This window comes from Limanda limanda, chromosome 6 (assembly GCF_963576545.1).
Source record: "Limanda limanda chromosome 6, fLimLim1.1, whole genome shotgun sequence".
NCBI lineage: Eukaryota > Metazoa > Chordata > Actinopteri > Pleuronectiformes > Pleuronectidae > Limanda > Limanda limanda.
Window position 1 is genome coordinate 30,620,108 of NC_083641.1, and position 139,103 is coordinate 30,759,210.

The 139,103-nt window shown below is 45.4% G+C and overlaps 21 protein-coding genes and 1 non-coding gene across 28 annotated transcripts in view; 12 read left to right on the top strand and 10 right to left on the bottom strand.

Annotated features, from left to right (window-relative positions):
• Nucleotides 1–963: 963 nt before the first annotated feature.
• LOC133003062 (olfactory receptor 2A14-like) lies at nt 964–1,878 on the bottom strand. Its single transcript, XM_061072650.1, has one exon. It carries the CDS (start codon nt 1,876–1,878, stop codon nt 964–966), a length of 915 nt encoding a protein of 304 aa, XP_060928633.1.
• A 1,162-nt stretch (nt 1,879–3,040) lies between these two features.
• On the bottom strand, nt 3,041–4,015 carry LOC133003063 (olfactory receptor 4E2-like). The gene has a single exon (XM_061072651.1). The coding sequence runs from the start codon at nt 4,001–4,003 to the stop codon at nt 3,041–3,043; it is 963 nt and encodes a 320-aa protein (XP_060928634.1). The 5' UTR covers nt 4,004–4,015.
• A 9,505-nt stretch (nt 4,016–13,520) lies between these two features.
• Nucleotides 13,521–29,921, bottom strand: abcg1 (ATP-binding cassette, sub-family G (WHITE), member 1). Of its 2 annotated transcripts, none has more exons than XM_061073831.1 (15): nt 29,862–29,921; nt 24,989–25,229; nt 22,390–22,507; nt 20,753–20,885; nt 20,474–20,524; nt 18,548–18,693; nt 17,599–17,722; nt 17,175–17,289; nt 16,936–17,081; nt 15,667–15,765; nt 15,413–15,581; nt 15,229–15,329; nt 14,512–14,670; nt 14,314–14,432; nt 13,521–13,749 (listed from the first exon to the last, which is right to left on the bottom strand). In XM_061073831.1, exons 1-15 carry the CDS (start codon nt 29,919–29,921, stop codon nt 13,521–13,523), a joined length of 2,010 nt encoding a protein of 669 aa, XP_060929814.1. The 2 variants fall into 2 exon arrangements, with proteins under 2 accessions (XP_060929814.1, XP_060929813.1); XM_061073830.1 differs by having other exon boundaries at nt 15,667–15,768.
• A 3,227-nt stretch (nt 29,922–33,148) lies between these two features.
• On the bottom strand, nt 33,149–35,927 carry spcs2 (signal peptidase complex subunit 2). The gene is made up of 5 exons (XM_061073867.1): nt 35,838–35,927; nt 34,463–34,546; nt 34,090–34,250; nt 33,865–33,999; nt 33,149–33,704 (listed from the first exon to the last, which is right to left on the bottom strand). The coding sequence occupies exons 1-5, from the start codon at nt 35,883–35,885 to the stop codon at nt 33,518–33,520; spliced, it is 615 nt and encodes a 204-aa protein (XP_060929850.1). The 5' UTR covers nt 35,886–35,927; the 3' UTR covers nt 33,149–33,517.
• Nucleotides 35,928–40,475: 4,548 nt separating this feature from the next.
• Nucleotides 40,476–47,364, bottom strand: rnf169 (ring finger protein 169). Its single transcript, XM_061073833.1, has 5 exons — nt 47,137–47,364; nt 46,076–46,146; nt 45,680–45,777; nt 44,859–44,949; nt 40,476–43,456 (listed from the first exon to the last, which is right to left on the bottom strand). The coding sequence occupies exons 1-5, from the start codon at nt 47,342–47,344 to the stop codon at nt 42,338–42,340; spliced, it is 1,587 nt and encodes a 528-aa protein (XP_060929816.1). The 5' UTR covers nt 47,345–47,364; the 3' UTR covers nt 40,476–42,337.
• A 991-nt stretch (nt 47,365–48,355) lies between these two features.
• lipt2 (lipoyl(octanoyl) transferase 2) lies at nt 48,356–49,932 on the top strand. Its single transcript, XM_061073864.1, has 3 exons — nt 48,356–48,731; nt 48,803–48,929; nt 49,617–49,932. Exons 1-3 carry the CDS (start codon nt 48,423–48,425, stop codon nt 49,856–49,858), a joined length of 678 nt encoding a protein of 225 aa, XP_060929847.1. The 5' UTR covers nt 48,356–48,422; the 3' UTR covers nt 49,859–49,932.
• Nucleotides 49,933–50,898: 966 nt separating this feature from the next.
• pgm2l1 (phosphoglucomutase 2-like 1) lies at nt 50,899–62,840 on the top strand. The gene is made up of 14 exons (XM_061073823.1): nt 50,899–51,061; nt 55,081–55,248; nt 58,015–58,121; nt 58,203–58,287; nt 58,379–58,462; nt 58,539–58,735; nt 59,087–59,276; nt 59,357–59,454; nt 59,539–59,719; nt 59,801–59,894; nt 60,014–60,143; nt 60,509–60,698; nt 60,778–60,911; nt 61,072–62,840. Exons 1-14 carry the CDS (start codon nt 50,951–50,953, stop codon nt 61,172–61,174), a joined length of 1,872 nt encoding a protein of 623 aa, XP_060929806.1. The 5' UTR covers nt 50,899–50,950; the 3' UTR covers nt 61,175–62,840.
• An 11,357-nt stretch (nt 62,841–74,197) lies between these two features.
• Nucleotides 74,198–75,124, top strand: LOC133003064 (olfactory receptor 4E2-like). The gene has a single exon (XM_061072652.1). It carries the CDS (start codon nt 74,198–74,200, stop codon nt 75,122–75,124), a length of 927 nt encoding a protein of 308 aa, XP_060928635.1.
• A 1,229-nt stretch (nt 75,125–76,353) lies between these two features.
• Nucleotides 76,354–77,109, top strand: LOC133003065 (olfactory receptor 8U3-like). The gene is made up of 2 exons (XM_061072653.1): nt 76,354–76,365; nt 76,480–77,109. Exons 1-2 carry the CDS (start codon nt 76,354–76,356, stop codon nt 77,107–77,109), a joined length of 642 nt encoding a protein of 213 aa, XP_060928636.1.
• Nucleotides 77,110–77,847: 738 nt separating this feature from the next.
• Nucleotides 77,848–78,810, bottom strand: LOC133003067 (olfactory receptor 11A1-like). Its single transcript, XM_061072654.1, has one exon. It carries the CDS (start codon nt 78,793–78,795, stop codon nt 77,848–77,850), a length of 948 nt encoding a protein of 315 aa, XP_060928637.1. The 5' UTR covers nt 78,796–78,810.
• A 4,332-nt stretch (nt 78,811–83,142) lies between these two features.
• On the bottom strand, nt 83,143–84,072 carry LOC133004022 (olfactory receptor 11A1-like). The gene has a single exon (XM_061073886.1). It carries the CDS (start codon nt 84,064–84,066, stop codon nt 83,143–83,145), a length of 924 nt encoding a protein of 307 aa, XP_060929869.1. The 5' UTR covers nt 84,067–84,072.
• A 9,337-nt stretch (nt 84,073–93,409) lies between these two features.
• LOC133004020 (olfactory receptor 11A1-like) lies at nt 93,410–94,348 on the bottom strand. The gene has a single exon (XM_061073884.1). The coding sequence runs from the start codon at nt 94,337–94,339 to the stop codon at nt 93,410–93,412; it is 930 nt and encodes a 309-aa protein (XP_060929867.1). The 5' UTR covers nt 94,340–94,348.
• A 6,530-nt stretch (nt 94,349–100,878) lies between these two features.
• LOC133003068 (olfactory receptor 10A6-like) lies at nt 100,879–104,829 on the bottom strand. The gene is made up of 2 exons (XM_061072655.1): nt 104,783–104,829; nt 100,879–101,806 (listed from the first exon to the last, which is right to left on the bottom strand). Exon 2 carries the CDS (start codon nt 101,797–101,799, stop codon nt 100,879–100,881), a length of 921 nt encoding a protein of 306 aa, XP_060928638.1. The 5' UTR covers nt 101,800–101,806; nt 104,783–104,829.
• A 2,715-nt stretch (nt 104,830–107,544) lies between these two features.
• LOC133003069 (olfactory receptor 4E2-like) lies at nt 107,545–108,495 on the top strand. Its single transcript, XM_061072656.1, has one exon. The coding sequence runs from the start codon at nt 107,566–107,568 to the stop codon at nt 108,493–108,495; it is 930 nt and encodes a 309-aa protein (XP_060928639.1). The 5' UTR covers nt 107,545–107,565.
• Nucleotides 108,496–110,113: 1,618 nt separating this feature from the next.
• LOC133003070 (olfactory receptor 4E2-like) lies at nt 110,114–111,070 on the top strand. The gene has a single exon (XM_061072658.1). It carries the CDS (start codon nt 110,129–110,131, stop codon nt 111,068–111,070), a length of 942 nt encoding a protein of 313 aa, XP_060928641.1. The 5' UTR covers nt 110,114–110,128.
• Nucleotides 111,071–117,793: 6,723 nt separating this feature from the next.
• Nucleotides 117,794–118,750, top strand: LOC133003071 (olfactory receptor 4E2-like). Its single transcript, XM_061072659.1, has one exon. It carries the CDS (start codon nt 117,809–117,811, stop codon nt 118,748–118,750), a length of 942 nt encoding a protein of 313 aa, XP_060928642.1. The 5' UTR covers nt 117,794–117,808.
• A 1,747-nt stretch (nt 118,751–120,497) lies between these two features.
• On the top strand, nt 120,498–121,451 carry LOC133004017 (olfactory receptor 4E2-like). The gene has a single exon (XM_061073882.1). The coding sequence runs from the start codon at nt 120,513–120,515 to the stop codon at nt 121,449–121,451; it is 939 nt and encodes a 312-aa protein (XP_060929865.1). The 5' UTR covers nt 120,498–120,512.
• Nucleotides 121,452–128,665: 7,214 nt separating this feature from the next.
• or60a1 (odorant receptor, family 60, subfamily A, member 1) lies at nt 128,666–129,637 on the top strand. The gene has a single exon (XM_061072660.1). It carries the CDS (start codon nt 128,666–128,668, stop codon nt 129,635–129,637), a length of 972 nt encoding a protein of 323 aa, XP_060928643.1.
• A 1,654-nt stretch (nt 129,638–131,291) lies between these two features.
• Nucleotides 131,292–131,363, top strand: trnag-ucc (transfer RNA glycine (anticodon UCC)). The gene has a single exon. It is a non-coding gene; the product is annotated as a tRNA-Gly (tRNA).
• A 781-nt stretch (nt 131,364–132,144) lies between these two features.
• polr2d (RNA polymerase II subunit D) lies at nt 132,145–136,455 on the top strand. Its single transcript, XM_061073880.1, has 4 exons — nt 132,145–132,528; nt 134,955–135,135; nt 135,217–135,312; nt 136,203–136,455. The coding sequence occupies exons 1-4, from the start codon at nt 132,450–132,452 to the stop codon at nt 136,279–136,281; spliced, it is 435 nt and encodes a 144-aa protein (XP_060929863.1). The 5' UTR covers nt 132,145–132,449; the 3' UTR covers nt 136,282–136,455.
• Nucleotides 136,456–136,542: 87 nt separating this feature from the next.
• LOC133004013 (dual specificity protein phosphatase 14-like) lies at nt 136,543–138,062 on the bottom strand. 6 transcript variants are annotated; one of them, XM_061073878.1, is made up of 4 exons: nt 137,880–138,031; nt 137,076–137,401; nt 136,817–136,982; nt 136,543–136,762 (listed from the first exon to the last, which is right to left on the bottom strand). In XM_061073878.1, the coding sequence occupies exons 2-4, from the start codon at nt 137,381–137,383 to the stop codon at nt 136,715–136,717; spliced, it is 522 nt and encodes a 173-aa protein (XP_060929861.1). In that variant the 5' UTR covers nt 137,384–137,401; nt 137,880–138,031; the 3' UTR covers nt 136,543–136,714. The 6 variants fall into 6 exon arrangements, with proteins under 6 accessions (XP_060929861.1, XP_060929860.1, XP_060929856.1 ...); XM_061073877.1 differs by having other exon boundaries at nt 136,543–136,744; nt 136,790–136,982; XM_061073873.1 differs by having other exon boundaries at nt 136,543–136,982; nt 138,008–138,062.
• Nucleotides 137,455–139,103, top strand: part of LOC133003994 (uncharacterized) — a 2,793-nt gene continuing 1,144 nt past the window's right edge. The window contains exons 1-2 of the mRNA XM_061073843.1: nt 137,455–137,718; nt 138,549–139,103. The exon at nt 138,549–139,103 is cut by the window's right edge and continues 57 nt beyond it. Coding sequence (XP_060929826.1) covers nt 138,560–139,103 — 544 coding nt within the window. The 5' untranslated portion in view covers nt 137,455–137,718; nt 138,549–138,559. The remainder of the gene's footprint in view (nt 137,719–138,548) is intronic.

Consider the following 139,103-nt stretch of genomic DNA (forward strand, 5'->3'; position numbering starts at 1 on the left):
TGTCTCATTGTTTTCTTATCGTTCGTCTGGAAACGTCCAGTGAACCTGAGCAGGAAAGTTTTGGGGCCACAGAGGAACTCGTTAAATTTGGGTGCAAATCCGGATCAGGGGGCGGATCCAGGAATCAAAGATCTCTTTCTTCACCTTTTGTGAGAAAAAACAATAATAATGAATACTATCAGACTGATATTTATAAGGCAGTCCTGCCTTCCTGGCTCGTTGGGTCCACATCCTGGCGTTGCGTGTTGATGATGATGATCTGCATGCCACTGTTGTGGCCACCAGAGCTCTTTAGCATATTGCCTGAGTGTGTGCTCATTACATGTGTGAAGTGAAACCAGAGGTCATAGTGTCCCGGCCTCAAAGCATTCTAAGACTGATAATTTCACAGAAGAGAGGATATCTCAGAATTAATATAATGAAATGATTCATGAAAGCACTGTGAGAAAAGGCATGAAAACCTCCCCTATAGTCTAATCTGCTGTGTGGCAGACTCCCTGTTTGATACGGAGCATGAGAATGTTTAATCTTGCAACCAGCTGGAGATGTGTGTGTGTATCTGACCACACGTTAAAGTGTGTGTATGTCAATAATAAAGATATTATATACATAGATTAATACACAGTTCTAAGACACATGGCCAATACACTTCATCAGGAAAAGATTACTGTTGGGAAGAGATGCATTGTGGGAGACGTATTCTGTTTGTTTTTCCAACAATCTTACGTAATGTTTTATGAAGTCTGAGATTAACACTGAAACACTGAGTCACATTTTCAGGATGAGAGAAGCGCTAAAGCTAAAGATCACGAAGCTTCTGATTCAACCTCTGAAGCTGAATCCTGCAATAACAAACATTGAAGTGTAAATGAGTTTTATTTGAAATCAGCGTCGTTCATCAACACGTTTGCGTCCAGTTTCCAGGACAAATGTAAAAAACATTTAAACGTTTGTTAAAGTTGTTCACATCGCTGCGAGTTTCCAGGCGTTTCGTATCGTTGACATCTGCAGTCCGAACATGAGAGGATTCAACAGCGGCTGAATGATGAGGAAATACAGAGACAGGAGGATTCTGAGCTCAGAGGGAAACTTGATCACATCAAACCTGCTGTGAAGAGTCTCAAACAAACAGCCGAAAGAGAAGTTGAGCAGCGACACCAGGTGGGGGGTGCAGGTACTGACGGCTTTCTGTCTCGTCTGTTTGGAACCAGAGAAACAAACTTTGAGAATCTTTGTGTAGGAGAACAGGATCGGAAGCAGAGGAACTAAGACGGTTAGAAAAATACCGAACAGTCCGTAGATGTTGTTCACTGTGGTGTCGGAACAAGCTAACTTCACCACAAGGAAGTTTTGACAGTACAAATTATTTAAGACGTTTCCACAAAGAGGCAAACGGATGGTTAACAATAAAGTAACTAAGCACTTAACAGAGGAATAAACCCAGAGCACAATAATGAAGGTAACTGCTTTGTTCCACATCATACGTGTGTTGTACTGCAGAGGACAACAGATGGCCAGATATCTGTCATACGACATCACGGCTAAATTACAAAACTCCACATTCACATACGTGTACAAACAGAAGATCTGCAGGAAACAAAGAGGACGAGAAACAGTGTGAACGTCTGAGAGAATCTGGAGCAGGAGAAAAGGAAACAACCCTGTGCTGCCATACAGTTCATTTACAAACAGGCTGCACAGGAACACGTACATAGGTTCATGGAGACTTCTGTTCATACAGATAACTACAATCAGAGACGTGTTGGAAATCAGGATGAACATGTAAATCACTGCAGTCAACATGAAGAACAAGTATCTCAAAGCTCCCACAGGTAAATAAGTGCTAAAGATAAAATATGATGAAGTTGAATTGATCATGTTTCTGGTTTGAGTTGATTAAAGAACAACAACAGTTTATCAAACACTCTCAAGTTCTAAACCTTCTGCTTTAATTAACCTCCCTGAACAACACGCGTGTTACCTTCATGTTTACGGAGCTTCACTCTGACAACATTGTCACTGATAAAAAGACAGAAACATGTCTGCCCTCCTCACTCAGTCTACATACATGTGGAGTGACTCCAGGAACACGCTACACGTCTCCTGCAGACGAAGCACTGACTGAACCTAGAACTGCTGCTTTATTACAACAGACATGCGTCATACGTGTCACGTGAAGTACACAACACGCTGCTCATGTCAACATGTCATTAACATGTTATCAAACATGATACATATGTATCGTTAACATTAGATGATTATATGTGTCATTAATATATTATTATATAATGTCATAACCATGATATTTTGTACATTACGAAATTTCTTGACTATAAACATACAAACTTCATTCAGGAAGTTTTTAGAACCTTAACTTCGTTCAAGTTATTTTTTCTTCCTCAGTCCGAAGTGAAAACTCTGTGATAACAAAGTGAAAACACAATTTTAAAAGTGTTTTATTTCCAATTTATTTAAAGAAACAACTGAACAGGTGGTGAAATTATTCCAACACTTTGTCTGTGACTTTTACATTTTGCTGAGGTGACACACATCCCTCCTCTTCATCTCTGAGATGTTTCTGAATCCACCTGCAGTGAGTGAAGCTGACGTGCAGACTCGTGAAGGTCTCACATCAGAAGCTCTGTCAAACGGCCTCAGATTCACCAAACACAGAAGATCCTGGAAGCTCAGAGCTTCAAGAATCAACAGATGATCATCACAGATTACAGTTCCAGATGGACCCAGCATTTTGTTACAGTATCATCTAACAAAAGAATATAGATAGAAAATAGAAAAATAAATAAAGACTCTATAATTTGTCCTTCTCTTCTCACAGATGAAACGTAAACATACACAAGTAGATATTCACATACATGAAGATGACCTTTAACCCAGGACACACATGTTCCATCACGTGACTGAGAAGTGAGGCCTCAGCTCATCTGCTGCCTGACGTGTTCCATAAAGTTCATATTCAAACATAACAGGTCTCTAACATGTCAGGTGTTTAATCTGCTGCAATGCTGTGAATTATCTGCTGTCACTGATTCTCGTGAGCAGACACCGTCGTGACTTTAGAACAGAACAGACGTTTATACGCTTGTCGTATTTTTGACAGCTGCATTCCGAACATGATGGGACTGAGCAGCGGCTGAATGATGAGGAAGTAAAGAGACAAGATGATCTGCAGCTCAGTGGAGACGCTGCTCATATCAAACCTGCTGCGCAGGATCTCAAAGAAACAGCCGAAAGAGAAGTTGAGCAGCGACACCAGGTGGGGGGTGCAGGTACTGACGGCTTTCTGTCTCGTCTGTTTGGAACCAGAGAAACAAACTTTGAGAATCTTTGTGTAGGAGAACAGGATCGGAAGCAGAGGAACTAAGACGGTCAGAACAACTCCGAACAGTCCGTAGATGTTGTTCACTGTGGTGTCGGAACACGCTAACTTCACTACAAGGAAGTTATGACAATGCAAACTGTCCAAGACGTTTCCACAAAGAGGCAAACGGATGGTTAACAATAGCGTAATCAGAACCTTCACAAAAGAGTAAAACCAGAGCACAATAATGAAGGTAACTGCTTTGTTCACCGTCATACGTGTGTTGTACTGCAGAGGACAACAGATGGCCAGATATCTGTCATACGACATCACGGCTATATTACAAAACTCGATGTGTACATACGTGTACAAACAGAAGATCTGCAGGAAACAAAGAGGACGAGAAACAGTGTGAACGTCTGAGAGAATCTGGAGCAGGAGGAGAGGAAACAACCCTGTGCTGCCATACAGTTCATTTACAAACAGGCTGCACAGGAACACGTACATAGGTTCATGGAGACTTCTGTTCATACAGATAACTACAATCAGAGACGTGTTGGAAATCAGGATGAACATGTAAATCACTGCAGTCAACATGAAGAACAAGTATCTCAAAGCTCCCACAGGAAAATACGCCTCAAGAACAAAGTAAGAGGAAGTTGATGACGTTGAATTCAGCATCATTTTTGATTTCAGTCTAAAAACTGTTTAGAAATATTGAAAACATTAATCACCCAAAAAACTGGAATCCTCTGGTTCACTGAACACAAACATCACCTTTGTTTTCATTCCTTCTGACACTGAAGCAACAGCAGCTCCTGGACATGGCGTCACAAACACGTGAACCTGCAGCTGAACTCACTCAGACGTCTGTTTCACAAGCAGCCGACAGAACCAGCTGCAGACCAGCTTCTCATCAACGAGCCTTTAACAACAGGAACCTCCCCCGAGACCACGCCCACGTCAGCAGAACCCACTTCATGATGCAACTCAGACCAAAGATTCTTCCTCGGACATGGAAATCATTCTAAAGTTCATTTTCTCTTCAGACTGAGGACGAGATGAATCACTGACAACGATTGATTAGTGCAACATGATTATCGTCTTTTACTGAGCTGAACAGTTTCCAGACAACATGACTGTCAGTGTTTCCTCAGAGATTTGAACTGGTCCTCCACTTTATAAATCTTCATAAAAATCTGCTGAATTAATACTGATGTCCCTGAATAAGCAGCGTTAAAATGTGACTGAAAGAGTCGAGTGCTGAACTGAGTGACGAGGTCGGTGAACTGTCCGATCGATTCTGTGACTTGGATCGGCCGTGTGAGTTTCCTCAATCCGTCCCTCCGAGGAAAAGCCTTGACCCTGTTTCCTGTCCACGGACAGATAGAGGCCACGAGAAGGAAGCTCGGGCTAAGGGACAGAAGAGTGGTCCAGAAAAACTACCAGTCCTTTGACAACCTGTGTGAGTTTCCCATCAAAGAGGAGAGGCCGGTGTCATGGAGCAGCACCTGCGGACCTGAAGCTCCGGAGACATGTCCCTGCACTCAGCGAGCAGAGAAGCTGGATCCAGAACCGTGATCGCAGGCCTCAGTTCCTGGGAGCAGGAAGGACTTGAGGATTCTTCTTGTGATTCGTCTTGGAAGCTGATCACAGACGCACCTGAAACCTTTCTGGATGCATGTGAACTCGGAGCATACTGATGTGTCTCCGAAAGCCTTGATGTTTCTCAGGCCTTTTGCCACAACCTACCTGTGTGAGACTGGATTTTCAGCCCTTTTTTTTTAAAGACAAAGGACAGGGACAGACTGGATGCTGGGCCTGGTCTCCACCTGAAGTCGACTTCCATTCAGTCCGACATCAAAACCGTGACAACATCCTCCCTCTCATCAGGGGAGTTACAGGTGAAAACAGGCTGGAGCGATGTGTGATTCAATTTCCAGTTCATGGAGAGAAACTCCCGGTGTAACAGGCCAAATTAACCCCCGCCCAAATTAAACCCGGGTATACTTTGGCCCGGGCCAGGGTATACCCCGGGGATAAACTGGCCTAGGCCAAACTATACCCCGGGGTGTAAAACAGCCTAGGCCATACTATACCCCTCTAGGCCAGAGTATACCCCATGGGATACACTGTCCAAGGCAAAACTATACATGGTGGATATGTGGTTGATTTAGCTCTAAGGTCAGGTAGGCATAGAAGTTGTATTGTGCTATCAAAGAATTTGAATCTTCAAAATCTAGGCTTGATATTCTCTTATATTTTAATGATAATTTACACTGCATTAATTGGAATTGGAACCAGGGTCTCATTTATAACCGTTGCGTACGTACCAAACAGGCCTGAAACGTGCGTACGCCACTTCTCACGCCAACGTTGGGATTTATAAAAACAAACTTCACGGGAGAATTTGCGTATTTCCACGAAAACCCTGACCCATGCGTACGAACGTTTTGGAGACGGGAAAGAGCGCAGAACCCAGTGCACAGAGCGCACTGGAGATCACTTACAACAAATCAAGAAACTTTCCAAATAATATCCCAGAGGCCGTGCTCTGCATTGACCATTCATGGTTGAAAGTGGGCGTGTGGAGGGCGGATTTGGAGGCAGATCCACGTACGAACGCTTCCAGGTGGACTGTGATTTATAAAGCGAACATTGCGTTCAGGTGTACGTGCGCACGGTTTTATAAATCAGAATTATCTTTTGCCTATGCCATTTCCGGCTTTTGTACATACGTACACTTTTAGTATGAATCCTACGCACTATTTTATAAATGAGACCCCAGAAGCGTGCCTTTGATTACTGACACAACAGCAAAAAATAAATTTAGAGTTTTGAGATTTAAGTTAGTTAGCTTTCTCCCTTAATTTACCTGTCAAAGCCGAACCCCCAATAAAATGTTGAAAAATTAAGTAATTCTTGTGTATATCATTCAACACTACTGATATCATGGGGGTATAATCTGGCCTGAGGAGTATAAATTGGCCTAGGCCATAATATACCCCGGGGTATAAATTGGCCTAGGCCAATTTTAACCCCGGGGGTATACTATGGCCTGTTACACCGGGTCACTCAGGCTGGAGGAGATCCAGTGTTACTTCAGTTTATGGACATGTGAGACGGACGGGATTGGATTTGCACTGCATATGCCATGTTCATATACAACTACTGTGGCTATGAAATAAATAATATGTATGGAAATAGTTGATTGACGTCCTGTGTGTGGATCATATTGTGATGACAGGTGTGTCTTCTTCAGTTTGAGAACGGCTGCATACGAGACACCTGAGGACATCAGAGAAGAATGGGTTGTGCAGCTGCAAATCAAGCAGTCTGATTGGTTGCTGCAATGAAAACAGCACAATTCAAACGGCTGAACAAGTGGTCACAGGTCAGAGGTCACAGGTCAGTGGTCACAGGTCAGTGGTCACTGGTCAGTGGTCAGTGGTCACAGGTCAGTGGTCACAGGTCAGTGATCAGAGGTCAGTGGTCACAGGTCAGTGGTCAGTGGTCAGTGGTCAGTGGTCAGTGGTCAATGGTCAGTGGTCTCATGTCAGTGGTCACAGGTCAGTGGTCAGTGGTCACAGGTCAGTGGTCACAGGTCAGTGGTCACAGGTCAGTGGTCAGTGGTCAATGGTCAGTGGTCTCATGTCAGTGGTCACAGGTCAGTGGTCAGTGGTCACAGGTCAGTGGTCACAGGTCAGTGGTCACAGGTCAGTGGTCAGTGGTCAATGGTCAGTGGTCAGTGGTCTCAGGTCAGTGGTCAGAGGTCAGTGGTCTCAGGTCAGTGGTCAGAGGTCAGTGGTCACAGGTCAGTGGTCACAGGTCAGTGGTCACAGGTCAGAGGCGACAGGTCAGTGGTCTCAGGTCAGAGGTCACAGGTCAGAGGCGACAGGTCAGTGGTCAGAGGTCACGGGTCAGTGGTCAATGGTCAGTGGTCAGTGGTCAGTGGTCAGTGGTCAGTGGTCACAGGTCAGTGGTCACAGGTCAGAGGTCACAGGTTAAAGGTCAGAGGTCAGAGGTCACAGGTCAGTACCATGCAGAAGCACGTTGATCACATGTATCACAGACAGATCAGGGAACAAGAGATGCAGCTCCCTGATAACAGAGCAGTTCAGTGGTCACAGGTCAGTGGTTACAGGTCAGAGGTCACAGGTCAGAGGTCACAGCTCCCTGATAACAGAGCAGTTCAGTGGTCACAGGTCAGTGGTCACAGGTCAGAGGCGACAGGTCAGTGGTTACAGGTCAGTGGTTACAGGTCAGAGGTCACAGGTCAGAGGTCACAGGTCAGTACCATGCAGAAGCACGTTGATCACATGTATCACAGACAGATCAGGGAACAAGAGATGCAGCTCCCTGATAACAGAGCAGTTCAGTGGTCACAGGTCAGTGGTTACAGGTCAGAGGTCACAGGTCAGAGGTCACAGCTCCCTGATAACAGAGCAGTTCAGTCAGGGGAAATCTAGAAGAGAGAAGTTAGCCAAGCTTCCCAACGCATTACACTACCAGATTCTGTATATGCAGTCTCAAAACTGCCAGATACTTATAAGGAGCGAATTACTTTACAAGCTGAATATGATCTTGTCATGTCACAGTACACTACTGAACTTTTGCTACATTCAAGATCTAAATGTTATGAACAGGGAGATAAAACTAGTAAACTCTTGGCCCACCGGCTACGTCAAATTTCTGCATCTCAGTTAATTCCTCAAATTGAGACTGGTGCGGGTGTAACATCTGATCCTTTGGAAATTAATAAAGCTTTTATGGAATTCTATAAATTACAATATTCATCTGATTGTCGTAATACCTCTGCGGATGTGATCTCCTTCTTTGATAGGTTTGACACTCCCACTTTGGATCGGGTTGTTGCTGAGGAACTGGAACGTCCCATCGCAGCAATTGAACTTGAGGAGGCAGTTAAATCATTACAAAGTGGTAAACGTCCGGGCCCAGACGGCTTTCCAGCCGAGTTTTATAAAGCATTCTGAAAACAGCTGGCCCGCACCTACTAGAGATGTTCACTGAGTCTTCCAGGTCAGGCACACTTCCCCACACCCTAAACCAGGCTTGCATTTCCTTGCTTTTAAAGAAAGGTAAAGACCCACTTTCATGCGGTTCATCTCGTCCCATTAGCCTGCTGAATGCTGACTTTAAATTGTTGTTAAGTTGCTAGCCAGACGCTTAGAAGTTGTCCTACCCTCAATTATATCTTTGGACCAAACTGGGTTTATTCGTAACAGACACTCTTTTTTTAATCTGAGACGGGTGTTTAATGTGGTTTGTAATCCTTCTCCAATCGCTCTCCCAGAAGCTCTGGTAGCTCTGGATGCCGAGAAGGCGTTTGACAGGGTAGATTGGGATTATCTTTTTTTTATTTTAGGGAAATTTGGTTTTGGGGAAAAATTTGTTTCATGGGTCAGGTTATTATATGCTTCTCCTCAGGCTTTGGTCAGGACAAATGGCACCAATTCTGAATATTTTCAGTTACATCGTTCTACAAGGCAGGGTTGACCTCTAAGTCCGCTCTTATTTGCCATTGTGATGGAGCCTCTAGCAATTGCTCTGCGGTCTCATCCTGATATATGTGGTATAGCCAGAAATGGAGTAGACCTGAAGGTGGCGCTGTACGCGGATGATCTTTGGTTGTTTTTGTCTCATCTGTCACGTTCTATTCCTGCAGCCCTCTCAGTCCTTTCGCTAGAGGGCCGAATCCAAAATGGCACTATCTTGTAAAGGTTACTTTTTTACCAGAGCACCTAGAATAATGTATGAATACACTTTTTGGGGTAAATTGACCATAAGGATTGTGATTCTGACATAATTTTGCCATTTAGACATCATCTTGACCCCGAAATCCAAGATGGCCACCATCGGGTAGAGCGAAAACTTAATTTTTGATACACAAATTAACTTTTACCAGAGCACCTAAAATAATGTATGAGGACACTTTTTGTGGTAAATTGACGATAAAGATGGTGATTCTGGCTCTCCCGGATGGTGGCCATCTTGGATTTAGGGGTCAACAGGATGTCTAAATGTCAAAATGATGTCAGAATCACAATCTTTATGGTCAATGTAACAAAGTAACCTTTACAAGATAGTGCCGGCTGCCATTTTGGATTAGGCCCTCTAGCGAAAAATGCCGACATTTTTGCGAGGGACATGGGGGCTAAATTTTTTATAAATGTTGTATAGATGTCAAATCAGTCGTCAAAACATATTTGCCCAGAGAATGGTCACGGAATTGAGGTTTCTGACCCTACTACAACAGATCCAGAAAGTTTTCTACACGACCAGAATGACAAAGTTAAAATTCACATGTAACTTTCAGTTAGTCATGTGACCTGAGGTCCACGGGTCCGAGGGGAGGTCATTACCGGTCCTGCTGATTGGTCTCTGTGGAAAACTCAAAGTGCGGCGTCCTTTCTGAGGGAACCAGTGGAAACTGTATCTCGTGTGAAGACGCCTCAGGGACAAACACGTTGATGAGCTGCAGTGACCTTTGACCTGAGGGACTTCATTAACCATGTCCACCTGAGGACACTTCAGCCTCTGGGAGCTGGAGGTTGAACTTTCAGTAATCAGTGTTTTCATTAGAACAAATGTTGTTGTGAGATTTCTCCTGCAGCTCTTTGGCATATGCATTTATATATATATTTATTTGCACATGTAAATATTATAAATGTTATTGTATATAACTGAAAGAGGCCAACTTATATATGTACAGTACAAGTTTACACATTTACTGTGTTTCAAATGTATCGATCAGATTTGTGGAAAATAACTTTTTGTGTTTTTTCTGATCAATACTTTGACTTATTAATAAATAATAAATAAATAATCATTAATGAGACGAGACTCACAGACTGAAGTGAACTCTGGTGGATCCTCGGCCTCAGTGGCTCAGACTGAGACGGAAGTTCTCTTAAAGATCAGCAGAAGAATAAGTCTGCGTCGCCATCACCTCCAGGTCGACCAGCTGATGGTCCTGATGGTCCTGATGGTCGTGAGAGTCCTGATGGTCCTGCTGGTCCTGATGGTCCTGATGGTACATAGAGTCCTGATGGTCCTGATGGTCCTGATGGTCCTGATAGTCCTGATGGTCCTGATGGTCCTGATGGTCCTGATGGTCGTGAGAGTCCTGATGGTCCTGATGGTCCTGATAGTCCTGATGGTACATAGAGTCCTGAGAGTCCTGATGGTCCTGATGGTACATAGGGTCCTGAGAGTCCTGATGGTACATAGAGTCTTGAGAGTCCTGATGGTCCTGATGGTCCTGACGGTCCTGATGGTACATAGAGTCCTGAGAGTCCTGATGGTCCTGATGGTCCTGATGGTCCTGATGGTACATAGAGCCTTGAGAGTCCTGATGGTCCTGATGGTCCTGATGGTACATAGAGTCCTGAGAGTCCTGATGGTCCTGATGGTCCTGATGGTACATAGAGTCCTGAGAGTCCTTATGGTCCTGATGGTCCTGATGGTCCTGATGGTACATAGAGTCCTGAGAGTCCTGAGAGTCCTGATGGTCCTGATGGTCCTGATGGTCTTGATAGTCCTGATGGTCCTGATGGTCCTGAGAGTCCTGAGAGTCCTGATGGTCCTGATAGTCCTGATGTTCCTGCTGGTCCTGATAGTCCTGATGGTCCTGATGGTCCTGAGAGTCCTGACGGTCCTGATGGTCCATAGAGTCCTGAGAGTCCTGAGAGTCCTGATGGTCCCGATAGTCCTGATGGTCCTGATGGTCCTGATGGTCCTGATGGTCCTGATGGTCCATAGAGTCCTCATGGTCCTGATAGTCCTGATGGTCCTGATGGTCCTGAGAGGCCTGATGGTCCTGATGGTCTATAGAGTCCTGAGAGTCCTGAGAGTCCTGATGGTCCCGATAGTCCTGATGGTCCTGATGGTCCATAGAGTCCTGATGGTCCTGATAGTCCTGATGGTGCTGATGGTCCTGATAGTCCTGATAGTCCTGATGGTCCATAGAGTCCTGACGGTCCTGATGGTCCTGAGAGTCCTGATGGTCCTGATAATCCTAATAGTCCTAAGAGGCCTGATGGTCCTGATGGTCCTGATGGTCCATAGAGTCCTGAGAGTCCTGATGGTCCATAGAGTCCTCATGGTCCTGATAGTCCTGATGGTGCTGATGGTCCTGATAGTCCTGATAGTCCTGATAGTCCTGATGGTTCATCGAGTCCTGATGGTCCTGATGGGCCTGATTGTCCATAGAGTCCTGAGGGTCCTGATGGTCCCGATAGTCCTGATGGTCCTGATAGTCATGATGGTCCTGAGAGTCCTGATAGTCCTCTGACATTGTGTTGATAAGGTAACTATAGCAACATTACAGTGTCACTGACCATAACAGACGTGTCTGTCACAGTCGGACCGAACATCAGTTCAATCAGGAGAGACTTGGTTTCCAATTTACCAATATTTATTTTTACAAACGCACAGAAGAATGTGAATGTTTTACAGTCTTTGGTATTTTAGCCCCCTGTGAGATGTCTTCAGGATTAGAAGGGGGGGAGCAGAGCATCGAACAGGAGGAGGAGGGGTTGCAGGAGTCGCTGAATGATGGCTGACTGAGGAAGAGAGGAGAAGGGATTTTTAAAGTTTGACAGCTGCTGGATGACCGACCCGACCTGATTGGATATTTAGGTACGCCCACAATCAGCTGATCACTGTGCAGGTTAAGTCCTCCTTGGTCCTGAGCTTCATGAGAACCGGGTGAGATCCTGCCACTTAAGGCCGGTTACAACACAACTATGGATTTTGTTATTTTGTTAAACCCAGCAAAGACCTGGAGTAGAAGCTGGTTCACCCTGAGAGCCAAACACCCGGATACAAACAGAAAGTGACTCTGATCCTCCAGAGAAGAGCCAGAGAACTGAGGAGTTCAGGTGTGAAGCAGCTTAAAGTGTCTGAGTCCACAAAACACTTCTAGAGTTTCAGGGGTAAACAGTGTTGAAGCCTGAAGTTACTGTAGAAACTTCTTTAAATGTATTAAAACAACAGAGTAAAACATGAAAGCCTCCATCCTGCTCCTGTGGTGTCATCAAGTGACCAGAAACCAAGTCCAAATGTCTCTGATATCCTCAGAGACACGTTCACGTTCGCAAACACACTTTACATCACACTACATTGAGCTGATGCTTTTATCCAGAGACTCACAATAAGTGCATCAACCATGAGGAACAAACCAGAACAACAAGAATCAAGAAGGTAACATTTGCTTCAAGAAGCCAAACTACAAAGTGCAACATGTAAGTGCTGCTAAATATATCCATATTTTATTTTTTATCCGAGGTGTGGTCTGAAGAGAAGTGTCTTCAGTCTGGAGGACGATGTGAGGACTTCCTGTCCTGATGTCCATGTGGAGCTGGTTCCAGCGTTTAGGAGGCGGGACAGGAAACAGTCCAGATGATGTTGAGTGACAGCTGTCCCTCACTGAGAGGGAGCGGCTGATTGGTCGATGCAGAGCGGAGTGGGGTGGGGGCTGGTCTCTAAAGTTGGACCAGGTCCTGGATGTGGACTGGACCCGATCCGGTCACAGCACGGTACCAAGTACTAGAGTCTTGAAACATTACAGAGATTTTATTTTGAAAAGTTATGGGTTTGGTTCTCATGATTATATCAGTTTAACTGAGTCCTGCTTTAAAGTTTTATCCGAGACTGGGTCTGATTCTAGATAAACAAATATTTGTTGAATGACTCTTGTTGAAACAAATATAAAATCATTTGTAGAAATGAGATGTTGATGTCAAATATGTAAAAAGAAAAAAAAAAAAGGAGGAAGTGAAACTGCAGCAGGTGTGCGACTCCACCTGCTGGTCATCTTTATATACAGTCACTGATGATAAAATCACAATAATATAACAAATCATAATAAAACTCTTAGGTCAATCAATTGTTTGTCTCTTTATTTATAAACAGCGTCAGAAACAGTTTTTTTTGTCTTTTTGACCTTTGACCCCAACAATCAGCTAAAGTTACATAAAAGTCGAGGTTCAGACTTTGAGTCGTACACGTGTCGAGTCTGTGCTTGGTCCTTCAGGCCGAGTGGAACCAGGAGACCAGCTCCCGATCAGGACCTGAACTCGGTTCTAAAGCCAAAGCAGATTCTGTGTTTGTACGGCTTCACGCTAACTGTGGCCTCCAGCTCAGATCTTCCACTGTGACTCTTCATCGTGTTCCTCGTCTACCTCTCAGCGCTGATCCTGTACCGCAGGACGAAGTAAGCCATGAGCCTGAAGGAGAAGAAGAAGATGGCGAGCACGATGAAGTCCAGGTAGAGTTTGGCGTCCAGCATGTCCAGCTCCTTCAGGATGGCCTCGGACTTCTGGAAGTGGCATGTTTCGTCTTCCTCGCAGTGAAGATCTCCTCGATTCAGACCGTAGATGGACAAGATGACGCCCTCAAAACCATATCTGACAAACAAGGCCGGATCAGGAGATTCAGTCAAAACATGGAGATGATCGCCATAAGTCTCTTTTAGACTCATTGAACCAGCAAAGAGGCCCTGGACCCGGGGCCCGGGGCCCTGAACCCTGGACCCTGGACCCGGGGCCCTGGACCCTGGACCCTGGACCCTGGACCCTGGACCCGGGGCCCTGGACCCTGGACCCGGGGCCCTGGACCCTGAACCCTGGACCCTGGACCTGGGGCCCTGGACCCTGGACCCTTGGACCCTTGGCCCTGGGCCCTGGACCCTGGACCCTGGACCCTGGACCCTGAACCCTGGACCCTGGACCCTGGACCCTGGACCCTGGACCCGGGGCCCTGGACCCTGGGCCCTGGACCCTGGAACCTGGACCCTGGGCCCTGGACCCTGGACCCTGGACCCTGGACCCTGGGCCCTGGACCCTGGACCCGGGGCCCTGGACCCTGGACCCTGGACCCTGGACCCTGGACTCTGGACCCTGGACCCTGGACCCGGGGCCCTGGACCCCTGATCCTGAACAGAATGTTTTTTGATTAGACAGCCCCCCCACCTGACATAGGAAATGTAGGACATCCACTGCAGGTACCAGGGGATGGTGTCGAAACTGACAAAGAATCCAGAGAACAGCAGCACCGGGATCGCCGTGACTGGACCCACAAATGTCGCCACCTGCAGGACACAAACAGAACTGAGTGAAGTCAGCGGGTGAAGAGAGTGAGGTCACAGGGGGGAACTCTGGTGAAGTGACCTGCAGGGAGGTGGAGGCGGCTCCGATCAGCAGACCCAGACTCTGAGCCACCAGGGAGGTCAGGACCCCAAAAGACAGGAAGAGGAAGAAGCGTCCGGCATCCGGAGGCTGAGCCGTCATCCAGTACACGATGCTGCAGTAAACCAGCGGGAAGACCACCTGCAGCGCCGGGGACACGAGACCTGGACGTTAGCTCTCCATCGGGTTTAGGATCACAGGGGAGAAATTCTACAGGAGGGGGACATCCTTATCATTGCAAACACAACTATATATATGTATATATAGGTAGGTATATATATATATATATATAATTGGGAAACGACCAAAGTCATGCCAATCATAGGATGTATCCTCTCTCGACCTGCTCCCTTCCTTTCTGCATCTGTTCTATGTACTAAAAGATTACAGTTACGCAGCCGGTCGGCACACGTCGCCCAGTGCACATCTTTGTTATTTGGACCCACAAATAATATATATATATATTACAGGAGCCTTTATGACTTATTCTAAATCCATAGGCATTCATATGGAGCTGGTCCCCTCTTTGCAGCAGCTTCACTCTTCTTCGAGACTCTGGATTGTGTCTGTGAATTTTTCCTCCTTCCTCCAGAAGATATTTGTGAGAGACTGATGCTGGACCAGAGGGCTCTCGCTCTATATATAGAGATATATAATGATATATCTATATACCAACGAACCAACCTTTGTCTTATTTACCTGGAAGGGGACGTCTGCCATGGTTTTAGCCAGGTAGTAAGCCTTCAGACTGTACCAGTAGTTCAGGTGTTCCCTCAGAAAAACTCCCATCTCCAGAGGAACTGAACAGAGAAGGTGACGACATCATCTCACACCAGAAAGAGTTTGTTGAGCAGAAGGTGAGAACGAGAGGGAGGTGACTCACATGTGAGGACTGTGGGCATCAGAGCTGCAAACATCAGGAACAACATGGAGAAGAACAGGAACCCAGAGTTACTCAGAACCTTCTTGGCCTCGTTACCGATTCCCAGATACAAAAGACCAATCAGAACGCCGATCCCAATGTGAGACGAGATCCTCAGGTGAGTCAGCACCTGTTCCACCGAAGAGAACACTCTTACTCACAGGTGTGGCTGCAGTCATCTTACCTGACCACCAGGTGTTGCTGTTCACACTCACTGAGTCTCTGAGGATGCTGAGGAAAGTTCTCCTGAACAGGATGGAGAACTGGGTCATGCAGCTGGCTGAGAAACTGTGACAACCTTCAGACGAAGAATTCTCCTGAGGAACAAGCTTTTTAATAATGTTGAGTCGACAACTTGCTTTTGCAAATCCAAATTACAAAGTCAAGCAACTGAAGCCAGAGGACATGAGGACATGAGGACATGAGGACATGAGGACATGAGGACTCAAACTGTTTTCAGACGTGAGCTTTGTTAAAATATCGTCTGGACAGGTTGTGTAGTTGGTGTTTGTGGAGCAGCAGCAGGTTGTCGGGTCCGACTCGTTCAAACAGGAACATGTGGGAACATGTGAGGAACATGTGAGGAGCATGTGAGGAACATGTCAGGAACATGTGAGGAACATGTCAGGAACATGTGAGGAACATGTGAGGAGCATGTGAGGAACATGTCAGGAACATGTGAGGAACATGTGAGGAGCATGTGAGGAACATGTGAGGAGTATGTCAGGAACATGTGAGGAACATGTCAGGAACATGTCAGGAACATGTGAGGAACATGTCAGGAACATGTCAGGAACATGTGAGGAGCATGTGAGGAACATGTCAGGAACATGTGAGGAACATGTGAGGAGCATGTGAGGAACATGTCAGGAACATGTGAGGAACATGTGAGGAGCATGTGAGGAACATGTCAGGAACATGTCAGGAACATGTGAGGAGCATGTCAGGAACATGTGAGGAACATGTCAGGAACATGTGAGGAGCATGTCAGGAACATGTGAGGAACATGTCAGGAACATGTCAGGAACATGTGAGGAGCATGTGAGGAACATGTGAGGAACATGTCAGGAACATGTGAGGAGCATGTCAGGAACATGTGAGGAACATGTCAGGAACATGTCAGGAACATGTGAGGAGCATGTGAGGAACATGTGAGGAACATGTCAGGAGCATGTGAGGAGCATGTGAGGAGCATGTGAGGAACATGTCAGGAGCATGTGAGGAACATGGCCGACTTATGTTCATGTCTGAAAACTTTATTCTTTCAACTGGGGGTTTGCTTAAAGTTTGATTTATAGAAACATTTGAATCTGAAAACGTGTTCAGCATTTATCCAGTTGTCAGATTTCTGCAGAATAGATCATTATTATTATATATTGCCTCATTTACAGATCTGAACATACATTTCAGGAATCTTTTCAAAATAAATGTCTTCGATGTTGAAGAAGTGGAGAGGTTGTTGTTGGGGTGCGTTTGTTTCGTACCTCCTCTGTGCGCTGCCACAGGAATGGGTGGAGGTTTGTTTCTATGTTCAGCTCCGTCTGATAATTCTTCTCACACTTCCTGTCGTGAGCCGCCTTTACCAGGCGCACCATCTGATCCCCGTACTCCCCGGACGCCACCTCCATCACTGAGAGACCAAGGAGCCACGGAGAGGGTTTGTGTGTTTGTAAGTTTGTGTGTGTGTGTGTGTGTGTGTGTGTTAATTTGAGGGGTTCCTTACCGAAGTCAGCAGGGTTGTGGTAGGTGGGACAGTTGAGTCCGAGGTCTCTGAGGTACTGAACCAGACTGGATACGTTTCCTCTGTAGATACACTGACCCTGACTGAGGACGTACAACTGAATTCACACACACACACAGACACACACACACACACACACACACACACACACACACACACACACACACACACATTAATAATTAACCTAGTAAACAGATTTTTCCGTTTTTATTGAAAAAAAGGACTCGTCCTGTTCAGGATCAGGATCAAGACTCGTCCTGTTCAGGATCAGGATCAGGTCTCGTCCTGTTCAGGATCAGGATTCAGGACTCGTCCTCTTCAGGATCAGGACTTGTCCTTCTGTCCCTGGCTGTCAGACCCTTGGTGTTCTGCTGTGGACCAAGTTGCAGCGTCTTGGTTCAGTTACCTTGTCGAAGAGCTCGAACAGTTTGCCGCTGGGCTGGTGGATGGTGCAGATGACGGTTCGTCCTCCCTGAGCCAGAGCTTTGAGCAGAGACACCACCTGGAAGCAGGACGAGCTGTCCAGACCACTGAGACAGAGGCAGACAGGTCGTTTTAATAGGGCCAAAGTGTGGGCCGCGGCCCCCTGGTGGGCCGTGAAGCCACTGCAGGTGGGCCGTGAGAAGTCATCAAAAAATGCATGAATAAAAAAGTATATTTGGTTTAGCCGCAGATGTGTTTTTCTTCTTGCTGATATAATTGTTGTGAAATGTAATGTGTAAGTTCTTTGTTAAACGAACAGCAACAACTTGTGTTTAACAATCCACTATTTGCACTTATTGTTTTGGATTGATTAATGTAAACAATTTTTGGACTTTTGAGACTTTTGGTTTGTCCCGTTATTGGAGCTGCACTGCATATGCATCTAGTCCTGTGTGTGGATCATATAGTTGTGATTCAAAGTGTGGGTGGGCCGCACAAATTTATCAGTTTTCAAATTGGGCCGTGGCATTCTGAAGTTTGGGACTGGCTGTTGTAGACAGCATGATTCTGAAGAATGCACCTGGATCAACAAAAACTATGAGAAGAAAAAAAACTGATGAAACGCTCGACAGTTTAACAAAGAGCTAGAGAAACATCGCTGATCGGACCAGACCAGAACCCGTCTATCATCTAAACCACCAACTACCATCAACACCTGTGGTTCATTTATAGTCTCCAGTTCACTTAAACCCACTTTAATGGGTTTGGACTGTGGAGAAACCCCACGCACACGGGGAGAACATGTGAACTTCACACAGCCCAAGACCAGAATTAAAAGCTAAAACTTAAGACTAGGACCAGAATTAGGGCCCAGAATAAAGTCCACCACGAGGGCCAGCGAGAGCCACCTCTCGACCCTCAGCAGCTCGGACCTGGTGGGTTCGTCGAAGAACATGACCGGAGGGTTATTGACGAGCTCCAGAGCGATGGCCAGTCTCTTCCTCTGCCCCCCCGACAGGTGAGACGTCCTGGTTTTAGCACAGTCCAGTAAGCCCAGAGCCATCAGGATCTCCTGGACCTAAACACAGAAACCAGAGGCCTCATTTATCAAACTTGGATTTATAATAAAGTGCACAAAAGCCGAAAGTAGCGTACGCAAAAAAGGATTCTCGATGATCACGCACACCTGAAGGCCACGTCCGTTTAAAGATCACAGCCAACCTGGACACCTGTGTGCGTGGATCAAAGTCCGCCCTCCACACGCCCACATTCAAATCACCTCATGAATATTAGATTCAGTCCAACACAAAGATCCAAGATCACAGATCTATAGAATCTATATGATGAGTCATCATCATGGGACAGGAAACCATCACAGTCACCACACACTCGTTTCCTCCTCCTCCGGTGTCAGTGCTTCTATCACACACTACTTATTAGGGATGGATAACTACTGTGATTTGGTCTGTAGCCGACTTTTAATTATTTTATTCAAGGCGGAAAAATACGTTGCCGCTTGAAATCCTACAGATGTCACAATGCTATCTATTCGTTCATGATTTCCTTCCGGCTGGAAGCGCAGCTAGTGGACAAATAGTCCACTTCAAAACATTTAAGAAAATAAAGATGGCACCAGTCCGTCAGTGAGTGAGGGAGTGAGTCAGCTCGACCGGCAAGCGCTGACTTGGTTTCTTCTCCGTCTCCGAGGTCCGGTGGTCCCGAGGTCCGGTGGTCCCGAGGTCCGGTGGTCCCGAGGTCCGGTGGTCCCGAGGGATTTCACTGCCTCCACCTTTCGACGACCACGTGCTTTCAGATCCGTCTCACCGGCTTCTCCTCACTCCTTCCTTCCTTCACGGTATTCCCACTTTTACCTTCCCACTGCGACTCATCCTCACCCAATCAGAAGGCTTGACCCCCCCCACGTCACTATCAGGCGACCGCTATAAAACAACAAAAAGGGGGGGGTCTGTCGATCCGTTACTTTTACTCATTCTAATTAATTTACTTTTTATTTATTGTTTAAAAGTAGCCTAAGTGTCATACATTTATTAATCTGTCAGTTTGAGTGCAGTTGACAGGGGCTATATAATAATATATATATATATAATAATAGGGCACATTTTTATTTATTTTCTCCATTGGCTGCCCGGCAGTCATTAAGTTAATGTTAATATTTAGGAATTAAAACTTGAAATAAAACTTGGAAAGCTCCAAGTGAATTGGACAGTGTTGTATTTGAAGGTATGATTCAACTGTTTTCCAGGGTCCGGTGTTCAAAAAAAAAAATAACCAAAAGAAATCTCAAGAAATCTTATTATCGAATCGCAATACATATCGAATCGCCACCTAAGAATCGTATCGGGAGGTCCCTCGGATTCCTGTCCCTACTACTTATGTATCTACAGTAATCAGATTACTTCACACATCAATGGATCGTAACCTCCACTCTGGGACATTATGTGGAAAAAGAAGTTTGAAGGTGAACAGTTTATTTATTTTTGTAAAGTGTAATAAAATATATTATTAAAAAATATGAATCACTCGCTTCTGTTTCTTATTTACTTATTTTATGTTGTTTTACTGTCATTTTCTTTAAGTTGTTTGTGTGTTTTTAAAGTTGAAGGTTCTTAGAACTTAGAACTAATGTTCATGTTGAAGTGGATCAATAATCTGCTTCAGTTCAGCTCCTCACTTCTGCACAAGTTATGCTCAACATATTCGTCTATGATAGTTTGGTTTGGTTAACGCACTCAATAGGGTCTGAAAGATGTGTACGTTTTAAATGAGGCTCCAGAACTTGTGTTTCACCTCGGAGATCTTCATTCACACCAGGAATCAGCCAGCGGTGTAAAACGTACCATCTCTCTGCGAGCCTCCAGCTTCTCCTGCAGCTTCAGGTTCGCTGAAACCTGAAAAACAAGAGGACGTCACTCTGGCTCAGGACTAAGGTTCAAAACTATGGTTCAGGACTAAGGTTCAAAACTATGGTTCAGGACTAAGGTCCTGGACTAAGGTTTGGGACAAAGGTTGAGGACTAAGGTTCAGGACTTTGGTACAAGACTCTGGTTCTGGAATCTGACTCTGGATCAGAACATGAGGTCTAGGAGAACGTGGTTCTACAGAGTGTCTGGTGGTACCATCATGGCCTCCTGCACGGTGAGGTGAGGCAGCAGCATGTCGTCCTGCATGATGTAACAGGAAACCTTCCTGAAGGAGCGCAGGTCTCTGCTCTGACCGTTGATCAGGATCGTGCCCTTCATCCCCGTCTCCCTGTTCAAAACACAGCAGATCACTGATACTGGACCGGATCACTGATACTGGACCGGATCACTGATACTGGACCGGATCACTGATACAGAACCGGATCACTGATACAGAACCGGATCACTGATACAGAACCGGATCACTGATACAGAACCGGATCACTGATACTGGACCGGATCACTGATACTGAACCAGATCACTGATACTGGACCGGATCACTGATACTGGACCGGATCACTGATACAGAACCGGATCACTGATACAGAACCAGATCACTGATACAGAACCGGATCACTGATACTGGACCGGATCACTGATACTGGACCGGATCACTGATACAGAACCGGATCACTGATACAGGACCGGATCACTGATACAGGACCGGATCACTGATACAGAACCAGATGACTGATACAGGACCGGATCACTGATACTGGACCGGATCACTGAAACTGGACCGGATCACTGATACAGAACCGGATCACTGATACAGAACCGGATCACTGATACAGGACCGGATCACTGATACAGGACCGGATCACTGATACAGAACCAGATGACTGATACAGGACCGGATCACTGATACTGGACCGGATCACTGAAACTGGACCGGATCACTGATACAGAACCGGATCACTGATACAGAACCAGATCACTGATACTGGACCGGATCACTGATACAGGACCGGATCACTGATACAGAACCGGATCACTGATACAGGACCGGATCACTGATACAGAACCAGATCACTGATACTGGACCGGATCACTGATACAGGACCAGATCACTGATACTGGACCGGATCACTGATAATGGACCGGATCACTGATACTGGACCGGATCACTGATATAGAACCAGATCACTGATACTGGACCGGATCACTGATACTGGACCGGATCACTGATACAGAACCAGATCACTGAAACTGGACCGGATCACTGATACTGGACCGGATCACTGATACTGGACCGGATCACTGATACAGAACCAGATCACTGATACTGGACTGGATCACTGATACAGAACCGGATCACTGATACAGGACCGGATCACTGATACAGAACCAGATCACTGAAACTGGACCGGATCACTGATACTGGACCGGATCACTGATACTGGACCGGATCACTGATACAGGACCGGATCACTGATAAAGAACCGGATCACTGATACTGGACCAGATCACGGATGCCGAACCGGATCACTGATACAGAACCAGATCACTGATACTGGACCGGATCACTGATACTGAACCAGATCACTGATACTGGACCGGATCACTGATACTGGACCGGATCACGGATGCAGAACCAGATCACTGAAACTGGACCGGATCACTGATACTGGACCGGATCACTGATACAGAACCAGATCACTGATACTGGACCGGATCACTGATACTGGACCGGATCATGTGATGACTGATTCCTACCAGTGATCTTATTAAGTTTTCCTTGCATCTTATTTATTTTTGGTTTCAGGTGAGACTTGGAGTCACATGACCTCACCTGTAGCCGGCCAGGATATTCATGAGTGTGGACTTCCCGGCTCCTGAGGGCCCCATGATGGCCACCAGGTCCCCGCTGGTGAATTTCCCAGAAATCCCTTTGAGCAGAGTCTTGTAACCTGAGACAGGAAAGAAACAAAGAGTGCGAAGGTTCCCAGACTGAGAGGACGAGCCTTTGTCCTCACATCCACCAATCAGGTTTCACCTCACACACACACACACACTGAAGGAGATTCTGTATACAAGCTGGAGAATATCGATCATTCATCATTCGTATTAGTTGTATAAATGGGGTTACCATGGAAACCAAAGAGGAGGATGAAAATAACCTGCTGATGAAGATTCAACGCTGTTTAATGAGATCATCAGATTAAATCCACTGACCGACAGTAACCTACACTGTAAAACAAAGTGTAAACACAGATCCCAAAACTGAAGCCAAACCCTCGGGATCGCCCCCTATAGGTCATAAACCTCCTCCACGTTAGCAGATGGGACAGGAGCGAAAATAAAAAATAAAAGGACACATTAAATAAATGTTTGTAAAGATGTTTCTGTCGCATCAGTTCTTCTCTCTCTGATGTTGGTTCAAGTTTCTGATCAGTTTGGATGAATCAGTTATTTGATCACATGAAAACAGGCTGAGACGTGATGATTGACAGCTGACACTGACTCCTGATTGGTTGAGAGCGTGTGGGCGGGACCTCGATACCACACCTTCACTCCTCCATCACTGCTGCTGAGACTCTGACTGTGAATGACGTCATCACCACAAGATGGCAGCACATCTACATAATGTGTTTTCTAAGTGGTTTCCAGATGGTCATCTCAACCCTCAGTATTGACTGTCAGGTGACCTGTTCTGTAACCAATCAGGGATTAAAGACAGTGACCTGCAGTGACCTCTTCAACCTTGAGCCACATGTGCAGTCCAGGAACACCCACAATGCATCAGGAGGGAGAACCAATGGGTGAGCGGGTGTGAAGTGCTCTGAGTGAAACTCTGTTTAATCTGAGGAGCAACAAAGAGTTTCAGGCTCAGAGGAACCTGATCTGTTCCCAGCGTCTCATTAACTCCCCAACCCCGACGTGCACGTACGTGCACGGAGTGCACAGTGTGCTCGTGCTCGGGTAGCGTGCACGGATCAACGGGTTCATCTGACCATTATGGACCTTTATTGTCAGGGATTATTCTAACTATGTGTGTTTGTTTTCATTTTCTATTTTTAACATTATCCTGTCTTTTTAACATTTCCCTGTATTTTCTTTATGTTTGTTTTTTTATTGTTGCAAATATTTCAGATCTATGACAGCGTTTCTGTTTGAATATTTTTTATTATTTGGAATATTTTATTATTCTTGTTATTTTTCATAGTATTCATTATTTTAATTGTTCGTGTTTCAATTAATTTGATTATTGTTTGCTGTGATGTCACAGATGACATCATCACGTCACCTCTGAAGGCGTTGATCTGAAGGCGTTGATGATTGGTCAGATCAGATTTCATTGACTGAACTTTTTGTTCTTGGTCTTTTCTTTGTCTCTTTTGTTGTGAAAAGCTGAAACAGGATACGAGGTTTTCTGTTCACATCAGTGTTTCACTTCATCTCTTTTTAAGGCGGTTTACATGACATCACATAAATCTGTTTCACAACCTTTTGGTTTATTTGTCACCTCATGCATCCAGCAGCCGGCTGCACTGACAAACTTCGTATAAATAACTAATCTTGTAAATGTGCAAATGCTAAACAGCAGTTTGCTTCTGGTTCGGTTTATTTTCTGTCGACGGTGATAAACTGACCTGCGGCTATTAACAGCATGAGAGAGATAAACAGATTACATCAGATGATCCACACACACACACACACACACACACACACACACACACACACACACACACACACATACACACACATACACACACATACACACACAGACACACACACACACACACACACACACACACACACACACACACACACACACACACACACACACACACACACAAACAACATGTCTCCTCACATCTTCACCATCAGGAACTCCTCAAAACTTGATGTATAAACACTTTAAACATGAAGTTACAAACTGGTTCGAATGTGACGGAGCCGCCAGGCGCACAGAGCTCTCACTCACAATATAGAGAAAGGTCATCAGTCCGATTAAATAAATAAATATGTATCGGTGTATTTTATTTATTAATCACATCACTGCTGTCCTATAAAACCCCTCTTCACCTCCACCTCACTAACAAACACCTCATGTCAGTGTCAGAAAGTTTCACTTCCTCTTCTCATCGCTTGATGCAGTGACTGTCATCACGCTGGAAGCCCATTGGTCAGCAGCACAATTTAACATTCATGAGGTGCTTTGCATTGACCATTTATAGTTGAAAGTGGGCGTGTAGAGGGCGGAGTAAGAGGCAGATCCACGTGGGAACCTTTCCAGGTGGACGTGGTTAATAAATCTGAATGTTCTTGAGCGTTCGCCCTTTGGGGCTTTTGTGTGCACGTACAGTTTAGTATGAATCTCACGCACTGTTTTATGAATGAACCCCCTGTTCCGCTAAGAACTACGTGTTCAGATTCTTGTGCAGTACCTTTCTTCCTCCACCAGGGTCCCTCTCTGACGGAGTAGGAGACGTCTCTGAATTCGATGTTGACCGCCGGTCTCCGTGGTAACGAGGAGAACCTCTGGACCTCCATCAGGTTGTTGTCCACTTTCTTCAGGTGTCGCTGCAGCAGGGGCGTCTGACATCCCCCCCGCGGTCGCTCAGTGACCACCTCGTCCAGGCAGACGGTCCGGGGGTCCAGCATCAGGTCCGGGGGCCCGTTGGTGTTCTGAGGGCCACAGAGGAACCTTTTCACTCACAGAGGAACCTCTTCACTCACAGAGGAACCTTTTCACACAGAGGAACCTTTTCACTCACAGAGGAACCTCGTCACACACAGAGGAACCTTTTCACACACAGAGAACCTTTTCACTCACAGAGGAATCTCGTCACACAGAGAGGAACCTTTTCACACACAGAGGAACCTGTTCACACACAGAGGAACCTGTTCACACACAGAGGAACCTCTTCACACAGAGGAACCTCTTCACACACAGAGGAACCTCTTCACACACAGAGGAACCTGTTCACACACAGAGGAACCTTTTCACACACAGAGGAACCTTTTCACTCACAGAGGAACCTTTTCACACACAGAGGAACCTTTTCACACACAGAGGAACCTTTTCACACACAGAGGAACCTCTTCACCTACAGAGGAACCTTTTCACACACAGAGGAACCTGTTCACACAGAGGAACCTTTTCACTCACAGAGGAACCTTTTCACTCACAGAGGAACCTCTTCACACACAGAGGAACCTGTTCACACACAGAGGAACCTCTTCACCCAGAGGGACCTTTTCACACACAGAGGAACCTCTTCACCTACAGAGGAGCCTCTTCACCTACAGAGGAACCTTTTCACTCACAGAGAAACCTCTTCACCCAGAGGGACCTTTTCACACACAGAGGAACCTCTTCACCTACAGAGGAACCTTTTCACACACAGAGGAACCTTTTCACTCACAGAGGAACCTCTTCACCCAGAGGGACCTTTTCACTCACAGAACAACCTCTTCACACAGAGGAACCTCGTCACCCACAGAGGAACTTTTCACACACAGAGGAACCTCGTCACCCACAGAGGAACCTTTTCACACACAGGAACATTTTCACACACAGAGGAACCTTTTCACACAGAGAGGAACCTTTTCACTCACAGAGGAACCTCTTCACACAGAGGAACCTTTTCACACACAGAGGAACCTTTTCACTCACAGAGGAACCTTTTCACACACAGAGGAACCTTTTCACTCACAGAGAACCTTTTCACACACAGAGGAACCTTTTCACACAGAGGAACCTTTTCACACACAGAGGAACCTTTTCACTCACAGAGAACCTTTTCACACACAGAGGAACCTTTTCACACAGAGGAACCCTCGTCACACACAGAGGAACCTTTTCACACACAGAGGAACCTTTTCACACACAGAGAACCTTTTCACACACAGAGGAACCTTTTCACACAGAGGAACCTTTTCACACACAGAGGACCCTTTCACTCACTGAGGAACCTCTTCACACACATATAACCTCTTCACACACAGAGGAACCTTTTCACTCACAGAGGAACCTTTTGACACACAGAGGAACCTTTTCACTCACAGAGGAACCTTTTCACACACAGAGGAACCTCTTCACACACAGAAGAACCTCGTCACCCACAGAGGAACCTTTTCACTCACAGAGGAACCTTTTCACTCACAGAGGAACCTCTTCACACACATATAAGTTATAACCTCTTCACACACAGAGGAACCTCTTCACACAGAGGAACCTTTTCACACACAGAGGAACCTCTTCACACACAGAGGAACCTCTTCACACACAGAGGAACCTCTTCACACAGAGGAACCTTTTCACTCACAGAGGAACCTCTTCACACACAGAGGAACTTCTTCACACAGAGGAACCTTTTCACACACAGAGGAACCTTTTCACTCACTGAGGAACCTGTTCACACACAGAGGAACCTTTTCACACACAGAGGAACCTTTTCACACAGAGGAACCTGTTCACACACAGAGGAACCTGTTCACACACAGAGGAACCTGTTCACACACAGAGGAACCTTTTCACACACAGAGGAACCTTTTCACACAGAGGAACCTGTTCACACACAGAGGAACCTGTTCACACACAGAGGAACCTTTCCACACACACTCAGCTCCTGCTCTTTCAAACTCAAAGCAGCTGATGATCTGATCAGAACCTGTTTGCAGGGAACTCAGTGATGAACAGAAAACTGTGATAGAGAAGATTCCTGGGGTCTCATTTATAAAAGAGTGCGTAGGATTCATACTAAAAGTGTACGTACGTACAAAATCCGGAAATGGCGTACGCATAAGATAATTCCGATTTGTAAAACCGTGCGCACGCTCACATGAACGCAATGTTCGCTTTAAAAATCACAGTCCACTTGGAAACGTTCGTACGTGGATCTGCCTCCAAATCCGCCCTCCACACGCCCACTTTCAACCATAAATGGTCAACGCAAAGCACGGCGTGAATATTAAATGATGCTGCTGACCAATGGGTTTCCACCGTGAGTCCTGACGGAGTCACCGCATCAAGCGATGTGAAGAGGAAGTGAAACTTTCTGACATCAAGGTGTCTGTTAGTGAGGTGGAGGTGGAGAGCGACTTCTGGGGACAGCAGTGATGTCACTAATAAAGAAAATACACTGATACTCTGCTGCTGCTGCTGCTGTGGATAACACACTGTGTGAGATCAGACATCACATAACACACTGTGTGAGATCAGACATCACATAACACAATGTGTGAGATCAGACATCACATAACACAATGTGTGAGATGTGGATAACACACTGTGTGAGATCAGACATCACTGAACCCTCACTTCCTCCTCGTGCTTCCATTCACCTGCTTCCATCTGTAGCTTCACGCTCCAGAGTCACAACAGTATTTATTGATTTAGAGCATCGCAGCGGTTCCTTCACATCAGTGGATCCTCAGCTCCTCTGGGACTGAAGGTTCCTTCACTTCCTGTGAGTGATCTCCAGGTCGCTCTGTGGCTCAGTCACTTCCTGTGAGTGACCTCCAGGTCGCTCTGTGGCTCAGTCACTTCCTGTGAGTGACCTCCAGGTCGCTCTGTGGCTCAGTCACTTCCTGTGAGTGACCTCCAGGTCGCTCTGTGGCTCAGTCACTTCCTGTGAGTGATCTCCAGGTCGCTCTGTGGCTCAGTCACTTCCTGTGAGTGATCTCCAGGTCGCTCTGTGGCTCAGTCACTTCCTGTGAGTGACCTCCAGGTCGCTCTGTGGCTCAGTCACTTCCTGTGAGTGACCTCCAGGTCGCTCTGTGGCTCAGTCACTTCCTGTGAGTGACCTCCAGGTCGCTCTGTGGCTCAGTCACTTCCTGTGAGTGACCTCCAGGTCGCTCTGTGGCTCAGTCACTTCCTGTGAGTGATCTCCAGGTCGCTCTGTGGCTCAGTCACTTCCTGTGAGTGATCTCCAGGTCGCTCTGTGGCTCAGTCACTTCCTGTGAGTGATCTCCAGGTCGCTCTGTGGCTCAGTCACTTCCTGTGAGTGATCTCCAGGTCGCTCTGTGGCTCAGTCACTTCCTGTGAGTGATCTCCAGGTCGCTCTGTGGCTCAGTCACTTCCTGTGAGTGATCTCCAGGTCGCTCTGTGGCTCAGTCACTTCCTGTGAGTGATCTCCAGGTCGCTCTGTGGCTCAGTCACTTCACTGCAGTGATCCGATGATACACGCACAGTGTGAAGATATTAATAAAAACTATTAATGACTCGGCTCCGTAACTCCGCTGTCTAATCGAATCTGAACGTAATTTGCTGTAAGTTGTTTTATATATTTTTAATTCAAAACTAAACTGTTGGTTTTAATGTAAATGATGAAGTGGATCAATAATCTGCTTCAGTTCACCTCCTCACGTCTGCGTCTCCAAAACGTTCGTACGCATCAGGTCAGAGTTTGCGTTGAAATACGCAAATGTTCCCGTCAAGTTTGTTTTTATTAAATCCCAACATTGGCGTGAGAAGTGGCGTCCGCACGTTTCAGGCCCGCTTAGTGCGAACGCCACGGTTCTACATGAGACCCCAGACCACGTCCACGTCAGACCAGTTCCAGACCAGACCAGGTCCAAGTCAGACCAGGTCCAAGTCAGACCAGGTCCAGACCACGGTTCTACATGAGACCCCAGGTGAGGTTCTGTGGTTTAGCTTCCAGTTACTGAAGGTATAATGTCAATGAGTGTCCCCACAACTACAGAGAGACGTGCATGTGTGTGTGCTGATAATCTGCTGTAGGAGGTAACTGTCGGACACATACACACACACACACACACACACACACACACACACACACTGCTGACATTCATCTTCATCAACGTCATCATCAAGTCACTGTGTGTGTGTGTGTCAGAGTGAGTCAGTATGTGTGTGTGTGTCAGTGTGAGTCAGTTTGTGTCAGTGTGTGTGAGTGTGTCAGTGTGTGTCAGAGTGAGTCAGTATGTGTGTGTGTGTCAGTGTGAGTCAGTTTGTGTCAGTGTGTGTGAGTGTGTCAGTGTGAGTCAGTGATTGTCAGTGTGAGTCAGTGTGAGTCAGTGTGTGTGAGTGTGTCAGTGTGAGTCAGTGATTGTCAGTGTGTGTCAGTGTGTGTCAGTGTGTGTCAGTGTGAGTCAGTGTGTGTCAGTGTGAGTCAGTGTGTGTCAGTGAGTGTCAGTGTGTGTCAGTGAGTGTCAGTGTGTGTCAGTGTGAGTCAGTGTGTGTCAGTGTGAGTCAGTGTGAGTCAGTGTGTGTCAGTGTGAGTCAGTGTGTGTCAGTGAGTGTCAGTGTGAGTCAGTGTGTGTCAGTGTGTGTGTGTGTGTGTCTGTACTCACCATGATGATGGAGTTGGTCTCACTGGGGTTGTGGACGGACCAGGCAGTCAGACAGGTCATGGTCGAGAGACATCCACTCTCTCTCTCTCTCTCTCTGATCTGTCCTGGAGACACACCCCAGCCCTGAATGCTGACCCCGCCCACATGACGCTGACCCCGCCCACCCAGTGTCTGAGCAGTGACTCAGGTGTGTTTACACTGTAAAACATGACTCAGCGGAAGTAAAGTGACCAAAGGGTTGGACAGGTTCTTCTGTGGTTCACACCTCTGACCTCTGACCTCTACAGCTTCAGCAGGTGTCTGTCCTGAACCTACAGCTGGAACCTGAGTCCTCGGAACCTGAAGTGAAGACCTGGACTCTGTCCTTTAGAACCTGAAGTGAAGACCTGGACTCTGTCCTTTAGAACCTGAAGTGAAGACCTGGACTCTGTCCTTTCGAACCTGAAGTGAAGACCTGGACTCTGTCCTTCAGAACCTGAAGTGAAGACATGGACTCTGTCCTTTAGAACCTGAGGTGACAACCTGGACTCTGTCCTTTAGAACCTGAGGTGACGACCTGGACTCTTTCCTTTAGAACCTGAGGTGAAGACCTGGACTCTGCCTTTAGAACCTGAGGTGACGACCTGGACTCTGTCCTTTAGAACCTGAAGTGAAGATATGGACTCTGTCCTTTAGAACCTGAGGTGAAGACCTGGACTCTGCCTTTAGAACCTGAAGTGAATACCTGGACTCTGCCTTTAGAACCTGAAGTGAAGATCTGGACTCTGTCCTTAGAACCTGAGGTGAAGACCTGGACTCTGTCCTTTAGAACCTGATGTGAAGATCTGGACTCTGTCCTTTAGAACCTGAGGTGAAGACCTGGATTCTGTCCTTTAGAACCTGAAGTGAAGATATGGACTCTGTCCTTTAGAACCCGAAGTGAAGATCTGGACTCTGTCCTTTAGAACCTGAAGTGAAGACCTGGACTCTGTCCTTTAGAACCTGAGGTGAAGACCTGGACTCTGTCCTTTAGAACCTGAGGTGAAGACCTGGACTCTGTCCTTTAGAACCTGAAGTGAAGACCTGGACTCTGTCCTTTAGAACCTGAAGTGAAGACCTGGACTCTGTCCTTTAGAACCTGAGGTGAAGACCTGGACTCTGTCCTTTAGAACCTGAAGTGAAGACCTGGACTCTGTCCTTTAGAACCTGAGGTGAAGCCCTGGACTCTGTCCTTTAGAACCTGAAGTGAAGACCTGGACTCTGTCCTTTCGAACCTGAGGTGAAGACCTGGACTCTGTCCTTTAGAACCTGAGGTGAAGACCTGGACTCTGTCCTTTAGAACCTGAGGTGAAGACCTGGACTCTGCCCTTTAGAACATGAAGTGAAGACCTGGACTCTGTCCTTTAGAACCTGAAGTGAAGACCTGGACTCTGTCCTTTAGAACCTGAAGTGAAGACCTGGACTCTGTCCTTTCGAACCTGAGGTGAAGACCTGGACTCTGTCCTTTAGAACCTGAGGTGAAGACCTGGACTCTGTCCTTTAGAACCTGAAGTGAAGACCTGGACTCTGTCCTTTAGAACCTGAAGTGAAGACCTGGACTCTGTCCTTTAGAACCTGAAGTGAAGACCTGGACTCTGTCCTTTAGAACCTGAAGTGAAGACCTGGACTCTGTCCTTTCGAACCTGAGGTGAAGACCTGGACTCTGTCCTTTAGAACCTGAAGTGAAGACCTGGACTCTGTCCTTTAGAACCTGAGGTGAAGACCTGGACTCTGCCTTTAGAACCTGAAGTGAAGACCTGGACTCTGCCTTTAGAACCTGAGGTGAAGACCTGGACTCTGTCCTTTAGAACCTGAAGTGAAGACCTGGACTCTGTCCTTTAGAACCTGAAGTGAAGACCTGGACTCTGTCCTTTAGAACCTGAAGTGAAGACCTGGACTCTGTCCTTTAGAACCTGAAGTGAAGACCTGGACTCAGTCCTTTAGAACCTGAGGTGAAGACCTGGACTCTGTCCTTTAGAACCTGAAGTGAAGACCTGGACTCTGTACTTTAGAACCTGAGGTGAAGGGGACAATAAAAGCAGCTTCCTAACTTCAGCAGAGAAACTGTCCTTTATGAAAGAAGAAATCACAGTTAGTTCCTGAAGCTTCCTCTGTATAAAACATGTTTACTGTTGTTGTCTTTTGAACTTGTCGATGTTTGAATCTTGTAAATAAAGTTGATTTGAACAGAACAGAGTCGAGTTCTAACGTCTTCTTCACGTTTCCGTCAGTCCAATAGATTTCTCATTTACAGCTGCAGCCAAACTGTATTTGCTTTTCTCTATTTCACTGATTATTTAACATATTGATTTCAGACAATTTTTATTGTTTCTTCTTCTCTTTCATTTAAGACTGAACCTTCACTTAAGTCTTTCAACAGCTCCACCTTGTGGCTGAGCTGCAGAACAACAAGAAAACACTGGATTCTCTTTTAGTGACATCATCTTTACTGTCGTGACAAAAAGTTTCCACTGAAACAAACACAAACATTCTGAAAAAAAGTTTGGTCAACATTCAGTCACTTCCTGTTGTAAGGTATCAACACGTCCATCAGGGAGGGAGGAGGAGGAAGAGAAGGAGGGGAGGGTGGAGGAGGATGAAGAGGAGGAAGAGGAAGAGAAGGAGGGGAGGGAGGAGAAGGAAGAGGAGGAGGAAGAAGAGGAAGAGAAGGAGGGGAGGGAGGAAGAGGAGAAAGGAGGGGAGGGAGGAGGAAGATGAAGAGAAGGAAGAGGAGGAAGAGGAAGAGAAGGAGGGGAGGGAGGAGAAGGAAGAGGAGGAGGAAGAGGAAGAGAAGGAGGAGGATGAAGAGAAGGATGGGAGGGAGAGGAGGGGAGGTAGGAGGAGGAAGAGAAGGAGGGGAGGGAGGAGGAGGATGAAGAGAAGGATGGGAGGGAGAGGAGGGGAGGTAGGAGGAGGAAGAGAAGGAGGGGAGGGAGGAGGAGGATGAAGAGAAGTATGGGAGGGAGAGGAGGGGAGGTAGGAGGAGGCAGAGAAGGAGGGGAGGGAGGAGGATAAGGAAACCACTAACTCAATATTCAGTCCGTCACTCTTCTTCTGTCGGTGACAGCTGATGGCGGCTGGTTGTTCACCGACAGGCTCCGCCCACCAGAGATGTGCCGAGGGAACACGTTATTTTAATAAAACTGACGACAGCATTTTATCCAATGAGCTGCTGCTGCTGATGTCACGTGATAAAATGTGTATAAGAATATCAGGATGGTAAAGCCGAACTTTTCTTCAGTGACGATGAGAAAAACCTGCGACTCGACAATGATTCAGGAACTTTATTTGTTTTCACTTTATATCTGAAAAAACTAAACGAATCCAGCTGCACAGACACAGGAAGCTGCATCAGACTTTCAAAACAAAAGTATCGATTCCAGACATTTCAGACGAATCAGAAGAAGAAGCTGAACAACTCGCAGCTTTAGAAACGAAACGATGAGGCACGATTCTGAAGAAAAATGTTTTAAAACATGTTTTTACCCGATGACACACACGGTTACCATGGTTACGAACAACCACATGTGGCATCACAGACTCTTTGAGTACAGCAGATTTTAACGAGATGAGAACCAATTAACTGAGGAGCCTCTCACACCTTCCTCCTCCTCCTCCTCCGGCGACGTTGTGCTGATTTATTTTGTTTTCTTGTCCATGGCGAGCGTGTCGTGCAGTTTGGAAACAGACTTTTCAAACTGGTCCATCACCAGCGTTCCGTTGATGTCGAAGAACGCCGACACCGACTCGGTGAACTCCGTTTCCCTCGAGTTCTTCGACTTCCCGTCTGTGAAGGAAACTCTGAGCGTGTACTGGTCGTCGAACCTGAAACACAAACACACGAGGTCAGAGTTCACGCCTCCTCACACTGAGTAGTGTTACTGTCAGTCAGAGTAATCCGATTACTTCATTTCAATGTGTTAAAAAATCTTTTTACTCCAACTTGACCAAAGAGTTTTAGTTGAGGAGGGAGCGGCTCACTGACCGTTTGAGGGAGGAGCTGAGCTGCCACATGTGGTCGGGATCCATTCCAGTCGGATCTCTGTTCAGAGCCACCAGGAAAATGTTCTTCTCCTTGTACGACGTGTAGACAGTCAGGACGGCCATCATGATGAAGTACGTGATGAAGACGAGTTAAAGATCGAAACAACACAACCTCAGACACCCCCCCCACACACACACACACACACACTGTGTGGTTGAAGGATATGAGATGACGCAGCAGGCTAACACGGGTCTGGACTCAGGGAACGGGTGTAAATAATCCCAGACCAGCGCCAACATGGCGAACAGACAGGAAACGGTGCAGATCATCAGACGCCCGTCCACCAGCTGGAAGTTCTCCACGTAACCGAACTTCTCCAACAACACCTGCAGGGGGCGCAGCAGCAGGAGGACAAATGGACACAAGAAAGACAAAGGTCATATTACAAGATGATGTCATTAACCTTTCACTAATTTAAAGTGTCATCTTCAATCTACATCTTCTTCTCATCACTTCCTGTTCACATGATGTGACATCATCCTGCTTCCTGTTCACGATGAACCTATTTGGACAGAACTTTACGGAATGAAATTCAAACCTTCTTGGCAGCGTCGTCCAGAGAATTCTTCACAGCTGCTCCGTCCCATTTATCAATCTTTACTGGTTTCTCATCGATCCTCCACTGGAAAAAACACACAACCAATTAGAGTCAAAATTAATCAGAATCTCTTATGAAATTGCCTCAAATAAAGACAAACATATAATTATACAACTGAACATAAATATTTCTACACTAATAAAAAGGGAACAGATGACAAATCGAACATTTATAAACAAGTGGCTGCCGTGCTTTGACCACACCGGACCACTAGGGGCCGCTGAACATCAAAAACTCTTCTAATACTGATATGTATTATTGTGATTATATATACATACGATATTCTAAATAATATAAGTTTGTATAGATTCTATATTTATATTTACAATGTGTGATTATTATTCTCTAATATATTGTTATCAAACTATTCACTTTATAAATAACCAGAAAACTGAAATTTATAGAAGTAGTGAAGAAAATAAACAGAAGAATTGGAAAGAATATTTATCGACAGTTTTTAATATTAAAGTGAAAATGTATCAACAGTTAGTGACACTTTGATTTCATTGAGTTTGACTTCATCACATCAATGAAATCAAACTTGATTTTCAACAGAGTCATAAGTCAGTTTTGTCAAGCCCCTCCCAGAACGACCTCATGTCTCTGAATCCTGGAGGAGGCTCCACCCCTTTGTTTCTCTGGATTAAAGGACGCGTTAGGAAGTTTCACGCCTGTGACCACATCAGTTTAACGCTCGGCCTCGGAACTGAAGCCGCGTTCCAGCACATCTCGGAACTGGGAATCTCGACTCTGACATTCGGAGGAATCTCGCCACCCGACCTCAAATCCAAGATGGCTGCGCTGCGTATCAACGGTGGTTTTCACTGTTTCTAAACACTTCTGTTAATAAATGTGTTGCACATGGTCCTGTCACTGTGCCTGTGACCACGGCCGAGTACACGTGAAATACCACGTTATGCATTATTATGAACTGGAACGTAAACATTGTTCCTGTGCGTGTCCGTTACTTCCTGTTAAGTGACGTATCAGGCACCGGAAGTGCCGTCATGTATAACGGCTGTTAGGTTCAAACAAACGTTTGTGATGTTCCTGCTTGTTTCAGTGACGTCACATCGTGACTCTGCGGCTCCGATACGTCATAGTTGAGATAAATTAAACATGAAATGATCTTTTCACAGTTTAAACATCTTCCTCGCTTCTACAGACTGCAGCCTGTTAGCATTAGCATGCTAACGGCTCTCAGCAGAGCTGCCCACAGCCGGCGTCTTAGCGGAGACACTGTGACCTTCGACCTCAGACGCGGACTCGAACCTTTGCCCTGAACCACCCGGACCCGCCCGCTTGGGCTCTGTACCTTCTCCAGCAGCGCGCTCCTCCCGCTCCGAGATGCTGCCGCCGCCATCTTCTCCTCCGCTGACCTGGACGCTTCTGATTGGCTGCTGACGTTTCCAGCTTCCGCGTGGCCGAGCAGCGTGCGCATGCGCGAGAAACGTTAGAAACAGGAAGTGAATGAAAAAAAGCCAAACATCAACAGTCACTGATCAAAACAAACCGTCATCACAGAAACAGAATAAAATCTGTCTGAGAGATGAAGATTTATCAGATTTAAGCTCCTCCTCCTCCTTGTTAGCTGATGGGTACGGAAGCCCACTGGCATGAAGTGAATACAAATCATTAGTATGACTTATCTCATTAGTATGACTAAGTTTCTCATTAGAATGACTTGGTTTCTTAGTTTATTATTACTTTGTTCTTATTAGTATTACTTTGTTTTTATTAGTATTACTTTGTTTCTTATTAGTATTACTTGGTTTCTTATTAGTATGACTTGGTTTCTTATTAGTTTGACTTATCTCATTAGTATGACTTATCTCATTAGTATGACTTGGTTTCTTATTAGTATGACTTTGTTTCTTATTAGTATGACTTTGTTTCTTATTAGTATGACTTTGTTTCTTATTAGTATTACTTGGTTTCTTATTAGTATTACTTGGTTTCTTATTAGTATGACTTATCTCATAAGAATGACTTGGTTTCTTATTAGTATTACTTGGTTTCTTATTAGAATGACTTGGTTTCTTATTAGTATTACTTTGTTCTTATTAGTATTACTTTGTTCTTATTAGTATTACTTTGTTTCTTATTAGTATTACTTGGTTTCTTATTAGTATGACTTGGTTTCTTATTAGTTTGACTTATCTCATTAGTATGACTTATCTCATTAGTATGACTTGGTTTCTTATTAGTATGACTTTGTTTCTTATTAGTATGACTTTGTTTCTTATTAGTATGACTTTGTTTCTTATTAGTATTACTTGGTTTCTTATTAGAATGACTTGGTTTCTTATTAGTATGACTTGGTTTCTCATTAGTATGACTTATCTCATTAGAATGACTTTGTTTCTTATTAGTATGACTTTGTTTCTTATTAGTATGACTTTGTTTCTTATTAGTATGACTTTGTTTCTTATTAGTATGACTTTGTTTCTTATTAGTATGACTTTGTTTCTTATTAGTATGACTTTGTTTCTTATTAGTATTACTTGGTTTCTCATTAGTATGACTTGGTTTCTTATTAGTATGACTTATCTCATTAGAATGACTTATCTCATTAGTATTACTTGGTTTCTTATTAGTATGACTTTGTTTCTTATTAGTATGACTTTGTTTCTTATTAGTATTACTTTGTTTCTTATTAGTATTACTTGGTTTCTTATTAGAATGACTTGGTTTCTTATTAGTATGACTTGGTTTCTCATTAGTATGACTTATCTCATTAGAATGACTTGGTTTCTTATTAGTATGACTTTGTTTCTTATTAGTATGACTTTGTTTCTTATTAGTATGACTTTGTTTCTTATTAGTATTACTTGGTTTCTTATTAGTATTACTTGGTTTCTTATTAGTATGACTTATCTCATAAGAATGACTTGGTTTCTTATTAGTATTACTTGGTTTCTTATTAGAATGACTTGGTTTCTTATTAGTATTACTTTGTTCTTATTAGTATTACTTTGTTTTTATTAGTATTACTTTGTTTCTTATTAGTATTACTTGGTTTCTTATTAGTATGACTTGGTTTCTTATTAGTTTGACTTATCTCATTAGTATGACTTATCTCATTAGTATGACTTGGTTTCTTATTAGTATGACTTTGTTTCTTATTAGTATGACTTTGTTTCTTATTAGTATGACTTTGTTTCTTATTAGTATTACTTGGTTTCTTATTAGAATGACTTGGTTTCTTATTAGTATGACTTGGTTTCTCATTAGTATGACTTATCTCATTAGAATGACTTTGTTTCTTATTAGTATGACTTTGTTTCTTATTAGTATGACTTTGTTTCTTATTAGTATGACTTTGTTTCTTATTAGTATGACTTTGTTTCTTATTAGTATTACTTGGTTTCTCATTAGTATGACTTGGTTTCTTATTAGTATGACTTATCTCATTAGAATGACTTACCTCATTAGTATTACTTGGTTTCTTATTAGTATGACTTTGTTTCTTATTAGTATGACTTTGTTTCTTATTAGTATTACTTTGTTTCTTATTAGTATTACTTGGTTTCTTATTAGAATGACTTGGTTTCTTATTAGTATGACTTGGTTTCTCATTAGTATGACTTATCTCATTAGAATGACTTGGTTTCTTATTAGTATGACTTTGTTTCTTATTAGTATGACTTTGTTTCTTATTAGTATGACTTTGTTTCTTATTAGTATGACTTTGTTTCTTATTAGTATTACTTGGTTTCTTATTAGTATTACTTGGTTTCTTATTAGTATGACTTATCTCATAAGAATGACTTGGTTTCTTATTAGTATTACTTGGTTTCTTATTAGAATGACTTGGTTTCTTATTAGTATTACTTTGTTCTTATTAGTATTACTTTGTTTTTATTAGTATTACTTTGTTTCTTATTAGTATTACTTGGTTTCTTATTAGTATGACTTGGTTTCTTATTAGTTTGACTTATCTCATTAGTATGACTTATCTCATTAGTATGACTTGGTTTCTTATTAGTATGACTTTGTTTCTTATTAGTATGACTTTGTTTCTTATTAGTATGACTTTGTTTCTTATTAGTATTACTTGGTTTCTTATTAGTATTACTTGGTTTCTTATTAGTATGACTTATCTCATAAGAATGACTTGGTTTCTTATTAGTATTACTTGGTTTCTTATTAGAATGACTTGGTTTCTTATTAGTATTACTTTGTTCTTATTAGTATTACTTTGTTCTTATTAGTATTACTTTGTTTCTTATTAGTATTACTTGGTTTCTTATTAGTTTGACTTATCTCATTAGTATGACTTATCTCATTAGTATGACTTGGTTTCTTATTAGTATGACTTTGTTTCTTATTAGTATGACTTTGTTTCTTATTAGTATGACTTTGTTTCTTATTAGTATGACTTTGTTTCTTATTAGTATTACTTGGTTTCTTATTAGTATGACTTATCTCATAAGAATGACTTGGTTTCTTATTAGTATTACTTGGTTTCTTATTAGAATGACTTGGTTTCTTATTAGTATTACTTTTTTCTTATTAGTATTACTTTGTTTCTTATTAGTATTACTTGGTTTCTTATTAGAATGACTTGGTTTCTTATTAGTTTGACTTATCTCATTGGTATGACTTGGTTTCTCATTAGTATGACTTATCTCATTGGTATGACTTGGTTTCTCATTAGTATGACTTATCTCATTCGTATGACTTAGTTTCTCATTCGTATGACTTAGTTTCTCATTCGTATGACTTAGTTTCTCATTCGTATGACTTAGTTTCTCATTAGTGTGACTTAGTTTCTCATTCGTATGACTTAGTTTCTCATTAGTGTGACTAAGTTTCTCATTAGTGTGACTTGGAGGACCTCTACACACAGCAGTGTAGGAAGAAAACCAACCAGACCATCATAGACTATTGTTTTTGCTTCAGGTATATGTATATATATATATTTAGAATATTTTTTATTTTCTAATTAAAATTTTTGATATTCTATTTTATACTATTTCATTCAAATGTTGTGTTTTTGGTTGTAACACTTTGAGCATTGCCAGAAGAGAGCCTGTGAACCAAGCATTTCATCTCCAGCGTCTGCTTCATGTTATTGTCGTGCATTGGATAATAAACTCTTGAATCTTGAGTTCATGAGACACATGTTCAAAAACCTTCTACACACAACATGAGACGCACAATCAGGACATCAGGGTCAAAGTGACGGAACAATCAGGAGTCATGATCCGTCTTCATCGATTAATAACTAAATACAAGTGATTATCAGAGTGTGTGAAGAGGGACACACACACACACACACACACACACACAGAAGCTGGCATTTACCAACGTCAGGAATCTGAGTGTTATCTTTTGATTGGATAGGCTTTGTCCTTTTGACTGAGGATTATTCAAAAAGAACACGTTTTGAGTCCAATGCAAACAGGAGGCGGCTGGTTGAGCTGCTGCTGTGATGAGGTCACAGCAGCAGTGAGAATCTACAGATACTAAGTCATAATAATGAGATACAGGATTTGTATTTTCTTCATCAGTGGTGGACATGGGCCTCCATAGATGGGACATGGACCAAACCAAAAAATCTAAGTAGTTAAATAAATGTTTGTAAAGATGTTTCTGTCATTTCAGGTCGTTCTTCTCTCTCTTGTTCAAGAGTTTCTGATCAGTTTGGTTTGAATCAGTTATTGATGATTTACAAACAGGCTGAGACGTCTTGATTGACAGCTGACACTGACTCAGGATTGGTTAAGCTAGTGTATGGGAGGAACCTCTCATTTGGCTTTAACGGCACAAGATGTCAGCGTTTGTATCAGATACAATATTGGCTTAATTTCTGGAGGAAGTGGACACATGTATTTATTACTATTACTTATGTGTACCCACGTGTCTGCATCACTGTCAGACTGTGTGTGTGTGTAGATGATAAACATGTGTGTGTGTAGGTTGAGATGAAGAAGGACAGGACACATGGTGGTCTCAGGTCATTTAGTTTCTCTTGGTCTCCTCCTCGCCGTCATATAAAACTAGTGAATCACGATAGAAACATGGTCCATCCGTCTGTGGTGATTTGGCACTCGGCATGAAAACACTGCATCAACTCAGCCATCCAAGCTTCACACCTACTGTAGAAAATGTGCATATCAGTGTCATCAGGGGAGAAAAAGCCCTTCAGCTCCAGCAGACACACAGACTGTCAATCATCAGTCATCAAATATGCATGTCACTCAGAAACAGGAGGCAGCTGAAGTCATGTGATCACATTACACTGTAAAACAACTCATTACATTTGGTTTGTTTTGACATTTCTTTACAAAGTTGTTCCCTCGGCTCCACTTTATCTGTCGTCAGATAAACTGATGAATTCATCGCAAACAAACTCAGCTGCTTTACTTTAATCTCAACTAGCTGAATTATTTCATCACAACTACCAATGAGGCTCGCTCGTCCTGTCACATGACTCTCTCTCCTGCAGAGTAATGAGGTGAATCTCCGCCTCCTCCTCTGATCCAGTTCGTTCAGGTGGAACGGTTTGGTCTGGACTACAGTAACCATTTGGCAATCCACCCAAAGTGATCTAAACCAACATTAACGAACTCTAGTTGACTGACTCTTGCTCATGTCGGTTAATTTGGTTAATACAATAGATGCATTCACGAACTGTCGGGTTTCCACGATGTCCTGAGTCGTCCCGCTGACCTGCCGCACTTCACACATCGACAATCAACACCAGCACTGACCAGAGGTTATTAGGACCTGAACAGAACTGAAGTTTAGTTTGTTTGATACGTCGAGTGTATGAGACACGTTGTGTGAGCACAAAGTTCACCTGCTACACACAACCTGAGACGCACAGTCAGGACATCAGGGTTAGTGACCGGAATGATCCAGATTCATGATCCTGCACTATCGATTCATAACTTAATAAATGCGATTGTCAGTTTGTGTGAAGAGCGACACAGACAAACAAACACACACTCCTGCAGACGGAAGCTCCTCCCCCAGATAACAACGTAACACAATACTTTAACTTCTTTGTGGGAGAAGAGACGCCCGTTGATCCAGGAACATAAATATGAATTCAGCAGGTTTTTGTTAAGATCAGTTTTAAGTGTGATGATTAGAAAACATCAGAAGAGCAGAGTCTGCATAATGATGAGCCTCGTAACGTGTAATACAGTGTGATTGCACACTGTGTAATACATGTTACATGATTATTCCAATAGAGGGCGCCACACAGCACTCGGATCGTAAACTACACTGCCCCCTACTGTTCCATGTGTCTATAGCAGTTCTTGGACACAGGAAGCCCATGTTGTCTTTGCTGTTACTCATCAGCAGACGAGCCACAGGTTTGGATTTTGATAGTTTGATCTTTTCAAACCATCTGCGATGTTTCCATCTGCGATGTTTCCATCTGCGATGTTTCCATGAAGCTGATGAAATATAACGTGCAGGTGATCAACAGTTAAAATGTTTCTGTCTTTAAGCGACGTCTGTTTGATGGAACATTGGAGACAATTGATAAACTGTTTATTGATCATTGATCAGTTACCATCAATTATTGCTTCAGCATCAGTTTAATATAAAATGAATCAGTGATCTGTGTGGGGTCGTCATGACGATGTGTTTCTAAGGTTATTTTCACCTTGGTCTCACTGAGTCGGTTTTTGGTGATTTGCTGGTTCAAAGAAAATAAAACATGTTCAAGACATTAAAATTGTCGTTGCTGAGACGACGATTGAAAAACATTCACACTCATCAAACCTCTCATCACTTTGCATATTTGAACCACTTCCTGTCTGACATTGTGCTGAGTCAGCAGACAAATCCTTTTTAGTACTTCTTGTTGATTCGTCGGGATCTCCTCAGACCACGCCTCCTACGGTTCTGATTGGACATCCAGGATCGCAGGAAGTAGGTGTCGGGGCTCCTCCTGCGGTTGAGCGTCTGGTTCTCCAGGTCGAACTGTCTCTGCAGCTTCAGGGCCAGGACCCGGTCCTGCCGCTCCTGCTGGACCTGGCAGATGAAGCGCTGGTCGAAGGCGTCCTGGCTGCCGGGCCGGCCCCTCTTCATGTCGGCGTCGGAGTCCAGGTGCTTGGTCTTCTGCTTCCTCTTCCTGCCCCTCCTTGAGGTAGACTGGTTGTGGATGGTACTGTCAGACTCTTTCCTGGGACTCTGCGAGTCCTTTGGCACTAATTTACACGACTGGAAACCAGAGTTCTTAGAATACGGGGAGAAGGATTGTTTTCGGCTGAACGCCCCCCCCCCGCCGCAGGACTCCGGACCAGCGACTGTCGACTCAAAGTCTGAACTTCCTCTGAAAGCTGCGTCGCTGCTGTAGCGGACTGCAGGGACCCGGATCATCACGGACTGTTTCTGGAAGGGGTCCGTGTCTCCGGCTGGAGGGTCGAAGAGCAGCCTCCTCTTGTTGCTGGACGCCAGCCCGTCTCCTGCAGAAGACGCCTGGGTCTTTGCGGCGTCCTGGCCGACGGCGGTCTTGTTGTGGCGCTCTGCGATGGTTCCGGTCAGCGTGGCCTTGGAGTTCACTTTGAGATTCTGCCGATCGAGCTCGATCTGTCTCCACTTCTGGAGCACAGCAGGACTGGCCTCGTAGCTGGTGGACTTCTGCAGGCCGCGGGTCAGGTTCCGAGGCGTGGACTTAACGATGGTGGGTTCCAACAGACGGCCGTCCGGGAGGCGTTTGGGCGGCGTGCACGGCGAGCAGACGATGGGCTTGAAGTGGTTGAGCTCTTCTGAGATGCTGTCGTTGCTCTCAGGGCTGACGGAGCGCTCGGGCCGCGGCAGAGCGAGGACCAGAGGGGTGGAGGAACAGGAAGTGATCACCGCTCGCCAGGTGAGCCGCCGCTCCGGAGCGGGGGGCGGAGCCGAGGCCGAGCGGCTGTTCTCCGAGGAGAGAAGGATTCCCGCCGTGGAGCTGTGACGGATCCCGACCTGACGACAGGAAGAGACGTTACAGGACGGAAACACTGTGATACTGTACTTACTGTACGCGAGTGGATTCACACCTGTCTGTTCTTTACTGGAGGATTTATAATCCTCACGACTTTTGACTTTTACTCGGTTCCTTTTTAACACAAACTTCTGTACTTTCTACTTCTTATGTTCTTAAAACTGGATCGTTACTCGATGGAGGTTTGAGCAACGTCTCTCTCTCTCCCCCTCCCTCTCTATCTCTCCCTTCCTCTCTCTATCTCCCCCTCCCTCTCTCTCCCTCCCTCTCTCTCTCCCCCCCTCCCCCTCTATCTCTCCCTTCCTCTCTCTATCTCCCCCTCCCTCTCCCTCCCTCCCTCTCTCTCCCTCCCTCCCTCGGTTCAGTCCAGTCTTTATTATTCGGTCTGACACTTGGCAGCAGAACAAGACTGTGTCCAGTGATTGTTTCTTCTCTCTCCCTTTCTCTCTCCCTCCCTCTCTCTCTCTCCCTCTCTCTCTCTCTCCCTCTCTCTCTGTCCCCCTCTCTCCCTCCCTCTCTCCCTCCCTCTCTCCCTCCCTCCCTCCCTCCCTCTCTGCGTCCAGTGATTGTTTCTTCTCTGGCAAAGTGAAGGTTGTTGACAAAAAAGAAACTATCCTAGTTTGTGTGCCTAGACCAGGTTACCTTTTGCTGAGTCATCATAAGGGACATTGTGTATCACTCCTGCTTGTGATTAGAAAGTGTTGTCACACAGTAACACATGTTAAATGTGTTAGTGGTCACTGTTGTGTGTTAGTGTTCTTATAGACACAAGAGGCACTCCCTCCCTCCCTCTCTCTCTCTCTCTCTCTCCTAGTGGTCACTGTTGTGTATTAGTGTTCTTATAGACACAAGAGGCTCTCTCTCTCTCTCTCTCTCTCTCTCTCTCTCTCTCTCTCTCTCTCTCTCTCTCTCTCTCTCTCTCTCTCTCTCTCTCTCTCTCTCTCTCTCTCTCTCTCTCTCTCTCTCTCTCTCTCTCTCTCTCTCTCTCTCTCTCTCTCTCTCTCTCTCTCTCTCTCTCTCTCTCTCTCTCTCTCTCTCTCTCTCTCTCTCTCTCTCTCTCTCTCTCTCTCTCTCTCCTAGTGGTCACTGTTGTGTGTTAGTGTTCTTATAGACACAAGAGGCTCTCCCTCCCTCCCTCCCTCCCTCCCTCCCTCCCTCCCTCCCTCCCTCCCTAGTGGTCACTGTTGTGTATTAGTGTTCTTATAGACACAAGAGGCACTGGTTCATTCTGTTGATTCTTTGTTGTCCCTATAAGTTCAGATGCACTCGTCCATTACTGTTTGAACCTCAGCATCTGGGGTTCCAAATTTGTGAAATTATACATTATATGTATATTGTTATAATTGTTCAGTCAGTTGAACTGAGATCAGATCAGGGTCGTACCTGGTCCATCACGGCCGGCTGAGCGGTGACCTTCACCTTCCCTCCTCCCACCTCCACCGGGTCGGTGCAGCTTCGACTCCTCGGAGCACCACTGAGGAACACACACAGGAACACACACAGGAACACACACAGGAACACACACAGGAACACACACAGGAACACACACAGGAACACACACAGGAACCACACAGGAACACACACAGGAACACACACAGGAACACACACAGGAACACACACAGGAACACACACAGGAACACACACAGGAACCACACAGGAACACACACAGGAACACACACAGGAACACACACAGGAACACACACAGGAACACACACAGGAACACACACAGGAACACACACAGGAACACACACAGGAACACACACAGGAACACACACAGGAACACACACAGGAACACACACAGGAACACACACAGGAACACACACAGGAACACACACAGGAACACACACAGGAACACACACAGGAACACACACAGGAACACACACAGGAACACACACAGGAACACACACAGGAACACACACAGGAACCACATAGGAACACACACAGGAACACACACAGGAACACACACAGGAACACACACAGGAACACACACAGGAACACACACAGGAACACACACAGGAACACACACAGGAACACACACAGGAACACACACAGGAACACACACAGGAACACACACAGGAACACACACAGGAACACACACAGGAACACACACAGGAACACACACAGGAACACACACAGGTCAGGGCATCAGCACCACAGTTTGTTAGTCGGTGTGTGAGCTGCACGAGTCCTGAGGTTCTGCTCACCCAGCCACGACCACCGAGGCTTTGGTTCTCCGGACGAAGGCGGAGACGTTCCTGATCCTCCTGACCGGTTCCTCGTTCTCCGAGTCCGACAGAACGCCCTGGGAACACAAACCCTCCGTGTTCAACTCTGGACTGAACATGTTCGACACAAGAGGCAGACTCACAATGAGTCGTCACACAACGGCAGCTGTAACACAACAGTTACAGTCTCACACAGAGAATCTGCTGCAGCTACCTAACGACAAGTTCAACACACAACCTGAACACCCGCTCTGCTGTACGACTTCCACCAATCGGATCAGGAATTCATCAGGAAACACAACATAAAGCACACAAACCAATCAGAAGAGGGACGTCAGGTCAGAGGTCATGAACCCTGACCCCGTCCTCGCTCACCTTGTGTTTCCCGCCGGCTCCTGAGGAAACGTCAGCTGACTTAGCGAAGAGAGCAGGACACACAAAGAACTCTGCAAAGACACACACACACACATCTGTAAGAATAACACACACACATCTGTAAGAATAACACACACACACACATCTGTAAGAATAACACAAACACACACATCTGTAAGAATAACACACACACATTTGTAAGAATAACACACATCTGTAAGAATAACACACACACACACATCTGTAAGAATAACACACACACACACATATGTAAGAATAACACACACACACACACACATCTGTAAGAATAACACACATCTGTAAGAATAACAAACACACACACACATCTGTAAGAATAACACACACACAAACACATCTGTAAGAATAACACACATCTGTAAGAATAACACACACACATCTGTAAGAATAACACACACACACACATCTGTAAGAATAACACACATCTGTAAGAATAACACACACATCTGTAAGAATAACACACACACACACATCTGTAAGAATAACACACACACACACACACATCTGTAAGAATAACACACACACATATGTAAGAATAACACACACACACACATCTGTAAGAATAACAGACACACATCTGTAAGAATAACACACACACACATCTGTAAGAATAACACACACACATCTGTAAGAATAACACACACACACACACATCTGTAAAAATAACACACACACACACACACACATCTGTAAGAATAACACAAACACACACATCTGTAAGAATAACACACACACACATCTGTAAGAATAACACACACACACACACACATCTGTAAAAATAACACACACACACACACACATCTGTAAGAATAACACACACACACATCTGTAAGAATAACACACACACACACACACATCTGTAAAAATAACACACACACACACACACATCTGTAAGAATAACACAAACACACACATCTGTAAGAATAACACAAACACACACATCTGTAAGAATAACACACACACACACCTGTAAGATGTCTCCCCCCCCAGGTGAACCCACCTCTCCTGCCCCCCCCCCTCACCTCTCCTGCAGCTGCTCCTCTCCGGGTCGCTCCTCCTCCTGCCCCCCCCCTCGGGCGGGCTGCCCCCCGGACCCTCCGGACCCCTGGTCCCCTCGTCCTCCGGTGGACTCGCCCCGGGGCCGCTCGCAGCTCCGGACCGGGACCTGCTGGTCCTGGTTCCGGTCCCGGTCCCGGTCCCGGGCCGTTCAGCGGACCGAGCGGCCGCCATGTTGCTGCTGAGTGTCTTCAATCAGGTCCGCTCACAACAAACCCCGCCCGGCCGACACCGGAAGTGAGCAGCCCGCCAACCACGGCACAACATGGCGCGAGCCGGCTCCGGTGGAGCTTCAAAATAAAACCACTGTATATGATTTAATTTGACTGCTTGTATCTAAACGATATGATAATACAACATCATTAAATGTCTATAAAACAAGTGACGAACATCCGGCGGAAACAAAATTAATTAATAACATTAATATTGTATTGTTCAAAGTAACATCAAAATAAATGCGTCACTTGCTTCCAGTTCAGAGATGTCACAGTAAAACATGAGTTATACATTTCAAAAGTGATTAAAATGATCAAACATACTAAAGAGAGTATGGGGCAACAGCGTGAGAAGACTGACTACAACAAATGAACCCTGACAAGTTTTATTGTGAAAGGCTTTTTTCTAGAGGTACATACCGGAAGTACACAATGTTATGACAGAAGAAGAAGAAGAAAGATGGCGGCGCAGGGTCAGTGACGATTAAGGTAAACACTTCAGTTTTAACAGATTTAAACCGGTTTAACCCGGATTAAACTGCTGCAGTTTCATGTCCTTTTTTATTATGTTTTACTTTATACACATTTATTTTCTGTCCGGTTATATTCCAACACTCTGACACATTTTAATAAAATTTATTATCGATTTAATTCATTATTTATTAATGGGATCATTTGTCGAAATTATTGATTTGTAAAATATCAGTTTACCAACAATATAATTGAATAATTATGATGTAATTGATTATCTGCACGATTTAACAAGTTAAGTTATGATGAGCTATCAATACTACTTGTATGAGATCAGCATGTTAACTCTCCTGATGTGTTAGTTTTGGATCTGGTCTGGCTCCTGGTCTGGCTCCTGGTCTGGCTCCTGGTCTGGTTCCTGGTCTGGCTCCTGGTCTGGTTCCTAGTCTGGCTCCTGGTCTGGCTCCTGGTCTGGTTCCTGGTCTGGTTCCTGGTCTGGCTCCTGGTCTGGTTCCTGGTCTGGTTCCTGGTCTGGCTCCTGGTCTGGTTCCTGGTCTGGCTCCTGGATGCAGGGCCTGAGGCCGGTGGTGGAGGTGGTCCGCCTGGGCCTGGTCACCTATCAGGAGGCCTTGCGGTTGCAGCAGGTCTATGTGAACCGGCATCGGTCCGGTCCAGCTCACGCACTGTTGCTCTGTCAGCACCCACCAGTTTACACCACTGGGATCCGCCATAAACCCTACCCTGCCCCCCTGCTGGACCAGCTCCGCCTACTGGGGGCAGATGTGCACCGGACCAACAGAGGGGGTCTGATCACCTTCCACGGCCCGGGTCAGCTGGTCTGCTACCCCGTCCTGAACCTGGGCAGCTTCAAGAAGGTGTGATCTGCTTGAGTCTGTGACCGTGCTGGTGAATGTGACCCAGTCTGACCCCCTGCTGTGCTCCTCAGAGTGTTCGCTGGTACGTGAGCCAGCTGGAGGAAACCATCATCTCCGTCTGCAGCCGGCTCGGGGTCGACGCCTCCACGTCGCCTCACACTGGCGTCTGGGTCGGTGACAACAAAGTGTGTGCCGTCGGTACGACAACTCTCATTTAACACATTCATGTTGTAGTTCTACAAAGGTTAATACGTTTGGAACATTTGATCTGAAAGTGATATATATTATTATACATTATTTGTTTGTTTTTTAACTTAAGTTTTTATTAAACTTTTCTTAGGCATGATACATGGCAAATTAAACATGTTTCTTTATACAGGAACAAGTAGTATATGGTTGAGAATTGACTCTAATAACAGACTTCGCACATATGTGTCTCAAAAATAGGCAGCTATTACAAAACAAAGTGAGTACATAATGATATCCACTCATACCTTCATTGCATACCTGCACACCCCACCATACATGATATAGCATACATCATATAGACATGTTGCTGAGGTATACAGTATTACAGGATCCCACTTGGGAGAAACACAGCAAAACATTAACACCAGAGTCCTAGTGGGGATCATTATTCACCTTTATGTAATTCCAAAACCTGTCACAAGGGGTCAGCCATTCCTCCCTGTCATCACTCAATCTACTAAGCATACATTCATAGGATGCAGTTTATTATTATACATTATTAAAAAGTTCAGTTATATTTGTACATGACAAAAAAACGTTCATGTGTTTCGAAGCGTTGGTTGAAGCGACCACGTGATCCCCAGCGTCAGAGCGTCCTCATCCAGCTGGTGAACCTGGTTCTCTTGTCGTTGTCAGGAATCCACTGTGGTCGCTACATCACATCTCACGGTTTGGCTCTGAACTGTAACACCGACATGTCGTGGTTCAGCCACGTGGTCCCGTGTGGCATCGAGGGGAAAGGAGTGACGTCGCTGAGCGCGGAGCTGCACAGAGACGTGAGCGTGGAGGAAACCCTCCCTCACCTGCTGGACGCCTTCACAGAGCAGTTCCAGTGTCAGCTGACCCACGCTCCACCAGCAGAGCAGCAGCAGCTCTGACCTCACTGTACATCATCATCAGTCACTGCTCAGTCATGAGTCATTGTTGGGTTCTAATAAAGGTTTTTGAATGACTTTTTTTCATGAATTAAAAAGAGGTAAAAAGCCTGATATGATTTATCAAACAGGATAAATCTTGACTATAATAAAGTGGATGATATAGAAAAAAAGACAGAAGTTCTTCCTTCAGATTGTGAATCAAAGCAGTGTTTTAACTTCATTGATCCGTTGATCCAGGAACTTAAATATGGATCAACTTAAAGATCAGTTCTACAAGTGAAGGATGAGAACTGACTGCAAATGCTCGTGTTCGATTCCCACACCTGAGAGATGGATCTGATCAGACTGAAGAACTCAGCAGCAGAACAGAAACAAACCATGTGACAGGCCTTCTGGTTCCTGGTCTGGATCCTGGTCTGGTTCCCGGTCTGGTTCCTGGTCTGGTTCCCGGTCTGGCTCCTGGTCTGGTTCCTGGTCTGGATCCTGGTCTGGCTCCCGGTCTGGTTCCTGGTCTGGCTCCTGGTCTGGCTCCCGGTCTGGTTCCTGGTCTGGCTCCCGGTCTGGTTCCTGGTCTGGCTCCTGGTCTGGCTCCTGGTCTGGTTCCTGGTCTGGCTCCTGGTTTGGTTCCTGGTCTGGTTCCTGGTCTGGTTCCTGGTCTGGTTCCTGGTCTGGCTCCTGGTTTGGTTCCTGGTCTGGTTCCTGGTCTGGCTCCTGGTCTGGCTCCTGGTTTGGTTTCTGACCTGAATCCTGTAGATCTTGTGGATCTGAAATGAAGACGGGTTAGTTTAAACCCCCTCTTCTTCACAGGATGATAAAGAGTGGGCTGCTGAGTGTGGAGTGCTGCCTCCTGGTGGCCACCCGGTGTCTCTGAAGAAGAAGAAGAAGAAGAGTTGCATGTCGGGAGTTGGAGTCTCAGCAGTGAACGGGGTGTAGCTAGCAGTTAGCGGCTTCTGGAGCTAGCATTAGCCTCTGAGGGAGATCCGGATCCGGACCCGCAGAACCAGCAGGACCCGGGAGACGAGCCCCCCCCCCCCCCCTAGTGTCCGCTGCCCGGGAGCCGGTCACATGAGGGTCCGCTGACCGGGGACCAGCATGGGAGAAGACCGCGGAGGATCCGGGGACCTGAACCCGAACCTGCGGGGTCAGAGCACCGGGGACCCGGAGCTGGACGAGGCGGTGCACCGGTGGTTCACCTGGGACAAGGTGTGTGTGTGCGTGCGTGTGTGTGTGCGTGCGTGTGTGTGTGCGTGCGTGTGTGCGTGCTTGTCCTCCTGGAGGACAGCTTCTGGGACAAGTGAATGAGTGTGTGTGTGTGTGGGGGGGGGGGACATAGACCATGATGAAGATCTGCTGAAGTCTCCACAAAATAAGGGGATAAAAAATCATGAACCTGAAGGTTTGTGAGAAAGTGAAGCTGCAGCTGTAAAATAATGAAGCTCATGTACTGATGTGAGTCCACCTGAGGTCGGAGGTCAAGACCTGAGGTCAGAGGTCAAGACCTGAGACCTGAGGGTCAAGTGGAGTGAGGAGGTGTGAGGTATGAGGAGGTGTGAGGAGGTTTGAGGAGGCGTGAGGAGGCGTGAGGAGGTGTGAGGTGTAAGGAGGTGTGAGGTGTGAGGAGGCGTGAGGAGGTGTGAGGTGTAAGGAGGTGTGAGGTGTGAGGTGTGAGGAGGCGTGAGGAGGTGTGAGGTGTAAGGAGGTGTGAGGTGTAAGGAGGTGTGAGGTGTGAGGAGGCGTGAGGAGGTGTGAGGTGGCGTGAGGAGGTGTGAGGTGTAAGGAGGTGTGAGGCGTGAGGAGGTGTGAGGAGGTGTGAGAGGTGTGAGGAGGCGTGAGGAGGTGTGAGGTGTAAGGAGGTGTGAGGAGGCGTGAGGAGGTGTGAGGAGGCGTGAGGAGGTGTGAGGAGGTGTGAGGAGGCGTGAGGAGGTGTGAGGTGTAAGGAGGTGTGAAAAGGTGTGAGGAGGCGTGAGGAGGTGTGAGGTATGAGGAGGTGTGAGGAGGTGTGAGGAGGCGTGAGGAGGCGTGAGGAGGTGTGAGGAGGTGTGAGGTATGAGGAGGTGTGAGGAGGTGTGAGGTGTAAGGAGGTGTGAGGTGTGAGGAGGCGTGAGGAGGTGTGAGGAGGTGTGAGGTATGAGGAGGTGTGAGGAGGTGTGAGGAGGTGTGAGGAGGCGTGAGGAGGTGTGAGGAGGTGTGAGGAGGTGTGAGGAGGTGTGAGGTATGAGGAGGTGTGAGGAGGTGTGAGGAGGCGTGAGGAGGAGTGAGGAGGCGTGAGGAGGCGTGAGGAGGCGTGAGGAGGTGTGAGAGGTGTGAGGTGTAAGGAGGTGTGAGGTGTGAGGAGGCGTGAGGAGGTGTGAGGAGGTGTGAGGAGGTGTGAGGTATGAGGAGGTGTGAGGAGGCGTGAGGAGGCGTGAGGTGTGAGGAGGCGTGAGGAGGTGTGAGGTGTAAGGAGGTGTGAGGTGTAAGGAGGTGTGAGGTGTGAGGAGGCGTGAGGAGGTGTGAGGAGGTGTGAGGTGGCGTGAGGAGGTGTGAGGTGTAAGGAGGTGTGAGGCGTGAGGAGGTGTGAGGAGGTGTGAGAGGTGTGAGGAGGCGTGAGGAGGTGTGAGGTGTAAGGAGGTGTGAGGAGGCGTGAGGAGGTGTGAGGAGGCGTGAGGAGGTGTGAGGAGGCGTGAGGAGGTGTGAGGTGTAAGGAGGTGTGAAAAGGTGTGAGGAGGCGTGAGGAGGTGTGAGGTATGAGGAGGTGTGAGGAGGTGTGAGGAGGTGTGAGGAGGCGTGAGGAGGCGTGAGGAGGCGTGAGGAGGTGTGAGGAGGTGTGAGGTATGAGGAGGTGTGAGGAGGTGTGAGGAGGTGTGAGGAGGCGTGAGGAGGCGTGAGGAGGTGTGAGGAGGTGTGAGGTATGAGGAGGTGTGAGGAGGTGTGAGGTGTAAGGAGGTGTGAGGTGTGAGGAGGCGTGAGGAGGTGTGAGGAGGTGTGAGGTATGAGGAGGTGTGAGGAGGTGTGAGGAGGTGTGAGGAGGCGTGAGGAGGTGTGAGGAGGCGTGAGGAGGCGTGAGGTATGAGGAGGTGTGAGGTATGAGGAGGTGTGAGGAGGTGTGAGGAGGCGTGAGGAGGAGTGAGGAGGCGTGAGGAGGCGTGAGGAGGCGTGAGGTATGAGGAGGTGTGAGGTGTAAGGAGGTGTGAGGTGTGAGGAGGTGTGAGGAGGTGTGAGGAGGTGTGAGGTATGAGGAGGTGTGAGGAGGCGTGAGGAGGCGTGAGGTGTGAGGAGGCGTGAGGAGGTGTGAGGAGGTGTGAAGAGGTGTGAGGAGGTGTGAAGAGGCGTGAGGAGGCGTGTGGAGGCGTGAGGAGGCGTGAGGAGGTGTGAGGAGGCGTGAGGAGGTGTGAAGAGGCGTGAGGAGGCGTGAGGAGGCGTGAGGTGTGAGGAGGCGTGAGGAGGTGTGAGTAGGTGTGAGGAGGTGTGAGGAGGCGTGAGGTGTGAGGAGGCGTGAGGAGGCGTGAGGAGGCGTGAGGAGGCGGGAGGAGGCGGGAGGTGTGAGGAGGCGTGAAAAGGCGTGAGGAGGCGTCAGGAGGCGTGAGGAGGCGTGAGGAGGTGTGAGGAGGAGTGAGGAGGCGTGAGGAGGTGTGAGGAGGAGTGAGGAGGCGTGAGGAGGTGTGAGGAGGCGTGAGGAGGTGTGAGGAGGTGTGAGGAGGTGTGAGGTATGAGGAGGCGTGAGGAGGTGTGAGGAGGAGTGAGGAGGCGTGAGGAGGTGTGAGGAGGTGTGAGGAGGTGTGAGGAGGCGTGAGGAGGTGTGAGGAGGCGTGAGGAGGTGTGAGGAGGCGTGAGGAGGTGTGAGGTATGAGGAGGCGTGAGGAGGTGTGAGGAGGCGTGAGGTGTGAGGAGGTGTGAGGAGGTGTGAGGAGGCGTGAGGAGGTGTGAGGAGGTGTGAGGTATGAGGAGGTGTGAGGAGGTGTGAGGAGGTGTGAGGAGGCGTGAGGAGGTGTGAGGAGGCGTGAGGAGGTGTGAGGAGGTGTGAGGTATGAGGAGGTGTGAGGAGGCGTGAGGAGGAGTGAGGAGGCGTGAGGAGGCGTGAGGAGGTGTGAGGAGGCGTGAGGTATGAGGAGGTGTGAGGAGGTGTGAGGAGGTGTGAGGAGGCGTGAGGAGGTGTGAGGAGGCGTGAGGAGGTGTGAGGAGGTGTGAGGTATGAGGAGGTGTGAGGAGGCGTGAGGAGGAGTGAGGAGGCGTGAGGAGGCGTGAGGAGGCGTGAGGAGGTGTGAGGAGGTGTGAGGAGGTGTGAGGAGGTGTGAGGAGGCGTGAGGAGGTGTGAGGAGGTGTGAGGAGGCGTGAGGTGTGAGGAGGCGTGAGGAGGTGTGAGGAGGCGTGAGGAGGAGTGAGGAGGTGTGAGGAGGCGTGAGGAGGTGTGAGGAGGCGTGAGGAGGTGTGAGGAGGTGTGAGGAGGCGTGAGGTGTGAGGAGGCGTGAGGTGGCGTGAGGAGGCGTGAGGAGGCGTGAGGAGGCGTGAGGAGGCGTGAGGAGGCGTGAGGAGGTGTGAGGAGGTGTGAGGAGGTGTGAGGAGGCGTGAGGAGGCGTGAGGAGGCTATCCTAGGAGATATCTTTTTGAGCTGCTGACTGAACTTTTAAACCTCTTTAGATTTATTTTTATCACGTTGGAGTTTCTAGTTTAAACCGACAGTTTTGCACTTTAATATTTGAGCCTTTGTTTACATTTTGTTTTGTGATGCATTATACGATGACATACAGTTTGTTGAAAATTAACTGAAATGAAATGGTCAATTAGATTTTTTTGGAGGACAAGTAATCGATTAGATTAATCGACTAATCTATACAATAGTCGACCGATTAATCGATAGAAAAACAGTCGTTAGTGGCAGCCCTAGTCCAGAGCTCTCAGGTGGTCGGTTTGTCTTCAGCCAATCTTAGATCATTATCAATAACATATCACAGGTCAATATCAGGTAGAGATAGAGCACTGAGGTAGACGTCTGATTCCAGATCACTCACACACACACACACACACACACACACACACACACACACACACACACCACCTGGGTGTTTGTAAAGGTCACAGCTGCCGAGAGTGTCACTGACCTTCACTGTAAATGTCAACAGCCTGGACACACACACACACAGACAGACACACACAGACACACAGACACACACACACACACACAGACACACAACCTCCTGAGTCCTTCACACTGATGTCCCTGTCTCCTGTCTCATGTTCTGTAGAACCAATGGACCCGGGCTCAGGTGGAGTCTCTTCTGGCCGAGGGTCAGTTTGACGATCTGAGGACACGGCTCGGCAGCAGGATGAGCTTCGGGACGGCCGGACTCCGAGCGCCGATGGGAGCCGGGTTCAACCGGATCAACGACCTCACTGTCATCCAGTCCACACAGGTCAGACCAGCTCATAGACTGGACCGCCGAGGTCAGACCTGCTCATAGACTGGACCGCCGAGGTCAGACCAGCTCATAGACTGGACCGCCGAGGTCAGACCTGCTCATAGACTGGACCGCCGAGGCCAGACCAGCTCATAGACTGGACCGCTGAGGTCAGACCAGCTCATAGACTGGACCGCTGAGGCGAGACCAGTTCATAGACTGGACCGCTGAGGCCAGACCAGCTCATAGACTGGACCGCTGAGGTCAGACCAGCTCATAGACTTGACCGCTGGGGCCAGACCAGCCCACAGACTTGACCGCTGAGGCCAGACCAGCTCATAGACTGGACCGCTGAGGTCAGACTAGCTCCTAGACTGGACCGCTGAGGTCAGACCAGCTCATAGACTGGACCGCCGAGGCCAGACCAGCTCATAGACTGGACCGCTGAGGTCAGACCAGCTCATAGACTGGACCGCTGAGGCGAGACCAGTTCATAGACTTGACCGCTGAGGCCAGACCAGCCCACAGACTTGACCGCTGAGGCCAGACCAGCTCATAAACTGGACCGCTGAGGTCAGACTAGCTCATAGACTGGACCGCTGAGGTCAGACCAGCTCATAGACTGGACCGCTGAGGTCAGACCAGCTCATAGACTGGACTGCTGAGGTCAGACCAGCTCATAGACTGGATCGCCGAAGTCAGACCTGCTCATAGACTGGACCGCTGAGGTCAGACCAGCTCATAGACTGGACCGCTGAAGTCAGACCTGCTCATAGACTGGACCGCTGAGGTCAGACCAGCTCATAGACTGGACCGCTGAGGTCAGACCAGCTCATAGACTGGACCGCTGAGGTCACACCAGCTCATAGACTGGACCGCTGAGGTCAGACCAGCTCATAGACTGGACCGCTCAGGTCAGACCAGTTCATAGACTGGACCGCTGAGGTCAGACTAGCTCATAGACTGGACCGCTGAGGTCAGACTAGCTCATAGACTGGACCGCTGAAGTCAGACCTGCTCATAGACTGGACCGCTGAGGTCAGACCAGCTCATAGACTGGACCGCTGAGGTCAGACCAGCTCATAGACTGGACCGCCGAAGTCAGACCTGCTCATAGACTGGACCGCTGAGGTCAGACCAGCTCATAGACTGGACCTACGAAGTCAGACCTGCTCATAGACTGGACCGCTGAGGTCAGACCAGCTCATAGACTGGACCGCCGAAGTCAGACCAGCTCATAGACTGGACCGCTGAGGCCAGACCAGCTCATAGACTGGACCGCTGAGGTCAGACCAGCTCATAGACTGGACCGCCGAAGTCAGACCTGCTCATAGACTGGACCGCTGAGGCCAGACCAGCTCATAGACTGGACCGCTGAGGCCAGACCAGCTCATAGACTGGACCGCTGAGGTCAGACCAGCTCATAGACTGGACCGCTGAGGTCAGACTAGCTCATAGACTGGACCGCTGAGGTCAGACCAGCTCATAGACTGGACCGCCGAAGTCAGACTAGCTCATAGACTGGACCGCTGAGGTCAGACCAGCTCATAGACTGGACCGCTGAGTCGAGACCAGTTCATAGACTTGACCGCTGAGGCCAGACCAGCCCACAGACTTTACCGCTGAGGCCAGACCAGCTCATAGACTGGACCGCTGAGGTCAGACTAGCTCATAGACTGGACCGCTGAGGTCAGACCAGCTCATAGACTGGACCGCTGAGGTCAGACCAGCTCATAGACTGGACCGCTGAAGTCAGACCTGCTCATAGACTGGACCGCTGAGGTCAGACCAGCTCATAGACTGGACCGCCGAGGTCAGACCAGCTCATAGACTGGACCGCTGAGGTCAGACCAGCTCATAGACTGGACCGCTGAGGTCACACCAGCTCATAGACTGGACCGCTGAGGTCAGACCAGCTCATAGACTGGACCGCTCAGGTCAGACCAGTTCATAGACTGGACCGCTGAGGTCAGACTAGCTCATAGACTGGACCGCTGAGGTCAGACTAGCTCCTAGACTGGACCGCTGAGGTCAGACCAGCTCATAGACTGGACCGCCGAGGTCAGACCAGCTCATAGACTGGACCGCTGAGGTCAGACCAGCTCATAGACTGGACCGCTGAGGTCACACCAGCTCATAGACTGGACCGCTGAGGTCAGACCAGCTCATAGACTGGACCGCTCAGGTCAGACCAGTTCATAGACTGGACCGCTGAGGTCAGACTAGCTCATAGACTGGACCGCTGAGGTCAGACTAGCTCCTAGACTGGACCGCTGAGGTCAGACCAGCTCATAGACTGGACCGCCGAGGCCAGACCAGCTCATAGACTGGACCGCTGAGGTCAGACCAGCTCATAGACTGGACCGCTGAGGCGAGACCAGTTCATAGACTGGATCGCTGAGGTCAGACCAGCTCATAGACTGGACCGCCGAAGTCAGACCTGCTCATAGACTGGACCGCTGAGGTCAGACCAGCTCATAGACTGGACCGCTGAGGTCAGACCAGCTCATAGACTGGACCGCTGAGGTCAGACCAGCTCATAGACTGGACCGCTGAGGTCAGACCAGCTCATAGACTGGACCGCTGAGGTCAGACCAGCTCATAGACTGGACCACTGAGGTCAGACCAGCTCATAGACTGGACCGCTGCGGTCAGACCAGCTCATAGACCAGAGCAGACTTTAATGATAGAACAGATGTATGATAAAGTTGGACATAATGAATGAGTTCGTAATGGATCCGGTGTTTTCATGACGTGAACGTGTGGTTTTCTCGTGCTCAGGGTCTGTGGTCCTACCTGTCCAGGCTCTTTGCTGACCTGGGCAGCCGAGGTGTGGTGGTGGGGTTTGACCCCAGGGGACAGGTCGAGAGCGGCTGTAGCAGTCAGAGGTGAGTCCAACACACGTCCAAGGACCAAGGGACAAACCCGGGTCCACATGTCCCCATGACAGAAGCATGTGTCTGTTTCAGGTTGGCCCAGTTAGCGGCTGCTGTGCTGCTCAGTAGAGACGTCCCCGTCCATCTTTTCTCTACGTTTGTCCCCACGCCATTCGTGGTGAGGAAACGCCAGTGATGTCATCTTCTGTCTCACAGGACGACACGCACATAAACACAATCAGCTGCTACACCTGTTTTTGTTTTTGTAGCCGTATGCTGTGAAGAAACTGGGAGCAGCCGCTGGAGTTATGATCACCGCTTCACATAATCCTAAAGAAGACAACGGGTACAAGGTCAGAGGTCAGACGTTAAACTCTAAATGAGATGATAATGAAAATGAGCTGAATCCCCCCCCCCCCCCCCCTGCAGGTGTACTGGTGTAACGGCGCTCAGATCACCGCCCCTCATGACAAGGAGATCCTGCGGAGCATCGAGGAGCAGCTGGAGCCCTGGAGCGCCTCCTGCTGGGACGAGGAGCTGGTGCAGCGCTGCTCCCTGAGGACCGAGCCCCTGACCCCCATCACCAGCTGCTACATGGAGGAGCTCGCCTCCCTCTGCTTCCACAGGTAACATCTGAGCGGGTCACCTGTAGACCTCGTCCATGATGCTGGATCCTGATCCTGATGGTGGACTGTGATCCCAACAGGACTTCTTCATATACAACATGTCTCCTCAACCATCAGTGACAGTAGCTCCTCAGTTCATGTGTCTGCTGCTTCCTTTCCTTTGATCCTGAGAGGTTTTCTAAGATTCTGTTCTGACATAAGAACAAATCCCAGATAAGAAAACACTGGGTGAATGTCAGAATCTTCATAAAACAGTTGTTGAACGAGGCCCACTGATCCTCTCTGTCGCCCCCTGGTGGAACGAGTGACTGAACACCCTCTGCTGGAAACTATTTACTCTCTGTTTCTCAGGGATCTGAATCGCAGCTGTCCTTTGAAGTTTGTCCATTCATCCTTCCACGGCGTGGGACACGTCTTCGTCCAGCAGGCCTTCCAGGCCTTTGGCTTCCATCCACCAATCCCTGTACCGGAGCAGAAAGACCCGGATCCCAACTTCCCCTCCCTCCGATGTCCGAACCCAGAGGAAGGCGAGTCGGTTCTGGTGAGACTCAGATCTCAGGTCACTCGTTTCTTTTCTAGGTTCAGTGTTTTTGTAGTAATCGGTTTTCTTCTGTGGTGCAGGAGCTTTCTCTTCTTCTGGCAGAGCGGGAAAACGCTCGGATCGTCTTGGCAACGGATCCTGATGCCGATCGTTTGGCTGTAGCAGAGAAGTCTGATGGGTAACTGGGATGTTTGCTCTAAGGCACTTCAGTCCATGTTGTCAGAGATGAAAGCTCTAACACATTCCTGCTGTATGGTTCCAGGTGTGGCTGGAAGGTGTTCACAGGTAACGAGCTGGCAGCTCTGCTGGGTTGGTGGATGTTCTTTAACTGGAAGGAGACTCATCCCGACCCCTCAGACACTGGGAGCGTTTACATGTTGGCCACCACAGTGTCGTCCAAGATCCTGCGCGCCTTGGCTCACACGGAGGGGTTCCACTTCGAGGTGAGACCGGAACGATTCCACCTGGAGAATCTGAGGCGGATACAAGAGGTTGATGATCTCTGGTGTCTTTGTGTTGAACAGGAAACTCTTCCAGGGTTTAAATGGATCGGGAACAGGATGCACGAACTCTCCAAAACAGGGCACACGGTCATATTCGCCTTTGAGGAGTCGATCGGTAACTGCATTTTTTTTTAAATCCCTTGACCTTGACCTCACCTTGGAGATTTTAACCGCAGCTGATTGGCTCTCGTTTTTGTGAGCTGACGTCAGAAACGCTTCTTTCTGTGACATCAGGTTTCCTGTGCGGCAGTATGGTCCCCGAGAAAGATGGCGTGAGCTCGGCAGCCGTGGTGGCAGAAATGGCTTCTTACCTCCACAACAAGAGCCTGAGTCTGAAGCAGCAGCTCCACAACATCTACCTGACGTACGTGTGCTCATCCTTCTGTGGTCATTTTAAATCTGAATACTCTTATGATTCATTTAATACTGGAGTGAAACTCTGTACACTGTTTGAAATCTTCTCGAGGATTTTGATTAGAATTAATAATAATTATGTTTAGTCTGATTTAAAGATTTAATCTAGAATTGAACTAGAATTGACCAGTTTATGAAGACAGATTATTACCCAGCTTCCACCACCAGGTGGAGCAGATGCTTCAGAGTGAAGAGGTAGTTCATGTTCAGTGGAGATGTTTGTTCCGTCTTTCGATTGAAGGGGATCAACACGTTCAGCAGAGTTACCTCTCTTTTATTTTGAAAGTGGTCTCTGTTGCTGCTTCCTGTCTGCAGGTATGGGTTTCATGTGTCTAAGACCTCCTACATCGTCTGTCACCACCCGCCCACCATCCAGAAGATCTTTGGTCGGATCAGAAACTTTGACGGCGAGGGATCGTACCCAAAGTCGTGCGGAGGCGTCAGTATCGTCCATGTCAGAGACGTAACCACGGGATACGACAGCAGCCAGGCGGACCTCAGATCTGTAAGACATGAACAGGAAGCAGCTGTGCGCGGTGATGCTGTTTTTTGTGACTTCCTGTGACTCTGTGTTTCCTGTGGAGGTTCTTCCTGTGTCCAGGAGCAGTCAGATGATCACCTTCACGCTTCAGAACGGCGTGGTGGCCACACTGAGAAGCAGCGGCACGGAACCCAAGATCAAATACTACACAGAGCTCTGCGCACCGCCAGGGAAAAGGTCAGCTGACTGTGACATCACAGCCCCCCCCCCCCTGTTTCAGCCCACATCTCGGATTCATCAAGAGAAAATGTTGTTTTAGTATTTGACTTGACAAAGTGATGATAAATCAGAAGTGATCAGTGTGTGATGTGTGTTGTTGTGTGTGTGGCTGTTGCAGTGACATGTCCAGTCTGGAGGAGGAGCTTACAAAGGTGACGACCAATCTGCTCGACGAGTTCCTGGAACCAGAGAGAAACAACCTGATTCGTCGTTTTGTCTAACCCCACCTCCACGCACCTGGTCCCTCTCTGTGGTGTCACTTCCTGTTGTGTTAGCTCCTCTCTGTAGTGTCACTTCCTGTTGTGTTAGCTCCTCTCCTTAGTGTCACTTCCTGTTGTGTTAGCTCCTCTCTGTAGTGTCACTTCCTGTTGTGTTAGCTCCTCTCTGTAGTGTCACTTCCTGTTGTGTTAGCTCCTCTCTGTAGTGTCACTTCCTGTTGTGTTAGCTCCTCTCTGTAGTGCCACTTCCTGTTGTGTTAGCTCCTCTCTGTGGTGTCACTTCCTGTTGTGTTAGCTCCTCTCTGTTGTGTCACTTCCTGTTGTGTTAGCTCCTCTCTGTAGTGTCACTTCCTGTTGTGTTAGCTCCTCTCTGTGGTGTCAATGAAGTTCATGTCGGACTGAGGAAGAAGAAAGTGACCGAAGATTGAGAACATCATGCAGAGAGGGAACTCAGCAGAGAGCATGATGGGAACTCGGCAGAGAGCATGATGGGAACTCAGCAGAGAGCATGATGGGAACTCAGCAGAGAGGGAACTCAGCAGAGAGCATTATGGGAACTTGGCAGAGAGCATGATGGGAACTCGGCAGAAAGCATGATGGGAACTCGGCAGAGAGCATGATGGGAACTCGGCAGAGAGCATGATGGGAACTCGGCAGAGAGCATGATGGGAACTCGGCAGAGAGGGAACTCAGCAGAGAGCATGATGGGAACTCGGCAGAGAGCATGATGGGAACTCGGCAGAGAGCACGATGGGAACTCGGCAGAGAGCATGATGGGAACTCGGCAGAGAGCATGATGGGAACTCGGCAGAGAGCACGATGGGAACTCGGCAGAGAGCTTGATGGGAACTCGGCAGAGAGCATGATGGGAACTCGGCAGAGAGCATTATGGGAACTCGGCAGAGAGCATGATGGGAAATCGAGTCCATAGAAAATAACAAATGTGTTTTGAGGTGAATGAAAATGACATTGAAACCTAATGTTTGTTTTCCTGCAGTTTCTCAATGTGGAAGTTGATTAATGACAAGTTTTAGGTTTTTATAGCAGCCGGCTGGTGCCAAACCATATTTCATCAGTTTTAATTATTCTAATATTAAATTATGATACTCCAATAATTCTTAAATACATTCTCTAAAGGTAGTAAGATGCTCAAAAAACATGAATGAAACTGATTCTTTACTTTTCTGAAAAAAGAAAGCGATCAAATTATATCTTGTGTCAGAAAAAGCTTTAAATCAAAGTCCAGCTTTGATTAAAACGTGATGTTTGTGTTAAACTGCTTCAGTTCCTAATGAATCTTTCATCTGATCAAATATGTATCAATAATGAAGCTGCTCATTAAGTGAACTCCAAAACGTTGAGATTAGATTGACTCTGCTCCACACACGGAGGTAAAGGCCTCTTTAAACTAACAGAAGCTTCTCTGTGGATTTAATTCATTTTTGTACTCGACAGGTGAAAAGATGAGCTGCTAGTGAAGATGTGTTGCCATGACGATAGAGGCTTTTTCGGCTCCATGTTGTTATTTTCTTTATGAACAGAGAGAATCTTTATTTTGAATGTTTACGTCTCTCTCGGTCGTCATGGAGATTCCTCTGTGTAAAGTGCTTCTGTCATCACCATGGTAACTGTTTCCTCTGACTTGAAATAAATCAAAGTGAAAATGAAACTTCACTGTTTGATTCATCACTTTTTTTATTCCCAACTGATGATGTCATCAACGTTACTACTTTATTTAGAAATATGAATTAAAGTAATAAAATGTATTTTTCAGTAATTCAAAGTGTTTGGTTTTATTCTGCAGATCTAACTGAAGCAGCACATTAAGAAATAAACTGTTTTGTGTTTTACAGCCAGAAGATTTGTATCGAAGAGAAAACTCAGCTAATCAAGTTATATTTTCCATTTTCATACAATAAAACTCAGGGGAGATATTGAAGGAAATGTCTGTGTCGTGTCCACAGATATTAACGATGCAACTTCTGTATCTTGTGTTGAGATAGAAAAACTCCGTGGAAAGAAACTCAGTGTTGGATGAACAGATTTATAAAGGTCACGTTTTTGATGATTTATTCACTGATTGATTAAAAAAAAGTCAAAATAAATATAAAAGTTTGTTTTCAATTTTGATATAAAGTGTCCATCATATTTCTGTTTACACTAAAGAACTTTATGTCAATTTTATTAAATGTAAATCATATGAATCTGTGTTTTCATATTTATCAACGAATGAAAATGGAACCTTCATTCTGTTTAAATCAGATATCAGACTATAATAATAATGATGATAAGATTATTATTATTGATGATAATAAAATTATTATTATTGATAGACTCCAGAATGTTTTCTTAGTTCATGTCCTGGTGTTATAATTACATCACATTCCATTTAGCTGATGCTTTTATCGTTATGTATAAGTTTGAAGTCGTATAAGTATCATATGTCACCAGGAATATAAATGGAATTTACTGTTAGCAACTCGTTCTAAACATAATTGGAGTAAAGTCTTTTTGTGAATGAGGTCGACAGTCGGAATCTTCTTCTTCTTCTTCTTCTTCTTCTTCTTCTTCTTCTTCTTCTTCTTCTTCTTCTTCTTCTTCTTCTTCTTCTTCATCATCAGCTGATGAAACCTCGTGTTCACGGAACTTGTTATTGTTATTAAAGTAACTCGGCTGAAGTTGATCCCACAGAGGCTGCGACTGTCCCTCAGGTCAAAGGTCACTGCAGCTCATCAACATGTTTGTCCCTGAGGCGTCTTCACACGAGACCCAGAGACCACAGAGACCAACCAGAGTCCTCACAGGACGCATCATCACCTGTGTCCTTCACAAGCTGTTTACTAACAACTGGACTGATTAGGATCAAAGACAACAAGTGAAACAACTGTTCAACTTCAAAGACACAAAGTTACCTTCAGGGGTCCCGTCTCTAACAGAGGGGCCCGACTTCAGGGGTCCCGTCACTAACAAAGGAGCCGACTTCAGGGGTCCCGTCTCTAACAGAGGAGCCGACTTCAGGGGTCCCGTCTCTAACAGAGGAGCCGACTTCAGGGGTCCCGTCTCTAACAAAGGGGCCCGACTTCAGGGGTCCAGTCTCTAACAGAGGGGCCGACTTCAGGGGTCCCGTCTCTAACAGAGGGGCCGACTTCAGGGGTCCCGTCTCTAACAGAGGAGCCGACTTCAGGGGTCCCGTCTCTAACAAAGGGGCCCGACTTCAGGGGTCCCGTCACTAACAGAGGAGCCCGACTTCAGGGGTCCCATCACTAACAGAGGGGCCCGACTTCAGGGGTCCGGTCTCTAACAGAGGGGCCGGCTTCAGGGGTCCCGTCTCTAACAGAGGAGCCCGACTTCAGGGGTCCCGTCACTAACAGAGGGGCCGACTTCAGGGGTCCCCTCTCTAACAGAGGGGCCCGACTTCAGGGGTCCCGTCACTAATAGAGGGGCCGACTTCAGGGGTCCCGTCTCTAACAGAGGTGCCCGACTTCAGGGGTCCCGTCACTAACAGAGGGGCCCCGACTTCAGGGGTACCGTCACTAACAGAGGGGCCCGACTTCAGGGGTCCCGTCACTAATAGAGGGGCCGACTTCAGGGGTCCCGTCTCTAACAGAGGGGCCGACTTCAGGGGTCCCGTCACTAATAGAGGGGCCGCGTCACTAATAGAGGGGCCGACTTCAGGGGTCCCATCTCTAACAGAGGGGCCGACTTCAGGGGTCCCCTCTCTAACAGAGGGGCCCGACTTCAGGGGTCCCGTCACTAATAGAGGGGCCGACTTCAGGGGTCCCGTCTCTAACAGAGGGGCCGACTTCAGGGGTCCCGTCACTAACAGAGGGGCCCGACATCAGGGGTCCCGTCACTAACAGAGGGGCCCGACTTCAGGGGTCCCGTCTCTAACAGAGGGGTCCCGTCACTAACAGAGGGGTCCCGTCTCTAACAGAGGGGCCCGACTTCAGGGGTCCCGTCACTAACAGAGGGGCCCGACTTCAGGGGTCCGGTCTCTAACAGAGGGGCCGACTTCAGGGGTCCCGTCACTAACAGAGGGGCCCGACTTCAGGGGTCCCGTCTCTAACAGAGGGGCCGACTTCAGGGGTCCCGTCACTAACAGAGGAGCCCGACTTCAGGGGTCCCGTCTCTAACAGAGGGGCCGACTTCAGGGGTACCGTCACTAACAGAGGAGCCCGACTTCAGGGGTCCCGTCTCTAACAGAGGGGTCCCGTCACTAACAGAGGGGCCCGACTTCAGGGGTCCCGTCACTAACAGAGGAGCCCGACTTCAGGGGTCCCGTCTCTAACAGAGGGGTCCCGTCACTAACAGAGGGGTCCCGTCTCTAACAGAGGGGCCCGACTTCAGGGGTCCCGTCTCTAACAGAGGGGCCGACTTCAGGGGTCCCGTCACTAACAGAGGGGCCCGACTTCAGGGGTCCCATCTCTAACAGAGGGGCCGACTTCAGGGGTCCCGTCACTAACAGAGGGCCCGACTTCAGGGGTCCTGCTCTAACAGAGGGGCCCGACTTCAGGGGTCCCGTCTCTAACAGAGGGGCCCGACTTCAGGGGTACCGTCACTAACAGAGGAGCCCGACTTCAGGGGTCCCATCACTAACAGAGGGGCCCGACTTCAGGGGTCCGGTCTCTAACAGAGGGGCCGGCTTCAGGGGTCCCGTCTCTAACAAAGGGGCCCGACTTCAGGGGTCCCGTCACTAACAGAGGAGCCCGACTTCAGGGGTCCCATCACTAACAGAGGGGCCCGACTTCAGGGGTCCGGTCTCTAACAGAGGGGCCGGCTTCAGGGGTCCCGTCTCTAACAGAGGAGCCCGACTTCAGGGGTCCCGTCACTAACAGAGGGGCCGACTTCAGGGGTCCCCTCTCTAACAGAGGGGCCCGACTTCAGGGGTCCCGTCACTAATAGAGGGGCCGACTTCAGGGGTCCCGTCTCTAACAGAGGTGCCCGACTTCAGGGGTCCCGTCACTAACAGAGGGGCCCCGACTTCAGGGGTACCGTCACTAACAGAGGGGCCCGACTTCAGGGGTCCCGTCACTAATAGAGGGGCCGACTTCAGGGGTCCCGTCTCTAACAGAGGGGCCGACTTCAGGGGTCCCGTCACTAATAGAGGGGCCGCGTCACTAATAGAGGGGCCGACTTCAGGGGTCCCATCTCTAACAGAGGGGCCGACTTCAGGGGTCCCCTCTCTAACAGAGGGGCCCGACTTCAGGGGTCCCGTCACTAATAGAGGGGCCGACTTCAGGGGTCCCGTCTCTAACAGAGGGGCCGACTTCAGGGGTCCCGTCACTAACAGAGGGGCCCGACATCAGGGGTCCCGTCACTAACAGAGGGGCCCGACTTCAGGGGTCCCGTCTCTAACAGAGGGGTCCCGTCACTAACAGAGGGGTCCCGTCTCTAACAGAGGGGCCCGACTTCAGGGGTCCCGTCACTAACAGAGGGGCCCGACTTCAGGGGTCCGGTCTCTAACAGAGGGGCCGACTTCAGGGGTCCCGTCACTAACAGAGGGGCCCGACTTCAGGGGTCCCGTCTCTAACAGAGGGGCCGACTTCAGGGGTCCCGTCACTAACAGAGGAGCCCGACTTCAGGGGTCCCGTCTCTAACAGAGGGGCCGACTTCAGGGGTACCGTCACTAACAGAGGAGCCCGACTTCAGGGGTCCCGTCTCTAACAGAGGGGTCCCGTCACTAACAGAGGGGCCCGACTTCAGGGGTCCCGTCACTAACAGAGGAGCCCGACTTCAGGGGTCCCGTCTCTAACAGAGGGGTCCCGTCACTAACAGAGGGGTCCCGTCTCTAACAGAGGGGCCCGACTTCAGGGGTCCCGTCTCTAACAGAGGGGCCGACTTCAGGGGTCCCGTCACTAACAGAGGGGCCCGACTTCAGGGGTCCCATCTCTAACAGAGGGGCCGACTTCAGGGGTCCCGTCACTAACAGAGGGCCCGACTTCAGGGGTCCTGCTCTAACAGAGGGGCCCGACTTCAGGGGTCCCGTCTCTAACAGAGGGGCCCGACTTCAGGGGTACCGTCACTAACAGAGGGGCCGACTTCAGGAGTCCCGTCACTAACAGAGGGGCCCGACTTTTGGGGTCCCGTCACTAACAGAGGGCCAGACTTCAGGGGTCCCGTCACTAACAGAGGGGCCCGACTTCAGGGGTACCGTCACTGACAGAGGGGCCCGACTTCAGGGGTCCGGTCTCTAACAGAGGGGCCCGACTTCAGGGGTCCGGTCTCTAACAGAGGGACCCGACTTCAGGAGTCCCGTCACTAACAGAGGGGCCCGACTTCAGGGGTCCGGTCTCTAACAGAGGGGCCCGACTTCAGGGGTCCGGTCTCTAACAGAGGGACCCGACTTCAGGAGTCCAGTCTCTAACAGAGGGGCCGACTTCAGGGGTCCCGTCACTAACAGAGGGGCCCGACTTCAGGGGTACCGTCTCTAACAGAGGGGCCCGACTTCAGGGGTCCCGTCTCTATGAGAGGGGCAGACTTCAGGGGTCCCGTCACTAACAGAGGGGCCCGACTTCAGGGGTACCTTCACTAACAGAGGGCCCGACTTCAGGGGTCCCGTCTCTATGAGAGGGGCTGACTTCAGGGGTCCCGTCTCTAACAGAGGGCCCAACTTCAGGGGTCCAGTCTCTAACAGAGGGGCCCGACTTCAGGGGTCCGGTCTCTAACAGAGGGGCCCGACTTCAGGGGTCCGGTCTCTAACAGAGGGGCCGACTTCAGGGGTCCGGTCTCTAACAGAGGGGCCCGACTTCAAGGGTCCCGTCTCTAACAGAGGGGCCCGACTTCAAGGATCCCGTCTCTAACAGAGGGGCCCGACTTCAGGGGTCCGGTCTCTAACAGAGGAGCCCGACTTCAGGAGTCCCGTCTCTAACAGAGGGGCCGACTTCAGGGGTTCCGTCACTAACAGAGGGGCCCGACTTCAGGGGTCCCGTCTCTAACAGAGGGGCCCGACTTCAGGGGTCCGGTCTCTAACAGAGGGCCCGACTTCAGGGGTCCGGTCTCTAACAGAGGGGCCGTCTCTAACAGAGGGGCCCGACTTCAGGGGTCCGGTCTCTAACAGAGGGGCCCGACATCAGGGGTCCCGTCTCTAACAGAGGGGCCCAACTTCAGGGGTCCGGTCTCTAACAGAGGAGCCCGACTTCAGGGGTCCCGTCACTAACAGACGGGCACGACTTCAGGGGTCCCGTCTCTAACAGAGGGGCCGACTTCAGGGGTCCCGTCACTAACAGAGGGCCCGACTTCAGGGGTCCGGTCTCTAACAGAGGGACCCGAATTCAGGGGTCCGGTCTCTATGAGAGGGGCCGACATCAGGGGTCCGGTCTCTAACAGAGGGGCCCGACCTCAGGGGTCCCGTCACTAACAGAGGTGCCCGACTTCAGGGGTCCCGTCTCTAACAGAGGGGCCCGACTTCAGGGGTCCCGTCTCTAACAGAGGGGCCGACTTCAGGGGTCCCGTCACGAACAGAGGGGCCCGAATTCTGGGGTCCTGCTCTAACAGAGGGGCCCGACTTCAGGGGTCCCTTCTCTAACAGAGGGGCCCGACTTCAGAGGTACCGTCACTAACAGAGGGGCCCGACTTCTGGGGTACCGTCACTAACAGAGGGGCCCGACTTCTGGGGTCCCGTCACTAACAGAGGGGCCCGACTTCAGGGGTCCCGTCACTAACAGAGGGGCCCGACTTCAGGGGTCCCGTCACTAAAAGAGGGGCCCGACTTCTGGGGTCCCGTCACTAACAGAAGGGCCGACTTCAGAGGTACCGTCACTAACAGAGGGGCCCGACTTCAGGGGTCCCGTCACTAATAGAGGGGCCCGACTTCTGGGGTCCCGTCACTAACAGAGGGGCCCGACTTCAGAGGTACCGTCACTAACAGAGGGGCCCGACTTCTGGGGTACCGTCACTAACAGAGGGGCCCGACTTCAGGGGTCCCGTCACTAACAGAAGGGCCGACTTCAGGGGTACCGTCACTAACAGAGGGGCCCGACTTCTGGGGTCCTGCTCTAACAGAGGGGCCCGACTTCAGGGGTCCCGTCTCTAACAGAGGGGCCGACTTCAGGGGTCCCGTAACTAACAGAGGGCCCGACTTCAGGGGTCCGGTCTCTAACAGAGGGACCCGACTTCAGGGGTCCCGTCACTGACAGAGGGGCCCGACTTCAGGGGTCCGGTCTCTAACAGAGGGGCCCGACTTCAGGGGTCCCGTCTCTAACAGAGGGGCCGACTTCAGGAGTCCCGTCACTAACAGAGGGCCCGACTTCAGGGGTACCGTCACTAACAGAGGGGCCCGACTTCAGGGGTCCCGTCTCTAACAGAGGGACCCGACTTCAGGGGTCCGGTCTCTAACAGAGGGGCCGACTTCAGGAGTCCCGTCACTAACAGAGGGGCCCGACTTCAGGGGTACCGTCTCTAACAGAGGGGCCCGACTTCAGGGGTCCCGTCTCTATGAGAGGGGCCGACTTCAGGGGTCCCGTCACTAGCAGAGGGGCCCGACTTCAGGGGTCTCGTCTCTAACGGAGGGGCCCGACTTCAGGGGTCTCGTCTCTTACAGAGGGGTCCCGTCTCTAAAAGAGGGGCCGACTTCAGGGGTCCGTTCACTAACAGAGGGACCCGACATCAGGAGTCCAGTCTCTAACAGAGGGGCCCGACTTCAGGGGTCCCGTCACTAACAGAGGGGCCCGACTTCAGGGGTCCGGTCTCTAACAGAGGGGCCGACTTCAGGAGTCCCGTCTCTAACAGAGGGGCCGACTTCAGGGGTCCCGTCACTAACAGAGGGCCCGACTTCAGGGGTCCTGCTCTAACAGAGGGGCCCGAATTCAGGGGTCCCGTTTCTATGAGAGGGGCCGACATCAGGGGTCCGGTCTCTAACAGAGGGGCCCGACTTCAGGGGTCCCGTCACTAACAGAGGGCCCGACTTCAGGGGTCCCGTCTCTAACAGAGGGGCCCGACTTCAGGGGTCCCGTCTCTAACAGAGGGGCCGACTTCAGGGGTCCCGTCACGAACAGAGGGGCCCGACTTCTGGGGTCCCGTCACTAACATAGGGCCCGACTTCAGGGGTCCCTGCTCTAACAGAGGGGCCCGACTTCAGAGGTACCGTCACTAACAGAAGGGCCGACTTCAGGGGTACCGTCACTAACAGAGGGGCCCGACTTCTGGGGTCCCGTCACTAACAGAGGGCCCGACTTCAGGGGTCCTGCTCTAACAGAGGGGCCCGACTTCAGGGGTCCCGTCTCTAACAGAGGGGCCGACTTCAGGGGTCCCGTCACTAACAGAGGGCCCGACTTCAGGGGTCCGGTCTCTAACAGAGGGACCCGACTTCAGGAGTCCAGTCTCTAACAGAGGGGCCCGACTTCAGGGGTCCCGTCACTAACAGAAGGGCCCGACTTCAGGGGTCCGGTCTCTAACAGAGGGGCCCGACTTCAGGGGTCCCGTCTCTAACAGAGGGGCCGACTTCAGGGGTACCGTCACTAACAGAGGGGCCCGACTTCAGGGGTCCCGTCTCTAACAGAGGGCCCGACTTCAGGGGTCCCGTCTCTAACAGAGGGACCCGACTTCAGGGGTCCGGTCTCTAACAGAGGGGCCGACTTCAGGGGTACCGTCACTAACAGAGGGGCCCGACTTCAGGGGTACCGTCTCTAACAGAGGGGCCCGACTTCAGGGGTCCCGTCTCTAACAGAGGGACCGACTTCAGGGGTCCCGTCTCTATGAGAGGGGCCGACTTCAGGGGTCCCGTCACTAACAGAGGGGCCCGACTTCAGGGGTCTCGTCTCTAACAGAGGGCCCGACTTCAGGGGTCCCGTCACTAACAGAGGGCCCGACTTCAGGGGTACTGTCCGTCACTAACAGAGGGCCCGACTTCAGGGGTCCCGTCTCTATAAGAGGGGCCGACTTCAGGGGTCCCGTCACTAACAGAGGGGCCCGACTTCAGGGGTCTCGTCTCTAACAGAGGGCCCGACTTCAGGGGTCCCGTCTCTATGAGAGGGGCCGACTTCAGGGGTCCCGTCACTAACAGAGGGCCCGACTTCAGGGGTCTCGTCACTAACAGAGGGGCCCGACTTCAGGGGTCTCGTCTCTAACGGAGGGGCCCGACTTCAGGGGTCTCGTCTCTTACAGAGGGGTCCCGTCTCTAAAAGAGGGGCCGACTTCAGGGGTCCGGTCTCTAACAGAGGGGCCGACTTCAGGGGTCTCGTCTCTTACAGAGGGGTCCCGTCTCTAAAAGAGGGGCCGACTTCAGGGGTCCGGTCTCTAACAGAGGGGCCGACTTCAGGGGTCCGGTCTCTAACAGAGGGGCCGACTTCAGGGGTCCCGTCTTTAACAGAGGGGCCCAACTTCAGGGGTCCCGTCACTAACAGAGGGGCCCGACTTCAGGGGTCCGGTCTCTAACAGAGGGGCCCGACTTCTGGGGTCCCGTCTCTAACAGAGGGGCCGACTTCAGGAGTCCCGTCACTAACAGAGGGCCCGACTTCAGGGGTACCGTCACTAACAGAGGGGCCCGACTTCAGGGGTCCCGTCTCTAACAGAGGGACCCGACTTCAGGGGTCCGGTCTCTAACAGAGGGGCCGACTTCAGGAGTCCCGTCACTAACAGAGGGGCCTGACTTCAGGGGTACCGTCTCTAACAGAGGGGCCCGACTTCAGGGGTCCCGTCTCTATGAGAGGGGCCGACTTCAGGGGTCCCGTCACTAACAGAGGGGCCCGACTTCAGGGGTCTCGTCTCTAACGGAGGGGCCCGACTTCAGGGGTCTCGTCTCTTACAGAGGGGTCCCGTCTCTAAAAGAGGGGCCGACTTCAGGGGTCCGGTCACTAACAGAGGGACCCGACATCAGGAGTCCAGTCTCTAACAGAGGGGCCCGACTTCAGGGGTCCCGTCACTAACAGAGGGGCCCGACTTCAGGGGTCCGGTCTCTAACAGAGGGGCCGACTTCAGGAGTCCCGTCTCTAACAGAGGGGCCGACTTCAGGGGTCCCGTCACTAACAGAGGGCCCGACTTCAGGGGTCCTGCTCTAACAGAGGGGCCCGAATTCAGGGGTCCCGTTTCTATGAGAGGGGCCGACATCAGGGGTCCGGTCTCTAACAGAGGGGCCCGACTTCAGGGGTCCCGTCACTAACAGAGGGCCCGACTTCAGGGGTCCTGCTCTAACAGAGGGGCCCGACTTCAGGGGTCCCGTCTCTAACAGAGGGGCCCGACTTCTGGGGTCCCGTCACTAACAGAGGGCCCGACTTCAGGGGTCCCGTCACGAACAGAGGGGCCCGACTTCTGGGGTCCCGTCACTAACAGAGGGCCCGACTTCAGGGGTCCTGCTCTAACAGAGGGGCCCGACTTCAGGGGTCCCTTCTCTAACAGAGGGGCCCGACTTCAGAGGTACCGTCACTAACAGAAGGGCCGACTTCAGGGGTACCGTCACTAACAGAGGGGCCCGACTTCTGGGGTCCCGTCACTAACAGAGGGCCCGACTTCAGGGGTCCTGCTCTAACAGAGGGGCCCGACTTCAGGGGTCCCGTCTCTAACAGAGGGGCCGACTTCAGGGGTCCCGTCACTAACAGAGGGCCCGACTTCAGGGGTCCGGTCTCTAACAGAGGGACCCGACTTCAGGAGTCCAGTCTCTAACAGAGGGGCCCGACTTCAGGGGTCCCGTCACTAACAGAAGGGCCCGACTTCAGGGGTCCGGTCTCTAACAGAGGGGCCCGACTTCAGGAGTCCCGTCTCTAACAGAGGGGCCGACTTCAGGGGTACCGTCACTAACAGAGGGGCCCGACTTCAGGGGTCCCGTCTCTAACAGAGGGCCCGACTTCAGGGGTCCCGTCTCTAACAGAGGGACCCGACTTCAGGGGTCCGGTCTCTAACAGAGGGGCCGACTTCAGGGGTACCGTCACTAACAGAGGGGCCCGACTTCAGGGGTACCGTCTCTAACAGAGGGGCCCGACTTCAGGGGTCCCGTCTCTAACAGAGGGACCGACTTCAGGGGTCCCGTCTCTATGAGAGGGGCCGACTTCAGGGGTCCCGTCACTAACAGAGGGGCCCGACTTCAGGGGTCTCGTCTCTAACAGAGGGCCCGACTTCAGGGGTCCCGTCACTAACAGAGGGCCCGACTTCAGGGGTACTGTCCGTCACTAACAGAGGGCCCGACTTCAGGGGTCCCGTCTCTATAAGAGGGGCCGACTTCAGGGGTCCCGTCACTAACAGAGGGGCCCGACTTCAGGGGTCTCGTCTCTAACAGAGGGCCCGACTTCAGGGGTCCCGTCTCTAACAGAGGGCCCGACTTCAGGGGTCCCGTCTCTATAAGAGGGGCCGACTTCAGGGGTCCCGTCACTAACAGAGGGGCCCGACTTCAGGGGTCTCGTCTCTTACAGAGGGGTCCCGTCTCTAAAAGAGGGGCCGACTTCAGGGGTCCGGTCTCTAACAGAGGGGCCGACTTCAGGGGTCCCGTCTTTAACAGAGGGGCTGACTTCTGCGGTCCCGTCTCTAACAGAGGGGCCCAACTTCAGGGGTCCCGTCACTAACAGAGGGGGCTGACTTCAGGGGTCCCATCTCTAACAGAGGGGCCGACTTCAGGGGTCCCGTCTCTAACAGAGGGGCTTCAGGGGCCCCCCTGAAGTCGGGCCCCTGAACTTAAGAGTTCACAGGTTTGAACAGGTTCAGATTCCAGAACTCAAGCTTTCACTCAACAGTAAAACGGTTTGATATGAAAAGTTTGGCCACAGGGAGGCGCTGGAGGAGGAGGCGGAGTCTCAGGTCATGTATCAGCCAATCAGCGGTCAATAGTCATGTGGTAATGAAATGGACATAAGTGATGGACGTCTTCAGAGGAGAGACACAGACACACAAGCACTGCAGGCTCCTCATGTGATGTCTTCTTCTTCTGGACCAACAAAGGACTTGTTGTCTTATATCTTAACACGACATGTTTCTCTCTGAATTTTTACAAAACTACAAAAAGTAACTTTATATATATTATATTATTATATATTTTTATGTCTCTGAACAAGTGTTTGTTTTGAACAAAACGATGAGAATGAAAAGTTTCATCATTTCCTCACGATGAATTCAACTTCCTCTTACTTTGTTCTTGAGGCGTATTTACCTTTGGGAGCTTTGAGATACTTGTTCTTCATGTTGACTGCAGTGATTTACATGTTCATCCTGATTTCCAACACGTCTCTGATTGTAGTTATTTGTATGAACAGAAGTCTCCATGAACCTATGTACGTGTTCCTGTGCAGCCTGTTTGTAAATGAACTGTATGGCAGCACAGGGTTGTTTCCTCTCCTCCTGCTCCAGATTCTCTCAGACGTTCACACTGTTTCTCGTCCTCTTTGTTTCCTGCAGATCTTCTGTTTATACACGTATGCGAATGTGGAGTTTTGTAATTTAGCCGTGATGTCGTATGACAGATATCTGGCCATCTGTTGTCCTCTGCAGTACAACACACGTATGACGTGGAACAAAGCAGTTACCTTCATCATTGTGCTCTGGGTTTATTCCTATGTGAAATTCTTAGTTACTTTATTGTTAACCATCCGTTTGCCTCTTTGTGGAAACGTCTTGGACAGTTTGATTTGTCATAACTACCTGATTGTGAAGTTAGCTTGTTCTGACACCACAGTGAACAACATCTACGGACTGTTTGGTATTTTTATAACCGTCTTAGTTCCTCTGCTTCCGATCCTGTTCTCCTACACAAAGATTCTTCAAGTTTGTTTCTCTGGTTCCAAACAGAGACAGAAAGCCGTCAGTACCTGCACCCCCCACCTGGTGTCGCTGCTCAACTTCTCTTTCGGCTGTTTGTTTGAAATAATGCAGAGCAGGTTTGATATGAGCAATCTTTCCAAAGTGCTCAGACTCATCTTGTCCTTGTATTTCTCGGTGCTGCAGTTTCTGTTGAATCCCGTCATGTTTAAAATGCAAATGTCAAAACTGCGGATCCCGTGTAAACGTCTGTTTGAAGGTCACAGAGTCTCTGTGTAGAAGCTCTCGTCCATCACCAGCTACAGCCACAGTTACACTTTGTGTCACCACGTCACAGAGTTGTTTCCACGGAAACAGCTTCCCGTTAGGAGGAATTATTTCCAGTGAACCTAAATATCATTTCTAAAGTTTCTGTCTGGGAGCCTTGCGCTGTGGATCCGCTGCTCCTCGGGATCCGGCTCAGGGCCTCATGTCTTCTTTTGTCCTTTGATCTCTTAACTTCACAATAAAGGTCCAAATGTTTACTTCACTGATGCATTGAATTGATAATTGACACTGGCTGAAGAGCCCAGAAATAAAACCAATGCCTTTGTGCCACGGGGGGGATTGAAAGTAAGAAGATGCTTCTAGACCCTGTTTGATCGACATGTGGTTGTTTGATTTGCTTAAACCACAATATCAATTCTTTAGTCCCCAAATTACAATGTGAAACCAAAACGAACCAGATCAAGTGAAATATGGAACCAACACGAGAAAATGTCTCCGATGAAACTAATATTGTGAGTGCCACTGAACTTCTCAAAGAAACCAAACATCATTAAAGTGAACTCGGCTGGTCCCTCAGGTCAAAGGTCACTGCAGCTGGTGTGTCCCTGAGCAGTTTCTCACAGAGAGCAATCAGCTCATGACTCCACAGGGAACCGATCACGTTGTTAAACAATAAACACTTTGTTTGAACATCAGATGATTCGTGTACTTCACCACCTGGTAGATTAATCCCAAAAAACTTTATTAATACAGAACCTTTTATACAAGAAATACATTATGTACAGTAGAGATAAGAAATAAAAGCATGTTAAAATGCAATTCAAATGAGAAGAGAAGAGATATTAAGAAACATAGGAACATGTAAAATTACATCTAAAGGCAATACAATATCAAAGTGTAAGATCTAGTTAAAGTCTGAAGTAAAGAGAAATGTTTTAAAGACGTTTCCTGAACCAGCTTCTCTGATATCGATCAGATCCACAGCTTGCATCTCAGATCTTCTTTGGGCTTGAACCTCTGATAGATGCAGATGTTCTCAGTGTTCTGAGAGAGGCAGCTGTGGAACTGGGTCAGAAGCTCGTGTGTGAGGAGGAGAACCTGGAGGTCAGGCCTGTGTGGTCTGGTCCTCCTTGGTTAACGAGCTGCAGAGCTCTGAATGAGTCTCTCTTGCTTTCTATGGATTAAAGTGCATTAATCCAGTTCCATAGAAATAAAGGCATAAATATGCTTCATGTTGCTAGATGTGGAAAACGGTCTCAGCTCCATCCAAAGATAAAAAGATCATTTAAATCCTGTTGGTAATGAGCAGAGGTTTTCTCTACTTCTTAAAATGTGATCTCTCATGAAGAATCCAAGTGGATCTGCAGATCTTCTGTGTTTATTCTTACGCTTGTGTGGAATTCTTTAATTTAGCTGTGATGTCTTATGACCGATACCTGGCCATCTGTTGTCCTCTGCAGTACAACACACGTATGACAACTCAAACAGTTACGATGCTAATTGCTGTAACGTGGTTGTTCCCTTTTCTTGCGATTGCTGTTTTGATATCGTTGACTTCCCCTTTACAGCTGTGTGGGAACATCATTCACAAAGTTTACTGTGGAAACTACTCTGTGGTCAAACTGTCGTGTTCTGACACCACAGTCAACAACGTCTACGGACTCGTCTACACATTCATCTCCATCATCCTTCCTCTGGTTTTAATCCTCTACACGTACATGAGGATTTTAAAGGTTTGTTTCTCTGGTTCCAAGCAGACGAGACAAAAGGCCGTCAGCACCTGCACCCCCCACCTGGCCTCGCCCCTCAACTTCTCCTTCGGGGCTTGTTTTCAAATATTACAGAGCAGGTTTAATATGAACAGTTTACACAACATAATTTGTTTCATAATGTGTTTATCCTTGTATTTTATAACATGTCTGCCGCTCTTCAACCCTTTACTGTCCGGACTGAACAGGACTAAGATTCGTACCTTGTGGAAAAGTTCCTTCAAATGATTGGATCAGTTTGACCAACAACAGAAAACAAGTGGATGCTACTGAATGTTCTAATGCCACTGACTGTGTATCTGTTAAATACGCAACAGATTTTAGTTATAAAATATCACTAATAATAATAAGCAGATCTTTACATCTAAAGTATCTGAGTAAAGTCTCTGAGTAAAGTCTCTGAGTAAAGTCTCTGAGTAAAGTATCTGAGTAAAGTCTCTGAGTAAAGTATCTGAGTAAAGTCTCTGAGTAAAGTCTCTGAGTAAAGTATCTGAGTAAAGTATCTGAGTAAAGTCTCTGAGTAAAGTCTCTGAGTAAAGTCTCTGAGTAAAGTCTCTGAGTAAAGTCTCTGAGTAAAGTCTCTGAGTAAAGTATCTGAGTAAAGTCTCTGAGTAAAGTCTCTGAGTAAAGTCTCTGAGTAAAGTCTCTGAGTAAAGTCTCTGAGTAAAGTATCTGAGTAAAGTATCTGAGTAAAGTCTCTGAGTAAAGTATCTGAGTAAAGTATCTGAGTAAAGTCTCTGAGTAAAGTCTCTGAGTAAAGTATCTGAGTAAAGTCTCAAAGTCTCTAGAAATGAAAAAAAAAAGAAAAAAAGAAAAATAAATATTTTTTCACTGAAAACAAATAAAACAGCGTATTCGTTGTTTGTCACAGTCAAACACATTGAAACTTATTTTCCTACATTTTAATACAACATCAACTCAAATGATATTACTGACACATGTGAAGTGACATTTATTCTCTTTTATTCAAACACTTTTGCTGGAGGGACTGAAGAGCAGAGTCTTACACAGCAGGCGGATTTTGGACAGATTCAGTCCGTACATGATGGAGTTAAAGAGCGGCTGACATGTGAGGAAATACAAAGATAAAAATATTCTCAACACATGAGGTAAAGTGCTCATATTGAACCTGCTCTGTAATACTTCAAAGAAAACCCCGAAGGAGAAGTTGAGCAGCGAGGCCAGGTGGGGGGTGCAGGTGCTGACGGCCTTTTGTCTCGTCTGTTTACAACCAGAGAAACAAACCTTTAGAATCCTCACGTAGAAGTAAAGACTCGCAGACACAGGAACACAGACTGTGAGACAAACAGCAACAAGTTCATAGACGTTATTGACTCTGGTATCATAACAGGCCAGTTTAATGATGGAGTAGTTATCACAGTAGACTTTGTTAATGATGTTTCCACACAGCTGTAAAGACCAAGTCAGAGAAGTCGTGACAAAAACAGCAGCACAAGGAGGCAACCACACAACTGCAATGAGGAAGGCCACTTTCTGAGACGTCATACGTGTGTTGTACTGCAGAGGACAACAGATGGCCAGGTATCGGTCATAAGACATCACGGCTAAATTAGTAAATTCGACACTTCCAAAAGTATAAACACAGAAGATCTGCAGGAAACAGAGAGGACGAGAAACAGTGTGAACGTCTGAGAGAATCTGGAGCAGGAGGAGAGGAAACAACCCTGTGCTGCCATACAGTTCATTTACAAACAGGCTGCACAGGAACACGTACATAGGTTCATGGAGACTTCTGTTCATACAGATAACTACAATCAGCAGCACGTTGGCACAAAGGATCAACAAGTACAAGGACAGGACCAGCGTGAAGAACAAGTATCTCAACAGACCAGAGTTGAAGAAAGCACCGAGGATGAAGTATGAGAACTGGGTGGAGTTTGTCATGATTTGCATCTTGGTACAGATCACAGGAAGAATTCAGTGTCATGCTCACATCAGTGTGAGTGTGACTCAGCGTTCAGTCTGAAACTCAACACGCCTGCTGCTTTTAAACCCACCAGTGGACGCAGAGCTGTGGACGACCACAAGGGGCAAATCCAAAATCAACAAGGAAATAAATCTACTGTTGCAATTATTCCCTATTGAATTATTTTCAGTTTTTAAAGTTATTCATTCATTTTAACACAAATTTGTTTCTATTTTTATTAAATCATTCATTAATTAATTTGTATTTCTGCTGCATTAAGCCAATGAGGAGTCTGTGATTCAAAGTGTGTTGGGGGGGGGGCGACTTTCTGTTGATTTGCACAGGTCAAAGTTCACAAGAAATTTATGAAAGAGAAAACAAATACTGAAAAAAAACCTAATTCATATATTAATTTAAAAATGAAAATAAATTAATGAAACTTAAATAGGAAGAGGGTCTAAATAAATAAAAGGAATAATAAATATAAAAGCAAAAACATGATATGTTATAGTTTAATTAAGACTTTTATTATGTCATTTTTCATTCATATTCATGTATCTAGTTCTTTTTAATGTTAAGGTTGTGCTCCTTCGAGCATTGATGTCATTAAACCTTAAGAGGAAAAAATGAAGGAAACGAGAGGTTAAAGGTCAAAGGTCAAGTTCACAGTGACCTTACATGAATCTAGAAAAAGTTTGCAGAAATATATACACAGAAACTGCAGAGTGCAGTAATTGTATAGATAGATAGATAGATAGATAGATAGATAGATAGATAGATAGATAGATAGATAGATAGATAGATAGATAGATAGATAGATAGATAGATAGATAGATAGATAGATAGATAGATAGATAGATAGATAGATAGATAGATAGATAGATAGATAGATAGATAGATAGATAGATAGATAGATAGATAGATAGATAGATAGATAGATAGATAGATAGATAGATAGATAGATAGATAGATAGATAGATAGATAGATAGATAGATAGATAGATAGATAGATAGATAGATAGATAGTGTTGTGCAATAATGGTTAGGAGTGATACCATAAGATGGTGTGCCTTTAGGCGTTCAATAAATTTGGTTATCAAAAATAGAAAAATAAAACATTAATATTTAAAATATTAATATTAAAAAAGCGGGGCACCACCCTTCATAGAAGGGAAAAGATAGCCAATTTATTGATTAAGATCAGTCTTATTTAGATCTAGTTCACTTAGAAATCTTAATATTTACTATTAAAGATTATATAGTGAACAGTTAAGGTTTATAGAGTTCTTGACAGTGTAGAGGTTGGCAAACTTCACTTATGCAACATTAATGACAGGACAAGAATTATTAAATTATTAATCCCAGATGTTACCAGTCCAAGGACAGGGAGAAAGTTGCTGTGCAGTTCGGGTAGCAGTTCTGGCTTTTGAAGTCTCTGGTTCGTGTGGTCTCTGCTTCCACGGTTCTGTTGAGCTGTGCAGTTCAGTTGCTTATTGAATCTTTAGTTCTTACCTGCAGGACACCGAGTCGCTGCAAGGAGTTTAGAAGAAGCTTGAGATGCGTGGAGGTTTTCTCGAGAAGATGAGCTGGAAGCTCGACCTTTGACCTCCGGTTGTTGGATAGAGAAGATTTGAGATGAAGGAATCCGGTTCCTCCACTCGCTGATGCAGGAGGAAAGGCCCGCAGCCTGCTGTCCTCAGTGGTGGTCGGTGGAGAAGAGCGCTGCTGGAGCAGCCTTCGGCCCTCCGAGGGATTGGAGAAAGAGAGAGAGTTTGGGGAGGCCTGGTCTTAAATAGGCCCAGTGACCCCCAGGTCATATGACCAGAGTGACCAATTGGAGTTGATCTTGGGTGGCTCTTGGCACCTAGGTGGGACTTTGCTGAAACAAAAGGAACCTGTAGCCTCCTGGGAGACGGAGTTATTTGACCTTCTCAGGACAAAGAGAACACGTTGCACTCTGGGAGATGAGTTCACTCCAGCACATGCGGCTTTCTCGAGACAAAGGACATGTGCTTTCAGGTTTTGACTTCTAATACAGGTTTGAAAGAGAGGCCTGCCTTTTTGCACAAAAACCATGTCCCAACAATAGATAGATAGATAGATTACTTTATTTATCCCCGAAGGGAAATTAAGTCGTCATAGCAGCCGGTATATTTGAATAAATAGGTAGATAAGGTGCAGTGGCAAGATGATGGTAATAGTACTGATGATATGATGGTAATGTTATTGTTAGACAGTATATAACAATAGTACAGTATATATAGTATATAATATAACATAATATATATTTATATATGATAGTGATTATACCAATATAATAGCAGTATATAGTAATAATGGCAGCAACAGTATATATATAATAATAGTAAATATAATAATAATAATAACATGTACACATGTATAAATATGTGTATATCGACTTATATATACAAAGAATATACAGAGAGTATGATATAATAAATGATATATAGTAGAGGTATAAATATAAGTATTTGACTATACAATAGATAATATAATATACTATGAGTGTAAGAATATGTAGACAGAGTGTGCAAAAGACAATATTATAGTATAAAATGATATATAAAATCAATATGGTTTATATGAACACATATCACATATGATGTGCAGTAAGTGTATATGGAGCGGTTGTACAGGTCCACAGAGCAGGAGACAGGTTTAGTGCAGTTCTGTGATGGTGGCTCTGACAGAGGGGGAGGAGTTGAACAGTCTTATTGCGGTTGGGAGGAACGACTTCCTGTATCGTTCCTTAGAGCTGTGGGGGGGTTGAATGAGTCTGTGACTGAAGCTGCTCCTTAGCTTGTCCAGGGTTTTGTGGGGGGGGTGAGAGGGATGGTCCATGATTGCCAGCAGTTTTGCCAGCATCCTGTCCTCCACCACCTCCTCCAGGGTGACCAGCTTAGAGCCAACCACAGACTCTGCTTTCCTGATGAGTTTCCTCAGTCTGTTGGCGTCCTTTGCCTTGATGCCCGCACCCCAGGACACCACAGCAGAGAAGATGGTGCTCGCCACAACAGACTGGTAGAACATCTGCAGCATCTTGTTGCAGACGTGGAAGGACCCGAGCCTCCTCAGGAAGTAAAGCCGGCTCAGGCCCTTCTTGTAGACGGCCTGTGTGTTGGTGGACCAGTCCAGTTTATTGTCCAGTGTGACCCCCAGGTCCTTGTATGCAGACACCACCTCCACATCCGTCCCACCGATGCAGACAGGAGAGGGCAGGGGCTTGTTCCTCCTGAAGTCCACCACCATCTCCCTCGTCTTCGCCACGTTGAGCTGCATGCGGTTCTCCCCACACCACTTCACAAAGTGGTCAACCAGGTCCCTGTACTCAGCCTCCCCCCCGCCCTCAACACACCCCACAATGGCCGTGTCATCAGAGAACTTCTGCAGATGACACGACTCAGTGCAGAGCTTAAAGTCAACCTTTAAGCTCTGCACTGATATCTATTGGCTCAGAAAACAACTGACGTCACCTTTGACCCCTTCACTTAGGGTTAGGGTCAAATAACTGGCCACAGCAACTAGCCAGTATCCACCTGGATCACATGAAGGGCTGGAAGCCCCCCCTCCCTCTCCCCCCCACACACACACATACAAACACAAAACCACAAGAACCACGAGATAAATATATTCATTATCCTTTTATATTTAATATTGTGCAAATATCTAGAGTCAAACTGTTAACAATAAGCATGGGTGTTGTGTGAAGTGCAGGAGGAGGTTACGGATTTTAGTCATTTTCAGTCCGTTGTGATGTACGGGGTTGAACAGCGACTGACATGTTAGAAATTATAAAGATAAAAATATTCTCAACATAATAGGAACACTGCTCATATTGAAACTGCTCTTTCACTTCAAAACAAGCCCCCGAAGGAGAAGTGGAGCAGCGCGGCCAGGTGGGGGGTGCAGGTGCTGACGGCAGAGAAATGTTTACTGTTGCATAAACTTCTGATTCTGAAACTGAGCGTCTTTTGAATTTTCACTTTTTTGATTTATTATGATCAATAATTATAAAATGTTTATTGACATCTAATTATTCATGTATTTTTTTAATAATTAGCACATGACTTATTAATAAGTAAACGTGTCCCAGACTACAAGGTGGATTTTGCTTCTTGTTTTTCACGTGGTTCCAGTCAAACGTGTCGTTGACTTTAGACACAAACATCAAGAAGAAAAAACATTCTCACTCTTTATGAAACAAAATATTTGTACATAACACATTTTTGTAGTATCAATACATTTGACCACACAGACATTAAACTGCAAAATTAATGAGGACGTGAGAAAAGAACTTGTTTTTTCCCACTGACCTACATGTTTCCACACAACATACGTTTACACATGATCCAGATCTTAGACATTTTCAGTCCGTACAGTACGGGAGTAAAGAGCGGCTGACACGTTAGAAAGTATAAAGATAATATAATACCCAGCATGTGTGGAACACTGCTCATATCAAACCTGCTCTGTAATATTTGAAAACAAGCCCCGAAGGAGAAGTTGAGGAGCGAGGCCAGGTGGGGGGTGCAGGTGCTGACGGCCTTTTGTCTCGTCTGCTTGGAACCAGAGAAACAAACCTTTAAAATCCTCATGTACGTGTAGAGGATTAAAACCAGAGGAAGGATGATGGAGATGAATGTGTAGACGAGTCCGTAGACGTTGTTGACTGTGGTGTCAGAACACGACAGTTTGACCACAGAGTAGTTTCCACAGTAAACTTTGTGAATGATGTTCCCACACAGCTGTAAAGGGGAAGTCAACGATATCAAAACAGCAATCGCAAGAAAAGGGAACAACCACGTTACAGCAATTAGCATCGTAACTGTTTGAGTTGTCATACGTGTGTTGTACTGCAGAGGACAACAGATGGCCAGGTATCGGTCATAAGACATCACAGCTAAATTAAAGAATTCCACACAAGCGTAAGAATAAACACAGAAGATCTGCAGGAAACAGAGAGGACGAGATACAGTGTGAACGTCTGAGAGAATCTGGAGCAGGAGGAGAGGAAACAACCCTGTGCTGCCATACAGTTCATTTACAAACAGGCTGCACAGGAACACGTACATAGGTTCATGGAGACTTCTGTTCATACAGATAACTACAATCAGCAGCACGTTGGCACAAAGGATCAACAAGTACAAGGACAGGACCAGCGTGAAGTACAAGTATCTCAACAGACCAGAGTCCACATAAGCAGCCAGAGTGAAATAAGAAACGAGTGAGGAGTTCATCACGATTCTTTTGCTTCATGAAGAAGTGGAAACAAAAGAAAACACACACTTGTGTGCAGAATCCAACACATTCATGATATTCAGGCTCGGCTCAGTAAAGAAAAACATCATCTAGAAAACAGAGGATCTGATTTCAAATCACAGAGGTGAAGTGAATGGTGAGGTTCACCTGCTGCTGGTCCAAACTGAGCTGAAGCTGTGAAACCTCTTCTTTTAACTGCTCTGGCTGAGGGGCGTCCACACAGTGACCTCATTCAGAAGATCGGGCCGAATGTATTTGTAACATTTGTAGAAACACAAGCTGATGGGTTGACAACATATTTAACCTTAGAAACATATTATACATGTTCACTCTAATGAGCTGATCTTTTGATAAACATATTTCTATCATACTCTTATAATATTTGAATTATACTTTTACTGGAAATAAGGTTCATGGGATTTTTTCCTCCAGGTACAAAGAGAGGACTCATTCATAATTTGGTTCTTGGTCCAACTCTCAGAGCAGAAGATGAGTTCTGGGTCTGGATCAAACTGAACCAGGTTCTGTTGGTTTGCAGTGAAAACAGATTGTTGGACAGTTTGGGCTTTTGGACCAATCACAGGAAGTAGAGACAGAATTAAACAGAAGAAGAAGAAGACTTTTGACTTTTAAATAACTTTATTTAAGAGACATTGTCAAATAGCTCTTAATTACTCAAAAAAAATTCAATGATAAATCTTGGGTGTTATAACATAATAGCAACAGTTATATATTTTCTTACAACAGCATTGTGACTCCAGTGTCAGGTCCTTGGTCCTCCAGAGTAGGAGTGTACCTGGATCACAGTGCAGGTGTTCTGTCCTTCTACAGCGTCTCTGACACCATTGTTGGTTATAAATCAAGAGCTGAGTTCTGTAAACTCAAATAGACTCGAGTCATTATAAGCAGTGATTTAGATTCTGTGTGTAAGTCTTTAACTTCTTTTGTCTCCATGTTTGTTGATCAAAATTCATCGTGGTGACGTTTCCGCTCCGCACAGAGATCAGCTGTCAATCAAACACTGACCTTCCTTTATCACACATATTTAGTTCTCACTTTGTAAAGACAGAAATCTATAATTACACTGACATGAATGTCAACCTCCCTCAAACTACATGTGTTACAACAGCCCCCCCCCCCCCCCCCGCAGACATTCATATGGTTTTAAGGAATGGGCGTGGCAAAATAACTGACTAGCGCCCCCTAAAGGGCAGCCCTGGCCCAATGATTGGCCGACGTCTACAAAAATCTATAAGGACATGTGTCTTTTCATAACAAACAAATAAGTCTCTGGGATAGATATGCTAGACCAAACAGGGAGCCCGTCATTTTGACTTTAATGGCTATTGGGGCCATTTTCCTCATTTGTACTTTGACGAACTTGTCGTACGGCTTTTATCCGATCAACTTCTGGGAATAAATACAAGATGGAGATATAAACTACCTCGTTCAAACTGAATTCCGATATGATTTGAGTTTATTTACACCTCAACGTGTCCACACTGAGATCTGATGTCCGTCCACCTCGGTTTGTGAGCTGCTGTCTCAAAGCCTCCAGGTTGACATTCTGTCCAGCACCATCGTCCCAGTTGTTCCCAGTCGTCAGGTCTTTAACAAAATGTTCAAGAAGTAAAAGTTCAGGAGTTTTCTAAACACACATTTTAGTCTCTGGAGTCCTGAAAGACGTCTTGTTCTGATCTTGTCTTCACAACTCATCGCTCAGGAGTTCACTTTCTTTTCATTTTCGAAATTATAAAGTGATGTTTCAGTTCAACTTTTTATACAGAGACAAGACAGTTTTGTTTCAGAGAAAATGAGTTTCTATGATAAAGCACAAACGCTGTTTCATGAGAATCGTGTTCGTTACTAATTTGAGGAGAGCAGTAAAGATCGGAGGCTGCAGGAAGCCAGCGGACTTCTGATCCACTTAATCCATGTGGTTTAGGATTTGAACATCTCACAGACCCTCTTCCCTCCAGGTTAGTGCTGCCATAGAAGTGCATTTATGAATTAAGCCTGAGCCGAGGTGACTCGTGCGCCGGCAGCTTATCTCCTGTTGCGTGGCTGGAAGCAGCTTAGCTTTACCTGCACAGCCCCTGGACATGAATAGGCAGAATAAACTTGCAACCTGCATCATAATATTTTAGAAAAGCTGGCGTGAAATCAGACATTTTACGCTTCCAACAATCCCAAAGAAACCCTGTGAAATCCTGGAGAGACTGACAATAAGAATGTTTTTAAATTCCATGTTAGCATGTGATTCAGCCAATAATCCAAAGTAACTGAAAGTCTAGTTTCCACTTCTCTCTCCAGCTTAACCTCCTTATTAAATCCAACACTTCACACAGTGTATTTATATGAAGTTGTGTGCAGTTTTAAGAGGTTGTGTTGTGTTGTGTTGTGCAGCAGTGAGTGCAGGGCCGCGCTCATGTCTCCTCATGTCTGATTAATCACAGTCGACATATCGACGCGTGTTAGGTTAATGTATCTGAGGAGCTGCTGATCACGTAGCTGCTTATAAACTGTATCGATCTGAAGATTGATCCCTTCAATCATGTGTCCACGGGCCGGGTGGGAACAGCAGGAGGTCGTCATGATGTACGATAAATTGTGCTCGGCTCTTTATGAAATCCAAACATACAAATCTCACTGAACAAGCCCAACTCGCTGTGTGAGACATTTCTGCTGCAGCAGCTGTTAAAGGAAATGTGTCCGACCTTCCTGCTTATTTTATTCAAACAAATGATTCTCTGATTGTATTTATTGCCAGTTAATAAAACTCTAAAAGCATATTTTTCATGAGATTACTTGCAGGGAGACGGGGAGTCAGTTTTCAAACTATAAAAATGATGTGGAATGCATTTTGCAAATTGAACAAACATGAACAGTACGTAATGTGTTGGCTCTGAAAACAACGAGCTCAGGAACAAACATCAGACCTGGTGTTCGGGTGCATCTCAGCCAATCAGAGTAGAGATCCGATCCCTCGGACAGGATCTGCATCAGTGAGTCCAAAACACGGGTCAACCCAACCTTGTGATCAGCGCCATCTTAGTTTCATGGAAACCAGAAGTAACCATATATGGAGTGACAGGGGGTGGAGCCTGACTGAGAGACCGAGGACAGGACCCGCCCACCTGCCACCTGCACCCAGTGAACTGTAGCTGTCAATCACAAGGAATCAATGTTCACGCTTGAAACTAGAGATCGAGACATAAACTCCTTAAATATACCCTGACATTTTCTCATAGACTTCTACAGAAACAACCAGTGGAGTCGCCCCCTGCTGGTCATTCCGGATAATACACGTTTCACGCACTTTAAGCACCTGGAGTCTGCGTCCATTCTTAAAGGAACCAGGAGCCTGTTTAAATGTTCTTTGGTTTATTCAGTGTTGTAATTGTGTGAGTAATTGTACTGCACAGTTTCATTTCTTGTGTTTTTGTACGTGAAGAGTTGTGATGCTAACGTAGCTGCAGAGCAAGAGCTTTGTTTACGTCCATGTTGTTTCCTTTTGTACTTTCATCATTTTAATTCTCACCTTGTTGATAAGGGAAACGTAAAGAGGCTTTGAAGCTTTTCAACATGAAACGCTTGTAGTTTCCTGTGGATCATGTAAATGGGATTTGTTGCAGGATCAGAGTAAAAGGCAAAAAGAGGAGTGATGTTGGACGGGAAGGGAGGATGAGAGAGAATTAAAAACAACATGAGAGAGAGAGACTGAGTCAGATCATAATAACTTTGCATTTCCTGCCCCTGTCTCTTTATGAAGTCATTTTGCTCTGATGACCTTGTTTCCTCATAGATTGTTAAAGAAAGTGTGTCTTTATATATATTTTCTGCTCATTCTTCTAATTTTCTGAGCTGTCATCATCACAATGAGACACAAATACTGCAGTTGTGTTTGTTTTTAACCCGTGTGCGAGGAAAGCAACTGGAAACTATGAGTTACATTATTAATTTTCTGTGGCTGCCTTCTTCTTTGGTGATTCCGGTTAAAGTTGGTGATGCAGAGAGAAAAGGACAGAGGAGGAGAAACTAAAAGTTAGAGGAACTAACAAGACGAGATGTAAAGTGGAGGAGGAGGAGGAGGAGGAGGAGGAGGAGGAGGAGGAGGAGGAGGAGGAGGAGGAGGAGGAGGAGGAGGAGGAGGAGGAGGATCAAATATGGATCAATAATGAAGCTGCTAATTAAGTGAAACTAACAGAAGTTTCTCTGTGGATTTAATTCATTTTTGTACTCGACAGGTGAAAAGATGATCTGCTAGTGAAGATGTGTTGTCATGACGATAGAGGCTTGTTCAGCTCCATGTTGTTATTTTCTTTATGAACAGAGAGAATCTTTATTAGGGCCCGAGCACTGACAGGCACTGACAGGTGTGACCCTATTGAAATTGTAAGGATTCTTCTGAGCGTAGTGAAGGGGCTTTTTGACGGCTTCAACGTGCTCAAAAATCTTTAAAAGTTTGCAGTTAATTAGAAAGTGGTGAGAATTTACATTGATCTTGACAATCGATACACAGGTGTATCATGACCAGACAAACAAAAAAGCCTGAGGTGCAATTGGAAAAACCCAACAGGAAGCCTGCTATTTTCCATTTAGTGGCCATTTTGGCCATAGTCCCCATTTTTACTTTGAGGTACTTGTACCAGGGCTTTCATCATATTAACTTCAAATTGAGATGAGTGTCATCACAACAAGATGGAGATACAAACTAACTCACAGATCAATTTTTTTAATCACACGCTGTGACTGTGGCGTGGCGTCAAATTTGATTGCACAACGTTAAAACTGTTCTGTAACCCGGACATACAAGGACCATGAATCCTTTGATGCTGAGCCGTAAACAAAAACTCCACTCCTGCAGTGACAGTGGTCAAAGATCAAAGGAATATTTATGTCTTGCAAAGGTGACGTCTCTCTCTCTCTCAGAATTGGGACATGTCCTCAAACCGTGTAAACATTGAGTTGCGGCAAAGGTTCATCCTTCGACATAGGAGACGATGTTGTCATAACTCCACTCTGCGTTGTCCTATCACCACCAAACTTCTGTCTCATGATCAGAGTCCAATCCTGAACAGCTCTATCTGTCAATATTTCCTAAAGTCATTTTTTTCTATTTCAGGCAAAACGCATGCAACGCTTCAAAATGCATATGCTCGGGCCCCAGTGCTGCTTTGCAGCCCTAGACATTTTAGAAATTGTATTTTATAATTGGTACTTTCAAGGGTAGAGCAATCCTGGTTTATATATATATAATTAATTTGTATTTTATTTCATCTACATTGTTTCTATTGTTTTATAATAATTGTCGTTACTATTTGCTTCTATTTGTTCAGCACTTTGTGTTTCACTTGTGTCATGAATTGAACCACTTCATCATTTTTTCATACTAAACCAAATAACTGGTTTGGAATGTTTCCGTCTCTCTCGGTCGTGTTGTGCAATAGGAGTAGACTTGACGTTGGCTAATTATTAATAATCATGAAATATGATTATTAAAATAATAAAAATGATCTATCAAAAATAATTAAATTATTAATTGAAGATGATCAGTAATCAAATAACAATAAAACCACTAATGAGAAAATAGGAATTATCAATTAGAAAGTACAAGCTATCAATTAACAATGATAAGGTTATCAACCAAGAATAATGAAAATAATTAGTCAAAAACAATAAAATTATCAATTTAAGAATAATACTATCTATATTAATAATTGAGAAAGGGGGGCACCACCCTGGTTACAGGGACCAACGGAATCAAGCTATAAATATCAGTCTCATAATGATAAATGTCAAATTAATAATGTCAATATTTTAATATTAACGATTACTTAATAAACAGTGAAGGCTTCTAAGTTCGAGCACAGGCAATCATAATCCAGCTGTATTCACACACATATGCACAAATAATCACAGACTACAGATACTTTAATTACAAAAGTATTTATTAAAAAGGGGAAATAAAGTTATAATGTTATTCAATGATTCCTCATTTTAACATGCTCCAATATTTCAAAGATAAACACAGCAGCAGCACTTATCACAATTCAGACAATACATGTAAAACCTGCGGTCTACCTATGTATGTCTGTCTCTGTGTGTGTGTGTGTCTGTGTCAAAGTGTCTCTCTGTGTGTATGTGTCTATGTGTGTGTGTGTGTGAAATAAAGTTAGTGTTATTTAATGATCCATCATTTTAACAAACTCCCATATTTCAAAGATCACAACAGCAGCAGCATTTATCACAATAAAGAAAACACATGTATTCATCTATGTGTATCTGTGTGTGTGTGCATCTGTCTGTGTCTATCAAAATGTGTGTGTGTGTGTGTGTGTGTGTGTGTGTGTGTGTGTGTGTGTGTGTGTGTGTGGGTGCGAGAGAGAGAGAGAAAAAGAAGGGGCGTGGCGATGACCCAGTCACGTAGTGACATCACATCTAAGATGGAGGCCGATCATGATTCGTGGAATCAAGGCCTAAAAACTCTCAAAATGGCGGATTGACTACAAAACAAGATGGCGGAGCCGTTATGAATTTAGAGCCAGGATGGGAGGAGAGAGAGAGAGGAGGCGTGGCAATAATAGACTCAAAATGGTGGGTTAACTTGCGTTATTCAAGATGGAGTCTATGTTAATGACACCATGTGGCCGGAACTCACAATGGTGGTCGCCAGATGAATTACACAAAGGAAATTTTAGACAAAGAGAATTCTTATCTCTGCTTGGCTTTGGGGGCCGAATGGTTTCCAGATGTGTTCAGCCTCTCTAAGCATAGATTTAACTATGTGACATGAACTGTATTATAAATACAGATCGGAAACGGGTGTATACTAGGTTTAAGAGAAGAGAGAGAGAGAGAGAGAGAAAACATGCAAGGAGAGTTCAAAGAAGCTCTTAAAACACGCCAGAGATAGATTAACAGTGATTTAACCACTCAGCCTCAAGCGGACGTTGTGGGCTGAGGTTCTGATCGGTAAACTCACTGCAGACTAACACAGACGTTAACAGCGTGGCTGGAGGCTTTCCTCGCGGCGCTCACACACTAACACAAAACCCGGAAATGAACTGGAAGTAGCGGCTCGTAGGAGCCGGTTAAACAATGAGTCTCAGCGGTCTCGCAACAAATACAATCAAATATTAAACAATATGCTACGTATCTGCCCAGATAATCAAGTCTCTTACTGTACAACCCTCGCGATGTGCCTGCGCGTCTGCGCGAATGTGTCGGGGGCCAGTGAATCACGTGGTCTCTCTCACGAGCGGAGCTCCGGGCTCGGCCGCTGGACCGGAAAAGGAAGCGAATTATTCGTGCTGCATTGACGGAATGAAACTTCGCCTTTCTTCTGTAACAGCGGAGATCGTGCTGCTTTACAGGAACGGAGTGAATTGTCTCTTACTCCTCAGCGGGATGAACGTCGCGCTTCTGCAGGGAACGGCTTTGTGGAAGCCGTTTGTGGATCGTGAAAAAAAAGAAAAAGTCTATGGAAGTGTCGGAGTCCGTCCAGCGGGGCACTTCCTGTTTCGGTCTTCAAGTTAAAACAGCAAAAAGTCCTATCAAGATAAAACTTCGACTAAAATAAAAGAAGAAAATGAAACGACTTCAAATAAAATGATATTAAACAAACGTCTAATCGCCTCCTTAGTTACTGAGTCGTGTAGTTAGGCCCCTGGAGGGTCTGGAGACGACTTGAGCAGGGTGAAACCCATCCAAACTGATGATGTCATCAACGTTACTACTTTATTTAGAAATATGAAATAAAGTAATAAAATGTATTTTTCAGTAATTCAAAGTGTTTGGTTTTATTCTGCAGATCTAACTGAAGCAGCAGATTAAGAAATAAACTGTTTTGTGTTTTACAGCCAGAAGATTTGTATCGAAGAGAAAACTCAGCTAATCAAGTTATATTTTCCATTTTCATACAACAAAACTCAGGGGAGATATTGAAGGAAATGTCTGTGTCGTGTCCACAGATATTAACGATGCAACTTCTGTATCTTGTGTTGAGATAGAAAAACTCCGTGGAAAGAAACTCAGTGTTGGATGAAACGATTTATAAAGGTCACGTTTTTTATGATTTATTCACTGATTGATTAAAAAAAGTCAAAATAAATATAAAAGTTTGTTTTTAATTTTGACATAAAGTTTCCATCATAATTCTGCTTACACTAATGAACTTTATGTCAATTTTATTAAATGTAAATTATATGAATCTGTGTTTTCATATTTATCAACGAATGAAAATGGAACCTTCATTCAGTTTAAATCAGATATCAGACTATAATAATAATGATGATAAGATTATTATTAAGTATCATATGTCATCAGGAATATAAATGGAATTTACTGCTAGCAACTCGTTCTAAACATAATTGGAGTAAAGTCTTATTGTGAATGAGGTCGACAGTCGGAATCTTCTTCTTCTTCTTCTTCTTCTTCTTCTTCTTCTTCTTCTTCTTCTTCTTCTTCTTCTTCTTCTTCTTCTTCTTCTTCTTCTTCTTCTTCTTCATCCTCAGCTGATGAAACCTCGTGTTCACGGAACTTGTTATTGTTATTAAAGTAACTCGGCTGAAGTTGATCCCACAGAGGCTGCGACTGTCCCTCAGGTCAAAGGTCACTGCAGCTAATCAACATGTTTGTCCCTGAGGCGTCTTCACACGAGACCCAGAGACCACAGAGACCAACCAGAGTCCTCACAGGACGGATCATCACCTGTGTCCTTCACCAGCTGTTTACTAACAACTGGACTGATTAGGATCAAAGACAACAAGTGAAACAACTGTTCAACTTCAAAGACACAAAGTTACGTCACATGTACGAAAAGTCGGTCACTGCTCATATCAAACCTGCTCTGTAATATTTGAAAACAAGCCCCCGAAGGAGAAGTCGAGCAGCGCGGCCAGGTGGGGGGGTGCATGTGCCGACGGCCGAGAAATATTTACTGTTGCATAAACTTCTGATTCTGAAACTGAGCGTCTTTTGAATTTTCACTTTTTTGATTTATTATGATCAATTATTATAAAATGTTTATTGACATATAATTATTCATGTATGTTTTTAATAATAAGCACATGAGTTATTAATAAGTAAACGTGTCCCAGACTACAAGGTGGATTTTGCTTCTTGTTTTTCACGTGGTTCCAGTCAAACGTGTCATTGACTTTAGACACAAACATCAAGTGAAGAAGAAAAAACATTCTCACTCTTTATGAAACAAAATATTTGTACATAACACATTTTTGTAGTATCATTTGACCACACAGACATTAAACTGCAACATTAATGAGGACGTGAGAAAATAACTTGTTTTTTCCCACTGACCTACATGTTTCCACACAACATACGTTTACACATGATCCAGATCTTAGACATTTTCAGTCCGTACAGTACGGGAGTAAAGAGCGGCTGACACGTTAGAAAGTATAAAGATAATATAATACCCAGCACGTGTGGAACACTGCTCATATTAAACCTGCTCTGTAATATTTGAAAACAAGCCCCGAAGGAGAAGTTGAGGAGCGAGGCCAGGTGGGGGGTGCAGGTGCTGACGGCCTTTTGTCTCGTCTGCTTGGAACCAGAGAAACAAACCTTTAAAATCCTCATGTACGTGTAGAGGATTAAAACCAGAGGAAGGATGATGGAGATGACTGTGTAGATGAGTCCGCAGACGTTGTTGACTGTGGTGTCAGAACACGACAGTTTGAGCACAGAGTAGTTTCCACAGTAAACTTTGTGAATGATGTTCCCACACAGCTGTAAAGGGGAAGTCAACGATATCAAAACAGCAATCGCAAGAAAAGGGAACAACCACGTTACAGCAATTAGCATCGTAACTGTTTGAGTTGTCATACGTGTGTTGTACTGCAGAGGATAACAGATGGCCAGGTATCGGTCATAAGACATCACAGCTAAATTTGTAAATTCAACACTTCCGTAAGAATAAACACAGAAGATCTGCAGGAAACAAAAAGGACGAGATACAGTGTGAACGTCTGAGAGAATCTGGAGCAGGAGGAGAGGAAACAACCCTGTGCTGCCATACAGTTCATTTACAAACAGGCTGCACAGGAACACGTACATAGGTTCATGGAGACTTCTGTTCATACAGATAACTACAATCAGCAGCACGTTGGCACAAAGGATCAACAAGTACAAGGACAGGACCAGCGTGAAGTACAAGTATCTCAACAGACCAGAGTCCACATAAGCAGCCAGAGTGAAATAAGAAACGAGTGAGGAGTTCATCATCATCTTTCAGACAAATAAATGAAAACAACACTTTTGTTCTCAGGCTTCAAGTGAACAACCTCAGCGTTGTGTAGTTAAAGCATCAAACACATTGACAGAGTAAAGACATTTTGACACATTCAGTTATAATCAGTGAAATGATCATCGACTGAAACTCTAATTTATCTCCTACAGTTATTCCATCATGAACTGAGACACACTGATGATCCAAACAAATCAAACGTCTCTTTTGCTCTTCATGTTTCTCTGTGTGCGTATCACTGTTGAATAAATCCCTTAACAGCAGAGACACACTCACACTCCAACTAGCTGCCTTATATTTCTTGGACCATCTCATGAAGTGGAGCAGGTGAGTGTTGGTGTGAGTCCGACCAACCAGAGCTCAGGGATTCACTTTCATTCACTGGCATAAAGTTGTATATCAATCATGTAGGTTTGTTCATCTCTCATTTCAAAGTGCAGCAGATTCTGTTGATTGCAGGAAAAAGACGTTGATCAGCAGCTGAAAATAATTTAGAAAAAAGATTTTTATAGAAACGCTGCAAAACATCATTCTGCACTAAACACTTATCCACACACACACACACACACACACACACACACACACACACACACACACTCACACACATGCAGGATTTCACTACACAATTTTACAAGCCTGAATATTCAGCTGTTATTTCCATTGAGTCATATCTCTGCTTAATATTATCATAAAGTGACCTGGTTATGACGAGAGGAGAAATAAAAGTAAAGAATGAGACGATTAAAGCAAAATGTTTTCTTTTGTACTTTTTATTCTAAAGTAAATATTAATATTACAATATTAAAATCTGTGATATTCACTTTTAAATATATATACCTTTATTTCATTTGTTAACTTTATTCTTAAAAATTTACAAAAAGAGCTGCAGCTAGATGGAGATGCCAACTAACTCAAAGATCGATTTTTCGCGACACAGTGGGACCGTGGCGTGCCGTCAAGGTTTGATTACACGCCATCAAAACACGAGGTTCTGTATCTCGGACAAACATGGACCATGAATCATTTGATGCTGATTATGCAGGATGGAGTTGTTTGCTCAGCATCAAAGGATCTGACCAAGAACAAAGGACGCTGGACATCAAACCTGTCTCTGAGCTGTGGCAGCTGTTGAGAAGGCTGTGATATGTGATATGTGATATATGATATGTGATATGTGATATGTGATATGTGATATGTGATATGTGATATGTGATATGTGATATATGATATGTGATATGTGATATGTGATATCTGATATCTGATATGTGATATGTGATATGTGATATGTGATATCTGATATGTGATATGTGATATATGATATGTGATATGTGATATGTGATATGTGATATCTGATATGTGATATGTGATATCTGATATGTGATATATGATATGTGATATGTGATATGTGATATGTGATATGTGATATGTGATATGTGATATGTGATATGTGATATGTGATATCTGATGTTGTGATATGTGATATGTGATGATGTGATATGTGATATGTGATATGTGATATGTGATATGTGATATGTGATGTTGTGATGTTGTGATGGTGTGATATGTGATATGTGATATGTGATGTTGTGATATGTGATATGTGATATGTGATATGTGATATGTGATGTTGTGATATGTGATGTTGTGATATGTGATGTTGTGATATGTGATATGTGATATGTGATATGTGATATGTGATATGTGATATGTGATGTTGTGATATGTGATATGTGATATGTGATATGTGATGATGTGATATGTGATATGTGATGTTGTGATATGTGATATGTGATATGTGATATGTGATATGTGATATGTGATATATGATATGTGATATATGATATGTGATATGTGATATGTGATATCTGATATGTGATATGTGATATGTGATATGTGATATCTGATATGTGATATGTGATATATGATATGTGATATGTGATATGTGATATGTGATATCTGATATGTGATATGTGATATCTGATATGTGATATATGATATGTGATATGTGATATGTGATATGTGATATGTGATATGTGATATGTGATATCTGATGTTGTGATATGTGATGATGTGATATGTGATATGTGATATGTGATATGTGATATGTGATATGTGATATGTGATATGTGATGGTGTGATGGTGTGATGGTGTGATGGTGTGATGGTGTGATATGTGATGTTGTGATATGTGATATGTGATATGTGATATGTGATATGTGATGTTGTGATATGTGATGTTGTGATTTGTGATATGTGATGTTGTGATATGTGATGTTGTGATATGTGATGATGTGATATGTGATATGTGATATGTGATATGTGATATGTGATATGTGATATGTGATGATGTGATGATGTGATATGTGATGTTGTGATATGTGATATGTGATATGTGATATGTGATATGTGATATGTGATATGTGATATGTGATATGTGATGATGTGATATGTGATATGTGATATGTGATGTTGTGATATGTGATATGTGATATGTGATATGTGATATGTGATATGTGATATGTGATATCTGATGTTGTGATATGTGATATGTGATGATGTGATATGTGATATGTGATATGTGATATGTGATATGTGATATGTGATATGTGATATGTGATGTTGTGATGTTGTGATGGTGTGATATGTGATATGTGATATGTGATATGTGATGTTGTGATATGTGATATGTGATATGTGATATGTGATGTTGTGATATGTGATGTTGTGATATGTGATGTTGTGATATGTGATATGTGATATGTGATATGTGATATGTGATATGTGATATGTGATGTTGTGATATGTGATATGTGATATGTGATATGTGATGATGTGATATGTGATATGTGATGTTGTGATATGTGATATGTGATATGTGATATGTGATATGTGATATATGATATGTGATATGTGATATGTGATATGTGATATGTGATATGTGATATGTGATATATGATATGTGATATGTGATATGTGATATCTGATATGTGATATGTGATATGTGATATGTGATATCTGATATGTGATATGTGATATATGATATGTGATATGTGATATGTGATATGTGATATCTGATATGTGATATGTGATATCTGATATGTGATATATGATATGTGATATGTGATATGTGATATGTGATATGTGATATGTGATATGTGATATGTGATATGTGATATGTGATATCTGATGTTGTGATATGTGATGATGTTATATGTGATATGTGATATGTGATATGTGATATGTGATATGTGATATGTGATGTTGTGATGGTGTGATGGTGTGATGGTGTGATGGTGTGATGGTGTGATATGTGATATGTGATATGTGATATGTGATATGTGATGTTGTGATATGTGATGTTGTGATTTGTGATATGTGATGTTGTGATATGTGATGTTGTGATATGTGATGATGTGATATGTGATATGTGATATGTGATATGTGATATGTGATATGTGATGATGTGATGATGTGATATGTGATGTTGTGATATGTGATATGTGATATGTGATATGTGATATGTGATATGTGATATGTGATATGTGATGATGTGATATGTGATATGTGATGTTGTGATATGTGATATGTGATATGTGATATGTGATGATGTGATATGTGATATGTGATATGTGATGATGTGATATGTGATGATGTGATATGTGATATGTGATATGTGATATGTGATATGTGATATGTGATGATGTGATGATGTGATGATGTGATATGTGATGTTGTGATATGTGATATGTGATATGTGATGATGTAATATGTGATATGTGATGTTGTGATATGTGATATGTGATATGTGATGATGTGATGATGTGATATGTGGTGTTGTGATATGTGATATGTGATATGTGATATGTGATGATGTGATATGTGATATGTGATGTTTTGATATGTGATATGTGATATGTGATATGTGATGATGTGATATGTGATGTTGTGATATGTGATATGTGATATGTGATATGTGATATGTGATATGTGATATGTGATGATGTGATATGTGATATGTGATGTTGTGATATGTGATATGTGATATGTGATATGTGATATGTGATGTTGTGATATGTGATATGTGATATGTGATGTTGTGATATGTGATATGTGATATGTGATATGTGATATGTGATGTTGTGATATGTGATATGTGATATGTGATATGTGATGATGTGATATGTGATATGTGATGTTGTGATATGTGATATGTGATATGTGATATGTGATATGTGATATATGATATGTGATATGTGATATGTGATATGTGATATCTGATGTTGTGATGTTGTGATATCTGATATGTGATATGTGATATGTGATATGTGATATGTGATATGTGATATGTGATATGTGATGATGTGATATGTAATATGTGATATGTGATATGTGATATGTGATGATGTGATGATGTGATATGAGCTGATGTGATATGTGATATGTGATATGTGATATGTGATGATGTGATGATGTGATATGAGCTGATGTGATATGTGATATGTGATATGTGATATGTGATATGTGATGTTGTGATATGTGATATGTGATATGTGCTGATGTGATATGTGATATGTGATATGTGATATGTGATGTTGTGATATGTGATGTGTGATATGTGATATGTGATGTTGTGATATTTGATATGTTATGTTGTGATATGTGATATGTGATATGTGATGTGTGATATCTGATGTTGTGATATGTGATGTTGTGATATGTTTTATAGCTTCTCTGTCCAGCTTAACAGTTTTCAGCTGTGCTAACATACAAGGGTTTTCAAAAGTTTTCTTATCATCCATTAGTCGTCTAAGGCGATAAGCAAACACAAAGTACCATTAGAACACTGGAGTGATAGTTGATGGAAATGGGCCTCTATACACCTATGTAGATATTTCATTAAAAACCAGACGTTTCCACCTGGAATAGTCATTTACCACATGAACAATGTATAGAGTGTATTTCTGATTAACTTAATGTTATCTTCATTGAAAAAACAGTGCTTTTCTTTGAAAAATAAGGACATTTCTAAGTGACCCCAAACTTTTGAATGGTAGTGTAGATATGGTCAATTAATATACCTTTCTCAGTTGTTGCTTGGGTGACATGTTGGATATATCCTTTGACTGCCAGAAAGATAGAAATATTAGAAGATTTGAAGATATTTTGATTGAAATCTCCCATTACAACAACTGTGGTACTTATCGGATCCAACCAATCACTTAACTTGGTCAGAGTGTCTTTGAATGGAGACATAGGATAAGATGGCGGTCGATAAACGACTGATATCAGTATCCTGGATGTTGTGTAGTTGTACACTAAACATTCCAAACTCAAATGTGGCTCTTGATGACCTCGTATGGTAAACTATCTAAACTATACATGCCACCTCCAACATGTTGTTGTTCTTTATGTTTGCCAATGTGTGGTTACTGCTACTATAAGACGAACTAGCTGAACTAGTTTTGAAAGCTGTAACCTTGAATCTTTACAGATTCGCTTGAGAAAGCTTCTGGCAGCCATGTTTCTGTAACAGCAAGACAGTTCAGCTGCAAATGCTTTGTACATGACAACAAATCTGTAATATGTCGGCTTAAATTGTGTATATTCATCAAAACAACGTGAAACTATGTTTGTTTGCATTTGCATCTCTCTCTCTCTCTCTCTCGCTCTCTCTCTCTCTCTCTCTCTCTCTCTCTCTCTCTCTCCCAACATGTTCAGATTAAGAAAACAGGGAGAACAACCTTCAGGCGAGATTTTGTTATTATTGTGTATTTAAGTTATTTAAGAACAATTCCCACAAAACACAAACCAGCCTCAGATAAGTTACACACTGAGAGAGAAGGTGCATTGTGGGAGCTGCTGATGTTACTCAGGTTTAATCTGATTCAGCCTCGGTTACTAAATCAACAGGAACTGAGAACTGGTGACACTTCTGAACCTCAATGTTCTGACTTCAGATAAAAACCAACAAATAACTGAGTCGACACCAATCCGAGGCTTCAAGCAGTGATCTGATGTTTATGAAATGTAAATGAAATGTAATGTTATGAATCATCACGTCTCACAGAAAGTATTTTAACGTTTTTTTAAACTACACAAATACAGAACACTAAAGTATTGTGATATAAATATGAATCCTCCTCCACAGGGGTGTTGTTTCTGTGTTTCTGTCTCTTTGTTGCATAACAGATTTCCTCTTGAGGGACAATAAAGATAATAAAACCTCTAACCAAATCAATGTTTATCACATACAAATGACAAAATACTATTTTATGTTTCAAATACGTATTTTAAATACATGTATGACAGATACTGAGCAGAGTGTGTGGAACAGCAGCAGCAGAAGGTTCAGGACGAGTAGGAAACTGCAGCAAAAGGTTTATTGTTCTTTGTTTGTTTCTTTCATTATATTTCAATCGCTGTTTCTAAGAAAACAACATTAATTCACTCGTATTAATCATTAACTATGGAATCAGCTCAGAAACGTTTTGACCTGAATCAACAACATACGTGTTTTCAGTCACTCAGCAAAAACCAGACTTTTACATATAATGCGCATTTTGGACAGAGTCAGTCCGTAGACTAACGGGTTGAGCAGCGGCTGACATGTGAGCCAATACAAGGATAAAAATATCCTCAAAACATTGGGTAACGTTTTCATGTTAAATCTGCTCTGCATGATTTCAAAACAAGCTCCACATGAGAAGTTGATCAGAGAGGCCAGGTGAGGAGCACACGTGCTGACGGCTTTCTGTCTCGTCCCTTTGGAGCCAGAGAGACAGATCTTCAGAATCTTGATGTAGGAGTAGAAAATGAGAATTAGAGGACAAAATATAAAGAATGAACTAACAAACAGTCCATAGATGTTGTTGACTGTGGTGTCAGAACAGGCCAGTTTAACTATGGAGAAGTTATCACAGTAAACTTTCTCAATTATGGTTCCACACAGATGTAAAGAGTTGCTCAACGACGTCATAACAATACACAGAAGTAAAGGACAAAACCACGTCACACTGACTAGTATCGCAATCCTGTTCACTGTCATTTGTGTGTTGTACTGCAGAGGGCAACATATAGCGAGGTATCGGTCATAAGACATGACAGCCAGGTTTAAATACTCTGCACCTCCGTACGAGTACAACAGGAAGTTCTGCAGGAAACAAAAGACGTGGGGAACAGTGTGAACGTCTGAGAGAATCTGGAGCAGGAGGAGAGGAAACAACCCTGTGCTGCCATACAGTTCATTTACAAACAGGCTGCACAGGAACACGTACATAGGTTCATGGAGACTTCTGTTCATACAGATAACTACAATCAGCAGCACGTTGGCACAAAGGATCAACAAGTACAAGGACAGGACCATCGTGAAGAACAAGTATCTCAACAGGCCAGAGTCCACATAAGCAGCCAGAGTGAAATAAGAAACGAGTGAGGAGTTCATCACGATTCTTTCATCACAAAGTGGAAACAAAAGAAAACACACACTCGTGTGCAGAATCCAACACATTCATGATATTCAGGCTCGGCTCAGTAAAGGAAAACATCATCTAGAAAACAGAGGATCTGATTTCAAATCACAGAGGTGAAGTGAATGGTGAGGTTCACCTGCTGCTGGTCCAAACTGAGCTGAAGCTGTGAAACCTCTTCTTTTAACTGCTCTGGCTGAGGGGCGTCCACACAGTGACCTCATTCACAAGATCGGGCCGAATGTATTTGTAACATTCGTAGAAACACAAGCTGATGGGTTGACAACATATTTAACCTTAGAAACATATTATACATGTTCACTCTAATGCAGAGGTCTTCAACCGGGGGTCCGCGACCCGTAGGGGGTCCGCGGAGGTATTGCAGGGGGGTCGCGAAATCGTTGGTTGATTAGACAATTTTTTAAATTTTTTATAATTTTATTTTTTTTTGTCACGAATTTAAATGTCCTTCAATACACATTAACATGCATCCAACATATTGTGAGGCTGATTTGACCCTCTGCCTGACAACCTCCATCCATCCAAGATTAGATAAGTTGTTTGCTACCTATCAGGGTCTGACATCTCACTAATGTGGGAGTATTTGTGCCATCCACAGATGAGGATTCACTGTCTCTTCTACATGTATGTTTAAAATAAAAACATGAATCTGTGAATTACCTTAATAGCTCAGTTTTGTATGCAAGATGTACAGTGGGTACGGAAAGTATTCAGACCCCTTTAAATATTTCACTCTTTGGTTCATTGCAGCAATTTGCAAAAATCTAAAAAGTTCATTTTATTTCTCATTAATGTACACTCAGAACCCCATATTGACAAAAAAAAACTGAAATGTAGAAATTTTTGCAAATTTATTTAAAAAGAAAAACTGAAATATCACATGGTCATAAGTATTCAGACCTTTTGTTGTGACATTCATATTTAACTCACATGCTGTCCATTTCTTCTGATCCTCCTTGAGATGGTTCTACTCCTTCATTGGAGTCCAGCTGTGTTTAATTAAACTGATTGGACTTGATTAGGAAAGGCACACACCTGTCTATATAAGACCTTCCAGCTCACAGTGCATGTCAGAACAAATGAGAATCATGAGGTCGAAGGAACTGCCCAAGGAGCTCAGAGACAGAATTGTGGCAAGGCACAGATCTGGCCAAGGTTACAAAATAATTTCTGCAGCACTCAAGGTTCCTAAGAGCACAGTGGCCTCCATAATCCTTAAATGGAAGAAGTTTGGGACGACCAGAAGTCTTCCTAGACCTGGCCGTCCAGCCAAACTGAGCAATCGTGGGAGAAGAGCCTTGGTGAGAGAGGTAAAGAAGAACCCAAAGATCACTGTGGCTGAGCTCCAGAGATGCAGTAGGGAGATGGGAGAAAGTTCCACAAAGTCAACGATCACTGCAGCCCTCCACCAGTCGGGGCTTTATGGCAGAGTGGCCCGACGGAAGCCTCTCCTCAGTGCAAGACATATGAAAGCTCGCATTGAGATTGTCAAAAAACACATGAAGGACTCCCAGACTATGAGAAATAAGATTCTCTGGTCTGATGAGACCAAGATTAAACTTGTTGGCGTTAATTCTAAGGTGTATGTGTGGAGAAAACCAGGCACTGCTCATCACCTGCCCAATACAATCCCAACAGTGAAACAGGGTGGTGGCAGCATCATGCTATGGGGGGGGGTGTTTTTCAGCTGCAGGGACAGGACGACTGGTTGCAATTGAAGGAAAGATGAATGCGGCCAAGTACAGAAAGATCCTGGAAGAAAACCTCTTCCAGAGTGCTCTGGACCTCAGACTGGGCCGAAGGTTCACCTTCCAACAGCTAAAATAACAAAGGAGTGGCTTCGGAACAACTCTGTGACCATTCTTGACTGGTCCAGCCAGAGCCCTGACCTAAACCCAATGGAGCATCTCTGGAGAGACCTGAACATGGCTGTCCACCAACGTTCACCATCCAACCTGACGGACCTGGAGAGGATCTGCAAGGAAGAATGGCAGAGGATCCCCAAGACTCATGGCTGTACTGGCTCAAAAGGCTTCTACTCAATACTGAGCAAAGGGTCTGAATACTTATGACCATGTGATATTTCAGTTTTACTTTTTTAATTAATTTGCAAAAATGTTCTACATTTCTGTTTTTTTCTGTCAAGATGGGGTGCTGAGTGTACATTGATGAGAAATAAAATGAACTTTTTTGATTTTAGCAAATGGCTGCAATGAAACAGAGTTAAACATTTAAAGGGGTCTGAATACTTTACGTACCCACTGTATGTTTATAAACAGCAGTGGCATGGCCACCCTGTACCTTGCACATGTTTAAATTAAAAACGTGAATATATGAACCCTGAATATTTGAATAGCTTAGTATTGAATGCACAATATCAGGGTAGTTATGTTTATACATGGCCCAGTTTAATATAAAACACAATTTTATACAATATATATAAGCCGCAGTGACATGTTTCCTGAGCCTATATCTTCTTTTTTCATCCAGGACATCCGTCCCCACCAACTTCTGAAGTGTACTGACTGTCTGAATGAACTTTTTTACGTCTGGGAAGTACTCCCCTACTTCCACTGCTTTACCAAATGATTCATCCAGAAACTCATTGATCTCTTTTACTGAATATAAATCCGCGCTTAGTGAGACGCTGTCAGCTAGAGACGCATTGTCAGATTCATAATCTTCCCCCACGTCCATCTCACTAACCTGACTGCTGTTAACTTCAGCCTGTACCGGTTCTACCTGCTGTGCAGGACCACACTGCATCTCCTGTTGTTGCTCGGCAACAACCACCTTTTCATTTACACTCTGTTTCTCACATCTCCTCTTGGACCTCACCGCAGCCACCGGCACTACCACCACCGGAACCACGGCACCGGGAGCCGCAGCAACCGGAACCGCATCCGCCGCACCGGGAGCCGCCGCCACCGGCACTACCGCCGCCGAACCGGGCTCCGCCGGAACAGCTGCAGCAGAACCAGCAGCCGCAGAGGACGCAGCAGCACCGGCCGACTGGCCCCACGCAGGTCGAGTCACCCCGGCGCTGCCCTCCCCTCCCTCCGCTCCAGCGGCCCCCCCCGCACGTCTTCCGTTCGGACACGTCACTTTTTTGTGTCCCACTTCTCCACACTGAAAACACTTCATGGTAAATGGATTTGTATTTATATAGCGCTTTTCTAGTCTGATGAAGACCACTCAAAGCGCTTTACAGTACAGTTTCACATTCACCCATTCATACACACATTCATACAGTGCATCTACTTGCAGCACTTAGTTATTCTATGGTGGGCCGTTCAGGGTTCAGCATCTTGCCCAAGGACACATCGGCATGCAGATGGTTCAGACTGGGAATCGAACCGCCGACCTTCAGGTTGGAGGACGACCACTCTACCCCTCAGCCACAGCCGCCCACTTCATGCTCCCTGAGCTCGCATAAACCATATAGAACTGTTCCTCGTAGCGAACCCGGAAAGACACGTCTAGTGTCTGCGACTCGTTATCCAGAAACATGAAAGCTTGTCTCCTCAGAGACTGGACGTGCTTCAGCTTCGTGTCTCTGCAGCCAGGGGATGAACGGGGGGACACCGGACACGGTGATCCGGGTGGAAGCTACCGCTAGCGGGGACACTTGAATGAACTCCTCCTCTAAAGTTAAACCGCTCTCAATTAGCTTAGTGACCGAGTCTGGATCTTTAAAAAAGATCACCAGCGACTTGTTCATCCTGGAAGCGTAGGATATGTTCTCATGTCCCACCTGCTCCCCCACGGCCAGCAGCACCTGCTCCACCGTGGAGCTGAGCTGAGGCACCAGCCTGACGCCATGTCTCAGGGACATCGGCGGCGTCCCTGCGGACGCCATCCCCGCCACGAGACACGGCAAACACACAGAAAAACTACACTAAACGTACACAAACACTACAAAACACTGAACATTCAATAAACATACAGAAACCTATATAAATTTGCACGCGCTTTCCTTCACCTCCTCTGTCTTCACAACTACACCTCCACCAACGAAGAAGAAGAAGAAGAAGAAGAAGAAGAAGAAGAAGAAGAAGAAGAAGAAGAAGAAGAAGAAGAAGAAGAAGAAGAAGAAGAAGAAGAAGAAGAAGAGGAAGCAGCTGCAGTCTTCACCTCCGACGATATAATGTTTGAACCACGAGGACGTTCATCTGGTGCATGTGATCTAGTGGAGTACAGTTGTACGGTGAAGTACTGGAGTATTGTTGTATGGTGGTACCATGAAGAACTGGAGTACTGTGGAGTTCTGTAGTACTGTGAAGTACTCCAGTACTGTGGAGTACTGTTGTACGGTGGTACTGTGGAGTACTGTAATATTGTGAAGAACTGAAGTACTTGAAACTGTTCTACTGTGGAGTACTGCGCCTGAAGGTGCTGAAGCTGCTAGTGATACCGACATAATGTCACCATGGCAACCAAATGAAGCAAATCATGTATAAATAGATTTCTCTTGTATCTGCTGTCTGAGGTGAAGTAGATTGTTAGTTTGTCCTGTTCCACTCAAGTGTTTTAAAGAGTTAAATAGAACCAGTTCAAGTGCTTGTCTTATATTCCAATTCTGTTAAGGACTAAGTTCTATTTTACTTTCTACCTTTGAGGTCAATAGACTTGGTCCAGAATTACCGTCCTTGATCCCCCAGTCCCCCCCCCACCCCACCCTTCTACCAAGCCACTTTGTCAACAATACAAAAAGACAGACGACCTACGCTCCTCCTTTTCTAATCCTCTTTTTGTAACTACGTATCCATCATCTTCATCTTCATCCTCATCACCTTGTCTTTCCTCTTTCACCCCGTCTCCCAATTGAGTTCTTACCTTGGTGACCTCCGCCCCCCCCCGACCACCTGCCCCTTTGATCCACTCTCATCCAGTCTATCGCTGACCTTCTTCCTTTTCTCACCCATCTTGTCGACACCTCCCTGTCCGCTGGCTGTTTCCCTCACTCTCTCCTGAAGAACCTGGGTGTGACACTCCACAGTCGACTCTCCCTCTCTGCCAACATTACTGTAACAACACGTTCCTGTAGATTCATGCTGTACAACATCAGGAGGATACCCCCCCTTTCGAACAGAGTCTGGACCAGGTCTGGACCAGGTTCTGGTCCAGACTCTCACTCAACACAATGTTTGGATTCACCTGCACCAGCGCTCTGCCACTCAGCCACAGTGTCATCACTGAACCTCTGTTCTCAGGAGACGCTTTAGAAAAGGTCAAAAAACTCACACTAGACAGGAAGTGACACAGACATGAATGGCTAACATTTCAAAGATGATATATCATGTGACATCTTTACTTCAACTACTTGGAAAACGCGTAAAGTATAAATCAAACCCATGTAAAATCAGTTTTCTGTCTGTGAAACATTTAACAGGTTTATTTTATTCGGTAAGATTTCGTCCGGATACTGAGAATACACGGATGACAGGACTCCAGAGAAGTCAGACAGAAACACGACTGTGGCTGTTTCATTTGTGTGTTTGTGTTAGTTGTGTGTCTGATGTGATCTCCTGGGACGTCACACTGTGACACTGCAGCTGAGGGCGTTGCCCTGGTTTGAAGGTTAAAGGAAGCTGCAGGCGTCTGGGCTCAGTCGGGGGGGATCACCGGCCAGGAAGCATGTGTTTTTACGCTGTGAGAGGATCTTGGTTTCAGTTTATCGTTCGATGAACTCGTTTGTTTTATGAACGTAAAGAATCGTGATGAACTCCTCACTCGCTTCTTATTTCATTCTGGCTGCTTATGTGGACTCTGGTCTGTTGAGATACTTGTACTTCACGATGGTCCTGTCCTTGTACTTGTTGATCCTTTGTGCCAACGTGCTGCTGATTGTAGTTATCTGTATGAACAGAAGTCTCCATGAACCTATGTACGTGTTCCTGTGCAGCCTGTTTGTAAATGAACTGTATGGCAGCACAGGGTTGTTTCCTCTCCTCCTGCTCCAGATTCTCTCAGACGTTCACACTGTTTCTGCTCCAGCTTGTCTCCTGCAGGTTTTCTGTCTCTACTCTTACGGCATCGGGGAGTTTTTCACTTTAGCCGTGATGTCCTACGACAGATATCTTGCTATATGTTGTCCTCTGCAGTACAACACACGTATGAATTCTAATAAGATCGCCAGGCTCGTTGCTTTAATTTGGATATATCCTCTATTGAACAATATTTTCTTCGTCTATTGTCTGACTGCCCGTTTACAGCTGTGTGGAAACATCATCAACAAGGTTTACTGTGACAATTATAATATCGTCAAACTGTCGTGTTCCGACACCTCAGTCAACAACATCTTGGGACTCTCTCACATATTTACAGTCATTTTGAGTCTTGTTGTTTTAATCCTCTACACGTACGTGAGGATTTTAAAGGTTTGTTTCTCTGGCTCCAAGCAGACGAGACAAAAAGCCCTCAGCACCTGCATCCCCCACCTGGCCTCGCTGCTCAACTTCTCCTTCGGAGCTTTCTTTGAATTAGTTCAGAGCAGGTTTGATATGAGCAGTGTTCCCAAAGTGTTACGTGTTGTGTTATCTTTATATTGGCTAACATGTCAGCCGCTATTCAATCCTGTTATGTACGGACTGCAAATGAACAAAATACGCATCATGTGTAAAAATATGCTGTGGAGGAAAAAACTCTAATTATATCTGTCAAGCAAAGAATATTAAACTCAACTTATTTACATTGAAACAAACATGTCGCTCGAAGTGCTTCACATATTAAAACAAGATTTAAACTTAGGCACCAGGGATAAAAAGTGATATTACACCAACAGACTTAAAGACTAAAGCAAGATTATTTTAAAGGTTAATTGTTCCAAAGTCAAATTAAAAGGTGTTTTTAAAAGACAGGTCTTCAGAGAACTTTGTGATATTAAGTGTTTCACAGTTTACTGGTGTCTTTCTTATTGAGACTGGGACCAGGAGCTGGAGGTACTTGTCTCTTCATCACTTATTGTGGTTAAAAATGATCTTTCACTAAATGACTTCACTTTCCTCACAGAATTCATGTCGATGGAACCTGTAAAGAAGTCACTGTGTATTTTTCTGTTCTCGATTATAAAATTTGTGTCATGAGAATCTTGTGATTAAAATCCTCAAGCTCAGAAGAAGCACCAGTTTCTGTCTCTTTTACAGATCTGTCTCTGTTTGTCCTTCACAGCAATTGTCTCTACGAATGATTTTCTGTAAAACAGACAGAAATCATTTCCCCTTCGCTGCATGAACAATTATTCAATGTTTAATATAAGCTGTTAAAACTAAAAGAATCAGAGGTGAAAGTTGTTTATTGATAAGATTGTCAAATGATTGATAATGATTCACAGAATATATTTATTCTCTCTGACGTAGTAACAATTAAATCATTTCATTAACTGCGAACTCAAAGTTACATCATCTCTACACTTTCACTATAAAAAGATATTTTAATCCCAGCTTATTTTTCAGAATTAGATTTTAAAGCAAACAGGGGAAGGAATCCTCTTTTCATGTCGTGACCTCGACTGGAACTGTTGGAACATTTAGAGAAACGACTGAAGGAGAAACGCTGGAAAGGTCACTGAGGTCATTCAAAGGTCTTTAATAGCATCAGGATTTCATCACCGTTGCTTTGACCATTAAACTACAGTCAGCTTTCTATTTATATAATATATAAATAGAATAGAATAAAATAGAATAGAATAGAATATCATATAATTTAATATCATATAATATAATATAATATAATATAATATAATATAATATAATATAATTTAAAATGATATAATATAATATAATAGTATATGATATAATATAATATAATAGTATATGATATAATATAATATAATATAATATATTATTATAAGTGCTCTGCAGTGAGACTTTATGATGCTGAATCAGACCCTTTTTCAAACATGTGAGAAAACATGAGGTGACTTTGCTGTGAAGAGACATCGGCTCCGAGCAGCTGATAGTGAGCAGCCGTCCGTCGCTGCTTGTGACTCCGTCACAGAAAAGGTTTGACGCCCACTCCTCTGACGGCAGCAGGAACCAGAGGAACCAGGGGAACCAGTGGAACCAGTGGGACCAGTGACCCATTGACTTCAAAAGGCTCAGTCAAGGAAGTCACAACAGCAGGCGGGGGGGACTGTGAGCACTTCAGTGACAACCTGTGTTATATTGAATTTAAATAAGGTTTCGGTAAGTTTGACTTATATATTTATACATATATATATATGTATATATACACAATGTGTGTTTTGCCTGAACTGTGCTAATCTTCACTCAAAGGACTGAAATGAAGATCACATTGAACTCGACAGAAGTTTCTTATTTCACACTCGCTGCCCACGTTGACACGGGACTTTTTAAATACTTCTCTTTCCTGATACTTTTCATTTTGTATGTTGTGATCCTTTGTGCCAACGTGCTGCTGATTGTAGTTATCTCTATGAACAGAAGTCTCCATGAACCTATGTACGTGTTCCTGTGCAGCCTGTTTGTAAATGAACTGTATGGCAGCACAGGGTTGTTTCCTCTCCTCCTGCTCCAGATTCTCTCAGACGTTCACACGGTTTCTGCTCCAGCTTGTCTCCTGCAGGTTTTCTGTCTCTACTCTTACGGCATCGGGGAGTTTTTCACTTTAGCCGTGATGTCCTACGACAGATATCTTGCTATATGTTGTCCTCTGCAGTACAACACACGTATGAATTCTAATAAGATCGCCAGGCTCGTTGCTTTAATTTGGATATATCCTCTATTGAACAATATTTTCTTCGTCTTTTGTCTGACTGCCCGTTTACAGCTGTGTGGAAACATCATCAACAAGGTTTACTGTGACAATTATTATATCGTCAAACTGTCGTGTTCCGACACCTCAGTCAACAACATCTTGGGACTCACTCACATATTTACAGTCATTTTGAGTCTTGTTGTTTTAATCCTCTACACGTACATGAGGATTTTAAAGGTTTGTTTCTCTGGCTCCAAGCAGACGAGACAAAAGGCCGTCAGCACCTGCACCCCCCACCTGGCCTCACTGCTCAACTTCTCCTTCGGAGCTTTCTTTGAAATAGTTCAGAGCAGGTTTGATATGAGCAGTGTTCCCAAAGTGTTACGTGTTGTATTATCTTTATATTGGCTAACATGTCAGCCGCTATTCAATCCTGTTCTGTACGGACTGAAAATGTACAAAATACGCATCGTGTGTAAAAATATGCTGTGGAGGAAAAAACTCTAATTATATCTGTCAAGCTAAGAATATTAAACTCAACTTATTTACATTGAAACAAACATGTCGCTCGAAGTGCTTCACATATTAAAACAAGATTTAAACTTAGGCACCAGGGATAAAAAGTGATATTACACCAACAGACTTAAAGACTAAAGCAAGATTATTTTAAAGGTTAATTGTTCCAAAGTCAAATTAAAAGGTGTTTTTAAAAGACAGGTCTTCAGAGAACTTTGTGATATTAAGTGTTTCACAGTTTACTGGTGTCTTTCTTATTGAGACTGGGACCAGGAGCTGGAGGTACTTGTCTCTTCATCACTTATTGTGGTTAAAAATGATCTTTCACTAAATGACTTCACTTTCCTCACAGAATTCATGTCGATGGAACCTGTAAAGAAGTCACTGTGTATTTTTCTGTTCTCGATTATAAAATTTGTGTCATGAGAATCTTGTGATTAAAATCCTCAAGCTCAGAAGAAGCACCAGTTTCTGTCTCTTTTACAGATCTGTCTCTGTTTGTCCTTCACAGCAATTGTCTCTACGAATGATTTTCTGTAAAACAGACAGAAATCATTTCCCCTTCGCTGCATGAACAATTATTCAATGTTTAATATAAGCTGTTAAAACTAAAAGAATCAGAGGTAAAAGTTGTTTATTGATAAGATTGTCAAATGATTGATAATGATTCACCGAATATATTTATTCTCTCTGACGTAGTAACATCCCCGCCCACTAAGGTCGGGACCCTGACATTCTCATTGGCTGAGAGCCAACTGAACCCTAGACCACTTCCTGAGGAAGCAGGAAGTCCTCAGGTGGTATAAAGCAAGGGACCTCACTAAAATCATTCTCTCTTCACTCAGATGCCTAAACGACAACAGAACCCCTAGGGGTTTTACTAGTTAACTCGGTATTTTTAAGAGACTCTCTTTTCACCCTGCTCAAGTCGTCTCCAGACCCTCCAGGGGCCTAACTACACGACTAAGTAACTAAGGAGGCAAGACGTTTGTTTAATATCATTTTATTTGAAGTCGTTTCATTTTCTTCTTTTATTTCAGTCGAAGTTTTATCTTGATAGGACTTTTTGCTGTTTTAACTTGAAGACCGAAACAGGAAGTGCCCAGCTGGACGGACTCCGACACTTCCATAGACTTTTTCTTTTTTCACGATCCACAAACGGCTTCCACCAAGCCGTTCCCTGCAGAAGCGCGACGTTCATCCCGCTGAGGAGTAAGAGGCAATCCACTCCGTTCCTGTAAAACAGCACGTTCTCCGCTGTTACAGAAGAAGACGAAGTTTCATTCCGTCAAGGCAGCAGGAATAATTCGCTTCCCTTTCCGGTCCAGCGGCCGAGCCCGGAGCTCCGCTCGTGAGAGAGACCACGTGATTCACTGGCCCCCGACACATTCGTGCAGACGCGCAGGCACATCGCGAGGGTTGTACAGTAAGAGACTTGATTATCTGGGCAGATACGTAGCATATTGTTTAATATTTGTTTGTATTTGTTGCGAGACCGCTGAGTCTCATTGTTTTAGCCGGCTACGACGAGCCGCTACTTCCGGTTCATTTCCGGGTTTTGTTTAGTGTTTGAGCGCCGCGGGGAAAGCCTCCAGCCACGCTGTTAACGTCTGTTAAGTTAACCCACCATTTTGAGTCTATTATTGCCACGCCTCCTCTCTCTCTCTCCTCCCATCCTGGCTCTAAATTCATAACGGCTCCGCCATCTTGTTTTGTAGTCAATCCGCCATTTTGAGAGTTTTTAGGCCTTGATTCCACGAATCATGATCGGCCGCCATCTTAGATGTGACTGCGTCATCGCCACGCCCCCTTCCTTTTCTCTCTCTCTCTCGCTCTCTCACACACACACACACACACACCCACACACACACACACACACACACACACACACAGACACTTTGATAGACACAGACAGATACACACACACAGAGACACATAGATGGACCAGAGGTTACATGCGTGTTCTAAATTGTGATAAGCTGCTGTTGTTATCTTTGAAATATGGGAGTTTGTTAAAATGATGGATCATTAAATAACACTAACTTTATTTCACACACACACACATAGACACATACACACAGAGAGACACTTTGACACAGACACACACACACATAGAGACAGACATACATAGGTAGACCGCAGGTTTTACATGTATTGTCTGAATTGTGATAAGTGCTGCTGCTGTGTTTATCTTTGAAATATTGGAGCTTGTTAAAATGAGGAATCATTGAATAACATTATAACTTTATTTCCCCTTTTTAATAAATACTTTTGTAATTAAAGTATCTGTAGTCTGTGATTATTTGTGCATAAGTGTGTGAATACAGCTGGATTATGATTGCCTGTGCTCGAACTTAGAAGCCTTCACTGTTAAGTAATCGTTAATATTCAAATATTGACATTATTAATTTGACATTTATCATTATGAGACTGATAATTATAGCTTGATTTGTTGGTCCCTGGAAACCAGGGTGGTGCCCCTCTACGATAAGTTATGGCCTTATCATTTTTAATTATTTTTAATAAATAATCTTTTATTATTTTAATAATCATATTTCATGATTATTAATAATTAGCCAACGTCAAGTCTACTCCTATTGCACAACATAAATGGTGCCCCCTGTGAGGCTATCTAACTCCAGCTGTATCATAATACTGTGTACAATAATCCAGATTCTTTTTTTTCCAGATATTGATTTTTTTTGAAAATTTAAATGTTTTCGAAAAATTTTAATTTTTTAATTTTTTCAAAACTTTTTTTTTTTCTCATTTTGAATTGATCATGATTAGTTGTTAAAGAAGAAAATAATTCTGAAAATTTATTCTTTTTTGCAAGTTTTTATTTTTAATTCATTTGAACCTTTGCCAAACCGGTATACCAGTGCCTTGTGTATCCGTGGTTGGTTGCTTCTAGCATATAAGTGGTTGTGTCATCTCAATGCACAATAATTATGATTAATTTTTGAAGAGAGACATAGGTTTGAAACTAATTTCTCTTTGAATTTTCTTTATTCTTAATTCCCTTTGCTAAGAAGACTTTTGTGTAACTATGGTTGGTTGCTGACTGCGTTTCAGTAGTTAGTCATTTTTATAGGAGATTTTCTGCATGTTTTTTTTTAATCTTAAGGAGACAAACTAGATTTGAGAGACTAGTTTTGAGGAGACTAGTTGTTGAACAACTAGGTCTTAAGGATTGAGCCACAGAGCTATCCTTCATTGCTACTATATAGACACAGGGTGAAGATCACCTGTGCATCTTGTTGTGTAGTTTTTAATTAAGTGTTTTTCCCGCTTTTATCCAAGCGAGCTTGAGCAGTCCACCAGGTGTCTTTTCGCACTTAGAAGATGAGTAGCATGTATCACCATGGGGCAAGTGCTCCCTCAGGACCAGACGTCCTATCAGAGACTGTAGCCAGTCTGATTAATTTTTTTAATGATGCGGTGAGTGAGTTGAGTGAGTATGAATTAAGTACCTGCGATCGTAAGATCAAGAACTGTCCATGCACTCATCAACCCCACTGGCCCGCATCCAAAAATACCCCATGCTCTGGGTCAACTGACACTCCTCTACCAGCAGAGAGCCGAGCTGCAGACCCAAGAACATGCGAAGGCGCTCAGAGCCATGCAAGCAGCATGTCGAACGGAGCAGGAGAAAAACTTCCACCTGCGGCATATCATCGAGACCCGCAAAGAACAGGACCAGGCGGTGCAGGAGCACACGCAGGTCAAAGGTCAGCAGAAAGGGGGGCACAGTCAAACAGAGCTGCCCCCCCCCTCAAGCTGATATCCCTGATGACAGGGCCAGGAGCTGACGTCATTCCCGGTGGAGCCAGCGGAACAGAGACACTGGGAGAAAAGCTGCGAGCACAGCTACGCAACCCTCATGCAGAGGAAGCTTTGCTCTGGCGGGCCAGACACACCCAGCAGTCAACCGCTCCGACCCACTCAACACCAAAGGGGGAGCCGGACTCAACCCCTAGACGTGCAGTGACCTGGGACCGCTATGAGGCAACATCAAACGCCTGTCCAGCGGACACTAAGCATCCACTCCAGCCAGAACGAACACATCCTGCACGGAGCCATGCTGATCAACATCACGACGGCGGAAGGAACCCGTCCTGGAGGGCTGAAGGAGATTCCCAGTCTGCCACTCAGGCAGAGGCGCACCATGACTTACGGTCGCGTCCTGGATGGTCCTCCAACCCCCGGTGCAAGAGATGGTGGCCACGAAGATGAGTACCGTGGCACATTCGAGTCAAAAGACACTGATGACTCAGCACCCCCTCAAAGAGAGGAAATCCGCAACCAGCGGCTAGAGCCCCTTGAAAAAGACATTTATCGCTTCGACCCAGACAACCGAGGGTTCAACGAAGACGACACCGTGGTTCTGGCAGTTCAAGTCCAACTAAATGTGGACCCGGCGCTGGAAGATGACAACTTTCCCCACGCCAAGATGAACCCCAGCAAAGACAACCAGAAACAACGACCCTTCCAACAGGGTGCCCCTCAAAACCAAGGGGGTGAGGATTTCAACCATGCCCACAAACAGTTTCGACCTCAGCACCTGAATCCCTCTCCACAGAGAAGTAGGGGCTGGAACCGAAGGAAACCTTATCAGTACCAGGAGTATAGATGTGGTGACCGAAATCCAACACATGGGATGCATCCTGGGACAGAGGAGTAAATACGGAGATGTGTGGATGAAGCAATAAGACACATGGTGCCACGGGTTCCTCCAGGCTCCCCTAAGAGACCAGACACTGAACCCCGTTGGCGAAACTAGAAGCAGATGCCCTCCTTCTCCACTCCCAAAGATGACTTCAATGACTGGGAAGGACCAGGCGCTGCCAGAAACCCCCTCTCACCTCCACATCTGAAAGGGGGGGAAAGAAATCCCAACTTTAAAACAAAAAAAAAACGCTCAAACCACTCACTCCATCAATAGTTGCATGCCTTAGACCCTCTGTGAGTAAATTGTACAAACGTACGTTCAGGTAGTGAACTCCTTAGACCTCGTTGAGGATTTTGAAGTCGTTACCACTACGGTTGTGCAGCCCTCACGGGTACACTTGGCAATTCAGTCTTGGCAGTGCAATTTCAATATCTGTAGATTTGCAAACCTAGAAATAGGATTTACCATATATTCACAGATAAGCGAACAACAGAACGTGACTCGCCTTTCTAAATGTTTTGGTTTGACAGGATAACACACATGTTTACCTCAAAACACCCGCACCCACTCAAACTTTTCTTCTGTTCCTTTTTCCACTTTTCTTTCATTTCACTCTTCACCGAAATTCATTGGTATGTTAACAATAACTGCCGATAAGCATTAGGTGAAATTGAAAATGTGAGCCGTGTTTTAGAATATATGTTGTTTAGCCTCTGTCTGCCCAGACAATTACCTCTCTCTGTTTAGACCCATGCCTCAAAGACATTTATGCATCTCTGCCTCATGATGAACTAACTTTCAATGCTTCAATTCCACTCAAGGATTACCTCACATGGATTATCATTGGACTCTCGACCCTAGTGTGCCCTGGAAACCGGGTCACGACCCACTTTTCAGACCAAAGGGGGATTGTTGGGGGTGAGGTCCTGAGTGACCATCAAACAATAGGTTGTAAATACTTGAGGCCTACAAGGCCCAGCTGAAACCAGTTCAACCAGTTTCAGTCTTAATTCACACCTTCTCTAGACAGCCTGGAGCCTCGCCTTGGTGGGGGAAGCATGTCCTGAACCCCCACTGTGCCCCCCCTCCAGCAGGCCCTGGTGGGGAGATGTTGCAGGCCGCTCTGCAAAAACCCAAATGAGACTCTGAAACGCCCACTGAGGTCGAATCCCCGCCCACTAAGGTCGGGACCCTGACATTCTCATTGGCTGAGAGCCAACGAACCCTAGAACTTAGAAGCCTTCACTGTTAAGTAATCGTTAATATTAAAATATTGACATTATTAATTTGACATTTATCATTATGAGACTGATAATTATAGCTTGATTTGTTGGTCCCTGGAAACCAGGGTGGTGCCCCTCTACGATAAGTTATGGCCTTATCATTTTTAATTATTTTTAATAAATAATCTTTTATTATTTTAATAATCATATTTCATGATTATTAATAATTAGCCAACGTCAAGTCTACTCCTATTGCACAACATAATATAATATAATATAATTTAAAATGATATAATATAATATAATAGTATATGATATAATATGATATAATATAATATATTATTATAAGTGCTCTGCAGTGAGACTTTATGATGCTGAATCAGACCCTTTTTCAAACATGTGAGAAAACATGAGGTGACTTTGCTGTGAAGAGACATCGGCTCCGAGCAGCTGATAGTGAGCAGCCGTCCGTCGCTGCTTGTGACTCCGTCACAGAAAAGGTTTGACGCCCACTCCTCTGACGGCAGCAGGAACCAGTGGAACCAGAGGAACCAGGGGAACCAGTGGAACCAGAGGAACCAGAGGAACCAGAGGAACCAGAGGAACCAGAGGAACCAGGGGAACCAGTGACCCATTGACTTCAAAAGGCTCAGTCAAGGAAGTCACCACAGCAGGCGGGGGGGACTGTGAGCACTTCAGTGACAACCTGTGTTATATTGAATTTAAATAAGGTTTCGGTAAGTTTGACTTATATATTTATACATATATATATATGTATATATACACAATGTGTGTTTTGCCTGAACTGTGCTAATCTTCACTCAAAGGACTGAAATGAAGATCACATTGAACTCGACAGAAGTTTCTTATTTCACACTCGCTGCCCACGTTGACACAGGACTTTTTAAATACTTCTCTTTCCTGATACTTTTCATTTTGTATGTTGTGATCCTTTGTGCCAACGTGCTGCTGATTGTAGTTATCTGTATGAACAGAAGTCTCCATGAACCTATGTACGTGTTCCTGTGCAGCCTGTTTGTAAATGAACTGTATGGCAGCACAGGGTTGTTTCCTCTCCTCCTGCTCCAGATTCTCTCAGACGTTCACACGGTTTCTGCTCCAGCTTGTCTCCTGCAGGTTTTCTGTCTCTACTCTTACGGCGGCGTGGAGTTTTTCACTTTAGCCGTGATGTCCTACGACAGATATCTTGCTATATGTTGTCCTCTGCAGTACAACACACGTATGAATTCTAATAAGATCGCCAGGCTCGTTGCTTTAATTTGGATATATCCTCTATTGAACAATATTTTCTTCGTCTTTTGTCTGACTGCCCGTTTACAGCTGTGTGGAAACATCATCAACAAGGTTTACTGTGACAATTATTATATCGTCAAACTGTCGTGTTCCGACACCTCAGTCAACAACATCTTGGGACTCACTCACATGTTTACAGTCATTTTGAGTCTTGTTGTTTTAATCCTCTACACGTACGTGAGGATTTTAAAGGTTTGTTTCTCTGGCTCCAAGCAGACGAGACAAAAAGCCCTCAGCACCTGCACCCCCCACCTGGCCTCACTGCTCAACTTCTCCTTCGGAGCTTTCTTTGAAATAGTTCAGAGCAGGTTTGATATGAGCAGTGTTCCCAAAGTGTTACGTGTTGTGTTATCTTTATATTGGCTAACATGTCAGCCGCTATTCAATCCTGTTATGTACGGACTGAAAATGTACAAAATACGCATCGTGTGTAAAAATATGCTGTGGAGGAAAAAACTCTAATTATATCTGTCAAGCAAAGAATATTAAACTCAACTTATTAACATTGAAACAAACATGTCGCTCGAAGTGCTTCACTTATTAAAACAAGATTTCAACTTAGGCACCAGGGATAAAAAGTGATATTACACCAACAGACTTAAAGACTAAAGCAAGATTATTTTAAAGATTAATTGTTCCAAAGTCAAATTAAAAGGTGTTTTTAAAAGACAGGTCTTCAGAGAACTTTGTGATATTAAGTGTTTCACAGTTTACTGGTGTCTTTATTATTGAGACTGGGACCAGGAGCTGGAGGTACTTGTCTCTTCATCACTTATTGTGGTTAAAAATGATCTTTCACTAAATGACTTCACTTTCCTCACAGAATTCATGTCGATGGAACCTGTAAAGAAGTCACTGTGTATTTTTCTGTTCTCGATTATAAAATTTGTGTCATGAGAATCTTGTGATTAAAATCCTCAAGCTCAGAAGAAGCACCAGTTTCTGTCTCTTTTACAGATCTGTCTCTGTTTGTCCTTCACAGCAATTGTCTCTACGAATGACTTTCTGTAAAACAGACAGAAATCATTTCCCCTTCGCTGCATGAACAATTATTCAATGTTCAATATAAGCTGTTAAAACTAAAAGAATCAGAGGTGAAAGTTGTTTATTGATAAGATTGTCAAATGATTGATAATGATTCACAGAATATATTTATTCTCTCTGACGTAGTAACAATTAAATCATTTCATTAACTGCGAACTCAAAGTTACATCATCTCTACACTTTCACTATAAAAAGATATTTTAATCCCAGCTTATTTTTCAGAATTAGATTTTAAAGCAAACAGGGGAAGGAATCCTCTTTTCATGTCGTTACCTCGACTGGAACTGTTGGAACATTTAGAGAAACGACTGAAGGAGAAACGCTGGAAAGGTCACTGAGGTCATTCAAAGGTCTTTAATAGCATCAGGATTTCATCACCGTTGCTTTGACCATTAAACTACAGTCAGCTTTCTATTTATATAATATATAAATAGAATAGAATAGAATAGAATAAAATAGAATAGAATAGAATAGAATATCATATCATTTAATATTATATAATATAATATAATATAATATAATATAATATAATATAATATAATATAATATAATATAATATAATATAATATAATATAATATAATATAATATAATATAATATAATATAATATAATTTAATATGATATAATATGATATAATATAATATAATAGTATATGATATAATATAATATAATATAATATAATATATTATTATTAGTGCTCTGCAGTGAGACTTTATGATGCTGAATCAGACCCTTTTTCAAACATGTGAGAAAACATGAGGTGACTTTGCTGTGAAGAGACATCGGCTCCGAGCAGCTGATAGTGAGCAGCCGTCCGTCGCTGCTTGTGACTCCGTCACAGAAAAGGTTTGACGCCCACTCCTCTGACGGCAGCAGGAACCAGTGGAACCAGGGGAACCAGGGGAACCAGTGGAACCAGAGGAACCAGAGGAACCAGGGGAACCAGAGGAACCAGTGGGACCAGGGGAACCAGTGACCCATTGACTTCAAAAGGCTCAGTCAAGGAAGTCACCACAGCAGGCGGGGGGGACTGTGAGCACTTCAGTGACAACCTGTGTTATATTGAATTTAAATAAGGTTTCGGTAAGTTTGACTTATATATTTATACATATATATATATGTATATATACACAATGTGTGTTTTGCCTGAACTGTGCTAATCTTCACTCAAAGGACTGAAATGAAGATCACATTGAACTCGACAGAAGTTTCTTATTTCACACTCGCTGCCCACGTTGACACGGGACTTTTTAAATACTTCTCTTTCCTGATACTTTTCATTTTGTATGTTGTGATCCTTTGTGCCAACGTGCTGCTGATTGTAGTTATCTGTATGAACAGAAGTCTCCATGAACCTATGTACGTGTTCCTGTGCAGCCTGTTTGTAAATGAACTGTATGGCAGCACAGGGTTGTTTCCTCTCCTCCTGCTCCAGATTCTCTCAGACGTTCACACGGTTTCTGCTCCAGCTTGTCTCCTGCAGGTTTTCTGTCTCTACTCTTACGGTGGCGTGGAGTTTTTCAATTTAGCCGTGATGTCCTATGACAGATATCTTGCTATATGTTGTCCTCTGCAGTACAACACACGTATGAATTCTAATAAGATCGCCAGGCTCGTTGCTTTAAGTTGGATATATCCTCTATTAAACAATATTTTCTTCATCTTTCTGACTGCCCGTTTACAGCTGTGTGGAAACATCATCAACAAGGTTTACTGTGACAATCATTATATCGTCAAACTGTCGTGTTCCGACACCTCAGTCAACAACATCTTGGGACTCACTCACATGTTTACAGTCATTTTGAGTCTTGTTGTTTTAATCCTCTACACGTACGTGAGGATTTTAAAGGTTTGTTTCTCTGGCTCCAAGCAGACGAGACAAAAGGCCGTCAGCACCTGCACCCCCCACCTGGCCTCGCTGCTCAACTTCTCCTTCGGGGTTTACTTTGAAATAGTTCAGAGCAGGTTTGATATGAGCAGTGTTCCCAAAGTGTTACGTGTTGTATTATCGTTGTACTGGCTCACGTGTCAGCCGCTCGTCAACCCTTTACTGTTCGGACTGCAAATGTCCAAAATACGCATCATATACAAGAATCTGCTCTTTGGGAGGAAAATGTGACTGTAAATGTTCTGACAACTTTAAAAACTGCTTATTGTGAATAAAAGGAAATGAACAGATCAACTGAGATTCATTTTGTATCATGTTCAGCTGCAAAATGACACTTAACCACTATTTGTCACTGAACCTTTAAGTAACTAATTAAGTAACTGACTACGCTAAGGAACCAGTTTAGATTAGATAGATGAGATCTCATGCACCACTAAGGAACCAGAATATATCAAACTTCTATAGAACCAGAGGCTTGTTGTGTTTTTCTTCACATTCTGAATCATCGCTTTCATCATCACCTCAACTGTGTAAAGATTTAACTATTTGAATTTATATGGAATAACGAAGCTGTTGATTTAAGAAAATATTTATAAAATGGGAGAAACATTTCAGGAACTTTTAAACTGAAAAGATGAACTTGATTTGATTGAAAAAGGATTGTTTTATTGTGACAAGGTTTAACTCTTAAAACAGACATTATAACAAATGGTTTATTTCTAATAACAGTTTTCATTGAACATGTCATATTTCATCTGTCCCTGTGTCAAAACCTTGCTACGATATAATTAAGGACAGTAATTATTAAAGTAAACCAACCCTGATATCAATGAGAACTTGATGTGTTTCTCTAAGTGGAAGGTCACAGTCTGATTTCCCTCCAGAATAATCATCTGCTGATGAACAGTGTGTGAAAGGCAGCGAACCCTGACCCTGACCCTGACCCTAATAAGCACAAAAACATGATCCAAATTACATTTTTTTTCAATTGCATAAACGCTAAAATCCAAAGTATTACACAATTATCTAAACCTTACACTCAAGGAGCAAAACATGGGCCCAGATCTGAACCACTATCAGCACAATGTCAGACTCACACTTTTTGCAAAACAATACACACAGTGATTTGCAAAACACTAACTTGTAGACACACCAATCAGGTTTAAGCATTATACAAAAGCAGCAGGTGAGTTCACCTGACTTCAACCAAAATGTAAGGAGTTAGAAGAGGAAGAAGAGTGAGGGTGAGAGGGGGAATCCACAGAGGAGGAGAAGGAGAAGGAGAAGGAGAAGGAGAAGGAGAAGGAGAAGGAGAAGGAGAAGGAGAAGGAGAAGGAGAAGGAGAAGGAGAAGGAGAAGGAGAAGGAGAAGGAGAAGGAGAGGCTGAAGGATCTGGACTCAGAGTTCAGATCTCAGCAGATCAGTGAAATCTGTCATTGTGACCTGAACTGGAATCAGAATCTTCTGCTTGTCTGATATTTGCTGAGCTTACAGTGTTATGCACACTCCTGTAGTAGCATGAAAACTGGGACATGTTTTGTTGTGATTCTCCATGTTGACATGTTGACTGATTTGGGAATATGGAGAGAAATAAATCATATTTTCATGAGTCTGCAGCATTGGTCTTGTGAAGTGTTTGGTGAATTTATTGTCTTTGTGCACTTCCTCTGTGTACTTCACTTACAGGACTCTAATCACTGAGAACTGGAATTGCTAAAAGTGTTTGAGGTTAGCAGCAGCAGTGTATAACTGGCTCAAACAGAATTAAGTCATATAAAGCGTGTGTGTTTCATATGGTAACAAAATATGGTTTTGATAAATTAGTGTATAGTTTTTACAAGAGTGTTTCATTTTGCAAAGGATCTGAGGTGTTGTGCGGATTGTGTGTAGTGTTTTGAAACACCGGGCCCTGTTTTGAAAATCATGCTTAAACAATCGAGAAAAACTGTAAACACGATTCTGCTGAACTCTGAGTCCAGGGGTCTCATTTATAAAAGAGTGCGTAGGATTCATACTAAAAGTGTACGTACGTACCAAAGCCGGCAATGCCGTACGCAAAAGTGTTATGCAATAGGAGTAGAGTTGACGTTGGCTAATTATTCATAATCATGAAATATGATTATTAAAATAATAAAATTATTTTATTAAAGATAATTAAAAATGATAAGGCCATCACTTAACAATAGTAAAATAATTAATTAGAAATGATAAGGTTATCCATTAAGAATAGTTAAATAATTAATGAAAACAATAAAATTATCAATTAAGAATGATACAATCTGTAATATTTACTTATCGTAGCGGGGCACCACCCTGGTTACAGGGACCAACGAGTCAAACTATAAATATCAGTCTCATATGATATTGGTTAAATTAATAATCTTAATAGTTAATATTAACGATTACTTAATAAACAGTGAAGGCTTCTAAGTTCGAGCACAGGCAATCATAATCCAGCTGCAATCACATACATATGCACAAATAATCACAGACTACAGATACTTTAATTACAAAAGTATTTATTAAAAAGGGGAAATGAAGTTATAATGTTATTCAATGATTTATCATTTAACAAGCTCCGATATTTCAAAGATAAACACAGCAGCAGCACTTAACAGAATTCAGAAAATACATGTAACCTGCGGTCTACCTATGTATGTCTGTCTCTATGTGTGTGTCTGTGTCAAAGTGTCTCTCTGTGTGTATGTGTCTATGTGTGTGTATGTGAAATAAAGTTAGTGTTATTTAATGATTTATCCTTTTAACAAACTCCCATATTTCAAAGATCACAACAGCAGCAGCATTTATCACAATTTAGAAAAACACATGTATTCATCTATGTGTATCTGTGTGTGTGTGCATCTGTCTGTGTCTATCAAAGTGTGTGTGTGTGTGTGTGTGTGTGCGAGAGAAAGAGAGAAAAGGAAGGGGGCGTGGCGATGACGCAGTCACATCTAAGATGGAGGCCGATCATGATTCGTGGAATCAAGGCCTAAAAACTCTCAAAATGGCGGATTGACTACAAAACAAGATGGCGGAGCCGTTATGAATTTAGAGCCAGGATGGGAGGAGAGAGAGAGAGGAGGCGTGGCAATAATAGACTCAAAATGGTGGGTTAACTTGCGTTATTCAAGATGGAGTCTATGTTAATGACACCATGTGGCCGGAGCTCACACTGGTGGTCGTCACATGAATTACACAAAGGAAATTTCAGACAAAGAGAATTCTTATCTCTGCTTGGCTTTGGGGGCCGAATGGTTTCCAGATGTGTTCAGCCTCTCTGAATATAGATTTAACTATGTTACATGAACTGTATTCTAAATACAGATCGGAAGTGTGTATAGGTCGGTTTAGAAGGAGAGAGAGAGAGAGAGAGAGAGAGAGAGAGAAAACATGTAAGGAGAGTTCAAAGAAGCTCTTAAAAATACGCCAGAGATAGATTAACAGTGATTCACCCCTCAGCCCTCAAGCGAACGTTGTGGGCCGAGGTTCTGATCGGTGAAATCACTGCAGACTCACACAGACGTTAACAGTGCGGGCGGAGGCGCTTCTCACGGCCCTATTCACTGCAACACAAAACATTGCCATCAAACCGGAAACCGGAAGTGTCTGGCTCGGAGTAGTGGCCGGCTAAAACAATGGAACACGGAGGTTCCACCAACAACATACACTCAAGTATTAAATCAATACGCTACGTATTAAAACTAACATCTGCCCAGACAACATAAGCCTCTCTTACTGTAACCATGGTTTCGTGGGGTGCATGCGCGTTGGCGCGAATCTCCCGGAGGTTCAGTGAATCGCTTGAAGTCTCTCAGGCGGGCTCTCGTGAGCACCGCAGCTGGGCCGGAGCCGATCCGTCGTGCTCCGTGGCGAGATGAGGTTTCGTCTTCTTCTGCAGCAGCGGAGCTCGTGCTCACTCACAGGAACGTGCGGCTGCTTGTAGCCGTTGTAGATCGTGTTGGGAGAAGAATAAAAGTAAAGTCCGTGTCTCACTCGTCCCGAGTGAGATTCCTGTTTGTCTTTTCAAGTTAAAACAGCAAAAGTCTTTTCAAAATAAAACTTTGACTGAGATGAAAGAAGAATACTGGAATGAGTTAAAATAAATGTTTTATCGCCTCCATTAGTTTACTGAGTCGTCTGGTAAAGCCTCGGGAGGCCTAGTGGTAACTTCAGCGTTGGAGTAGAAAAAGAGAACAAAGAGTTAGTTGCCTCCTTAAGTTGCTGGGTTAACTAGTGAGACCCCGGGGGGGGGTCTCGTTGTCACGTCAGCATCGGAGTAAAAAGAGAGAGGTTTCTGGGAGCACAGCCTTTTTAAGTCATGTTCCAGGTGACTCCCCCCTGGGAGGAGGGGTCAGGGGTCAGTGTGGCCCCCGGCCAATTAACTATCAGAATTTGGCCCCAAGGGGCGGGCTTCACCCTCAGTGGAAGTCTCAGGTTTCATTTAGGTCTCAGCAGAGCTGATTGCAGCATCTCCCACCAGGGCCTGCTGCTGGGGGGGGTTTGGGGTGTCGACACCCCGGAACACTCTAGGGCTGGTCTCAGGATCGCGTTTAGGCCTCAAGTTTTATGGGCCTTTGTTGAAAACTCAGATCACTGGGCCTCAGTCCCAACAGTTATTTAATGATTCATCATTTTAACAAACTCCAATATTTCAAAGATAACAGCAGCAGCAGCACTTATCACAATTCAGAAACACATGTGAAACCTATGGATTATGTATGTCTGTCTGTGTCTATGTGTCCGTGTGTGTGTGTGTGTGTGTGTGTGGGTGTGTGTGTGTGTGTGTGTGTGTGAAAGAGAGAGAGAGAGGTGTGGCAATGACGTATGACGCAGTCACGTGGGGACGTGGTCTTGTCACATCCAAGATGGCGGCCAAAATGATTCATGGAATTATTGGGGCCGGAAAACTCTCAAAATGGTGGTGACTACAAACAAAATGGCGGAGCCGCTTTGGAATTTAGAGCCAGAATGGAGGGAGGGAGGGTCTAGAGATGAATAATCTTCTATGGCCGCCGGACCACATGTGAGACACAAAGGATGAGGTAGAACAAAGGATTCTTTGTCCTAGCTTAGCTTTGGCGTCAAAATGGCGGCGAGATGCGTTCAGGCCCTCTAAATATAGATTTAACTATGTGACGTGAACTGTATAAATACAGATCGGAACGTGTGTAAGCAGGTTTAGGAGAAGAGAGAGAGAGAGAGAGAGCATGCAAGGAATTCGGTCTTTCAAGTTAAAATAACAAAAGGTTCCTATCAAAATAAAATCTGACTGAAGATAAAATAAAAATTAAAACAAAAGTCTGTGAATCGCCCCCTTTAGCAGCTGGAACATCTGGAAAGACCCGGGGGTCTGGTTCAAAAGTCTTTAAGCAGGGAATGGCTGAAACAAAAGTGGTAATCGCCTCCTTTAGTTACTGGGTTCTCTGGTCAGGCCTGGAGAGGTCTGGTTACAACGTCAGTACAGGAAAAATGGCAAAGTTTTCTGTGAGCACAGCGGTTTTGTTCTACCTGAGGAGTTCCTGCCTCCTCAGGAAGTGGTCATGGGCTTCAGTTGGCTCTCAGCCAATGAGATGTCAGGGTACGACCTTAGTGGGCGGGGATTCGACCTCAGTGGGCGTTTCAGGGTCACAGTTGGGGTTCTCTTGATGGACACCCGAGATGCTTCCCCCACCAAGGAGAGGCTCCACGTTGTCTGAGGAAGGTGTGAATTAAGAGTGAAAACTGGTTGAACTGGTTTCAGCTGGGCCTACAGGCCGCAGTTTTATTGCCCTTTGTTTGGAGGTCAGATCTCAGGACTTCACCCCCCAACAAAAGATAATTCCGATTTATAAAACCGTGCGCACGCTCACCTGAACGCAATGTTCACCGTCCACCTGGAAACGTTTGTTCGTGGATCTCCACGACCCTCCACACGCCCACTTTCCACCATAAATGGTCAATGCAAAGCACGGCGTGAATATTAAATGATGCTGCTGACCAATGGGTTTCCACCGTGAGTCCTGACGGAGTCACCGCATCAAGCGATGAGAAGAGGAAGTGAAACTTTCTGACACTGACATCGAGGTGTTTGTTAGTGAGGTGGAGGTGAAGAGCGACTTTATGGGACAGCAGTGATGTCACTAATAAAGAAAATACACTGATACTCTGCTGCTGCTGTGGATAACACAATGTGTGAGATCAGACATCACATAACACAATGTGTGAGATCAGACATCACATAACACACTGTGTGAGATCAGACATCACATAACACACTGTGTGAGATCAGACATCACATAACACAATGTGTGAGATCAGACATCACATAACACACTGTGTGAGATCAGACATCACATAACACACTGTGTGAGATCAGACATCACTGAACCCTCACTTCCTCCTCGTCCTTCCAGTCACGTGCACACATCGAGCAGAACCCCGCTCCGGTGTCACAGCAGTATTTATTTTTATTTTTATTTATAAAAGGCTCGTGTGGAGCAGATACGTTGCGCGAGCAAAACTAAGCTGCTGGTTTTAATGTAAATTATGAATTGGATCAATAATCTGCTGCAGTTCACCACCTCACGTCTGTGTCGCCGTTTTCCCGTCAAGTTTGTTTTCATAAATCCCAACGTTGGCGTGAGAGGTGGTGCACGTTTCAGGCCCGTTTAGTGCGAACGCAGCGGTTATAAATGAGACCCCAGGTGTGTGATAACAGGAGTTGGAGTTCAGCAGCCATGAAACCTCCTGACAGTCTCCACCTGCTGAGAACCAGCGACGGGTCGTTACAGACAAGCAGAAGATTCTGTTTCCAGTTCAGGTCACGATGACAGATTTCACTGTAGATCTGCTGAGATCTGAACTCTGAGTCCAGATCCTTCAGCCTCTCCTTCTCCTTCTCCTTCTCCTTCTCCTTCTCCTTCTCCTTCTCCTTCTCCTTCTCCTCCTCTGTGGAGGATCTGAACTCTGAGTCCAGATCCTTCAGCCTCAATCTGAGGTTCAGGGTCAACTAGAGCTGCACGGATTCATCTGATCAATGTTGTCCAGTTCTTCTTTGAGCACGTTCTCCTCTTGCTTCAGGTCTTCCTCCTCCTCCTCCTCTTCCTCTTCCTCTTCCTCTTCCTCTTCCTCTTCCTCTTCCTCTTCCTCTTCCTCTTCCTCTTCCTCTTCCTCCTCCTCTTCCTCTACCTCGGCCTCCTCCTCCTCTTCCTCCTCCTCCTCCTCCTCCTCCTCCTCCTCCTCCTCCTCCTCCTCCTCTTCCTCTACCTCCACTTGGCCTCTTCCTCTTCTCATGTGTTTTTGCACCTGATGGCTGTTGAACCAATTGGCTCATGGGGGGGGGGGTTCAGCTGAGGTGACGTCAGCTCGGAGGAGAACGTTATAAAACACGAGAGCAGGTGGATTCTGTCGAGGAGATGAAGTGTCTGACTCTGTTTCTTCTTTGGTTCTGATTCAGTTTCACCATGAACAGCTCTGTGTCCACCCCCCCCATTGACTTCAGAATCTACGGCTCTCTGGGTCTGGATCAGTTTGCACTTGTCGTTTGTGTCTTTGTCTTCTACATTTCCGGACTGTGTGTGAACGTGGTCCTTGTTGTGGTGGTTTGTGTGGAGTCTCGTCTCCACAGGCCCATGTACGTGTTGCTGGTGAACCTGTCTCTGAGTGGACTGATGGGCAGCTCCTCCGTCTGTCCCATCGTCCTCAGACATCTCGTGAGCGGCTGCCGGGAAACGTCTCTGACTGGATGTTTGACACAAGTGTTTTTCACCAACGTGTACGCCGGCTGTATGTTTTGTATCTTAGCTCTGATGGCCTACGACCGGTACGTCTCCATCTGTAAACCTCTGCTGTACCACTCCATCATGACGCCAGTGAAGGTCACACTGATGCTGACCCTGGTTTATGTCTCCCTCAGCTGCAGCTCAGCCGTCCAGGTTTACCTGACGTCCTCGATCCCTCTGTGCGAACACGCGGTGGATAAACTCATTTGTGACAGTTTGGTGATTTCAAAGCTTTCTTGTAAACGGACGACTCTGATCAGCGTGTTCGGTTTGTGCTGCGCTGTCTGTGTCATCATCTTCCCCTGCGTCCTGGTCCTCCTGTCCTACCTCCACATCTTCAAGGTCACCCTGAGGTCGTCTCCGGAGGGTCGGAGACGAGCGCTGCAGACGTGCGCGCCTCACTTACTCACCTTCCTCAACTTCTCTGTGGCCTCCTTCTTTGGAGTCGTTTCTAGTCGTCTGACTTATGAAGTTCCAAAAGCTGTGAATATTTTCATCTGTATGAATTTCTTTGCCATCCCTCCTCTGCTCCATCCCATAATTTATGGTATCAAAATGAAAGAGATCCGGCAAAGTTTAAACAAAATGATAAAAGATAAAATACTACAACTGCGAGTTTGTCAGGATTTACGTCAGACTGTCAAAAAGGTTTAGTGTCAATAAAGTTCACTGACTGCTGATTGTTGTCTCCTCCCGTCTGAACGTTTGATCATTTATAATTATATCATTTATTACAATGTATTATATTTGAATATATTATATTATAAGACACTACACAAACTTCAGCGTTAAGGGAAAGTGATGAAGTGCTGTTGAAGTGAGTCTCCGGTAGTGTGTGGTCACGTCCCTGACTCGTGACTGTTAGAAGGACGCCCCCTGCTGCTCACTCTGCAGCAGTGACACGTTGGCCTCTTGGATGGAGACTGAAGGGACCGCGGGGGGGGGGGGACAGATACAATGAATACTATTTACTGATATTGTTTGGCATCAGAAAGGAAAGTTTATGTTTGTGCTGGAAATTGATTTGATGGTTGAATTATAATCTGGTTCAACACATGTGTCCAGAATAAACCAGAATAAACCAGTTGTGAGTTTCTGGTTTGTGATCAAACACGTTTCACCGGGAGAATCCCAGTCAGGACCAGTGTCCCAGTGAGACCCCACCATGAAGCTCGGGTTCAGCCACGTGGACATTTCCCTTCAACCAGGAACCGAACAAAGAAACAGGAAATGTCTCCGAGTCCTCCACTTGTCCACTCGTCAACTTGTCCACTCGTCAACTTGTCCACTCGTCCAACTCGACAGGGTTGGTGTTAGTGTTAGTGTTAGTGTTAGTGTTAGTGTTAGTGTTAGTGTTAGCCCTTACACTAACACTAACCCTGTCGAGGATATTTGAATGAATATATGAATATGAATAATGAATATATCTCGTCCACTCAGACAGAGTTAGTGTTAGTGTTAGTGTTAGTGTTAGTGTTAGTGTTAGTGTTAGTGTTAGTGTAACCCACATCCTGAGAGAAAATATCAATTCAGATATATTATCACGTTGTAGGTTCAGTGACCCGAGGCTTTTATTTTGACCTGTATTATTTGTTGCTATGTCCCAGTCGTTTGGTCCCTCAACTTCCTGTGGGGGACACCAGGTCACATTGGACTGGTCCTGCTTCTGTAACCATGGCGACAGCGTGTGTCCTCCCGTGGTTCCCTGCGGCTGCTAATTGGCCGTTAGTGAAGCTGCCTCTGGCCTCCAGTGTCCAGACGTCCACACAGACTCTGTCCTCTGGGTCTCATTAGTGAGACATGATGAAACAAGCTCAAACAGGTGCATGCTGGGAAGTTTCCACTAACTCTGAGGCAAACTTCACTTCAGCCACATTCTCCTGAGGAGGAAGAAGAGGAAGAGGAAGAAGAAGAAGAAGAAGAAGAAGAAGAAGAAGAAGAAGAAGAAGAAGAAGAAGAAGAAGAAGAAGAAGAAGAAGAAGAAGAAGAAGAAGAAGAAGACTTTTTTTATTTTATTTTTCACTTTTGAATAACGTGTCAAAGTAAATCTTAATCATTCCATTATGTGGAAAAGAAAGGATAAAACATTCCATGCACACACACATCACACACCAACCCTTAAGTTAAAAGATTGTAAAAAAATGTAAAACCAGAGACTGGTTGTCCCCCAGTGAGCACAGGACCTGAGTTTTTAATTTATTTTATTTGGCTCATATAATTATATTTACTCATATATTTAACAGGTTTTATTATTGTTGAGTGGTTAAAAACAAATATGATGATTAGACAGTTCGCACAGTGAGCATCAGCGTTGGTGGTATAGTGGTGAGCATAGCTGCCTTCCAAGCAGTTGACCCGGGTTCGATTCCCGGCCAACGCAGCCGTTTTACCACTGAGACCTAGAGTCCGTCTGTCCTAGAGCGACACCTGGCGTCAGGACTTATTAAGATTAAAATAACCAAAACAATTACCATAGCTGTTATTAGGGCCCGAGCACTGACATCAAAGGTGAAAGGTGAGACCCTATTGAAATTGTAAGGATTATTATTATTATTATTATTATTATTATTATTCAGGCAAATGAATTGGCTTTTTGAGGGCTTTACCATGCTCAACTTCTTACCAAAATTTGCAGAAGGTTAGAAAGTGGTGAAAATGTACGTATTCTGGAGGAATTTTTAATGGGCGTCGCAAAATGGCTCAACGGTGCCCCCCGAGACCCCCGAGACCCCTGGAACGTGTTCACATTGACCGGTCTTCACAAAAATCGATATACAGGTGTTTCATGACCAGACAAACAAAAAAGTCTTCAGGTGCAAGTGGAAAAACACAACAGGAAGCCTGCTAGTTTGCATTTAGTGGCCATTTTGGCCATATTCCACATTTTTACTTTGATGTACTTGTACCAGGGCTTTCATCAGATTCAATTATACTTATTATGTAATAATGACGTCATGATTATCATACGTGTATTATTGAATATGTTCAAATATTGTCCTTATTACTGGTACATTGTTATTGTTGTCTATTGTTATGAAGAAAACATGATCCACTGATTGTCAGGACAGGTGACACTGACAGCTACTGTCCGCCGGGGGGCGCTGCTTGTAACAGCTCTTCTTTAGAAAGATTCAAACTGCAGACAGGAAGCAGCTGTTATGGGACCCGGAAGTGATTCTGTATTAGAGGCTGAAAGGCGCCGAGGCACGCGTCCTGTTATTGTCCCCGGTAACTGTCCCCGGTATCTGTTTCCGGAACCTGTCCCCGGTATCTGTCTCCGGTAACTGTCCCCGGTAACTGTCTCCGGAGCCTGTCCCCGGTAACTGTCCCCGGTAACTGTCCCCGGAACCTGTCCCCGGTATCTGTCTCCGGAACCTGTCCCCGGTAACTGTCCCCGGTAACTGTCCCCGGAATCTGTCCCCGGTTCCCCCAGAATCCCGGAGCGGGTCCCCGCGGAAGTGTCGTCATGGCGACGGGAGGCGGCGCTGCTCCTCCTCAGGTCGGTGATGTTGAAGAAGACGCGTCACAGCTGCTGTTTCCTAAAGGTCAGTGTCTAAAGATCCAACCAGACGAGGTCCACTTCAGACCAGGTCCACGTCAGACCAGGTCCACGTCAGACCAGGTCTGCATCACGCAGAGTGAGAGTGAAGACGAGAGAAAGAACCGGAAATAAGAAAATATCACAGATCTATAGAATCTAGATCAGCTGATCACCACTGAACCCTCGTCTCCTCCTCATCCCGAACCCGAACCCTTCACCTGCTTCCATCTGCAGCTTCACGCTCCAGAGTCACGGCAGCATTTATTGATTTAGAGCATCGGAGCGGTTCCTTCACATCAGTGGATCCTCATCTCCTCTGGGACTGAAGGTTCCTTCACTTCCTGTGAGTGATCTCCATGTCGCTCTGTGGCTCAGTCACTTCCTGTGAGTGACCTCTAGGTCGCTCTGTGGCTCAGTCACTTCCTGTGAGTGACCTCTAGGTCGCTCAGTGGCTCAGTCACTTCCTGTGAGTGATCTCCAGGTCGCTCTGTGGCTCAGTCACTTCCTGTGAGTGACCTCCAGGTCGCTCTGTGGCTCAGTAACTTCCTGTGAGTGATCTCCAGGTCGCTCTGTGGCTCAGTCACTTCCTGTGAGTGACCTCTAGGTCGCTCTGTGGCTCAGTCACTTCCTGTGAGTGATCTCCAGGTCGCTCTGTGGCTCAGTCACTTCCTGTGAGTGACCTCCAGGTCGCTCTGTGGCTCAGTAACTTCCTGTGAGTGATCTCCAGGTCGCTCTGTGGCTCAGTCACTTCCTGTGAGTGATCTCCAGGTCGCTCTGTGGCTCAGTCACTTCCTGTGAGTGACCTCCAGGTCGCTCTGTGGCTCAGTCACTTCCTGTGAGTGATCTCCAGGTCGCTCTGTGGCTCAGTCACTTCCTGTGAGTGATCTCCAGGTCGCTCTGTGGCTCAGTCACTTCCTGTGAGTGATCTCCAGGTCGCTCTGTGGCTCAGTCACTTCCTGTGAGTGATCTCCAGGTCGCTCTGTGGCTCAGTCACTTCCTGTGAGTGATCTCCAGGTCGCTCTGTGGCTCAGTCACTTCCTGTGAGTGATCTCCAGGTCGCTCTGTGGCTCAGTCACTTCCTGTGAGTGACCTCCAGGTCGCTCTGTGGCTCAGTAACTTCCTGTGAGTGATCTCCAGGTCGCTCTGTGGCTCAGTCACTTCCTGTGAGTGATCTCCAGGTCGCTCTGTGGCTCAGTCACTTCCTGTGAGTGACCTCCAGGTCGCTCTGTGGCTCAGTCACTTCCTGTGAGTGATCTCCAGGTCGCTCTGTGGCTCAGTCACTTCCTGTGAGTGATCTCCAGGTCGCTCTGTGGCTCAGTCACTTCCTGTGAGTGATCTCCAGGTCGCTCTGTGGCTCAGTCACTTCCTGTGAGTGATCTCCAGGTCGCTCTGTGGCTCAGTCACTTCCTGTGAGTGATCTCCAGGTCGCTCTGTGGCTCAGTCACTTCCTGTGAGTGATCTCCAGGTCGCTCTGTGGCTCAGTCACTTCCTGTGAGTGATCTCCAGGTCGCTCTGTGGCTCAGTCACTTCCTGTGAGTGATCTCCAGGTCGCTCTGTGGCTCAGTCACTTCCTGTGAGTGATCTCCAGGTCGCTCTGTGGCTCAGTCACTTCCTGTGAGTGATCTGATGATACACGCACAGTGTGAAGATATTATTAAAAACTATTAATGACTCGGCTCCGTAACTCCGCTGTCTAATCGATTCTGAACGTAATTTGCTGTAAGTTGTTTTATATATTTTTAATTCAAAACTAAACTGTTGGATTTAATGTAAATTATGAATTGGATCAATAATCTGCTTCAGTTCACCTCCTCACGTCTGCGTCTCCAAAACGTTCGTACGCATCAGGTCAGAGTTTGCGTTGAAATACGCAAATGTTCCCGTCAAGTTTGTTTTTATAAATCCCAACGTTGGCGTGAGAAGTGGCGTCCGCACGTTTCAGGCCCGTTTAGTGCGCACGGTTCTACATGAGACCCCAGACCAGGTCAGACCAGGTCCAGACCAGAGCAGGTCCAGAGCAGGTCTAGAGCAGGTCCAGACCAGGTCCAGACCACAGCAGATCAGACCAGGTCCAGACCAGAGCAGGTCCAGAGCAGGTCCAGAGCAGGTCCAGAGCAGGTCCAGAGCAGATCAGAGCAGGTCCAGAGCAGGTCCAGAGCAGGTCCAGAGCAGATCAGAGCAGATCAGAGCAGGTCCAGAGCAGGTCCAGAGCAGGTCCAGAGCAGGTCCAGAGCAGATCAGAGCAGGTCCAGAGCAGGTCCAGAGCAGATCAGAGCAGGTCCAGAGCAGGTCCAGAGCAGATCAGACCAGGTCCAGATCAGAGCAGGTCCAGAGCAGGTCCAGAGCAGGTCCAGAGCAGATCAGAGCAGGTCCAGAGCAGATCAGAGCAGGTCCAGAGCAGGTCCCGGCTGACGTGTGCTTGTGTTCCAGAGTTTGAGAACGCGGAGACGCTGCTGAACTCGGAGGTGCACATGCTGCTGGAGCACAGGAAGCAGCAGAACGAGAGCGCCGAGGACGAGCAGGAGCTGTCCGAGGTCTTCATGAAGACGCTGAACTACACGGCTCGGTTCAGCCGCTTCAAGAACAGAGAGACCATCACGGCCGTGCGCAGGTACCCCCTCCCACCTGGTGACCTCTGCCTGATCCAAGATAAGCAGGAGTTTGTGCTCTGACCCCCCCCCCCCCCTTTCAGTCTTCTCCTGCAGAAGAAACTTCATAAGTTCGAGTTGTCGAGTTTAGCGAACCTGTGTCCGGAGGCTGCGGAGGAGGCCAAGGCTCTGATCCCCAGGTACTAATCAAAGTATTAATATCACACATCTGATCAAAGTATTAATATCACTCATCTGATCAACACATCTGATCAAAGTATTAATATCACATGATCAAAGTATTAATATCACATGATCAAAGTATTAATATCACACATGATCAAAGTATTAATATCACATGATCAAAGTATTAATATCACACATCTGATCAAAGTATTAATATCACTCATCTGATCAAAGTATTAATATCACACATCTGATCAAAGTATTAATATCACTCATCTGATCAAAGTATTAATATCACTCATCTGATCAAAGTATTAATATCACTCATCTGATCAAAGTATTAATATCACTCATCTGATCAAAGTATTAATATCACTCATCGAACAAAGTATTAATATCACTCATCGATCAAAGTATTAATATCACACATCTGATCAAAGTATTAATATCACTCATTTGATCAAAGTATTAATATCACACATCTGATCAAAGTATTAATATCACTCATCTGATCAAAGTATTAATATCACTCATCTGATCAAAGTATTAATATCACTCATCTGATCAAAGTATTAATATCACTCATCTGATCAAAGTATTAATATCACACATCTGATCAAAGTATTAATATCACTCATCTGATCAAAGTATTAATATCACACATCTGATCAAAGTATTAATATCACACATCTGATCAAAGTATTAATATCACTCATCTGATCAAAGTATTAATATCACTCATCTGATCAAAGTATTAATATCACTCATCTGATCAAAGTATTAATATCACTCATCTGATCAAAGTATTAATATCACTCATCTGATCAAAGTATTAATATCACTCATCTGATCAGTCACCTGCTTCTGGAACTCTGTAAACCAAATCTGTTTGATCTGTTCTCAGTCTGGAGGGACGCTTCGAGGACGAGGAGCTGCAGCAGATCCTCGACGACATCCAGACCAAGAGGAGCTTCCAGTACTGAGACCGGGTCCTGAACCAGTGCTGAGACCAGGACCTGAATCAGTACTGAGACCAGGACCTGAACCACTCTCTGGTCTCAGGTGGTCTTGGATTGTCTTGGACAGATTGATAATCGGTCACTCTCCATGTTTTCACTTTACTTCTACAACAATAAACCTTGTTTTGTGCTTTTCTAGCTGATGAGTCCGGTTTGTGTCACACATCAGACGAGAGGAACTATTGAAATTGTTACAAACACCTGAAACAGTTCAAACATTCACAGTTTGTTGTCAGAGCTGATTTGTTTTTATATTTAGAAAATATCCAGAGTCACTTTTCATGTTTCATCAAATCGACTGATTCATGTTTTCATTTTCTTTACATTCGTTCAGTTTTTGTTGTTTTCCTGTGACGTGTCAACTTCTGGACCTTCAGGAGAATCTGGGTCCGTCTCCTCAGACGTTCACGCAGTACGCAGCTCTGTCCTCCGAGTCCTGCAGAGCCTCCGAGTCCTCCGAGTCCTGCAGAGCCTCCGAGTCCTCCGAGTCCTGCAGAGCCTCCGGCAGGACGCCACAGGACGTCCTCGCCATCCGCACCGAGCTCCTGCCGAACAGCGTCCGCTCGTAGTCCATCAGCTGCCGCCAGAACCCAGCGTTGGGTCTGATGAAGGGTCGCTGATCCAGAACCTGCTCATGGGCCCGACGGAGGCTGAGACCCTCACACCTGAAACACAGACCAGAACCCGATCAAAGTCTGAAATGACCACACAGACCCTGGCGGTTTCCGACTCCGGGTCGGGGGGGGGGGGGGTGTCACCTCATCAGGTAGGCCATGACCAGGGCGGGGGAGCGGCTCCTGCCGGCGGTGCAGTGGACCAGCGTGGCCCCGGTGTGGTTCTGACGGATCCGTTCAGCCACAGAGTCAAAGTAGTGGCTCAGGGGGGCGTGAGGGCGGTCCTGGACCGGGACGGGGAGGACCTGCAGGTCCAGCTGAGGGTAGGCCACGCCCTCCAGCCCACTGGCGTTCACGACGAGCGTGATGTTCCTGCTGCTCAACACACAGGCGTTCAGAGCCGAGTCCAGATCACTGAGGAACACACCTGGTCTCACCTGGGACACCGCCATGACCCCCCCCACCGGCTGCTGCTGCCACAGGGAATCAGACAACACGTGGAACATTCAAATCATTGGTTTAAATTCTATTTATCTGAAAGTTAAACATGTCTGTGACTGATCCGCCAGCAGGGGGCGGTGTCACCACACCGGAGGTTTCAGGTTCTGTTTTACTGAACGAACTTTAAACGTGAATCTGTAGCAAGAACTGGATCAATAACAATAACAAGTTTCATCAAGTGAATTAAAAACCAGTCGAACCGGAAACGGGACGTCACGTGACGATGAGTCAGCAACTATTCGAATAGATCACTTTCTGTTCCGGTCTCATCCGGATTCACGTCCAGGTAGGACTCGCTCCAGTTAACTACAACTAACTCTGTTTAACCTGCTTCAACCCGAGCGAACCGGATCTGACCTGGTTCAACCCGAGCGAACTAAATCTGACCTGGTTCAACCCGAGCGAACTAAATCCGACCTGGTTCAACCCGAGCGAACTAAATCTGACCTGGTTCAACCCGAGCTAAGGCAGCAGACCCGGACCACCTGCGGGCTTTTCTTGTTGTTGTTTGTTTTGCTTTTACATTAAGGACACGCGACATGTAAACATCCGGTGTAAACATTTATGAACTCAACTCAAATATGCAGACGGAACCAAGAGTCAGTTCCCGGGAGGAAGATTTACAGTGTGACACAAAGCTCTTCAGCTGCGTTCACGACCGCTCGGATATTTCTCCTGTTTCCTCCTCGTGTCAAGAATCGACAACAACAAAATAAAAGCTCCGCTGCAGAAACTGTGGTTTGTGCTTTTACGTGAGGAAATAACGAAGCTTCAACTCGTGTTAAACAAGTTTATAATTTAATTTGACTCATTTTCTCAATGAAAACCACCAAGGTCCACACATGTCACAGGTCATATGACACAGGTCACAGGTCATATGACACAGGTCACAGGTCATATGACAGAGGTCACAGGTCATATGACACAGGTCACATGACACTTTCATGTGAACCTTGTTCCGCTCTTTAAACTCGACTCATCAGAAGTTTTGTTTCTTAACAGAATAAAATGCTTCTTCATCATCAGTCAGTTTGTTTTTCATGTGATTTTATGATCGGACTCGTTTCAGATGTTTTTTTAGTCCAGTCGTTAAATCTGATTCTGATTCTGACGCAGACGACTTGAAAATGCAGAAGAACAAATGTTCGACAGGAGCTCAGGTGAGCGTTCGGACCCAGGAGAGCGTCCTGCCTCAGGTCCGGTACCATCCATCCATCCAGACTCCTGGAGATGGAGCAAGGCCCAAAACCACTCAAACAACTGACACCAGAACCAGTAAGACACAAAGGACCAGACCTGGAGCTGAGCACCCCACCCACACCGGGAGCCAACATCTGGACAACACCACCCGGCCTGATCTGGTTCCTACAGCAAGACCTCATCCTGGTGGTGGACGGAAACCCCGTTCTCAGACCCCCGATCAGAAACCGAAGAAGAAACTAGTTCAGACGTCTGCCACAGATCCAGGTCCTTCTCAAAAAGCAGATCAGTTCTCCAACAGAGCCTGTCCCAGACCCGAGCAGGTTCCTCCGGGTCTGGGGGTCCAGGTAGACAGGGCTGTGGTGGACGAGGTGGAGGTTCTGACCCGTGGACAGAGGACCAACCCGGACTGGTTCTCTTGGAGGAGGAACCGGATCACAGCCTCTGTGGCTCATAGCGTCGCTCACTGCC

Excerpts from the sequence above, each read along its gene's own strand:
- LOC133003067 (XM_061072654.1), bottom strand. The coding sequence starts at position 78,795 with ATGCAAATCATGACAAACTCCACCCAGTTCTCATACTTCATCCTCGGT.
- LOC133004022 (XM_061073886.1), bottom strand. The coding sequence starts at position 84,066 with ATGAACTCCTCACTCGTTTCTTATTTCACTCTGGCTGCTTATGTGGAC.
- spcs2 (XM_061073867.1), bottom strand. The coding sequence starts at position 35,885 with ATGGCGGCGGCAGCATCTCGGAGCGGGAGGAGCGCGCTGCTGGAGAAG. Across the intron at positions 34,000-34,089 it reads TTAGCCTGCTGCGTCATCTC|GTACTTCATCATGATGGCCG; the intron begins ATATCCTTCAAC and ends CGTCTTCATCAC. Across the intron at positions 33,705-33,864 it reads CTCAGCTCCTCCCTCAAACG|GTTCGACGACCAGTACACGC; the intron begins GTCAGTGAGCCG and ends TTTGTGTTTCAG.
- LOC133003071 (XM_061072659.1), top strand. The coding sequence starts at position 117,809 with ATGAAGATCACATTGAACTCGACAGAAGTTTCTTATTTCACACTCGCT.
- LOC133003069 (XM_061072656.1), top strand. The coding sequence starts at position 107,566 with ATGAACTCCTCACTCGCTTCTTATTTCATTCTGGCTGCTTATGTGGAC.
- LOC133003070 (XM_061072658.1), top strand. The coding sequence starts at position 110,129 with ATGAAGATCACATTGAACTCGACAGAAGTTTCTTATTTCACACTCGCT.
- pgm2l1 (XM_061073823.1), top strand. The coding sequence starts at position 50,951 with ATGGGAGAAGACCGCGGAGGATCCGGGGACCTGAACCCGAACCTGCGG. Across the intron at positions 51,062-55,080 it reads GGTGGTTCACCTGGGACAAG|AACCAATGGACCCGGGCTCA; the intron begins GTGTGTGTGTGC and ends CATGTTCTGTAG. Across the intron at positions 59,455-59,538 it reads GTAGCAGAGAAGTCTGATGG|GTGTGGCTGGAAGGTGTTCA; the intron begins GTAACTGGGATG and ends GTATGGTTCCAG.
- LOC133003064 (XM_061072652.1), top strand. The coding sequence starts at position 74,198 with ATGAATTCAACTTCCTCTTACTTTGTTCTTGAGGCGTATTTACCTTTG.
- LOC133003068 (XM_061072655.1), bottom strand. The coding sequence starts at position 101,799 with ATGAACTCCTCACTCGTTTCTTATTTCACTCTGGCTGCTTATGTGGAC.
- LOC133003063 (XM_061072651.1), bottom strand. The coding sequence starts at position 4,003 with ATGATGCTGAATTCAACGTCATCAACTTCCTCTTACTTTGTTCTTGAG.
- LOC133004020 (XM_061073884.1), bottom strand. The coding sequence starts at position 94,339 with ATGATGATGAACTCCTCACTCGTTTCTTATTTCACTCTGGCTGCTTAT.
- LOC133003062 (XM_061072650.1), bottom strand. The coding sequence starts at position 1,878 with ATGATCAATTCAACTTCATCATATTTTATCTTTAGCACTTATTTACCT.
- rnf169 (XM_061073833.1), bottom strand. The coding sequence starts at position 47,344 with ATGGCGGCCGCTCGGTCCGCTGAACGGCCCGGGACCGGGACCGGGACC. Across the intron at positions 46,147-47,136 it reads GAGGAGCAGCTGCAGGAGAG|AGTTCTTTGTGTGTCCTGCT; the intron begins GTGAGGGGGGGG and ends GTGTCTTTGCAG. Across the intron at positions 44,950-45,679 it reads GCCTCGGTGGTCGTGGCTGG|TGGTGCTCCGAGGAGTCGAA; the intron begins GTGAGCAGAACC and ends TGTGTTCCTCAG.
- abcg1 (XM_061073830.1), bottom strand. The coding sequence starts at position 29,921 with ATGACCTGTCTGACTGCCTGGTCCGTCCACAACCCCAGTGAGACCAAC. Across the intron at positions 15,769-16,935 it reads TGTGGCAGCGCACAGAGGAG|GAGAATTCTTCGTCTGAAGG; the intron begins GTACGAAACAAA and ends CTTGTTCCTCAG. Across the intron at positions 15,582-15,666 it reads TCAGCATCCTCAGAGACTCA|GTGCTGACTCACCTGAGGAT; the intron begins GTGAGTGTGAAC and ends TCGGTGGAACAG.
- LOC133004013 (XM_061073873.1), bottom strand. The coding sequence starts at position 137,383 with ATGGCGGTGTCCCAGGTGAGACCAGGTGTGTTCCTCAGTGATCTGGAC. Across the intron at positions 136,983-137,075 it reads GTCATGGCCTACCTGATGAG|GTGTGAGGGTCTCAGCCTCC; the intron begins GTGACACCCCCC and ends TCTGTGTTTCAG.
- or60a1 (XM_061072660.1), top strand. The coding sequence starts at position 128,666 with ATGAACAGCTCTGTGTCCACCCCCCCCATTGACTTCAGAATCTACGGC.
- polr2d (XM_061073880.1), top strand. The coding sequence starts at position 132,450 with ATGGCGACGGGAGGCGGCGCTGCTCCTCCTCAGGTCGGTGATGTTGAA. Across the intron at positions 132,529-134,954 it reads ACAGCTGCTGTTTCCTAAAG|AGTTTGAGAACGCGGAGACG; the intron begins GTCAGTGTCTAA and ends CTTGTGTTCCAG. Across the intron at positions 135,136-135,216 it reads ACCATCACGGCCGTGCGCAG|TCTTCTCCTGCAGAAGAAAC; the intron begins GTACCCCCTCCC and ends CCCCCCTTTCAG.
- LOC133004017 (XM_061073882.1), top strand. The coding sequence starts at position 120,513 with ATGAAGATCACATTGAACTCGACAGAAGTTTCTTATTTCACACTCGCT.
- lipt2 (XM_061073864.1), top strand. The coding sequence starts at position 48,423 with ATGCAGGGCCTGAGGCCGGTGGTGGAGGTGGTCCGCCTGGGCCTGGTC. Across the intron at positions 48,732-48,802 it reads ACCTGGGCAGCTTCAAGAAG|AGTGTTCGCTGGTACGTGAG; the intron begins GTGTGATCTGCT and ends TGTGCTCCTCAG. Across the intron at positions 48,930-49,616 it reads CAACAAAGTGTGTGCCGTCG|GAATCCACTGTGGTCGCTAC; the intron begins GTACGACAACTC and ends TGTCGTTGTCAG.